Source organism: Callionymus lyra, chromosome 5, assembly GCF_982586985.1.
Source record: "Callionymus lyra chromosome 5, fCalLyr1.hap1.1, whole genome shotgun sequence".
Lineage (NCBI taxonomy): Eukaryota > Metazoa > Chordata > Actinopteri > Syngnathiformes > Callionymidae > Callionymus > Callionymus lyra.
This window is the reverse complement of record NC_141822.1, coordinates 29114326-29258504: the sequence shown is the minus strand read 5'-3', so window position 1 is coordinate 29258504 and position 144179 is coordinate 29114326. Positions and strand designations below refer to the sequence as shown.

Genomic DNA, 144179 nt, shown 5'->3' with positions numbered 1-144179 from the left:
TTGTTATATATATATATTATATATATATATATATATATATATATATATATATATATTTCTTTTTTTTCCTAAATAAATTACATCTATTTATCCGAAAATATCGTAATTCTCTACTTCATATCCATTTGTTTAAAGTTAAAAAAATGCTGTGTCTAGACATGAAGGCCTTTTGTCTATCATGTTTTTCAGTGTCAGGATTATATTCATTCATTCATTTCCTATGCCACTTAATCCCTCACGGGGGGAACCGGTTGCTGGAATCTATCCCAGTAGGCGGGGGACACCCTGGACAGAATGCCAATCTGTTGCAGGACACACAAAGACACTCTACCATTCACACACACACGCATACCTACGGGAAGATTTCCTCTTTCTGACTAATCAACAACTGTATGTTTTTGGACTTTGGGAGGAAACCGGAGTGCCTGGAGTAAACCCATGGGACACAGGGAGAACATACAAAGAGGTCTGTGGATCAGAATCTTCTTATGGTTTTTTGGAGTATTTTTTCTATTGTTTAAGCACTTTGTGACCCTGGTCTAGAAAAGCGCTCTTTAAATATAAATTACTTCCTTACTTACTTACTTACTAGCACCACACAGAAAGGTCACAAGTGGCCTCCCTCCCGACCTGGAAGTGAACTGTCAACTTTCTTTCTGTGATGCGATCATAGAATGAAAGTATTTTCAATAATCATATCAGGTTCATGAAAAAAAAAGTTCATAAATATTTTTAATGATCAAATTAGTAAAAATTGTACGATAAAGGTTGAGGTTGGGGTTCATCTACATTTCAGAGCAGAATGCAGTGTTTACTTGCTGATGAAGGTCAGGTTAGGTTTGTATTCTTCTTCTTCCTCATTTCTTCGTCGTTCTAATTCCCCCGACCCTCTTTTCCCAACCTCTCCAAAGTGTCCTTCACATCCATCATTCAGAGCTGCCCAGAGTGGCAAGGTAACCATTACCCTCACAGCCCGGCAACAGATGAGCAGCTGAAAATGACAGAGAGAAAAGGAAGGGATGGATCAGGAGTTCTAATCATCTGTCGATTACCAGGTAAACGATGTGTCTCTACAGGCTCCTGTTTTGCGTGTGGAGTCTGTCTAAGAATAACAATGATTAAGGTTTTTATATAATTAACAGAGACTATTAATAAAAAAGGCGGAAGGGATGGTAAGTGTGGCGGGATTCCAGAACAAGACAAAAAACCCACAAAAGCCCGTCTGGTTTCAACTTGTACAGTGGCGCTTCCCTAATTGCCTAATTTAATTAAATATCCGGCAGATTAGAGGAATTATGAGCAATTGTGCCTCAACAACCCTGAACAAGGTCTTGATTAGTGTCTTCAAGCATATCTGCTGCTAAAATTATCCTTCAATTAATGGCTGTTGAAGAGAGCAGAGGTGGGAACGAGGTCTCGCGGTTCACAAGGAACTGCTCCAGGATTTCTCGACCGCAGACATTTCATTATTTCAGTAACTGAGGGAACTTGTTTTTTTATTTTCCTTCTACTATATACGTGAACTGCTTGTCTTTGGTATCTTAATTATAAGTTTAAGGTTGTCACAAGAATTAAAACTTCTGTCTACAATTTTTTTCGATTGTGTCAATAATTATTCATCTAAATTCAGTTTAGAAAAAAGATGCTGAAGTGATCCTAAATACTTGATAGTCTGAGAACGCTTTGAATGAAGAAGCTAATGCACTTGTTCTTTTATTTTATTTTTTTAACCTTTTTTTGTGATAACGCAAAGGTTCTGGTACTGCCAACCATGACATTTTCAACCCATTTAAATACAATCAAAAAAAGTTTCTGCTGCTTCCACACTAACTGTTTGTAAACGTAGATGCGAGTGAGTAGAATGCGACCTGGGTGGAATAAGGTAAATAGTTGAGCACAAAGCAAAATATTTATTTGATACTCTGTACATTTTTTATCTTCTGTACAAAACAAAATACAATTATTTCATATTTCTAATCCACCGCTGTTCATATATGGGGAATTAAACCAAAACGCAGATGGCCGTCAACAATAAAATGTGAAATCCCTCATAAGAGTTGACTTCCCGATGTAGTGATGGCTTGTGCACGTCCGTCAGATTTCAGGACTTTGACACAGTGACAGGAAGATTTTCTCCGTCTCCGCAGGCTTGTCAGGCAGATAAATGTTGTAGATCTGCCGTCATACACACACCGTGCACGTGCGCACACACTCCGGCAGGATTGAGATATGAAGGTTGCTGACATTTGTGGCATCTCGGGTGAGGACGTGGCCTTTTCTCCTCAATTTTCCTGGCCAATCACCCGGGCTGAAAGGGAAAAGCGAGATAAGGCCTTTTGTCTGGCCTGACAATGTCCAACTGATACTGCCACGGGGGACCATTCAGTGTGAATCACTGTGTGGACGTGTGTGGCTCTGTCCCACCCATTCCAGACAGGGAACCCCTCGGAGAAGCCATTTTAGTTGGACATTTAGCTTCTTTTGGATTACATGAGAATGTCTTTGTCCCTTGAGGAATTTTGTCATGTTATTTATCACTCAATATGAACTTATAGTTGAAATATTTTTTATTTTATTCATAATTGTATGTAGATAAGGCATGGAAGGATTTTTTCACATATTTATATTGTGACAAGGATAGTTTATATTTACCAAAATATATCTTCGGTGTTCCCAAGGAACTGATCCAAGTCCAGTGAAAAAGTATATTAGTATCATAGAAGGTAACTGTGACTCTAACAACAAATTAAAATATGTTTCCCACCATTAAAAATCATGTTAAAATATGTTTCCCACCATTAAAAATCATGTTAAAAAATGTTAAATGAATTAAAAGATAAAAGATAAAGAATGGGAGAATTTTCCTCCCCAAAACAACCAGAAAAGGTAGGTTAGTGTGTCTTTAGCATAACAGCCAAGCAAAACAACAAGTGTATCTATTTCTTTTGGGCGAAAAGAATCACTTTATTCTTGTTTACGTCAAATTCAATTAATTTATTCTCTGGTCCTATAGCAGGTATTAGTAATTCATGGTTAGATGCTGGTAGGGTTAAAGGGTTTTAAGTTGCTGACAGGACATTTTTATTTACCTGCATCGTGAAAGAGGCAGAATTGCAGGATTGATCATTTTGTCAAATTGCCTGTCGCACTTTGTAGCCTTCAGCTACCAAACATCTTTAAGAAGAGCCAGGTTGAATTTATGATGCCATCATTATAATGTAGGAAAATTGAATGGCTAGAATGCCACTTAAGGTAGTGGTGGAGAAAATGGTGCTCAGAATAATCTTAATAGTATCAGATATCTAGAGTTGGGCTTTTAAAAGGATCTCTAGTGAGATCTTGCCTTGATCTCTCTCTGACACACACTCACACGGTAATACATTCAAGCCCACATTTCATTTTGGAATTCCCGAGCGTATATTGGGACACCGCATGATGTAATGAGCCCTACTAAGTGCCAAGGTCGGTCTGCTAACTTGAGTAAAAGTGGAGGCTCAGACTAATGTGCTGTGTGGTAATTGGAGGTAAATTACCCGCCCATTACAGGTAGACCCACGGAGATGAGGGGAGGACAGAAGGAGAGGAGGAGACCGAAATAGAAGAGGAGAGACCCAGGAGGCTGATGAGAGATAAAACGATAAGAAAAGAATACTGATCATATCAGACCATCATCAAATACCAGTCAAAACTACGACAAGTTTTAGGTTTGTACCACCGCATAATGAGAGTCTGATATTTATTCTTGAGATTTGTTGAAATCTTTTTAACTTGTCTTGTATGAATCAAACAAGAGGGCACGGTGGCGGAGCCTTTAGCGCCGTTGCCTCATAGCAAGAAGGAACCTTTCTGTGTGGAGTTTGTATTTTCTCCCCGTGTTGCGTGGGTTTACTCCGGGCACTCCGGTTTCCTCCCACAGTCAAAAAACATACAGGGGTTGATTGAGAAATTTGAGAAATTGTCCATAGTAAGTAATATATTTATTTATATAGCGCTGAGTGTGTGTGTGAATGGTTGTCTGTCTTTGTGTGTGTCCTGCGACAGACTGGCATCCTGTCCAGGAGCTTGTAATCCATGCGTTTGTGTCTTCTCGTCTGGACTATTGTAACAGTTTGTTTTCATGTCTTAACAAGAAGGATCTGTCTCGCCTGCAGTTGATTCAGAACTCTGCAGCGAGAATTCTGACCCGCTCAAGTAGAAGAACTCACATTTCTCCGATCCTTAAAACTCTTCACTGGCTTCCAGTTTCTTTCAGGATCAACTTTAAAATTCTAGTCCTTACTTTCAGAGCTATTCATGGTCAGGCTCCTCCTTACATCACTGATCTGATCCAGCCTTACACCCCAGCTCGGGCTCTGAGGTCTGTGGATTATAATCTACTTATGGTTCCTCGCACACGACTCAGGACCAGAGGAGAGAAATCTTTTCAGGCTGTTGCTCCTAAGCTTTGGAACGATCTTCCTCTCTCTTTGCGCTTGATGATCTACTGACTCCTTCAAGAAACATCTTAAGACGTTTCTATTTGTTCAGGCTTTTCCTTGATTTTCTGGAACTCCTATGTTGTTCTCAGTATTATCTTGATCTTTAAAGTATATACTTTTTTGAGTATTGTTTTGATTGTTAAAGCGCTTTGTGACCCTGGTCTGGAAAAGCGCTATATAAATAAATATTACTTACTTACTTACTTACTTACTTACTTACTTACTTACAGGGTGTCCCCTGCCTCTCGCCCTATGATACTGGGATAGGCTCCAGTCTCCCCGCGACCATGAAAGGGATCAAGCAGTAGACAATGAATCAATCAATCAATCAAACAGATATCTTCTTATTTGCTTATCCTATTATTAATGTTTATGCATTATTTTTAAAGATTTGATTCACTCGCTTAATCAGTGCCTTTATCTCATTATATTTTTACCCTTTTTTTAAGACCTATTTATAACATATGGGTTTAAGGTGTAAAAGTTTGGGTACCATAAATGATAAAGGTTGTTTTCATCTGGCATCTTAATTCTCACACTCAGAAAAATTCATTGGCTATAGTTTCATTTAAATAATTGTATGTTTATATAACTTCATGGAAATCTTTCCCATGACTCTGTCCATGGATATTTAAACCACCCTCACCAACGGACTAGCTTACATTCTCTGTTATGTTCAAATCTAGGGTTGCGTTAAAACCAAAAATCGCCTTTGCCACAGCTTTTGGGTAAAGCTTTGGTCAATAGCCTTCTGAATCTGTCGATATTGGTCCAGATCCATGTTACCTTAACGTTAATAAAGTGTCCAGTGCCTCTTCCAAGCTTTAGAGTAGAGAGCATGTTGATCCAATGCTATGCTGTGGTGATGCCAATATCTCTTTATTTGATCTGTCCAGAACCCTTTGGCCTATGGCAGATGAGCATGTTTGTCGTGGGGACGAAGAAGAAAAGGCTTCTTACCCTTCTATGAAGCTCCTTCTCATGCAATCATCTGAGTGGAGCACTATGACACCATCAGAAGCAAGTTGTTCCTGGAGTTCTTTGGTGGGTGATCATGGTCACACGGTCTTCAGTTTCCTTGTTTGTTTTTTTAATGTTTACAGTTTAAAACTGAAACCTGTGAGATCAATTATTTTTCCCGAACTATGCATCTGTTTCCTTTAAACATTTGAGGTTATCTGAGAGAGAGGTCACAATGGTAACAGAGGGGTTAATAAAGGTTTCTTAAATGTCACATTTGCATCTGTTGTAGTTGATTTGAAAGATCCAGTGCACTAATTGAATTCCCAATATATTTTGCACAATAGTTTGCACCTGACTGATCTTGTTGTTTATTGTATTTACTGATGTAAGTAAGTAAGTAAGTAATATTTATTTATATAGCGCTTTTCGAGACCAGGGTCACAAAGCGCTTTAACAATCAAAACAATACTCAAAACAGTACATACTTCAAAGATCAAGACAACAGAGGAGTTCGAGAAATTCAAGGAAAAGCCTTAACAAATAGAAATGTCTTACGATGTGTGTAAGGCTAGCTGCTACACTAAAGGAATAAAAAAATACAGATGACACATTTCATGTTTTCTTTCTTCTATGTATTTTGTGGGAAGTCTCTGTAAGGATTGTGTTTCTTTTACTGACTAATATTCTAAACACTGAACCCAACGTGCCATTTTCTGCTGAGGCCTAGAGTTTGACACGTAATATACCGGAGATGAACCCAAAGTTAAGGCTAAGATTTTCATTATAAATTGTATCAAACGTATTTAATTGTAATTATACTCATTCAATTTATAATCAAACTGTGTCTCATTGACCATTGTAGAGTTGTATGAGTTGTAAATATACTCGATTTGTTTTATTCAGAACCTGTATTTATGTTCATTAAACACTTCCTAAAACTCCACCTTGATGTTTACAAACTCTCTGGCAGTTATTTGCTAACAGTACTGCATCAGTGGAAGCACTAGTTTCTCCTTTCAAAGAATTAATTGAAAATCTTTACAGAAGTGCATGTCATTCAACCACCTGCGTTAAATGTAAATGGGAAAACATGGATATAACACCTGAATAGTGTCACCACTTGTTTGTTTGTGGAGATTATGTGTCGGCGGCGACACTTGAAGCTGTTTTCTATTACTGTCACAAAGAACCATTTAATGTCAGCGAGGCTTTTATCAACAAATGAGCCAGTTTAATGTCATTACTGCGCGTGTCATTATATTTATGAAGATTATTCACATGCCTTTTTGAAGAAATTACCATCTTTTACGCTTGCAAAGAATTAATCGAGAATTGAGAGTAAATACATTCCAAATAGAAGGTAATGAGATAAGGAATAAAAGCTGTTCGACATTTATGAACTATTCCAAAAGCTCCCTCTGAGTCGATAACATCCTCAGTGATACTATATGTAAGTGTATGTGGTACTTTCTATGTTTTGTTTTGTTTTTACTTGAATTGGATCATATAAGGTTAACATTAGGAGTGTTACAAAGTACTGATATGCTGATATATCCCAATATTCTTTTCCACTATACTGTATCAAGTCATGCGAGATCCCAATGATGACTGAGGACGAGAGGATACAGTTGACTCCAGCTGATTTTAAAGCTGATGTTTAGACATATTTTGGTTTTAAAGAAATGAAAGCAGTTAACAGTGGGAAGTACTTCGGCAGTACTTCAAATAAATGGTTGTTCCTACAGTATTATATCGTACTATTGTAATATATCGTACCCCTCTTTCAAGATACGCATCGTATCGCCAGATTCTGGCCAATACACAAACGTAGTGAGCATGTACAATCGCTGTATTGTCCTGATCAGATATAAGAAAAGTGTGGCCTCAATGGCAGACCTCAGCACATTAAGATAATCGTCTCATTAGATTAACCTCTTTGTCTCGCCGGTGAAAGGTTGATGGTAGCTACAGATTCAGACATGATGAAGCAGCTTGTCTTGGCTGTTTGTATTGAGCGGTACCAGTTTTGAAAGTCCAGAACATGCTCACGGGCACTGATACATGTACTGTATCATCTCAGTGAACTGATAAATTGTGTTGATCCAGTCCTCACAAGGTCAGTTCTCTAGTATCTACGTGCTTACCTTATCTTGAAATACATCAATACATCATGCTTATAATACAATAGTATATAAGGTGATCTACATATAAGCAGGAATAAAATAAATACATAGCCCATTAAGAACAGCACAATACAAGCCACAATATAATTAAAACTAAAATATTTGAAAGACATAACACTGAATCAGCAGGAGCCCAGGGTTGGTTTCTCCTCAACAAGATTATCATATAGAGTCTGTGTTTTACGCTTTTTTTTACTGCTTTGCTTGTTTTGTTTTTTTGCGTGAACTTGAATGAAATGCAACATCTTTCAGCCAGTAATTATCCACACAACTGGATTGAAAAAACATTGTTCATCTTTCTGTGTGGTCTTGTATCAAATAATATTTTTTTAGAGAAGAAAAATAGTTTAATTGTAGTTTAATTGTTCTTTGATTTTATTTAAGGCTTTTGAGAAAGATTTTCACAAAAAAAGTAATGTTTTGATAATTTTCTATTCACTTAATCTAGTTTCAGCTCAAAGAACAGCTCGACCGGTTTGGGCGAAAGCCTTGAAAAAAGTCAGTGAAACCCAATTCAACCCTATACTAGGTTATCTTCACTAGCAGTGAACGGTCAAACAACAAGATTGTATTGAACAGACTTTTGTACAGATTGATTCAATTATGAGGTTTGTAGCAAGCTGATACTAACTGTGTCCTGTAGCCTCCGACCTTCATGGCTTTCTCGACTTATCGTGGCAGCTCTCTCGATGCTCTTTGGGTAATTTAGGGAATCCTCGGTGGCAGGTTGAGATGACAAGGCTGCCGTCTTTGTGCCAGCGCTCTGTAATTTGCTTGTTTCCCACTCGGCCATGGAGCTGACACTCTCTTTCACTCTTGCTCTCTCTCCTGGCTCGCCCGCTCATTGTTGCTAATGTGTTATTGAGCTGTGTGGCCTCCAACGTGAAGCAAGTCAAGCTACCTCGCCGACTGCTGCAGATCCAAGATGGCTTCGGATCGTACAGAAAAATACACATTTAAACGGCATTTCTAACAATTTCTCGACCAAACCTACTCATCTTCCTTTTTGAACTTTAGCAACTTTTATTACTAAACCTTGCTGTAGTTTCAAATATATAACCCTCATGTATGTGAACTGAATATATCTGTATCAACAATAATTGTATAAATAATTACTCTTAATCCTTTCTATAAGTCCATGTAGATCATGGGTTCTATGTTCCATTCTAGTGATTTATTCAGTCAGATTTTTGTGTATCTGTAAGTGCCACTCAAACACATTGACCAGGAGAACTTTAACAAACAGCTCCTCTACTTACCATGGCGACGTGGCGGCCTGTGTTCTGCCGTCTCTACGGTAACGGGCCCCCGAGCTGCCTCTCACTGGCTCAGCCATTGAACTCCAAGAGAGAGACAAAAGACGGGGACCCGATGCCCATAATTTCTTATCGCCAAATCCCATTAAGCTCCGAGGGTTTTTTTCATTAACGCGCACAAAAGTAGCGTGAAAATGGCAAAACGTTAGGCGGCGAAGACGCTAATGACATCACCGCCTCATCTGCAACAAGTACGGCTGTTGATAGAAAGCGATTGAATGGTTGATGAGCATCAGACGGTTATCACAGTCATGACGGCCGCGGAGAGATACAGGTCGTATCATCTGCACTTAATTGAATTGGGTTTATTCTGCCCAGTTATTATAATAGATTTTACTGGTTATTTAGTTATTTATCTTCAGACAAGACAGAGCGGATCAGGTTGAGACTGTGTCTCAACAATTGACTGTAGAAGCCAAATCTGAAAATAGTTTGTACTGAATGTTGCAGAGAAACTTTTGTAAACATGGTCATTAAAGGTTAGGTAGAACTTTATTATGATGCCAAGTGAAGGTTTACTTGAAGTCACACCACATGGATGTCTTCAGTGACGAGGTTTCATATTTACCTGAGGAGAAACTACTTTTTGTTCCTTTTTAGTTCATTTAAGAAAAAAACAAACAAGGCTAAGATTCATGTATTTGTTTATATTGTGGCTTATGACAATGTTTAGGACAAGATAAACAGATTATTGATGCCAACAATTATCCAGAGACTTCTTGTAAAAGTAAAAAGTATGGGTGTAAAATACTGACATAACGAGATCGCAATATTTCATTCACGATACCGTATCGATATTCAATAGCACTGTATCGATATTAAAGAAAGCATTTGTTTGTTTTTAAAGCAGCGGCTGCAGTGAAGATGTGAGCGGAGGTGTGGAGGAAAATTGATTACTTTATTAAATATCTAAAGAGGTATCAGGACAAAGAATATGAGCAGATTGAAGAGACAAGAAAGAAGAAACAAAACGAAACTTTGCGGTTTTTCCTTAGGGACAAGATAAACTTCAGTCAAGGCAATAAAAGTCAAGAATAACAAACATTCTTGTTAGTGTTAATGTTGACTTCATCATTGGAATCTGCCTCGATCCAATACATAGATATTTTAGTTCTGGTTGAATAAAGGCTGATGGTGATGAGTTTTGTTTATGTGTCATCAGCGCTAAATTTACATTCCACAAACTTCAGGAAGATAAATGATGAAACAAAAATACATTTAACAAGTTTCTTTTAGTCATAACACCGTTAAACACTTTATTAACTAACTTTTAAATCGTGTCAAATCAGATCAATTCAGATCAAATTGTTATTTTTGTTTAAAAAAATAATAATAATTTGATTAATTTAAAAAATGATCTGATTTGATAAAATAACCTTGAATTAAAGTAAAATATTATTTCAAAGGTTAAATATATATTCAACAGCAGATGTTTGGACTCATTTTGTCTTTAAAAAAATTAACACTGACAGATACTGGATATTGCCTGTTGCTCCAGGTTGTTTGAGACTGTTAATGCACATTGTTTATTGTTAATGTAAGCTTACATTTTATAATATTTTGAGAAGCACTTTCACTTTTGATTAGAGAAAGGATATACCAATTTCTTTCCTGTAAAAGCCAGAAAGTGTTGTAAAATTAATTTGAGTGTTTGGTGAAGTAAAAAAAACGGACATTTATTAAGAAATATTGAGCCTCTAAGTATGAAAAGAAGACAACACAATCAAAACCATACTTGGGTATAAATACACATGTAGTTAGGCCCACGACAGCTTAAGGATTGTGTGGTCTTTATGATACATATGTGTTGTGAGGAATTTCTTTCTTCTTTACTGGCCTTGTGTATCTTTTCATGGTTCACCTGTCATCTCTGTTGAAGTGCTGGAGCGTGAGTGTCTTCAGGAGGGAGCTGGTCTGATGACCATAATCAGACTGAGGTGGTAGTTATCTATATCTGCTCACACGTACGACTGACAAACGCTGCTCCGCTCGTGACTGTTGTCTCGCTCTTCACTGCGATCCCAGAAGATATACAATTCTATTTTAAACTTTTGAAACTGGTTCTCTTTGCCAATTTACATCACTAAAAACTCACCAAAGGAGTTAATCATCCATATGTATTAGTGTTCTGGTGGTCACAATAACCCTGTTTTGGGGGATTTTTGCCACATAAAAACACTACACAAGTGAGTTTATTCAGGACAATTAGACTGATATCAGAGGGTTGTTTCTTATACATAAAGTTTACTCCCTATATGTCTACTGGTCTCATTTGAAATCTACACTTGAGTGTTGGAGTAATAATAGTCATGGCAATAATAGAAACTAAACCATTTTATAAAAATCATAAAAAAACGTCTTATTAATTAAGTATTTTCAAATATGTTTACATACAGTTCCATCGTGACATAAGGAATAAGCATATATAACTTAACTATAATATAAGTAAGTAAGTAAAGGTTATTTTAAGTTAACTTTACTGTAATAAATCAGACACTGATGGTACATTATTTTTATCTTAAGGTGTTTTTTTCTACTCATAAAAATGTTTTGTGCTAGTAAGGGTTACTGGGCTGAAAAATATTTTACAAGGCAAACAGTTTGAGAACCATTGCAATAATAGAATATCCTGAGTTTTTAAAAGGATTTGTCAACATAAGAAAGCAGTTTAACATTCTGTTTTTTTACAAGCTGTTTTAAGAAACCAAAAAGAAAATTGTATAAAGAAAGTTTAAGAGAAAGTATCTTTTCCTAATTCAGATTATTTATCTATAACTAATTTTCACAACATAGGGACACACTGACAGGTCCCCAATACATCCCCCATCACAGCTAGACTCAATAGACAACAATATGAAAGATTTAAGTTTTAACAAGTTGTCAAATAACTTGTGCACTTGTCGTCGGTCTGTTTTAAATCAATTATGACTTTGTTCACTTCTCTGGAGAAGTGGATGAATTCACACTCATGCAAGTTGGATGTGTGGCTGTAACTCAGTGTAATAACATGCAGCAGTGGAGCGAACGGTGCAGATGATGACACATGTGGTATTTTGTGTTTGTGTTGGACATCACACCCAAGCTTGCACACAGCACACTCACAAACATTTGTGATTTATACGAGAAACACTTCTTGTGCAGAAAATGTACCAAATTGAATGATACCATTTTTAATTTAAATGATCTTGTTAGTGTTTTTGTCACAGAATTACACATCTGAGTTACATGACCTTTGGCAGAGAATTCCAGTTAGATCACAGAAGCCATTTTGAAAAGAAGAACCATATTAATGCACTTGTTGGTCACAAAGAACATTTACTTTTACTCTGAGGTTAAATCATGTGCCTTTAAAAGATGAGGAAGTGAACTTCGGTTCAGCGTGTTTGGTATTCATGTCACAGAGATTAATCAAGCAGCTCATCTCCTGACCGCACACACACACACACACACACACACACACACACACACACACACACACACACACACACACACACACACACACACACACACACACACACACACACACACACACACATACACACAAATGGGTGTGACTTCTCATCTATATATCTGCATATTAGCAGTGGACCATCCCTTTAATTTCCTACAGTGGCAGATAACCATCGTATCTTCACAGAGTCTGTGTTGAGTGTGTGTGTGTGTGTGTGTGTGTGTGTGTGTGTGTGTGTGTGTGTGTGTGTGTGTGTGTGTGTGTGTGTGTGTGTGTGTGTGTGTGTGTGTGTGTGTGTGTGTGTGTGTGTGTGTGTGTGTGTGTGTGTGTGTGTGTGTGTGTGTGTGTGTGTGTGTGTGTGTGTGTGTGTGTGTGTGTGTGTGTGTGTATGTTTGTCTCCATCTGATCACATATGTGCTTGCCCCGAAGTAATAATTACTTCACCTTAATTAACTTTACCATGTCCGTGCTTGTCTGTGTCACTAGGTGTGTGTATATGCATGTGTGTGTGTGGGGGGAGGTCTCTTTGTCTGTGTGTGCGTGTCTTTTTTTCTGTGTGTGAGAGTCTCTGTGTATGTTTCTGTGTGTCTTCTTTTCTGTCTGTGTGTATGTATGTTTCTGTCTGTGTGTCATTTTGTCTGTGTGTGTGTGTGTTTCTGTGTGTGTGTGTCATTGTTTGTGCCAGTGTGTTTGTGTATGTATATTTGTTTTGTGTGTGTCTGTGTGTTTGTGTATGTATGTTTGTTTTTTGTGTGTCAATGTGTTTGTATGTATGTTTCTGTGTGTGTTTTCGTGTTATTGTCTCTTTGTCTGTGTGTCTATCTGAGTTCATGTTTGTGTGCATTAGTGTCTGCGTCTTTATTTGAGTGTGTGTATTTTTGTGTGTGTGTGGGTCTGTTTGTCCGTGTTTGTGTGTGGTAAAAGAGACTCAAGGTCAGTCGAGGTCATTGTCAAGAATCATCAGGTGGTTGCAATGATGTTTGTGAGTTTGTGAGTCTATAGCTTCCCGATCCCCAGATCGTGGCAGGGTTATGTGAGAATTGAAAAGAAGGAAGTGAGAAGGAAGTGTATCAGTCAGGAGAGACGTGGTAAAGACCAGAGTTGATGTAAAGAGGGAACATCTACGAGTGTCGTCAGTGCATACAGACCTTCAGAGAGAGACCTGAAGAAGTGTTCTGTGATGTCTGATGTGTCTGGTCTCCTACTGTGAGGAACATTTTCATCCCTATCTTTGAACTCCGGCCTAAACAAGCAGGTCCACCGGTCCAATCCGCTCTAGGAGATAATCTGCTTTTAACCCAATGAGGAGAAGAAGATGTTCTGTCGTTCTGATCAGCAGCTCATCTGTTCTCTCTGTCTGGACAAACGCAAAGATCACGACATTGACTTGGCAGCAGCAGGGAGGAGAGAGAGAGAAAGACTTGGGTCAAAGTCAAGGATGTAAGAGAGGAAAAAGGATGCTCCAGCGGGAGGAGAAGAACATCAGCATATCTGCTGATGAAATAGTGAAGACCAGTCAGGAGACTCTCAAGCAGCTGATCCAGATCATGAATGTCTGACGAGCAGCACATCAGATCTCGGCAGCAGACTAAAGCCGCTGGAGTCGAGGACCTCAGGAGCAGCTGGAGCAGAAGATCTTTGAGCAGAAGAATAAAAAACTAGTGAACTAGTTCAATGTTTCCTAGATATCTTGTAACGGTACAACATTGACTTGTTCACTGCTAAACCATTTTGGAGCAAAACTTGTAAACTAGTGGGCCTGAAAAATGTATACAAGTTAACTAGCGAAAGTCCTATTGACGACTAGTTAACTAGTAAGTAAGTAAGTAAGTAATATTTATTTATATAGCGCTTTTCGAGACCAGGGTCACAAAGCGCTTAAACAATCAAAACAATACTCAAAAAAGTACATACTTTAAAGATAAAGATAATACTGAGGAGTTCGAGAAATTCAAGGAAAAGCCTGAACAAATAGAAACGTCTTAAGATGTTTCTTAAAGGAGTCAGTAGACTCCATCAAGCGCAAAGAGAGAGGAAGATCGTTCCAAAGCTTAGGAGCAACAGCCTGAAAAGATTTCTCTCCTCTGGTCCTGAGCCGTGTGCGAGGAACCATAAGTAGATTCTGATCCACAGACCTCAGAGCCCGAGCTGGGGTGTAAGGCTGGATCAGATCAGTGATGTAAGGAGGAGCCTGACCATGAATAGCTCTGAAAGTAAGAACCAGAATTTTAAAGTTGATCCTGAAAGAAGCCAGTGAAGAAGTAAACACAACAATGAAAAGGGAGGAGAATTAACTGAGCTTTTATTGGCTCTCCTTTCTGCTATGAAACAAGATCTCATATCCAGTATCATTGTCCTCTGATCTGATTATTTGGCACTAGTTCACTAGTGAACAATGTGTCTCATAAAATGCAGCACATGAACTCAAGGAGAACTATATATATATATATATATATATATATAGAGAGAGAGAGAGAGAGAGAGAGAGAGAGAGAGAGGACATCATTTTGAACTGAAGAAACTTCTTGGATGAGAGGTGAAACGTCGCCTTTTAACCACTTAACCTGGATGAATGAGAGCCTTTATGGGCTGTTGTTTCGTTTCATTGCAAAATCCCATTTTAGTGGACTTTGATCCTTTTTGGCCTAATGCTGTTGTTTTTGTTTTTTTCTCTGATCAATGCTGATCCCAGAACATGTTTGTGAATGTCTACCACCACAACCATCTCATGTTTTACACTCAGGCAACCTTCAAATAACTTATATGTGAAGGCGGAGAAACGTGTGTTCGTCCTAGGGTTCATTTTGACAGTGTCCTGGATGATGTTGTCGTAACGATCTCTTAACCAAAACTCACTCTATTAAAAGGTTTATGTTTTGGACAGCGTCTCAAAGTGAAATGCTTGCAAACATATGTAATCCTTAATTTGAGCGAGACATGGAAGGGAGAGTCTTGTTCAGGAAGGATGACATAGATGAGCAGCTTTTGACTGATTAGCCTCAAGATTAGCATTTACAACCTTGCCCTTGAAAAAGCCCTTTTTCGTCTTCGCCCTTCATGCTGTTTCATATTTATAATGGGAAAATTTAGTTACATATTCAGCCATGGTGATCCCAGATGAACCAATCAGAAGAAAATGAAAAGTAGCGGTATAAGGATCAAGACCTTCTAATGAGAAAATGCTTTGTCTTGAGTAAGTCTACTAACCTGAAGTAAATCCACATCAGAAGAAAAGGCTTATCCTGTCAAACATGGGCCAAAATCAAAGACCAGTAGCTTCAGTCACACCAGGATTTCAGAGTCTACTTGTTCCTTATTAATAAAGTTTTATAGAAATTTGTAATGTTTTCTTTTATTTGAAACAACAAAGCAGTATTAGAAGACTTCCATCCCTATACCTCCCCCTTTGTCTTTTGTGGACCGATTGACATCTGGTCCAGGGTCTCCTCCGCCTCTGTTCCCATGACAACCATATGTATATTACCAGCATGTAAATAATTTCCTGTCATTAACAAGAAAGAAGTTACTGATATTCTTCAACATCTGAACACTAAATAGGAGAACATGACATTTAAACTCAGTGAAAATGAATGTTTGGCTCCAGGATGAACTAATTATGAGGTTAAGTGGCGAGCGATCACTTTCAAGTCTTTTTAATGAATTCTGTAAGGATTTAATTTACCAAGACGATCTGTTAATGACCCGCACCTCTAACTATTCTACACCTTGACCTTCGATCCAATCAGACGTGCAGAAATGTAACCACCATCGGTGTGAAACTTTAAAAATATTTTATATAATGAAAAGTCTTTGTATAACCTGCACTTTATTTCATCAGCAATTCATCTTGCCCAAGGTTTCTTTGTGTTGTGTGTAATGTGTGCGTTATGAGATTTCAATCAACACTTGAATTCCAGCCTGAGTGAAGAAGCAAATCTTTAATGTTCAATACCAAGGTCAGACACGTTGTTTCTCCCAGTGAAATTTCTGTTCTTCAGATAAAAGTTTTCTTCAGTTGAATGTGTGTTTGCCGCCTCAGAGATGTCATAAGTCAAGCTTTGTGAATCAGATGATAATAACTATAGAACGTTCATTGGAACAGCGCTTGGAACAAGGCCAAATATTCTAAAGTTTCTTTCACGAACTAAACAGTTCATCAAACACTTGAAGATATAGAAAAAAATCAGATTTAATGAGGAGCAGAAATGTGTTTAACAAATTCATGTTGTCTTCCTTCATGTCAGTACAAAAGACAATTACAAGTTACAGCGAATAAGTCATTCTCCCTGGTCAAAAGAAGTTTATTTATATATGCAGAGAGAAGATCAAATGTTTCTCATGCAAGACAGATTGTCTACTTACTATGGTGAAGGTCATTTAAAATTACATCTGTAGCCTGTTAAGACAATCTTAGAATGGGTTTTCAATGGACTCGTCCTGGAATAATAACTCCTCTGGGTCCCACTAGTACAAGCCTGATATTTTGGGTTATAAATGTAATTCTTGAATTGACTTGTCCACTGATTCCATTACATTAGTGTCGTTTGTTTAACTTTTTTTTTTTGCTTTCTTCAATTCAATTCAATTTTTTTTCAAAAGTCAAATCAAAATCATGCAGAGTTATTCCATGTCACTGTATTATTTAAATAACTATAGTTTGAAGTTCCCAGCTAATGACAATGAGCGACAGTGGCAGAAACCTCAAGCAGAACCAGACTCAGTGTGAACGGGGAGAGGAAGGGAGAGAGGAGAAAACAGTTGCTATTATTTCAGTGAAGACAGTTCCATAAAGATCGTTTTGTTTATTTTTTATTTTATTATTTCCGCTGTGCTTGTACTACCTCCTTCATTTCATGCTTAACCAATCACAGCAGAGTGGGTGGGGCTTAAGCACATTTTCTATTGTAAATATTTCAATGAAAATAGAGTTTTGTACAAACAAACACATACTAATGAGTACAGTAGAGGTCCAAGATCTTAAGACACACTTAAATCAACATGCCCTTTAAGGATGTGTGTTCTTTGTTAAACACTGATGAGACACTGGTTGTATGAGATTCCTCTTGAGAACCTTCCAACATTCTACAACTTGACTGTAGCAAGTTTTAGCTTTAGATGAATTCAAACATTTTTATTTTTGGTATTTTTGTATTCACTAATGGAAATAACATTATTCATCTAATTTTTTAGATAGTACTAATCTGTGGATTTATGATGCTTTATGTAGCTGAAAGTAGTGTATCTAGATCACAGCTACAGTAACTTATATTAGGATGACTCGTTCAAAGCTATAATCTCATTGAATATGTGAAGCCATCATTTCACTCTAAATAAACTTTTTTTTCCTGTTAGATTTCAGTGTTTTTATCTTCAATTTATAGCCATTTTTTTTGCCTCATAGGTTCCTACTTCATCCTTCAGCCAACTCCATGTCTCTCCTCGTTGTTATACCCCTGGGTTTCTTCCTGTACCCTCTTATTCTGACATTTGTAATAAGACGTAGGTGTTCATTTAGGTGTGCACACACCCCACCAATAGTATTTCAGATCATTTAGTCAACAACATCATTTAATCAACTACATCAACTCTATTTCCCAGGATACACTGCAACCGTATAAAACTCTAACCAAGACTTTTTAAGAGATGCGTTATGAATCAAATATTTCAGAATTGTTGATACTGAGCTGTGTGGTGGTAAACAGCCAATACATTCTGAGAGGGTGTTTTTCCGCTCTCAGACGAACCAGCAGCCATGTTGTGAAGAATAGGAAGTGCTGCAGCGTCATTCTCTCCACTTCCATGCTGACGACTCGCTCACACCACAATAGCGAGCAGCTGGAAAGTGCTGATGTGGCTGCGATAAACAAACAGTTCCAGAGGGGACCAGCCTCCATTTTGACCCCGGCACGGCACCATCAGGTTCACTTCTTTAAAATAAGTCAACATTATGAGTGTGTGTTTGAACGTGACTTATGCATTTGTACGAATGGGAAACTAAATGTTATTAGGAACCAACATTGTGATTGATACTTTTTTTTAAATGCGTAACAATTTATTTCACTTTAACTAACCACTTTCCGATATTAAAATAACTATTTAAATTCATCTTTAAATATTCTTTGGTTGTTAAAATAAGGCTGTAGCAGCGATTCTCCAAACTGGATCCAAAGATCATTTAAAAGTTATTGCCTGCATTATAACTTATAATAGGTATTTCTAAAAAGAGAGGCATTTTTACTACTTATTCACGTATCTGAAAATGTGTTGAGTTCAACTTGACAACAATCACCGCTACATAACACAAATTATTCAATGTTGTTTCTACTAAGCATTTATCATTCAATCATCCTCTTCTTCTTCGGTTTGAGTTAATGTTGACATCTTGTTGATTCATTCTTTTTACTAAAATAGGATCTTCTGTCTATTAATTTGCGTTTCTTTATTTTAATTTTTTGCTTTTTCTTTTACCTGTAAACCAGATCTTTGACAAGTTCTTTTTGGATCATTTTTAATAATGTAATATCTCTACAGGATAATGCTGGTAGTATAAAATTGAAGGAAAGCAAAATGTAATCTCTTCTTTTCACTTAACTTTGCTCTCCTTTTGAAAGGAAAAGAGAACAAGCTCAAGAGCAACAGATATTTAATTTATTTTTGACTTTGTTGTTGCTTTACGACTCACGTACATAAGTGAATAAATGTTAATCCGACAGTCAGCCGCATTATTCTTTCAAATGCTCAGTGTGTGGTGGTTTTTGTGTGTCAAGAGGGATGTTAACTCTCCAGTGCGGTGTGTCCAAGGTAACTCAGAAGCTTCTGTGTGAGGATTCAAAGTGACAAATCTGGACGCACAACAATTAGAAAATCCCACCAATCCTGAAAGAGACCAACAACTTTTACTGTAACACATGTAAAAAGTGAAGTAATTTGTTAGAATGAATGTACTGCAACTAAATTGCAGTTAAGTGTTTTGTTTTAATCATATTTTGGAGAAAAATATGTTTTTTGTGCGTCACTTGTATGAGCTGGAAGTTTGATGATTGGGTTTAACAGTGGTGGTGCGCAGAGCTCAGAGAAGTGAGAGAGAGAGCAAGAATGACGTGTTTTCTCTGCGCTCCCGCCCCTCTGTTGACACAGTCATCACAATGGGAATTGAAAACGTCCTATTATGACCCTTAACTCCTCTCCCAGTCCTGCCCCGCGGGCTGATCCAGTCCAGGCCCCGGCCAGCTTTGGCTAAAGCCCCCTTCAATATCTGGCTGTGCATGCAAGACTGCTGGACGCCCGCCGCCCCCCCAAACACATTGTTCAACATTATTCTTCGCCACAATAGAACATCACACTTTGGAAGTAATTTTCAAAAAGGGGAAGCCAATCAAAAATAATGGCACTTATTGTTTCTCTTTTCACACACATTGCTGCCCCTCCCTCCCTCCCCCGCTGGCGCTTTCTCTGCCGGCGTCGCCTGAAAAACCTATTCACCTCCATTATATGGTCAAATTAAATAAAACCCCGCTTGGTTCGGAGGGGAGCGGAGAGACGCGCTGGCCATGGACGGTGGTGTTTGAGTATTTGGGATTATAAACACATGAAGACGGAGGCTGGAGGATGGAGGCCTCGGGGGAAGCAAAAAGTTGGACCTCGGCTGGACTTTTGTAGAGAGTGAGTGTGTTGGTGTGTGTCTCCGTGGATTAACTGAAACTGCAAACTGAACGAAACATATGGATATGTGTCGGTATGTTTGAAAATAAGCCAGGTAGGTCTCCATGTCCATGGGGGGGAGGGTCTTAGTGTGTAATGGTTCCTGATGATTGGATGATGTTGTTTACAACGATGCAAAGTCGCATCATTTAATGATGACAATTGTCTCTCAAGCGAAGAGTCTTTGCTGCACAACGGGGAAGCTTTTAAGACTTTTTTGTTAAAAAAAATAGTGTATGGAAGGAGGTTATGATGTTTAAATGGAGGTAATCAAGAGACACTATATTGAAACGTCACTGTATTCTTTAAACGTGTTCTGACTACATCACTTCTGACTTAGGACTAGTTAATGGTGCCAAAGTTGTGAAATAGTAGCTTGAGTTTTCTTTATCGTGTCGGTTTTCTTTTATGTTTTTGACCTGTTGTAACTGTAGCACAGCAATGTCTTATAATATCCAACTGAGTCCCCGAAAAAAAACTAAGATATTAAATATTTTTATCGAATCACGTGAAATAAACTGTATGTATACAAATCAATTAGGTTTAAAACTTGATCATTGATCACTTCAACTGCTCAGCAGTAGCTCTGTCCAACGTAGGTTAAATATCATATTTAAATAGTATTTACAATAGAATTATGATTATATAGGTAGTTACTGAGACTCAGATAAGAGACAGATATCTTGTCAGAATCTTCTGTGAAGTTCACACCATTGTCAGTTTTCAACTTTGCATATTAGTAACTGCTAACTACATACACCTTTGAGTCACCTTTGCGTTGGACTTATTGGTTGTTCATTCTTGAGAGGAGGAGACATCATTAAGCTTAACATCTGTGGCGGTTGTGACCTTTTTTAAATACCAATTAAGAAACATATACTTCAGAACATTAGACAATATGTTTACATCTCTTTTTTTTCACAGTCTAATTGTCTGATTCTGGATTGAGGCGAAATTATGAAAACAAAGAAAATGCTACCAAAAAAGGGAAGTTCACGTAATATTCTAATAGTAAAGATTTAAAGAAACGACACTGTGCTTATGCATACAGTCATAACAACTATATTCATTTATTTGACATTTAAAAAGGAACAACTGTAGTGTCAAATCAACAAGTACACAATTGCATTCTTTTAAATAAGCTGAAAAATGTAGGAACGCAACAATCATTGTAGCGCTCCAGTATAAAGAACTTCTGCTGGTGTGTGAATATCCACCTGCTCAGACTGATAATGCGAAGCTCAGAGACTGTCAGAGAGACTCATTATGTCGAATGAGAATTAGAAGATTTCACCTCTTTAACAGTTCTGAACCTGCTCTGGAGACCAATAACAAAACTTATATGAGGTAAATGCAACACTTTATGTTTATAATAATAATGAAGTTGTTGTTGTCTCCCAAGGTGGTTTGAACAATTTGAACATCATATAAATGTTCATCATACTACCTGGACTCTTGTTAAGCCAAGATGTTTTTCACTCGAAAGGGGGGGGGGGCGTGATTGAAAAAAGGACAAAGGGACTCAGTTCCCAAAAGCCATGTGCACACTCAGCCCAAACCTACTAAAAACACACTTTTAAGGCTAAAAACATATTAACACCTGGTTAAAAGAAACACTTGGGTCAGAGCATTGATGTTACTATGGACAGTGATGGGAGTGTCTATTAGCCACAGTAGCCTCAACTTAAATGGCCACAGTTTCATCTCCCAATCATTATTCAGCTACGCCTCTTGACAGGAAAAATGCATTTCCAAGATGGCCGACCACTGCTAATTTGCTTCTAAATCGTGGTTTAGTAACAGACGTATGACGTCACAGACGCTTGGTTATTATTTCAGCCGAAGCCATTTTCCAGGAAAAGGTTACATATGATGTACAGTATATAAAAGTATTGATTGTCAATCATGTTTGAAACTATTATATTATATATAATATTATTGGTAATAAGTGGATCAAACAGAGTTTTTACCTCTTAAATTTCAACTATCAAGCTGACAAGATTTTAATCTCTAAATTAGGTGTGTGTCAGTTCACATTTCCGAGCTGATGGTTTGATAAATCATAAGACAAAAGCTCTTTCTGGTTTCCATGCAGCTATAGAGAAGAAAAGGTTGCTGCCGGTGAAGAAAAGGGCAGGTGCAGGAGAGCTGCTCTTTAGCGTCTTTGAAAGCAGCAGGTCTGTCCTGGGGGCTCGACCCATTAGGAGGCAAGAGAATGAGACAGTAAGGGAGAGGCAGCGACTCCTTAGCTCGCCACTTAAAGGCCCTCCACAGGAAGTCCTCATTCTTCCAGGAGCTGACCCGCTCCCCCGTCCCTGCATCCACATGACACAAAAATCAGGGAAACGCTCTCATTTGAAAAGCAAAGAGGGGAGGTTTAAAAAGGACCCCCTTCACCTGTGGAAAAAGGGGGTCTGGACAAGCCAGCAAGGCATAGAAATGTTAGCACGAAGCAGCAGCGGTTTCATAAATGTATTTGTAAATGCAATTGTTTGTAGTTTGACCTTTGAGATGTTTTACTCTGACAGCAGGTAAAAACTATACTAGCATTATATTAGTTTAATTTGGCAAACAAACTAGAGTCAACCATCGAAGGAGACCTGTGGGTCTCACTCACTCTTGAGGCAGAAACCTTGTTCATACACATTCTTCATTTTGTCCCACCATTAAAAAAGAAAACACAATAGGTATGTGTGTACTTCAAATCAATCACTATTGTGAGAGTGTTAGTAATTAGTTGTATTTGTGCTCTGAAATGAACTGTTAAACTTTCCAGGGTGTCCCTCATCTCTCTTTAAAGTAGTAGGTCATTCAGTGTTGCAGTGCATTATGGTACGTGTGGTACGAGTGACAAGAGTTATTAATTGTATATTGGGTATATATAACAATGTTAATAGCCTTTATGTTTAATTGTATCAGTTGAATGGTACATTTTTGGACATATTTAATAAGAATCGTAATGAAGGAAAATGTGAATTATTTTAAACTTAATATTATTTCACATTGTGCTCTCATTAGTCATTGTCTTTCTTCTTTCTTTTACATTTCTGTTATGGTAATACTTAGCGGGTCAGGCAGTTGTGTTTTCAGATCAGTCTGGTTTCGCCGTCAGTCGCTAGAATCAGCTGTTTAGAGGCGCTGACACATCGTATGAACACAAACGCCGACTTCAGCTGGTTTATCTGCAGCATCAGGCAGAAGTCGAGCTGTGTGTGTGCGGGATTATTTCGCTTTCATTTACATCCCAAAAAGTAACAATTAAAAGTTATTTTCAAGTTGGATCAAAACTATATCAAAATACCAAGTTGCAGAAGAACCTTTGATATTGTTGTCGATTTAAAAATGTCTTTAAATTGACATGTTTGTATCATTTATCATTTAGAGCAAAGCTAAATGGGTAAACCCCCCAAATGCATAGTTATAGTATATTTTCAATGATGTATTGGAAAAGATTCTGCACAGACATGTACACACACATACACACACACTTGCCTTAACATGGTCGCTGTCTGAACGTGTGTGTTTATGTGGGTCAGAGGGAATATCATTACCTGTAATCCTCTTTATGGTCTGCAAATCAATTTTCACAAGGGTCTTACACACATTCCCGACCCTATACCTCCTCCATCCCCTCCGCAACAACACTAATCTTATTACCTCAAGAATCATAGGTCTGGAGACTATTTGAAAAATGTACCGGATGCAACAAATCTTCCTGTCTGTGACGCATTTTTCAATATTATTGTATCATTTTTTTTCTTCCATTACGTTATAGTGGCTCTTAACATAACTCTAGAACCGCTGGTACCATTAGACCCCATGTGGGAAACTCAAAGTACAGGGACTAAGTCCGGTCCACCAAATCACTTCAAGTAAACCTCACTGCTCCCCGTTCCAGGTCCTTATTGGTCTTTAAAACAATTTTGGATTCAGAAGATGTTTTTTCTTCAAGCAGGATCGTCAACTAACGTCAGTTCTTTTTTTTTTTCTGTTTTCACCGGTAAGTGTGAATATTGGTGTTTTATTCAAATTATTAGAAAATTAATATCAAATACAACATCAGGTCTATGTTAAGTTATGTACGTTAACATGTCAAAAAGCAATTATTATTTGATTCAGCAGACCAATCAGTGTCCACTTAAACACCAAAAATAAAAATATATTAGAAAAAGTCAACTGGCAAACAGAAACAGATATGTTTGAGATTTAAAATTAGATTCATGATATTAAAAGAAGACAAAGCACAAATTGTTAGTCATAAATTAATTGCATAATTTAGTACTTCAAGACAAAAATACATATTTTTTTATTTGTACCTATAGTTTAGAGAAGCAACTAATAACATTCACTCATTAAACTAATACATGAATATTTTACTTGAATTCTTCAAATCAAAGGATCAAAACCAGGAGGATGCAGATGACTGATCTAGACTCACCACAAACTCAAGACCTTTTATGTGGCCCTGGGATGATTGGATAAAGACAGAAAAAAACATCAACCTTCATTTTATTATCATAACCTATCACTGCCCAAAAATGAGGGTAGCACTCTTATAAGTCCATGCAAGTACGCCACTGGTAATATCAAACATTTATACCAAAATGACATGCACATTGCAATTTTCCTTTTCAACCGTTTTGAACATTTTATTCGCGGGGCAAAGCTGGGTATTTCAGATAGTTTTATATAATGATTAATCAGCCTCAAAACATTGTGTTTTGGTTAACAGAAGGAAGTGTTATATCTGTTATAAATAAAGCAGCCATATACATTACAAAATAATATGTAATAGTATCTAAACATTTCTTTGGGTAAAGACATTTTTGCTCTGACAGAATAGATTTAAATAAATGATCCAATCTTGTGGCTCCACTTTTTTTTTTCAAACCTTGATTATATGATAGGAATATTAACATCATAAAGTTGCGTTACACAATTAAGTTAGTCACCACAACATGAAATAGTCGAAGAAAAGTTCATAGACAGTTTTTTACATTTTCTCTTGGGAAATGTCAACACCCGCTGCTAAACATACTTTCAGGCCCATTTCCTGGGTCCGACCCATTCACCTGCAGGTAACATGTGATGCTATTGTCATTGTTTCTACATGTGTTGCTTGTGTTGAGAGCTTGAGAGACTCAGCTGGAGCTTCAGTGTGAAAACAGAAGCCATCTCAGCCGTCTAACCCTGATGGTGCCCTTCATCAAGCATCAATCACAGACCAGGTCTGATGATTGAATGATGAGCTCTCAGTTTATCTTCTGACTCTTGGAAGTGTGGCTGAAGGAGGGGAATCGATGAAGGAGTGATGATTGTACATTTCCATCCAAGTCCATTTTTCAGCCTGTTGAGCTGCTTGTCCTCTCAATTATTGCTTATATTTATTCGTTAACAGGTTCAAAATCAGGCAAGTTCAGTTTGTTTGACTTACTGCTAAGTTCCTGTGTCAGACTGCATCAATAACAGCAGCTGTGTGTCGGTGTGCGTCTGGTGAACCCCAGTGGGTTTGACAGTTTGCTGTGACAGAGAACCTTAAACAAACTCACCAGGTCGCTGCTGCACAGGAGAAATGCCTTTGATTCTCTCAGAGGTGTGTGTGTGTGTGTGCATGTGTGTGTCTATGTGTGCTTGGTGTGTGCATGCAGGTGTCTGATCTATTCTCAGGGGTGAAGGTGATAAATGTTTGAACAAATCTGAATTATTTTAAATCCAAGTTTAATGGTGTTTCTGTGTCAGTCACACAAGTGTTTGTCTACATCTCAGCTTGTATTGTTTTGAAGATACACAAGTTAATAGCAAGCCAGCAGATGTATAACTTTATCCCAATTGATCAATACAATATGTGTATATTGTTCACACAATGAATGTAACATTACGGAACAATGTTGACACTTTCAAACTGCTTAAAAAAGCTTGTATTAACGTGTCTTGTTTTTTTTAACCCACTATGATTATAAAAGGCGATTCCTTAAAACATTTATGTTGAACATTGTTTTTGGTCTCTAAAACGGAATGATTATTATTATTTTAATTAAAATGATAAGAATGATTAGAATGCTGTTTACCTTTTCTGCTTTTTAGTAAAATATATTTCGCACTGTGGGATTCCATTTGGCGATTTTTATTTTGCCTAAAAATGTTTTTCTCACCAGAAAACAAAAGAAAACAATGTTCAGGAATATGAACAGACTAATAATAAAGAAGGCTTTCCACTTAAAGTTGTGTTCTTTTCCATGTGGTGTTGACGTGTCATATGTTGTGAGCGCTGGAGGAAGTCAGAGGAAGAGTTTTTAAACTTGTGCAATTTTTTATTTTAAGATAAACTAATGTGTTTATATAAGTGTCTCTTAAATCCTGGACCCCTATTCATCAGTATGTGTCTGTTTGTATAAAACTATATTTACATTAGACAATGTGCTTAAATCCCGCCCACTGAAAACACTTTTTCTTGAGATAAAATCTTTTTTGCGATATTCACACATTTTGCTGTGATTGGTGAAGGTTTGTTACAACGCATCATCAATCCCCCTCCAAGATACTTGTATAAACAAAGAAGGACATGATTACAGCTGGCTGGAGGAGTGTTAACGCCATGATTATGTCATAATGGATTCGCTCGTGTAACCTCTCATTCACCGAGATTTCAGACAATGGATAACTTTATAAAGTAATAAGTTCAAAACATGGTCATGATGAGGGACTTACTGCATCTTGGAGAGGAAAACTTTAACATTTGAAACATGTGAGTTAGTCAGGAGAGATGGATTTTCACATTAGAAGATTCAGTACATAAAGTACATCCATCCATCACCATTAAGAGAATAAATAAAGTGCAAAAAAACAACTTAAAAAAACATTAGTACTGGTTATCTGATATACTCTATATAATATAAATATGAATCTTATTCAAAAATATTCATATATTCTGTTGCAGTGTATTATGGGACTTGTGTTATAGTGATGATGATATAGATGGTCAGATGTTGATAATCCTCTTTATTCACCATGCACACCTCACAAAAAAATAAATATCCACTATGAATACATGTTGTTAAAATCCCTTCATTATTGCATAGTTCACTTTGAAATTCCACTTTAAGGATTACCAACTGTCTTTCAGGTGTTTCCTTCTGCCCTTGTTGGACAGGCTCAGAACCAACAAAACCAACTGAGAGATGCCAACATGTGACGAGTTCATGAGCACTCTGGGAAGCGGCCAACACCTGACAGATGCCTCTTTGGAAATTAATCCCGGAGGAGTAAAGAGATCCTTCACTTGACGGGAAGCTGGCCGGAATACTGAAAAACAGTTACAGTTACATCATCCTCCACCCTCCCCCGGCAGTGTTTTGTTGAGTACTAATAAAGATGCTCAAAGAGTAAACAACATTTTTGGTTATTTTTTTATTCTCCTATCCAGGTCATGACAAACCCAGTAAAAAAGAACGTTTCAGGGAAATTGCTTTGCATAATAGTCTGACGCCCTATTATGAGAACGCGCCGCTGGATTATCTGTGCTGTGCTACACTTCATTTATTACTGATTAATTATTATTTATTTTGAAAAATATAAATCAGCTGGAATATTTGTTTACTGATGACAGCAGTTGTTTTCAGTGTGTGTGAAATCTGCCATGCAGTGCCGGGGAAACAAACAAAAGAGATGCTTGAATGGCACGTGCTGGCAGCGTCACTCACCTGTTTCCTAGCAACCAACACAACAGAAAAGCACCTGTGGCTCTGAATGGGAGCCAGAAAGCATGCAACCCATTTAAAATAAAAAGGCAGACCGTGGTAATATTCCCAAAACAAGAACAGGTGAGACCTAAAGAAGCTCAACAAGTCACCATTTAGGTTGCACTCGTTCTAAAAGGCCATTCTAGTGCACAAAATAAATAATAAAATCTTATATTTCATAGATGTACAAATGCATGTTTAGTAAAAAGGATTCTTCACAGGATCGATGTGACTCAAGAAATTGTGTTGGGAATATTGAAGGTAACTCCAAACAATCGCATCACCATTTGCTTTGATTTGAATACTCATTCATAATTCAATTTTAAAATGTTGTTTCTTGAGGATCAAAAACATTTTTTTTTACGGTCTTAAATTATACTGCATTATGTAAATGTTTTCATAAGATCATTGCGTAACTGTATAACCCTGTGCTGCACTCAAATGCTTCAGCACTTTTAGGCAAAATAACCCTTTGTTCACTTTTATATAAGTGTACCAATTACAGGCCTTTATTTATTTATTTCTCCTTGAATTTCGTTGCTTCAAATGTTGATCTCCATAACAATGATGCTATGAAATGTACAAGTAATTTGTTTATACATTTGTTTTGGGAATAAATAGCAAAGTAAATATCTACAATTAATTAAGATGATACATTAAAATATAAGTAAGTTGTGAGTCGCTATTATTATTAAAAATTAAAAATAATAAAAGAAAAGTACAATCGAGTCCTATTATTATGATCTTAAAAAATATTATTATTAATAATAATAACACGGTTGTATACGTTGTATACCTGTTATTACGTATAATGACGTATACAATATGTCCTATTTATGTTAGATAAACTAAATCAAATATAAATTAAAACGATTTAAAGTTTTGATTTATTTATTTAACGTTTGTTCTGCAGATTCAATTGGTATTAGGAAAATTGGAAATAATTGTGAATGAAGTATTATTTTAACAATATGTATTTGTTGTTGTTTGATCTGAATATTATCGTGTTACCTAAAGGCATGCGTTCGGGAATAAAAGTGTTGTAAAATAGAGGATTCTAGAGATTATCAACTTGCTTTTTTCATCCGTGGTGCGTTCAGGGCACGTCCAGCAATCTAAAGAGCCATGTGGAGCGAGCGGCGCTGTTGGAAAGTGGTGGTGTGTTCAGGTGCAGCGGTGAACACATGACAGCCAGTCAGTCATTTTTAGGAGTCCACGTCACCAGCCGCGCATGCAAATCACGTCTCCCTCGAGCCTCGTCATTGGCCGCCTCGCGCTCATTTAGCGGCAGAGAGAGCACGCGGCCCGGGCACGCACCCTAACTTTTCCCGCTCCAGCCTGAACCAGAGGAGACCAGGAGGAGGAAGGGCCACTTTCCCCACCGAGGACTTTACTCTCAGACTTTTTTTCTTTTTCTTGTTTGTCTTGGTTCCGCGCTGAGGGGACCCCTCAGACCAGGTGAATGTACAGCATCATGATGGAGACGGACTTACACTCCCCCGGGGTGCCCCAGACCAACGCGCCCAACACGGGGCCCCACGCCGCCGGCAAAGTCCCCCAAGAGAGAATCAAGAGACCCATGAACGCCTTCATGGTGTGGTCCCGGGGCCAGCGGCGGAAGATGGCCCAGGAGAACCCCAAGATGCACAACTCGGAGATCAGCAAGCGTCTGGGCGCGGAGTGGAAGGTGATGACGGAGGCGGAGAAGAGGCCCTTCATCGACGAGGCGAAGCGGCTCCGGGCCATGCACATGAAGGAGCACCCGGACTACAAGTACCGGCCGCGGCGGAAGACCAAAACTCTGCTCAAGAAGGACAAGTACTCGCTGGCCGGGGGGCTCCTGAGCTCGGCGGCGGGGGTCGGCATGGGCGGCGGGCAGCGGCTGGAGAGCCCCGGCGGGGGTCACCCCGGGGCGGGCTACGGAGCCCACGTCAACGGCTGGGCCAACGGAGCTTACTCGGGACAGGTGGCGGCGGCGGCGGCCGCGGCGATGATGCACGAGGCGCAGCTGGCGTACACCCAGCACCCGGGGAGCGGAGCCCACCACCCGCACCAGCTCTCGCACCACCACCCGCAGCCCGTGCACAGGTACGACATGAGCGCGCTCTCCTACAGTCCCATCTCGAACTCTCAGAGCTACATGAGCGCGTCCCCGCCCGGGTACGGCGGCATCACCGGCTACACCCACCAGCACCAGAGCTCCCCGGTGTCCGGAGCCATCGGCGGGACCCTGGGCTCCCTGGTCAAGTCGGAGCCCAGCGTGAGCCCCCCGCTGTCCGCGGGCCGCGCGCCCCCGCCGTGTCCCACCGGAGACCTGCGGGACATGATCAGCATGTACCTGCCGGGCGGAGAGGCGGCGGGAGACTCGTCCGTCCAGAGCAGACTTCACGTTCTCCACCCGCAGCACTACCAGAGCGGCGGCGCGCCTCCGGTAAACGGGACGGTTCCTCTCACGCATATTTAAAATTTCTCAATGTTTAAAAAAAAAGGCACTAAAAACACCAAAAAATCTGACTTCTGATGCGCCGACATCACATGTAAATACGAGGCGCCTGGAGCCGGAGATGCAATCAGTGAACAAACTTTTCTATATTATTATTATTATTATTATTATCATCATTATTATTATTGTTATTATTTCACAGAGGAGCTCTCAGGACGGAGCACGCCAACTCACACATCTTTTTAAATTATTACCCGCGAACTTGGTGCAATTTATCGTTTTTTAAATCTGAGTTTTTGTGGGTTTTCACGCACCAGGCCGGGTGGGATTTTTTTTTTTAAACCAAAAAAAAAAGATTCATGCTTCGATTTGAATTCAATTTCCTGCTTGTAATCGTGTCAGTCGGTGTTTGTTCTGTTGTTGTAAAATCCTGTACATTGTGAATAAATAGGCTTTTATGACTGTCGACATTTGACTTAAATCATCTCCTTTATTCCAGGTTGAAAATGTTTAATCATTTGATTTTTTTTTCTCACCTTTTTAATTTGATCGTCATTATTTACCCAAAAATCGCATTGTCTTTTATTATTTAAATTATGGATAATCTATTAAAAGAACGTGATGTTTTAATAATATATTATACTGTATATTATATTTTATAATATTCGTTAATGTATTTGTTGTATTTTATTTTAAATTGTCATATTTATATGTGTATATTAAATCAATTCGTTGAAAGGTATAGATGATGTAAAAACTAAAACGGAAGACAAGGGACGAAGATGTTATACACTTTGTTAAAATAAGACACAATAATAATTTGTGTTTTCTGAAATTGTTCTGAGACAAAAAGTGACCTGAGATCAGGGTCGTGACCTCTGTAATCTAGACCTCCTGTGAATCTAAACCCGACTACAGGAGTATCAACAGAATTAAGGCCCACTTCAGCCCACCTCCACCTGGGACCCCCGCGCTGCTGCTCGTCCCCCTCAATTATTCCCCCTTTTAAGTGATGAATGAATTCTGGGATGAGGCTGCAGGGTTTTTTTGTGTGGTAGAATGGAGTGGAAAAGGGGGGTTCTTTCGGGTCACCAGCCTAAAAGAGAAGCGCTCCGAGCAATGATGTCGCAGTCAAGCTGCAGTGATGCCGCAGATTAAGAAGAAATTATTCTCATCTCAATATTTCATTTAAAACTCCGTGAACAACTTTTGTTTAATGTAAAACAAAACAACACAAAAAACGTGTTGATTAAAAAAAGTAAATGTATATGTTTGATGCACACGTGTGTTTTTCCGACACGTTATCGATACAACTCCAATCCGATGTGATCAGCGAATTGATATCTTTTTTTGTTGCTATTTAAAATAATTAAACTCAGCTGCCGATCACTGCGAACATTCGCGACATTCTTAAAAAAAAAAAGGATTTGGATCTTTAAGGATTTTTAATTTGATCTCTAATTAACAGCTGTATTTAGATTATGTAATTACATTCAAATGAATCACAATTAAAGACATTAAAAATACAACGAATTATTTATCTGATCAAGAATATATATTTGAATAAAAACGATTGAAAACATGAACGGGATTATCTAATCTTCTGACATTAACACGCGCTTAAATAATAATACTTTTTTTTTAATATCAATATTCTACAGTTAGACAAGCATCTTAACACCATCGTCATCCCTCCCCCTCCTCCCCCCCTCGCGCTGCCCCGGCTCTGTGGGGGGAGATTACAGGGGTCCGGTGGCATCCTTCTGGAAGTGTCGCTGCAGATTAGCAGGAAAATAACAAGGGATTCTGACGAGGGGTCTTATCATACAATTACACGTTTAACCATTTACAGCGGCATAATCCCCCCCCTCTCTCCCCCACCTCACCTCCCGTGCCTTCTTCTGCACCTCCTCTCCTTTCTCTCCATCCCATGTTTGATGTTCTCCACCTCAGCCCATCATCCCTTCTTCATCTTCCACATGTTTTTTCTCTTTTCCTCCTCATCAACCTATAACAAGATGTGTTGAAAATGTGGAAAATAATTTCACCTTTCTTTTCCAACATCTTCCTCCCCTCCTTACCTTTATCCATCTAATTTCAGAGTCTAATTCTCTCCTTCTCCTCCCCTTCTTCTTTACACTTCCTCTTAATCAATCCATTCCAGAATGTTCTGACAACCTCCACATATTTCTGTCTTCCTTGTTTAATCCCCTTACACCTTCTCCTCATCAACCCCTTTCTCCCTCCTAATTCTCCAACCTCTGATCTTGTTTTACGTTTCTCCTCGTCCTCAAACGTCCCAACATCCACTTCCTTCTCTGCATCCTCAACCCTTTTCCCGCTTTCTCCTCTTGACTTTTCTTACCATTCCCCTTCTTATACACGATCCTCAGTCGCTCATCTCGAGCTCCAAGTTATTGAATTTTAAAGATCTTTATCGACTGTAACCATCAACAGGTCGTCCTCTGTGACATCGCTGTGGCTTCATCGTTCTCACCATCAGCTGAGCATCTCAGAGACTTCTGGCTTCGCTCCAATTAGAGCCTTTTCGTCCAAATCAATTAGGAACCCCCCCTCCCGTCCCGAGGGGCCGGTAATCATCACGCACCACCTGCTTCCTTAAAACCCTCGGACCCAAACAAGCGACACCCTGGGGACAATTAAACAGATATTAGGTGACGACCGGAGGATTCTCCAGGATAACAAGAGGGAAGAAATAACCTGTTGATAAAATCCAAATATAAATCATTGATTTCATCTAAAGATGCAAAACTAAACCGAGAAAAAAAATGGGATATTCACTTTCCACTTGAACAACTTTTTAATAGTCAGTCATCTGTAGTTAAAACCCAGTTCATGATTGTATCTTGTATTATTACATTAGAAAATATATAGATAGATAAACTTTATTGATCCCTCTGGAGATCTCTTTCATGCGATTGGTTTTCCAGCACACAGCAACACAGACGATAGATTCATTTAAACAAGAACAAATTGCAATAAATAGAAGAAAGTGCTAGATGACAAAATCCAAGTATAAACAATATAGATCAAAGATAAATAACACAATGAAAAGGATACAAATATTAACATAGAATATCATCTTTTCACTTCACTCCTGCCCCCAAACTCATAATTAAACAATCTAATAGCACAAGGAATTAATGGGTCCCTGAGTCTATTAGTGTTGCATCTGGGTTCAGAGGATGACTGTAAAGTATATATTTAGCAACTATTTTTTAACATGCGAAGTGTATTAAAAAAGTAATTTATTGTCAAAATTGAAAAAAGCAGAATATATACTTTTTTTTCCCCTTTAATAACTTTGGTTTATTTCTTAAACAATTATTGTATCATGAACTTACTTTTGGGTTCAGGTCCGTCGATCAGTTTATCAAGAAACGGGTTCTAAAAAGGATTTTCTATCCATTATGCACTGCTTATGTAGAATCCTCTGGAGGTATTCCCAGATCAACTGAGACTCGTAGTCTTTTCATCATATCCCAGGTCTGCCCTGAGGCTTCCTCCCTGTGGATATGCCAGGTGTATATCACCAGAGAGGAACCCTAAAAATCAGTTTCTTGCCAATTGGAAGCGCTCTTATCAACAACCTTGTTCTTTCAGTCGACTACCTTTTGTTTTTAACATCTGATTGATGAAGAAATAGAGATGATTTAGGAGAAGGTGGTTAAAAAAAGTGTATTTAAAGTGGTAATGCTTCATGTTAGTTAAATAAGTTTTAATCTTGATGGCCACCAATATACCAGTAGATGTGACCCGTCACTTCACCACAACTGGACAATGCATGGCGAAGATGAAAAATATAACAATAATAATAATAATGTTTATATCTAACATTTATTTTCTTTCGATATATAAAATGTCCTAGACAGTACCCAAAATACTGGGACTTTTTATACAATGGCGCATTCAAAGTTTGAATTCCTTGTCCAAATTCTCAAAGTTTAAATGTCAGTCAACACTTCAGATGCAAGTCTGAGTATTCACTGTTGAAGTGTCACTTGAAATACTTTTATAGGCAAGAAAACACGTGAATATGTTTGCCATGATTTACAAGCAGAGATCCAACATTTTTCGTAATCTAACACTTCTAAATACAAATCTCACACACACACACCCCCCTACTTGAGAGTCGACAGTTTCACTGTCAATATTTCTGAAGCACCAACGATTTCTTGACCCGCACCCTCAAACCAATAACCTCAGAATCAGACTGCAGTCCACAGAATCTGGCGAGAAGGTCAGACTTAACAGCAGATCTGAAGTCGGGATGTTTCTTCTGAGTGGTTTGGACCTTATATTCTGTTTCAAACCCCTCATTTTTAGGAGAGAACGACAGTTTTAAAAGCATCAACTGAAAACACTATATCTGCTGAAACAAGCACATGCTAGAGACGCCCTTGCTTTAAGGTGTTTGACACTAACCTAATGTAAACGGGACTAAAGGTTGATGTGTAAATATAAACATAAACATCGTCTCAGCGAAAAATGTAATTCATGACGTAATTTACTGATCATGTGTGCAATATTAAATTGTAATTTTCAAGAACATACGTCTAATTTGTTATACATAACATTTTACATTTTGAACCAGGTTTACCTTCAGTATGTTTGTAGGACCATTTGCAAAAAATACAATCCGACAAGTAGTGATGAAGCTTCATGAAACAGAGTCATGTTGTTTAGAGGTCAGTAGGTGGCGCCATCAGTTTAAAAATGATGTGATGTTTCAATAACAGTTGATCAAAACAAAGGAAAATGCAGAGACCGCCATCTAGTGGACTCTGAAGATAATGACACTGCTTCATGAAGCTTCATCAGACCATCACTAGCTACACGTTCTTTGTTTTATAATAATATTTTGTACTATAATAGTTACTGTTCACCGCATCTCCTGGAGTTAACCCTACACTGTAGTCTGTCTTTGTTGACCTTTTAATAAAACAATTGGTCGTGCGTTGGTGACCCCTTTATCATATTTTTGACAGGAAAAGATTTATTTAATCATACTTAATAAAAAAAATTGTGAGTTCAGATTCCCACCAGTGACCATGCTGATGTAAGCGCAAGTGCATGTGAGTGTGTGTGTGAGAGAGAGAGATTGTGTGTGAGGGTAAAACAATATGCTAATCTCCAGGATAGAGAGGAGGGATTTGCGGTATAAAAGGAGAGAGATGTATGCTTGTTAGCGATAGCCTGGCTGAAGATTCCTACACACACCCACCTCTCTGATCCACTTATGTAGGCCTACACCAGTGTGTGTGCCCCTGTGTGTGTGTGTCTGCGTGTGTGTGTCTCTGTGTGTGAGTATCTGTCAAAATAAATGTTCAGCCAAACATTGCATATTTATGTTGAGATCCCCGACTTGGAGGTGTGTGTTTGTTCAATGTGTGTATTTGTGTGAACACATCCGTCTGTGTGCTGTGGCAGCCATGGTTGTAGACGAAGATTAAATATAGGAGAAGTGATTTGGTGTGGTTTTCATTGTAGCTAAAAAACACACATGCACACGTGCACGTAAATACACAGCGCACACACTCTCTACGGGGTCACTGGGGCCCAACACTTCTCAAAAAGTGTTTTTTAAATGAGGTGAAATCAGCCAAATCGATGGACATTTTTATCGCTGTCTGTGTGGAATCTCTTCTCGATGGAAAAGTGAGTGGACTCACTGAATAAGCAGCTGACCTTGTTCCTTTGCCCTCTTCAGCGATCCACTCCTCCTTATCCTCCATCCTCTTATTCATGAAAAATAATTTAAATCTTTTCAGAAGAGTTGGCCTATACATCTCCTCTACAGTTTTAAGGAAAATGATTAAAGGAAAAAGAACGAATTAAAAAAAAAACACTCTCCATACTTAATCACATGTTTCAAATGTTGAAGTCTTCCTCTCCAAGATGCAGTAAGTCCCTCATCATGATGATGTTTTGAACTTATTACTTTATAAAGTTCTCCCCGTCTGAAATCTAAGAGAACAAAAGGTCATGAGAGTGAAGCCCATTATGACATAATAATGGCTTCACTCCTCCTCCAGCCAGCTGTGATCACACCGGATTTGTTTATACACCGGTCGTAATAAAATTGTTTCATTACGACCGTTGAAAAACCTCAATGTTTAATATAATATTTAAATGAAAAGAGAGTTTTGTACAAGCAGACACATACAGATGAGTACAATAGAGGTCCAAGATTTATTTAAGAGACACTTAAATCAACACATTAGATAATAATAATAATAATAATAATAATACATTTTATTTATAATGCACTTTACATTTTTACTTTCACCAAAACACCAGAGGCTGTAGCTCATTGCTTGATATGGTGCAAAAATCTCCTCAGCGTCGTGCTATTGTAACAGATATTTAAAATATTTCAGAAGATTGTCTGTCTTTCTTGAACACAAGGCATTTCCTCACAGACAGAATTAATATGTGTAATTAAAGATAACTCATTCATGTTCATATTAACTTTGACCTTGAGTTTATTAACGTGCAAAACTCCAGTGAGTAAATATTTGCTAAATTAATAATAAGACGCTCAATTGTCCTCAAAACGTGACACAGACAGAGCCTGTGTTTTGATTTATTATCAAATGAAAATGCAGTAATGTGGCAACAGGGGTTCTATGACATTGCAGTTGCACTATTCTGCCACTTGGTGGAGCAAAAAACAATCTCTTCAATTTTGCTTTACGGCACATAAGTGGCGTCAGTCAGTAGTATGATGTTACGGTCATCGCTGCTGAAAAGTTAAAAGTTTAAAGCATGTGTTGATTACTAGTGATGGTCTGATGAAGCTTCATGAAACAGTGTCACTATTTTCAGATCCCACTAGATGGCGGTGTCTGCACTATTTTTTCTTTGTTTAGAACAACTGTTTTAATGAAAAATGACATTATTTTCAAACTGATGGTGCCACCTACTAACCTCTCAACAACATGACACTGCTTCATGAAGCTTCACCATCCCATCACTATTGATCAGTGATCTGTTGAATCAAAAAACTCTGTTTACTGAAATCTTGGTAACCAAAGATGTCATTTTTGAGAGTTTCTTGTATTTGGTTTATTTACAGACCTGTGCTAAATATGTCATTACAAAAGAAAGAATTCAGTCACAACCTGCTGCTGCACTCGTGTCAAACCTTGGGAGAGAGAAACTTCGAACAAAGCCGCTGCTTGTTTGACACAAACTTTTCTGTTGTCACAAAGTAGGAAGAAGAGATGTCAGTGGGGAAGTAGAAGTCGGGAAAAGCCGAGAGAGGAAATAGTGGCGCTTTAAAACAACGGGAGCATCCAGCCCTAAACCGGCAGGGAGTTATCATCCGGCGACAGAGTCTTTTCAGACGCTTTAAAAAGCACATTTGAAGATGTATTAGTGCATCCCTGAATCCACCCGCTGCCAATAGGGGGCTGCTCACTGGGCTTTGTGTGCGTGTGTGAGTGTGTGTGTAGCTCTGTCCAAATTCCCTTAGCGAGCGTTGCTAAGGTGCTTTAGGGATGGGATTAGCTGAAGGCTCATCACGCATTCCATAACAGAAAAAAGTACGCAGCCAAAGAGGAATAAATGAAGACCAAAAAAAGAAACAGAAAATAGCAAATCTAAAAGATGTGATATAAGAAGCGATGATAGCTAACTTTAGATTCGTCGGTGGATGAGGTGTTGGGAATGATGGGCAGAGATACAGAGAGAGGGAGCAGAGGAGGAAGACGAGAAGATCTTGCCACGTCTTGCATCAGTCGTTCACCGAGGGCACCGTGATGAGAATAAGCTCATAATGAAGCGTGGAGGCAGCCGCAGAGACGCGTCCAGGAAGCCACCTTGTCTCCGCTGTCATGTTCCCGAACCAAAACGGATGATTCAAAGACATGCAGGCAACTGATAATCTCCAGCATCCTCTGTTATTTTTGGTCACATGGTTGCTATAGAAAAGATGTCAGTCACAAGGTGTGGGCGCGAGAAGCAAGGAAGTCTGCAATAAGCAAACTGAAGGAGAAATTAGAAGATGGCCATTGTTGTGCGGCTGCTTTTACTCTCACAGATCAGACTTCAGATTTAGCAGAGACGTCTCTGCGAAACGTTTTCTCATCTGATCCGAGCAGTTGATCCATGGAGAGATGAAAGGAATATGAATCAGGTTCAGAAAGTGTTCCTGCCTAACCTGCAGCTGCTTAAACACGCATGGGTGTGGTCGGCAGCGTGTCCCATTACCTGGCCCTCCGCTGCAACCCGAGCCTCCTGCGTATGGACGGATTATAGCCGTGAAGTAAATTGACAGTTTGATTTCTCTGTTCCTTCTTGTGCCGACCATATATAAGGATGACTCAAGTTTATTGATTTGAAGAAGATGGAAGATCAAGTTTGTTTTAACGTCTTGAGATTAGACTTGACATTTATCTTTAAAGAAACATGTTGAGTTCAGGAATTCAGGATTCTCACAGCAACATTTGTAACTGTGTTCTCTCTCCATCCATCCATTCATCCATCCATCGTTTAGGGTTTCCATGATCTCATTATGTGCCCTATGAAAAGGGACAGGTAATGCAATCTGGCATAGCATGTGTATGTGTGTGTGTGTGTGTCAGTGTGTGTGTGTGTTGATTGCCAGAACAACAGTCAACAGCGTCTCTATTTCAGCCACTTATCTCGTCTAGAAATAATCATCTAATCAGACACACACAACCGTGCGCGCACACACATGCACAGAGTTACTTACCATGCTACCTAGTAAGTACACGGAGTTCTGGAGTACACAAAATAACCCAAATTGTCATTTCAAGAGATGAATTAGAGAGAACGTAGACGCCTCTTGTTGTTAAATAAATTGTGTTAATCTCACTGATGAAATGCAACAATGATGTGTGTGTAACGTCAAAGTTCTGCTCATTCGTGGATCTTCAGAAGTGGTTAGTGATGCGACGTGAGACAATTGTTACAGGGCCGCAAAGAAATTAAAAAAGATATAAATAATCTGTCATATTGATTATTACCGCCTGGAAGTTGTTTTGTTTCAGCAAAATACCAGATTTTCTCTTGGACATTGTAAATATTTAAAAACAAAACTTCTGTTTCAGAGGTCCTCATTCCATATGAATGAAGACAAAACACAAATACAAAGTTTTTAGAAGCTACATCTTGTGAGCGTCGAATCCTTGACTATAATCCTGACATTTAACTGGTCCGTGGTACTAAAAAGATTGGGGACCCGTGACCTAAATAAAATCCAACCCTTTTTTCTACGTAAACATTTCCTGGGTGTTTCTTCATTATTTCCAAAATCAAGATCCTTTCCTCTCATTTGTCAGAGCAGTTCATGGAAAAGGATGATGTTTCCACTTATTTGAGTTACATTTTCTTACATGTAGTGTTTCTTACATTCTTTCAGCACATTCAAGACTGGCAAGCAACTGAGCAAGATCTTCCATGGTGGTTTTATTCATGACCTGAATGGCTCATGATATTCCTCTCCTGGGTAAACATCATGCAACCAGCTCGTCTGTCTTGGCCCTCAGTTTCTATACAAGTCTGGAGCTGATGGATCCACCTAAGGGACATATAATAAGGGCAAAAATGTATGCACGAAATTTCAGGAAACTTACCGTGATGCGTTGTTTGCGTAAAACCTAAGAGCTCTTTGACGTCAGGAATTTTAAAAAAAAGTGTCAGTTTTGCTGTCAATTTCTCTGATAACTTTTTTTCTCCCAAATTGCAGACATTACAAATTTATTTTAAAATTGTTGTCACGAGCACACAATTCTGTCCCAAATGAATACTGACAGAACTTATCTCAGAGTGTATCAAAACATTCAAAGTCATTTAATTGTTCAAATGTTTTTTTAAAATCTTTTTTATTTCATTTTTTGAGACACATTTTGCATTCATTCTTTAAGCATATCAGATAAAACCTAAATGATATCCCTTCTTCCTTCAAAAGAAAAATCGAAAACTTAGAACATAAAAATATTTTTTCAATCCCTCCTACGAAGTTGAAATGAGCATCGACTTCATTGGGAATCCAGCCCAAAGAGATCTTTAGTAAAATCTTCTCAGAGCGTGTAAGCAGATGTTTGTCTGCTCATAATAAACAGAGTAATCTGCCTCCCTCAGCCTTTCACAGACGCGTCTATTCATACTGTAACGCTTCTCCTTTTCACTGCTGCAAATAACTCGTTAATATCATTCCTGATTACATCCGAGGTCTCGTCAACAAACTGCTCAGCTGGCAGGTGTCTGGCTCCAGCCCTGCACTTCCAGATAGCAAGGGAACTGGAAGCGGATCAATCCTGCAAATGTGGAGTGGGGGGTGGGGGGGGGGGGGTAAAGAGAGGAAGGAGGGCAGATCGAATGTGGTGTTGACCTACACCCTCCTCCCTGCCCCCCTCTCCTAAAATATAAACCTCCACATCCACACTGTATCAAGCCCGGCAGCACCCTCGCCGCCACCCACCCCACATGGTTGGACAGCCAATAATTTGTGGCGGAGGTCTAAAAGCTCTCGCGGGGTGCACAACAATAGGACTCCAACAGCCCAGTGGAGAAAAGTGCTCCCGCTCTCTCACTTTCTTCCTCACAAACTCTCCCCCTCGCCGTGGGAAGACATTATGGAAGTCATTATTCCAACCCTCCAAGTTGCCACAGAAGCTTTTGGTCTTTGACCTGGCTGTGAGTGCGAGTGTGTGTGAGTGTGTGTGTGTACTAGCTCAGTAGGGTGTCTTCAGACCCAGAGTGTCAAATGAAGAGAATTAAGAGCAATTTTTATTTTTTCCCTTGAAAATGTTCAACCAACACACACCTACATGTGACACACGAGTCCAAAGAAAGTTTCAGTGAGTTGAATTACACTTACAAATACAATAAAACATTTCAACCTGAAATTGAAAATGTCTTTCCCATGTTCAAAGAATTTCCTCTGTAATCAAGCAGTTTATTGGACAATATATTTTTATTGGAGAACACTAACCTTAATTCATACTTTCCTGTTTCCCTGAACAAAATATTTACTACATACTTGATTCTATGTTTGTTTATTATTAATGTTATGTCATATGAACACTTATTAATGTCATGTGAGCATTTCATGTATAATATACATTATTATGTGTGTTATCCGGCAATTTATTGGTGTCAGGTGAGCGTTTTATTTCATATTTCATCATCTATTCTGGTTAGGAGAACCGCTTTGATTCCAGCCTTTCTGTTTGGAGTTTACAGTATATGTTCTTCCCTGTGTTGCGTGGGTTGACTCTGTGGGTTTACTCTGCTTTCCTGCCACAGTCTAAAACATACAGAAGTTGATGTGGAACTTGGGGATCTTGTCGATCTGTGTGCAATAGTTGACTGTTCCCCAATTCCCTCGCTGAAAATGAATGAACGATGTCTCTACCTCCTGGAGTATTAGTAGTTTATTTGTATAATATTATTAAGTCTAGTTGTCAAATATGTGTCTTTGAATGTCAGACCACTTTAACATCTGTGTCTCTACAAACATATATTTGTGTTTGCTCTGTTTGTGGATTACAGTTCATAAGCAGATTAATATTCTGTGTGTTTACTCTTTAACACACCAGGAAGATGAATTACTTAATATTACTTATCCCCTCGATACATTAGCTTAAAACAAGAACTGGAGATTCATTTCCCGGTGAAGTTGACTATGATAGTGATAATTCTGGTGAAGGCAGATTTGGAAATTGAAAAATGTTGCAGATTTTTATTTTATTTAATTAAAAAAAAAATTAAACTGTCAATGTTTTTATTTTGAAAATGGGTGTACGTAAAAAAGTAAAAAAGTATAATTAGTACATTTTTTCTCTGTCTTAAAAGACATCTAGAACAGAGGACTCAATTAACCATGCATGTGTCAGACAAACAAAAACTTTACATTATGGGAAAAGAGAACTAGAAATGATCTCCCTGGACATTTGTCACTGTAGAAAAGGACCAAAAACGTGTTCCAACAGAAGTGGAAACACGTTTTCTAAAGATTCAAATAAAGAGACACAGATGTTACATCAGAGAATTTTCAAGATTATTCTTTTCAACCCTTCGACCTGATCATCCTGATTGTTCAAGCCTTCTAGAGACTCCAGCTCTGACCTGGAGCAGCCGACAGCAGAAAATAACGACATAAATGCAGGGAAGAGAGAGAAGGAAGAGGGAATCAGAAGATGGGTGGTAATAGGAGATACGCGGCGGGGGGCTGTTGACGGCCACTGGAGGAAGAGGACGGGTTGATGGACGTCTCCAGCAATAGGAGGAAGATTAGCGGCAACTGAATAGCGAGGTCAGCGTGTCATCCCGGACTCTGAATAGCAGAAGAAAATAAACTGTAAGGCTCTTACGGGTCAGAACAAGAACAGTCAACGTGATTCCAGCAGATCAAATGTTCATCGTTGTCTGACATGTTAAGATTCTAGACATTAAAAATCATGTAGATTGTTGTTCAGTGGTTTTCAAATAGTTCAAAGGCCACACTTGGAAGTGACAAGAAATACTTTCTGTTTATCTTCAAAATGTATCAGGAAAAAACGAACTGCCTTGGATCTCATGAACATCATATCGAAAAAATGTTGGACTATAATAGAAATAATGTGGTAAAAGTGAACAGAAATCCCCCATTGTTTGTGATTTATTTTTTTTAACCCAATCGTGTTTTCCTTCATTTATATTATCTATATATACTAATAACATTTTTTCATTTTTTCATTTGAAACATTACCAAGAGCAAAAATAACAGCAGGTGGCAGTAGCGTGTTGAAATTTCCTTAATATTTCATTGAAATCTTTTGATCCATGTTTAAGTTCAAATGCTAAAAGAGGGACAGACATACGCCGATCAATTGAGTAACCTGCAGAGCAAGAAAAAAATTGAAAACAAACAGTTGTTTAGATTTGCAAAACAAATACACCTTATGAAATGAAAAGTTCAAACATCTATCATAGGGCAGCAAGTGTACCCCAGAACCAGTCCAAGTTCAGGACTGGGTTAAAAGATGCCAGAAAGTCATAAAGCTAAACATTTTCATGGAGGTAAAAATGTGAGTGACAGATCTAATGAATCAGATCTACTGTCCTGCGTGTTTATGCTGTGATCACACACTCTGCCTAAAGAGCCCTTCATCGCTAACTTACAGATCAAGACGTCCGTCACTGCGCCCTCTCCTCGCTTGTTCATACAACTCAAGCATTCAAGACTCACCTGTCCAGCTCTTTACCTGCCGCCAGGATCAGCTCCAGCGACTGTCAATTATCCGTAAAACAATCCCACAAACGATTGACGAGCCAGTAAACCCACAGATCGAGTTCTGTCTCTCGGGGATGAACGTGCATGTGTGTGGGTGTGTGTGCATGTGTGCATGTGTGCGTGTGTGTGTGTGTGGGTGCGTGCGCACTCAACCAGCAACACAAGTAAGTTCTGACTTCAAGCAGCTCAAGTTGACTTGGAGTTGATGGGCTGATAAAATCGCTCTCTGTATGTGTGTGTACGTTAGTGTGTGTGTAGGTTAGTGTGTGTGGATGTGTGTGTGTGTGTGAGCATGGGAACACATGGACACTGCTAATCCTTTAACGACGGTCAAGAGAAGAAACTAAACAAACGCCTGTTGACTTCCCTTCAGCTTCTGTTACGGTGTAGTTGAGACTCTGAGATATAATCAGCTGGTTAGACTTTGGTTGTGAGTTAACAAGCTTTTCTGACCAAGTACTTGTGAATTAATTAAACCATCATCTTGAGCATGAATCGGTCTCAGCTGTGTAAAGGATTCCCAGTTTTTCATGATGTTATCCAAAAATGAAAGAGGATAAGAGGAGCTAGGTTTAAACTGCTGAAAGCTTTAATGATGGCTCTTAACCTCATCTTACAGTCTCTGTGTGGAGGTTTCGGGTGTGGAGCCGTATTCATGTCAGGAGTTTAAAGCTGTAATTATTCACCGTATTGTTCCTGTAATACTGCCCCATCCGTCAGGGACCGCACATGCGCGTGCACGAGTCCAAATCAAAGAGGCAACTTTCGTCTCTTATCAGATGGCTGCTAAGAGGGACGACTTGCTTTCCTATCTGGGTGAGGAAGAACCATGTACATTAAGTAGAAGAAGAGGAACTATTCCATTGTGAATGTGTATGTGAATGTGAATGTATGTCAATTCATAACTGAATTATCTCAACACACTTCACAGTTTCAACTTCACTAAGAGTATTAAACTTTGCTCTTGTGTCTAGAAGCTTCGACAGGTGAAAAATCAATATGCACCAGAAGAAAGCACACTTTGAAAAGAAGGTTTATTTCACATTCTCTCACTGTGACTAAAACTTGTATGCAGTACACCAACGCAGAATTAGGATGATTCAAGGCTCCTTCAGGTTAAATGGGTTTCTTTGTGAATTAAATAACTTTTAAAAGTCTGCATGCCTGACTCCACCAAATACCAGAAAGAGATGGTTTGGTTTGGTTGGAGGCTTTTGGAGCCAAACTAAATCCAAGGAGAAATCTGCGAGTTTTCACACAACCACCGACCCAACCTTTATAGAAGCACCTGAAATCAATTGCACTTGTCATAACAAACTTCATCTCAGCCTAGTGTCTGGTGCTGAGCAATTCAACTCACTTGTCCCAAGGGACAGATTTTTCGGATGGAGGACCAGCTTATTAGCCGGTCAACCCCTCTGCTACCATATATGTTTCAGTCAAACAGATGAAACAGGTGAACAGATGAAATGGACAATACATTATAAATTATAAATAATTAAGCCATAGAGGGCGCAGGGGCGCCACACTAGCTATATTTTATTATTATCTATACTTTTTTAGTTTGAAAATAATAATCAGTGATGGTTTTGTATGTTTGTAGAAGTCTTCACACTGATAAACTATATTTGCATTGATTCATGTTATGAATATACTCTTGGTTTATTCTGTATGTTGTATGTTATAGTATAATTCAAATGTAAAAGCCTTCACCACTAATGCTATGCACACACATACACACCATTTATACACACAGTTTTACACCTTGTAAGATGCACACCCTCAATCTACTGCACACACACACACATTTGCGCAGAGCAGTGTATAAAATACAGAATTATGCAAAGGTCATACCTCGGTATTTGAGCAGTTTCCAGCATACTATTAAAACATGGTGGACAAGGTAACTTCCTTTAATGTATTTTTTCTCTGGGATAAAGAGTGAAGAAGGTTTGTGTTGAATTACCTCCTACTTTACCTTGTACAAGGAGAAAAGTGAAAACGTTTTGTGATCCAGAAGTCGAGGAACTAATTAGCTTCAAGTTAAACAGTGTTGACACCGCTTATCCTTGAAAACTCCTGAAGGTCGGGAAACTTTGGCACAGATGTCTATTGTCATCGGCTCCATCTTGAGAATCATCCAAGGTTGAGGAGGGGAGAGCAAACAAAGCCAGAGTCTCGCTTATAAACGCGTTTCCTTTGACAGGATTCATGTGTATGTCTTCAGGCGACGGTGTTTCATTCAGGAAAAACCTTGATGCTGAACAGAAAGTTGAAGAAAATCCCTGCAGACATGAGATTATTAAAAGAAGAATTACATCAACGAAGGCTGATACAAAACAACTTCATAATCAGGATTGTAAACATGGCTGGACAAACACACAGATAAGTAAGCATGTAGGCAGGCAGACACAGATGGACAGACAGACAGATAGACAGATAGCTAAGCAGGCAGACAGACAGACAGATGGAAGGGCGGACTGACAGGCACGCGGGCAGGCCGGCAGACAGACAGACAGACAGACAGACAGACAGACAGACAGGCAGACAGACAGACAGACAGACAGACAGACAGACAGACAGACAGACAGACAGACAGACAGACAGACAGACAGACAGACAGACAGACAGACACAGACAGACAGACAGACAGACAGACACAAAGTAGGACAGACAGACAGACAGACAGGCAGACAGACACACAGACAGACAGACAGACAGAAAGACAGACAGGCACACATGTTGGTACACATCAAGGCTATGTCCTTCCAACTTCATTTTGTTGAATTGTTGTGTGTACTGACACAGATGCAGGTTTGAATAGTTGGTCGTCCAGTGAAACTATTCACATAGGAACGATCTAATAATTGATTTCCAATCATATCAAGACTCTCTATTATCTGCTTGTTTGTCCTTGCCCTCTTCACAACAGTTCTTGAATGAATTCATTTCTTTCTCTGCGCCGCCATTGTGAGTGTAGAAGTGAAGAATCCGCCCGAGCTAGTCTGTCATCCACGGAATTCTTCCACCATTCCACCAATCAGCCGCAGGCTCTCACCACACAAAGCAGTCTTTAACCTTAAACTTCAGCACTCGGACGAAGACAGAAGAACACAATTACAGTTCCTTCAAATCATGACAACTAGGAGAATATGTTCATTTCACATGATGTCAATGATTTTTCACGTTCAGATGATGGCTCTCCTGACATTTGTCTTATCGCTGCAGTGGTTGTGTGTGAAGGGGAACGCAGAGAAAAGGCTGATACATCAGGCCGGTTACACTGACAGCAGAGAATTAACCTGATAAAAGCTTTTATTGATACACGTTCGACCCGACGCCGCAAGACCATGTGACCACTTTTATGAATCACTTTCCCTGAGTTCTGCTCCTCTCACCTACGTCAACCACGCTTCGACAGATCCGCCAGATGAGAGACGGGGTCCCGTGGGACCCCCTGAACAGACCCCTCGTCTCAGCGACAGCCAATCAACAGATGTGCTCACGTGAGGAGACTTGAAAAAGCAGATATGAGACGACCAGTGCTGTCCAAAGATTTATTGAAATGGAGAGATTCATTCTGTAGTTAACTGATCTATGTTTTAGTCTCAACAAAGAACTCCTAGGAAAGAGTTATTTTCTGTTATTGTGGAAGAACAAAAGATTAATATGTAAGAAAAAAACAAACAATTTCAAAAAGTAATTTTCTTGTTTCTAACACTCGAAAACTTCCAGTTAATTACATCCGGCTGTAATTGTATGAAAGTATATCAGTGAACTTAGAATAATGAAGGGTTGAATTGAACACTTTTAATATTGAAACATTTAGTAAATAACTTGACAGATACCAGGACCAACTGTATATTGAATTCAAAAGACTAATCATTCAAAATATATTGAATTGAGAACAATTATTTTGGAATTTTGTAATTAGAAAAGCAAAATCTATTCGTGAAAAATTAAATATTTTTGAAGATATTTTAGTAGAGTAAATGATTCAACCTTTTATTATACAAATTATTCAATAAATACAAATTAATTATTGCACTTTAGATACTATTACATTTAGTTTCAACATTTCAAATGTTAATTTAAACCTGGCACGAAAACAAATGTAATTGCTTTAACCCTTGTGTAATCTCAGGGTCAAGGTGACCCGGTGACCCCAAAATGTGTTTAAGGGATACCACAAACACATTTGTTTTTCGGGCCTCAAGGTCACCTTGACCCAGAGCTAACAGAAGGGTTAAAATAATTAAATTTGTTTCGGGCCTTCGGGTCATCTTGACCCTTAGATAAGAAGGGTTAAAAAAAGGCAACTTGGAGACAGAAACAGTCAAGTTAGCTGTTCAACGTGATTCATTTATGATGGGATTATTTGACAACCCTAATTGTAGCAGCAAATAAGAACCGTTTTTGTGTCACTGGAAAAATGCAATTGTTTAATTTTCAGTCTAAAAATCTGTTGCCGGCTCAGCAGTAGAAGTTTGTTCATGAAATTTTAGCCACACCAGACAAACATTTTTTTAAGATTTTCCCTCTGAGCTGCTTGAAAAAAAACCCTCTGGCCTTGAGATAAAAGTGTGAGTGGAATATTGTCGACTTGGTGTCGCCCGGTGCTGTCAGCTAACTAGACATCTTTGAGGCTGTGATTGTCTCGCATTGTGTCTGATTGTGTGACGATGACAAAGACGAGATCGGACGACAGATGGAGAATGTTTTCTGCACAATTTCCCTTATTTTGAGAAGTCATGGCCACGAGCAGACTGCAAATCTATGTTGGGACTAGAAGAGATTAGAGCTTGTGTTTATTTGCAAACAAAAAATGTCAGAAAAGATTCCTAAGAATCCTTCATGAATGTGAAAACATGAGTTCACACCGAGGCCTGGCGTGTGTGTTCTCATGCTCAATAAGTCCCTCGTCGCGCCAGGTCATGATGATAAAATGTCTTTTCTGTGGACAAAGAGACGACAAAAATGAGTGCAGAAAAAAACAATGTGTGCAGACTCCTAAACAATCGAGGGCAAATAACAGCAATTTCACAGCTAATTTGTAGATTTCACGTGTGGATGCCTCCGTCACCTCCCTCCATTTAATACTGTGAATAGAAACTCCTTGACATTTAAAACACAATTCGCCGGCGTGTGTTTGTGTGAGCGTGTGCTCGGTGTAATGACTTTAAGGCTAATTTAAGTGTCAGCGCTGGACACAGTTATGAAGTGTCAGAAGAAAAGATCTTAATTTGTGATGAAATGAAATCGAAATGAGTCGATACCTCATCAGTGCAACATTACAGTGACACTGGAGCAGACCTTGGAAAGGTGCGCACTGAGGGCCAAGTGCGGCCCTCTGACTGTATTTATGTGGCCCTTGTGAGGTTAAAGATCATGTAGAAAAAATGTTTTATTTTGTATTCATTTTAATTACTCATTAAAAGTCTTTAAATATGGCTATACGGTCTTGTTTTCCGCTTTTGTCATTTTTGTGCGTATCTTTGGCCCCTCAAATAGATTTAAGTGATTTTTTTTTTTAAGTTACACAACATACAATAAAATAATAATATTAGCATATTTAGCTTATTTAATTGTTTTATTTTATACTTTTCGCTGCTTTATTTTTTCTTGATGTCGGTGGCGCCTGATGAAATTTCATTGGCCACCACTGCAATGGAGATGTAAATTGACTGAATTATTGATCCTAGAATTTAATTGTGCAGAAGAACTTGTGAGTTTTCTTGTCATCTAAACGCAGATACGTGACATTCATTTGGGTCAGTTCTTACTAGGTTAAAAACATCTGATTTATCTACAATACAAGAGAATTACATTTTAATTATTGTTCATTTAATAGAGTTACAGGATGCGACCTGGGTTGAAAGAGCAGGGACACCCTGGAAAGCTCTCCAGACATTAACTTTATGAATCCCAAAGAGAAAAATCAGACCTACTAAAAAAAGGTTTGATGAAAACGATAGAGAAAACATAGGAGAATGATGTGGACCGACATTAGTAACTCTCGGGTGAAAAATAATATACCTTTAATGACGTCATGAAGTCCGACAAGTGGAGAATCACGTGGTCTTCTTTGGTTGGTGAAGCTGTTGCTCTTACTCGTAACATCTTCCAGCGCCAGAGGTTTATCTTGGAGTCACCTCATCTTACATCTCACATGGATCCTCAGAGTCTCATCTTACATCTCACATGGATCCTCAGAGTTCCCCTGAAGCCTCGACGGTTGGTGCCAACGTTGCGTCTCCTCTGTTAATTATGTTGATCTTCTGTTTGTTCGGGGGCGTCGTTTCACTTTTATTTCTTCACTTTAACTCTCATGGACCTTCCAAGAAGGTCCTGATCACGTCTCGTAAATGTTGCTGGAGCTGAAGGAGATCTAAACTTACACTCCCATCACGCCTCCCACATCGTGCAGCGATTTAACGTTTGCAAGAACTGATAATTCCATAGACAGGATGTGCATTTGTTCCTCTGCTCTGACAGTCTTGGCCTAGATTTGCAGCATCTCCTCCAGACACACCGCTCTGACTCCGCAGAGGAACAAGAGATCATCGCAGATGAGATGTGAAAAGGGTGAAGGGAATCTAAATCCATCCCAAACCTTCATCCTAATCGTCCTGACGTTTCCCAGATGCTCTGACTGCAGGCCTCTGGTGCCACTTCTGGATCACAATGCTTCACACAGTGAGGAACAGCTTTCTCACTGCGGGAACTTGATGAAAAAATACACTTCAAGAAGAAGAAAAGTATTTCGTCACAATAAGTTCAGGTGCGCTGACCTGACGCAAACCTGCCACGTCTGAAATGCTGTACTGCCCCCTTGTGGCCGAACAAAGAAATGGCGCGACGTTCTATTACAATTCAGCTTTAACAAAAACAAAACAATACAAAAAAAAGGAGAATACAGAGAAAGAAAATATATAATTGACGAACTCCAAAACAAATTCGTGCTACAGAAAGATTGGCAACAATACAAAAATCTAAATTCATCCAACATTTATGTATGGTTCATATTGTACATGACAGCATACAGTCCATCACTGCGGCTTATGAGCAACATGCAACAGTCGACACAGACACATGACCTTCCAAAGTAAGGAAATCAACCATAAAAACATTTTAGTGGCTTTTGTTACATTTTAGAAAAATAAACACACTCATACAGTCTTTAAAAAAAACTTCTCCTTACACAAGAAAATATTGAAATGGGTGAAAGTCGTTGTTGAGATGAAAACATTCCGCACCTAAAGGGACTACCTTTGCCAGCTTAGGAGAAGAAAGCTAGAAGCTTTGAATGTGATCTTGAGATTTTAAACTCCTGAAAAGGGTTAGTTAAGAGTTAAGAGTTAGTAAAGTCAACCCTGACATACTATGAAGCAGAGTAGACAGTATGAATGGAACACAGATGTGGAGATCGGATCGGTGTGTTTCATAGCAAACCGATTATTATCACAGATATAATGAGTCCATGTGATTGCGAAATCTGTGAGAAGAAAACATTTTAAAAAAAAGTAAACAATTCTGCTATTAGGTCTCCACTGTTCAACTAGTAACATTTCTTGAAGATTGTCAGTCGTTGTGCAACTAAAAACGGTTAAAAAAAACTCAATAATATTTTATAAAAAATACACATTAAAGTCTGTTCTTCTATTTATAAATCATATATTTAAATAATGTTTGTTTTCAAGTGTGACAACTCCGATCAGTATCAGGTTGAACCTTCTAAATGTCACATCAGCCAGAAGAGCAAAAGGCAGCTAAAGTAAAGCAGCTAGAAACACCAACACTTTGGTCCAGTGAGAGAAGGATGCACGAGGTTGACGAGATGTTGTTGAAGAACAGACAGATGAGTCCTTTAAGGTGACAGAGAAGCTGTAGAGATGAGCAGAGAGACTGACGGCTAAAAAGAAAAGAGAGAAGACGTGATTGGAAAAAAAAAACATGCATAAGTAGCTCAAGTTCAGGGGACACTAGGATCCTAATTTCAGCACACACACACAATTTCCAAATAAAAAAACGAGTATAAACAGTTGTTACATTGGATCACAAGCTGACCTAGGGTTGATCCTTGCTGTACGCCACACTCTTACATGATTATAGTTGCTAAACAAAAATGATTGTTCATTATACACCAAATTGAAAACAGGCTTTTAAATGAAAAAAGGGAAGGGAGGTGGTAAATTAATGACCTATATTTTAATAGTGGATGTTAAATAATGAATCATGTGACATCAATATAAAAGATCCGCTCACGAAGTAGCGACTGCAGTGGTCGGATCCATCTCACGGGAACACAGACACACATTAAGGCAGCGAAGAAGCCATCAGTTATGTGCTTTGATATTTAAGTAAAGTGCTTTCGACACAGTGACACGAGCTGACATTTAGCGGAGAAGCGCAACACTAGCTCGTGGTGGATGGGGAGAAGCACAGCTAACACACGATAACATCATCTACTCATCTGTTTACTTTCTGCAAACGTTCAAGTGTTGGATATGAATCTATCACGGATTTATTGACCACCTCAGCCATCAGCTATGGTCATCAAAGGGTTAATAAACTTCTTTAAAAGTGTACAGACTACAGGGATTGTGTCTGTATTATTGTCTTTATTTTATATTCAGGTTTGGTTGTGTTTATTTTACTGTACACTGGTTTTGTTGAGGCAGAAGTCTGGACCTGTTTCTCTCATGTGCTGCCCCCACGACCCCAACTTAGTCTAGTACAATGGTGTCAAACTCAATCACACGGGGACAAAATCTTAATCAGGATCATTGGTGGGCAGCACAGAAAAAGGTTATAAATATCCAACACTTAAACCTCCTGCTTCTACTCTTCTGCTTACTGTGTGGTAGCATCTGACCACAGTGTCCTACGCTGTGTTTCTGGACAGTAAGTTTGCACACAGGCAACACCAGTTGTTCCTATAAAGAGTGAGAGAATGACAATGAAGGAGAGGTGCAGAACATCATCGCTTCACTTACAATACATTTGTAAAAAATAAACTCTGTCTTGGTAATAAAGTGCACTTAGGCTGCCTGTCTGTTGGAGCAGGCTTAAAGGGCCAGTGCACACTTTTATGTACATAACCATCATCGTTGTGACACCCCAAGTCATGTCCAGAGCCCTCCCATAGTGCTTCAGTGGTATCAAAGGTCACTTGGACGAGGAAATCTCTCAGCAACCTACTCCTGTCCAGCTCGTCCATCAAAGTCACCCCCAGTACCAGTTCATCAGAATCTGCGACGGTCAGACTGAAGTCTCAGGCCCGACCTCCCCACTGGACGCCCGGCTGCCGTCCGCCAGCTGCAGCAGGGGCGTGAAAGTGCAGTAGTCCGGCGCCTTCTGCCAGCGCGTGAACATGATTTTCTTGTTGAGTGGTTCGAACCTGCGAGGGTTTGCTGCCATCCTCTGGTGTCCGGAACCTCGTCGCTGGCCAGCCAGGGACAGTGGGGTGAACTCTGACAGCTGACCCTGGTACAGTTTATCAGCACTCTGGAGGAAGATGCAGGAGCAACACCAGAAATGAGAGCAAGTCATATTTGTTTCTGTCATCATAGCTGCTCGTGTGAGCGCTTTTATAAAAATAAATACTGATGGAACCATTACCTGAGTTACTTTTATTAACTTTATAAATGTTACGGTTTAACCAATAATATCTATATTCACATTTCAAATGTTCATTTCATTGACATTATTGATAAAGTCAACATTTGTGTTACCTTGTATATTAAAAACTCCTGTCAAATATGAATGATTTATATTGTAATATATCCTGAATTAACTTTATATTGTGATGTTTCTCAAAATAAAATTCATATTGTGATGTTTCTTACAATAATAGTAAAATTGTGATGTTTCTCAAAATTACATTTTACATTGCATTGTTTCTTTAAAAAATATATATTTAAATGTTTCTTAAAATAATATTAATAAAATAATCTTTCTTAAAATAACATTTATGAAATAATGTTTCTTAAAATAATATTAATAGTGTGATGTTTCTTATAATAGTAACCAGCCATGATGAATACATTGACAAAGATGATGATGTTTCGTCCACTGACACCTGATCACTTCAGTCTTGCCCTGAAGCGATCAGCCATAACATTATGACCAGCATATACCCTGGCATCATTCAGCAGAGGAGGAGTAAAGTGTTGAAATTCCCAGACTCAGTGATATCACACGTTACTGTGTCAGGTCTATTGGATTTAAATCAATTTCATTATTGTAATCATGTGATTGTGACTTAACTATGTGTTATGTTTTAAATTGAGTATAAAATATTTAAAACGACAGTTCATTTTATTAATTCGCTTAATGCAAAGTAGAGGTTATTTTTAAACTGAACGTTATACTTTATACAAGCTACAGTCAATCTGAGGTGGAATTTACCTCTGTAGCATTTTTATATTTTTGAAAAAACCTTTATAAACTTTGTAAAAATTCAAATAAATAACACAACTCCACATCTCATAAAAGCAATTCAGGGCTCCATTGAGGGCAGCGTTCATAGTATTATGGCTGTAAATATCATACCATTTGTATCTTACCAGACAAAACGTATCATGCGTTTGAAAACATGCATTGCGGTGCAGTAACATCATAAAACCTCTAGAGGGACAACTTTAGCGGACAGTCCAGGGGTCACCAACATTGTTGAAACTACTCGCTTAAATACTTCTTCTGACCTTTGAATATATTTTGTTTTGCATTATGAAACGTTTCTAAAGAAATTGATCATAAAACAGATTGCTTTTAATTGTTTAAATAATGAAAAAGAAAGATTAAACTATATTTTGATCAATCTTCTATACATTTTATATATTTATAACCTCATTGGTGACCCCTGATGAAAAGGAACCGTCCAAGCCTGTCCTGAAGATGGACGAGGTCCCAAACACACCGCCACCAAGTGCAGGGAAATAAATACTTTATCACCAAAACCAGTTTCCCACCTTCACTTCAAGACCCAAACCAGAGCACAAACACACACCCAGACTTACGCTGACAGGCAGAATGTATGTTTTACCATGTGAGTGCGATTTCATCATAAAATGACTCAGAGCTGTGGTAGTGGAATGTTCTGTGAAAACTTTTGCTACTCCTCACATGCTGTCAACACACACAAACACACACATGTTTGCATTAATGTGATTCATACACAAACTCGCACATTTCACTAATAAAAGGTAAACAAACAGGATCCCTGGGTTCGACGCGGCGATGGCAGCATGCTTCTGTAGATCATATAGCTCGATGCAAAAAAAAATATTGCAGAGAAAGGAAAGAGTCAGGGGAAGATTTGTGAAGAGCAGACGGGAGGAGAGGCAGGAGGATCACCTCAGGGTTAGAAACTCATTCTGCTGGAGGTCTGAGACAGCATAAAGATGGTGGAGGGCTCGGAGGCCAGGCAGCGACGCTGATTCTGCTAACCCAGGAAGGGAGAGAAGGAGGTCAGGAGGTCAGAGGGACGAGCGGGAGAAAGAGAAAGTTAAGGTGTTCTTGTAAAAATTGCTGTTCTTTCCATTTGTTTCATTCACCAATAACTTCCAGGAGAGTCACAGACGGAACAATGTATCCCAAGGTTATGCTGCAATTATAGCCATGTGACATTTTGCTTTAAATGCTTTAACAAAGGCACCTTGAAGGCCAGGCTTGTGGGCCATTTACGGCCCTTGTTCAAACTGTATGCGGCCCACAGCCTTGGTCTTAATGTAATATTTGTGTCTCAACATGAATTTCATAAAAGTATAAAAGTTCTCACGCACGTTTCAATAACTTTCATGTCATGCACCTGAAAAATAATGTCTCTAAATACAGGAAGTTAATTCCTAAACACATGAGGGTAGTTTAAAATAATTGTACTACAAATACAGCCTTTGTAATAATCTATAATCTCAAGCTTCATGAAGTAGATCTATTTTGCTTGAAAGAGAAATAAAAGAATACTTGAAGAGAAGGTTTCCAGATTAAAGGCTCAAAAAGAAAGTCACATCTTTTTTCTCAACAGAAAAAAAACATATTTTTATAATCGAGATTTCCTTCAACAAAGATCAACATCTGTAGTTTCCCACCTGTATTTGCTCTGTCGTTGTGGGCCACAGCGCCCTCCAGAGGACCTTCTTTATGACATCCGGCAGCAGGCTTGCAATGATGAGGAGAATAATACTGAGCCAGGCCGGACCGCTTGACAACATCTGCATGAAGACGTAGTACATCCTCTGGTAGTTGAGGAACGGCCTGCACGAATGATGTGTTAAAACTTCACCAGAAACTCCAAAATGATCTGCCTTACCAAATGATTCCACCCCACAGCAGAGAGAAGACCACGAAGAATATCAAAGAGCCCCAGATGACAAAATGGTTGATCCAGGTCCAGTAGTGGGTATCCAGCGCCAACTAGAGGACCGCAAAAATCATCACACTTTTCTAATGACTATAACAAGAGCAGAGTGTTTTAAGTACCTTGAACGTTACAGTGAAGACCAACACAGTAAACACCAGCGTCCCAAACGTCCAGTTCCCAAACATCTGTAACCACATGGGAACTATTAGTAGGGATTTACGAAATAATGTTCTTTTTTAAATTGTTTTTTTATTATCAAGAAATTAATGTTATTGACTGAATCAATCAATCAAACAGATGGTAGGACGGCTGTGAAGACTGATGGATCAATGGAATACTGATGTGGAGATGAACGTATGTTAGTAGTGAAACACTGAGTTCAAAAATCTTCTTCAAACCTTACACTTTCTAACGAGTGACAACTGAGCCCATTTGAAATGAGTTCAAAATGTATTTGTATTTTCCTTTTTAGAAATGAGACATTTCTGAATTTGCAACATTTATTTCTGTAGTTTCAACAAGCACAGGTTTGGGCGAGGACTGTGATCTGTTGTCACCTCCTACATGTGCATCCTAGAACCACGGATTGAGGTTGGTCTACTAAGCTTGAGGACACAATTTAAAACTGTAGCTGTAGCACTGATCAAAACCAGAGGTTACGTAATGGCGAGGGACATAAAGCAAACTTAATAGCCTTAAAAGTTCTAAATGTAGAACGGTGATTTATTTTATCGATGTTTGAATCATAATAAACAATTTATGGTGAACAATATAATTTGGTTAATGACAATTATCATTAATATAATATTTTTAAAATACACATTAGCCCAAACATTCATCCTCTCTACATCATTTGTAATTGAACTAAAACAGTCTTTAGAACAGACGCCATTCATCCCTTTATGTTTGACAATTGTGTGTTTTCTTGCATGTTCATTGTAATGTACCAAATGAACCAGCAGAGGTGCTATTTTGCACCTTTGAAAGCAACAAATGCTCTCTTGTTCTGTTTGTCTATTTTATTTTTATTACTATTTTATTTTATTGAAATAAAATTAAATTTTTGGGTTTACAGAAATATTTTTTTGTGTGGTAATAAAGAACATTAAATCTAAATATGCTTTTTTCTTTTATTGTATCATATTTAACTGTTTGTATTATATGGGAATTAATTCTCAGAACATGAATGTAAAATATCAAATGAAAGTGAATAACAAGTGACCTTAAACATACTGAATAATGAACACACAACATGCACATCAAACAGCTAACACGGCTGGAGATACAATGAGCACCCAGAGTTTATGAGATGAAGAGGAGACGTGATATCTGACAGGACGGGACATGAAACTGAAACTAGGCGCAGAGAGAGGGACAGGCTTACCATCTGTGTGTTGGTTGTCATTAGCTGGGAGGAGGAATGCAAATAAAAAAACAAGTAACACAAAGGAAAGAGAAGAGAAGGAGGGAGAAAACAACAAATGTGCATTTTAAAGACTGGAGAAGAAAAGTCAAAATTAGATGCAAAACCAATGCAAACTCAAGCAAATCAAGGATTTAAAAATAATTGAAGAAACAAAACGATAAGACAGAGAGAGACATAGTTCGAACTGTATCTTCATGAATATGTTTCTTTCTGAAGAAACTTTCTGTCAACTTGGATGGACCTTGTCATAAGTTGGAGTGTTAAGTTGTAAGAAAAGTCACTTGGCAGCATAGATATATATCACCAACAAGCATCTGCAGCTCACCAAAGTTTGAATTTAGAGGTTACCTGGCCGTTGCTGGTGAAGGAAGTGTTGTTGAAGAGGTAATAAGCCCCAAAGAACATGATGACAGCATCATAAACACCTAAGACGGTCCAGTAAATGAAGTTACGCCAGCGCAGCAGCGAGTTCTTGGCAATATCTCTGAGAAGACAATAAACCCAGACAGATTTAAAACCACAAATCAAAACATGTGACGACAAAGGGGCATTCATTTCATGTTTTAAGCTGCTCGTAATTGAGCTAACCTGTAGAGAGTGGGGTCTTTTTTCAAGATGTCCATGTTAATGTGCTGCTCGATCAGACTGTAGAGCAGAATGGGCAGCGACGTGAAGCTGATGTTGTAGAGCGTCAGGTAGGCTGTGTCGTATAAAGGCTGAGAACGAGTGGAAGAATTGTTTACTTCTGTTGACAACTTTTTCTTTTAATATTGACTTACCTGTTGTGAGAAGCCACAGAAGAACTGATAGAGAAACTGAGGGAAGATAAAGCAGACATTCTGCAAAAAAAAAAGATTAAATTAATATTTTCAATATTAAGTCTGAGCGTTCAACAGTTGTGAGGAAGTGAAAATACCTTGTAGAAGAAGTATTGCACTAGTTCAGAGATGCGGATGTAGTAGTAGTGTCCGTGGACCAACAGCATCTTTTTGAGGTGTTTGAATTTTGGGATTGCATAGTCACTGTTCCTCACCGCCTGACGTCCCTCCTTACCCATAATCCCTGAGGAGATATGCAACGTGAAACTTAAGAATGGCTCAACCAACTTCATGTCCATGTTCTTAACCTTCTCTTTGTTCTTCCTCTAGACCTCCTGCCCGGCAGTTCCAACCCCAGCATCCTTCTGCCAATATACTCAGTATCCCTCCTCTGTACATGATTAAACCATCTCTGACCTTAAAACATCTAACACGTGTTGTTTCTATGATTGACTCATTCCTGATCCTATCGATCTTTGTCACTCCCAAAGAGAACCTCAACATCTTCATCTCTGCTACCTCCAGCTCTTCTTCCTGCCTTTTCCTCAGTGCCATTGTGTCTCTGGTTTCACCACTGTTGTGTATCTTTCCATTCTGGCTGATACTCTTTTATCACACAATACTCCTGACACTTTTTTTTTTAAGTATTGCCCAACTAGAGATGAAACTCAAACCAAGTTCTCACCAATGCCGACGTGGGCCTCCAGGATCATGCTGACGTCGTTGGCTCCGTCTCCAATGGCCAATGTGATCGGATGCTCCTTCGAGGTTTTTATCAACTTTACGATCTAGACGGAAAAACACACCTGCTAGCTCAACAGTTCTGGACATCAGCAGGTTGTATTTGTTTCACACCTGTGCTTTTTGTAGTGGCGCCATCCGGCAGCAAAGAACTGCACTGCAGTTGCGGCAGATCTCGAGAAAGATCTCTTTGTAGTTCCCTGAGTGGAGATCCTCCTGGCCGGGCCTCATCACCGCAGAGAGCGTGGCCCCATCAATGATCAAACCATAGTCGTGGTAATCGTCTGATATGCTACACAAAAAAATGATTTACTGACATCTAGTGGGCAGTATCGGGGCCTCGGTGAGACTTACCCAGAGAAAGAATCCCTGGTCAACCCAGAGTGCTGCCTCAGGACAGTTCTGCTCAGGTCAAACAGGACGTCATGGAGACTTTGCTCCTCTGTCCGTTTGGTGGTCAGTTCAAGTATCTGTGTGTTCCGTCGGAACAGTTTGCTTGCATAACAGGTTGCGGCTGCCGTCTCCATCTTATCACCAGTCAAGACCCAAACCTTCATGCCGGCCTTGTGGAGGGATTCGATGGTGTCGGCTGCTTTTTCCTGCAGTCTGAGAAGACAACCAAGAAATGTGTTTCGTAAGCTTGTTGCTCTTTTACTTGACAAGCTAACCTACAGGAATTAATAGAATACTAGCTAAATTGATTATTGATTATTTATAAGATTCAAAACCAGGAAATAGTTTTATATTTATTATATTACTGAATATAGGACTTAAGAGGTGAAACTATCATGCACATGTGAAAACCAACCTGTCCTCCACCGCTGTGGCCCCCAACAGAATCAGGTCTGTCTCAATGATGTCGTAGGCCTCAGCCAGTTTTCTGTCACGGTCCTGAAGAGATAACTTTGCAGTCTTGAGAAGATTGCAGACCTCCTGATACTGTTCCGAGGTCAGCGGGCGGTAGGCGACACAAAGTGTCCTAAGGCCCTCCTGGAACCAGAACAAGAGCTGTGTTTAGAACTCATCTGGTTTAATACTCATTAACAGACTCAAAGATAGTTAATTGTCCTTGAACTTACTAAACACTAATGACAATTTAGTTATATTAAATTTAAAAAATGATGACACAAAATACACATAAATAAAGAAAATAAATCTATAAAACAAAAAAGAATCAAACTAGAAAAGTTTTTGTGAACTGACCACTGCGTTGTGTTCAACTCGTGATCGGACTTGTTCCACCTTTCCTGACGTGACTCTTGGAAAAATGGAGGAGTCAGCACCTTTACAGAAAAGATACAACTCTCCTGCAAGAGAAGAGCTCACTGTAAGAATATTATTCCACACGTTAAAAATAAATTGAAATGAAATAATGGAAGCTGATGATTACCAGTACTGGCTCTGACAATGACGCTCATCCTGCGTCGTACAGAGTCAAAGGTCAGCACTTCCAGCAGCTCAAACCTAAAATTTGATAAAGTATCAATGAGTTTTACATGCATAAAAGAGTTTCAACAATAAATATTCAACAACACATCTTCAACAATAAATGTGATAAAAGTGTTACTGACCTCTCAATCTCATCATTTCGATTCAAGATCTCCATGTTGTTGTCCTTCAGTCTCAGATAAGTGAAACCAAGTCTGACACAAATGAAAGTGACAATTTAAATCTGTGTGTTTTGTTTTCAGGTCTGAAGGTTTGTATTCGCTCTGTACCTTTTCATGCCCTCCACCAGAGCCACCTCATCTGGGGAGGATGAAATATAGAAGGAAGTAGACTTTCCTTGGTGAATTCCCTGTTTGATGCCGTCAACGGTTTCCTCCTCCTTCACTTGAACGGTGTGACATAAACACAGTGCTCGGAAGAACAGCTCCTCGTGCTCCTGTGATTGGACGTCACTCTCAGTGAAACACAACAACTCACAGAAACATATGATATGATTCCTCACCCTCGCATTTGGTCCTGGAGATGTGTCGATCATGTCCATACCAGACGCTCCAGGCATCACCTAGTATATCAAAAAAATACATCATCTTTTCCAGTGACTGTCATCTTACACTCAGTTACCTGTCCGTTGCAGATTGCATGAGGTACATAGACATGACCGTCCACGCAGCATTCTATGAACTCCATGTTGTTTTCTGTCAGCGTTCCAGTCTTATCAGTGAACACGTACTCCACCTGTGACAGTTTAATGTATATAAGTGAGGAATATGATGGAAAACATTTCTTGAACATAAAATAATAATTGAGATTTTGAGAAGTTTAAATATAATGTGAAAAAAACTATACAAAAAAATCTGTATCAAAGTCCAATTTTGAGCAAAAGTCGCTTCTAATGGAGCCTTTAATTACCTGAATACACCGTAAGACTCTACATAACATTTGTCATTATGACTTTGTTTACAAATATTAATATATAGAGACCTACTCTCTTTTGTTTCATGACATTGCAATTATTTATCTTCAGATTTAATAGAAACTGCTCTTATCTCTGCTTGATTTCAATCTCAAAAATATTGTGTCTAATCAGCAGAATAAAAGGAATACAAAAACTAACTAAAACTAATCCTTTTCTTACACTGGCAGAGCCCGACACAGATATCTTTGTTGTTACATAGTGTTTCTTTATCAATCTTAGGTATTTACGACTTTCAAGACAAGCAAAAAGCGAGGTGATGAACTTATAACAAGCATTACTAGAACTATAGTCTTGATAACACACCTGCCCCAGCTCCTCGTTCAGATCAGAAGTGTTGACCACCGCTCTCTCCCCGAGCTCCTCATCGAACATGTCATCGTCCCACATGATGAAGTACGAGCCGAGGAACTTCTGCATCTCCACCGTGACGTACATGGAGACTGGGATGATGTAGTTGAAGAGGACCATGAAGGCCAGAAAGTCTGTAAAAGCTCTGATCACCTGAAGGAGGGAGAAGTGTCAGAAGGAGGTCAAGGTCTGCATTAATCAGCGACAGGTGATACAAGAACTCACGACGTGTCTCTCTCTCTCTACTTCCGTCCTCTGGTTGTACCAGGGCTCGTCTCTGTTGGGGTCGGCCTGCCAGACATACTTCAGTAACGTGTTGATGATGGCCTTGCCTATAAGAATGCACAGGTAGACCACCAGGTACGCGTTCATGGACCTGACAAACAAGCAGATAAGAAAATATTTAATTAATAAAATTGAATAACACTTGAAATGATCCACCTACAGTTAGGCAGAATTTGACATTAAAGATTCATTTAAGAAGAAGAAACCCTGACAGATGGAGTAAAGAAAAATAGGGAAAACAGACAGCGTGTGATGAAAGTGTGGACTGTCAATCAATTACTTTTCAACAGCAGACCGCTTCTGGGATTTCGACTGGTAGTTGAGAGCCATCTTTGTCTCCATGCCGGTGTAGATGGCCACCGCTACAAAGGAAGAAGATTCAAGTGACAGTTAAATCACCCGAAAACCTCAGTTATACTGTTGCTCAAGAGACTTTACCATAGATGAAGTCTGTGTTCTTGAGAGCAGCTCCTCTGAGAAGCAGGTTCTCTGATCCCAGAGGTCTGGAAATAAACAGTGATTTTAAGATTTCAATATTCATCATCATAAGGTCATTAAAAATGAAAACTGACATTTTAAATATTTCAAATGCTTGATGACAAAAGAAGTGAGTTCTTTTTAATGTATGATCGACACAGAAGCAGGCAAATATATTGCATTTAATTTGTCAGTATCAAAAATAAAGTTTCTCTCAGTGAATACAGAAACTTTGGTTCTTATACCACCTCAATAATCAACAAAGATGTCTGTATAACCATTCTGCACCTGTGTATTAGCAGTCTGAATAGTATTAGTCATCATAAGAATGTACTTTTTTAAAATCTTATTCAGTGTGACTATATTTTAATGCAGGATGATGATTGGTATTTTACTTTTAACAACCAATAATTTTCGGTCAATAAGAAAGCAAATGAATGGTTGAAATGTGTTCCTGACTTTAAAATGCTACCGTTGGACACTATCAGATAAAGATGTTTTATTACAACAACCCCCAAACCAAAAATGGAAGTTAAAATTGTTATTTAAGTGAAATCAAATGGAGAGGTAAAGGTTTGAAAAATTACCTGGCCACTGGTTCGTTGTCCATGTACACGTTAATGCGACCCACGAATCTGAACAAAGAAAAATCAGAAGTTAAAATGTGAGTAAATCTAACTGACATCCTGCATGAGATCTTCCCCATCAACTCTTTTTATGCAGCCAAAACCAATAACTTAACTTTCATTTTTTGATACATTATACAGTATATTCATATTTAAAATCTAATGAAAAACAAGATTATGGGGGTTGTTTTGTGTTCACTGACTTGTAAAGGTCTGGTTGCGGTTGTTCACATTCAATGGTCGCATGTATTGAGTCCACTTCCTCCTCTGTGTTGTAGGCTTTGGTATCTTGCACTGCGTAGTACGTCTGCAGTGAAACAAGGATATTGTTGAAGTTGTCTTTTTATCTCTTTGATGAGAAATATGTAATTTAATGGCTGACAAAAAGTGTTAAACTGACCTTGTGACTACTTTCTCCGTCCAAACTGGCTGTGGTAACGTAGCAGGTTCCATCAGCACGAGAGGTGGAGAGAAGTATAAGATCACAGGGGAAGGTATCGTTCTCTTTCACATACATGACGTCTCCAACCTAAAAACAAACACGATGACAATGAGAGTATGAAACACAGACGGAGAAGAGATGAATCAGGAAACACACCCTCAGTTTGCGGCTTTGTTTTCGTATGACTTTCCCATGTTGCACCACGTGGACTGGACACTGGTTGACAGCGTTGTCTGCTTTATGTCGTAGCCAGTCTTCATAGCCCTGAGAGAAGAGGTGAGCGATGAGTCGCGCTTCATCATATCACACAAGATAACGACGACCTCACCTGTTTGATAGCTGTGACTGTGATGACGAAGAAGAGCGGGAGTCCACTGGTGATGGGACTCGTGGGTGTGTCGATGATCAACTGAAAAAACATTATATTAACAATTCACCTGACAAGTCTTGTTCATCATTTAATATTGTCTCTATAAATAAAACTCTTACCTGAACTAAGAATATGATGAGGAAATAGAAGTTGGCTACTCTCCGGAACTGCTCAAACATATTCTTAGGAATGAAGTTCCAAAATGTGTACTAGAAAACAAAAGAAGAAAGAATTGTTGTTTTATTAATCAAAAAAAATTCAACTACTATATTAAAAATATATAAAATATATGTACAGTTATTTTTTTAGTCAAACATGTAAAAAGTTTTAACAGAATAATCTTGTATATTAAGGAGTTTAAGGTCAAATTAACACAGTGTATAAGGATCAACTTCACGTGTCTCAATAACCCAAAAAGTTGAAGATTGTATTATGACATCTTATTAAAATGAATAGAGACTTGTTTGTTTGTTTTTAAAAAGGTGTCAAAAGGTGAAAGCATTCTTTCGTTGACCACAGCCACTAACCTTTGAGGAAACTATTCTGTTGTCTGGGAACCTTTGTTGTATAAAAGCTTCTGTTCCTGGAGGAGGCTCCTTGTGTCCGATATACACCGTCCTGCTGTCCACCCAGTCCTCCTCTCCCACGCACTGACCAGACAAAAACACACGTACATAACATTTTATTTGAACATTTTGTCACATAAAGTTTCAATCATAGCAAAAAACTGTTGTGGCTTCTGTCAAATTTCAACATTTTCAGTTGAACTGGTTGAATTGGTCATAAGAGCATTCCAGAGTCAATGAAAGCTTTTGTCACAGCTGATATGGAGAAACACACGTGACGCTGACTGGAATGCAAAACTAAGACATAGGCACGCAAATCCCAGACAAAATAACACACACACACACACACACACAAACACAGTCACGCACAAAAAAAATCAGATGACCATAAGCATTTATGTAAAGTTAAAATGTTTTTAAAAATAAATCTCAATTTACTCAAGACATATTTAGTTATAATCTTTAATCCACATAATTGACACAACAGTTGCTTTATCATTTATATAATATTATTATATAATGATCTTTTTTGTGTTTGTTTGACTTATCAGAGCCAGTTTAAAAAGGAAATATAGAAAGCAAATGTTTGGTGATGAATATAATTTGTAATATTTTTACAAAAATAATATTTTACATTTAGATTTTTACTTGCAAGAGTATTTTCAAATAAGGTAGATCAGCAAATGATGGGGCTGAAGTAGACAGGACCATGATCTAATACAGAACAATGTTGATGTAGACATATTCATGTTAACATTTGAGTATTTACTGGGATCTGAAATGGGACAATATATTAAAGCTGAGCAACAAACGTGATCATACTTAGATCAAGTAAAAATAAATGTGACTTTTTTTTCAATAGCAGGCTAGATTATAGTTGCGGTCACTCACAATAATAGCAATACAGTCAAAGCACTTATCTTTACAATATTCAGTTCAACTGACACATCAATTACAGCTAACAACTGATATGGATCTGTGGACTTAAACACACACACACACACACAGCCACACTCTCAGGTCAACACATACAGTAACTCAAATGTTATATTTCATGAGATGAGCATCTATGTTTAGCACGTGACCTTCAATTATCAATAATGCAGCAATGATATGGTAAAGCGGACGCAGAGACTGACAGTTGTTTTGAGGACAATAAGTATATTTAACACTTTTTGGTCATCATTTTCAGGGTCACTATTAACTTTGTATTTTAGCAAAATAAAACAATGCATTGGCCTTTTTTTTGTTCACTTTTTAACTATGGGCCATACGTAGAAATAAATGAACAGAAATATTTGCTATGTCCTTGCAAGAATCTGCTCATTGTTAACTTTTAATGATTCATTCATTTTTATTTATTTTTTAAGAAAAAGCTGAGTAAAAATATTCCTTCTTTTCTGAGTCTTGACTTTAAAACACTGAAGATATACAACAAAGCTTTTAACAAACTAACACTTTAGTTCTCTGAAAGATTAAAGCAGAGGTTCCTGGAAGACATGGTCCAACGTCAATGAACTGTATGTACCACAGCATGCCTCTATCTTTGTCTCGCTCTGATTGAGTGAGGACTAGACTAATGGTTGTTAAAAGAAGAACTTATTTTAACTAAATGTATTGAATTTTACAATAACCATTCACAAGTGTGGAGATGACAATAACCATTGGGTGTGAGTCTGGTAAAAATGTTTGGCGACCACTGCATTAAAGAATTATTCTGAAGTACACTAAACTTTTTCCAAAACTGTGTTTAATTATCAGTGAGTCCTGAAGTCACACCATGAATAGTATGTGAATGGAAATCATTGATTGACAGCCAGGGATCTCCCTCTTTCATCAGCATCATCTTCTTCACGTTAGCATCGATATTGAGTTGTATTTCTCACCTCCGTCCTCTCCTACTCGCCACAGCTTTGGCCTCTCAGACGACAATCGATTGTGTTTAAATATCATCCGCATCTAAGCTTTTTACATAAAAGCCTATCTGCTGTTTAATCAAATAAAGGGCCATTTTGCTGAAGAAAAATGATAAAATAATCCTCCCCACATGGGCTCTTGAGCGTTCATCCGTCGGATGTAACTAGAGACTTCGAGCTATTCTGGACCCTGATAATCACTTTTACTGACGCTTCATGTTTCAGTCGGCTGCAGGTTTGAAGATGTATTTTTAGTTGAGAGGAAACATTGTGGTCAAAGAGCAGGAGAAACAGGGGGGGCAGGCTTTGTTTGAGTCATCACACAACTTGACTTTCGCTTGAGTTTCACAAGCTGTATATACGGAAGGAAATTATTTATTCATGTATATATAAATAAAACACAACATTAAATCACGTCCTGGAAACAGTTATCGCAGACATCTTGAAAGTAATGTGGGACAAATCAAAACTTTTGAAAGTAGGCCTACGCCTTGAAATGTAAAATGAAGTTCTGAGATTTATCGTTATATTGGTTGAAATATATCACCTATTTAAAGTGGGGATAGTTTTTTGTCCAAACACTACAGGAATGATTTAATAAAAAAGTAAAGGGATTAGAAGGGGTTTGAATGGAGACTGAAACCTCTACGGGTTATATAACGCAACTGCAGTGGAAAGAGATGGTAAATCTCTGACATGTAAACGAGTACACATGTAGAACATGTTTTAAATGTTGACACATCAAGCCAGAACTATTCTTTCTTTCTTTCTTGCCATGGAATATATCATCCCATCAGAAGATCACGTAGCAGAACGTTAAACATGCAGTCCTGCTTTCTTTTAGACATCAATCGCTTAATTCACAAGTTTACATGAACTGGAATACAAAATTGATTGAAAACTATTTGTTCTTTCCGGACAAACAGGAAAAAGCTTTTGTTATTCAAAAATCTGTTTTACCCACTTTATGGTTTAACCCTGGTGAACTTGACTGGCTCCTGATCGTTTGAGCTGTTTTGAAAACTTACTCATGACTCTATAAACATTTAGATAAATCAAGAAACCTGTCCATCAAGTGACTAAATAACTTACTGATGTAAGACTCATTTTCATAATGTTACCATTACAGAAAAACAATCAAAATCTCAAAATGTTACTCTCTACCAACTAATATTCAACAGTGCTAGTTTAATAGAAAATGTATTTTTTACAACATACACATGCATGCTTGCACCTACACACCAAAAAGCAAACAGAGTGTATTGTTAGATCGCAGCTTGAGTGTCGATCTGTTGTCTTCGACTGAAGGATTTTATCTCTCAGTGCAACAGTGGCTCTTAAAGCAGGTTTCAACAAAAGCTTTGCAAAACAACCTGCAGCCAGAGATATGAGCTTGAACACACACTCTTTTATGCCTAACATATCAACACAGCAATAGTAAACACCTGTCAGCTGCTGTGTGTTATCTTCATTGTGCCACTATGGCTCACTTCACACTAAAGTCCCCTTAAATCACTCACCCATACACACAAGTGTCCATGTAAAGAAACAACAACAATAATATCAACCACATACTTTTGAGAAAACATATTTGCTCAAGAAAAAAAAAACTATTTTCTATGTATTGAATACTCTTTATAATGATTAAAAGTCTCCATAGGAAGGACACGATAGAGGACTAATGTCTTAAATCATGGGCATAAATGCACGTGTGCATCAGTGTGCGTCTGTGTGCGTCTGTGTGCGTGTGAATAAAGGGGTCAGATCGCTGCACTAAATCCTTGGCTTGCAAACACACACCCACACAGCTGGTATAAATCAAAGTTAGAGGATTTAAAAAATCAGCACTAGTTCCTTGTGTGCATCTGTGCGTGTGTGTGTGTCTGTTTGTTATCACAGGTTCACACCTGCGAGCTTCTACAAGTATCCATAAAGATGACAAAAACAGATTAAATACACGGTGAGATCTGAATAGAAGTGATGGGACCAGTTTAGATAAGAATCAAAGTAACATATTTTAACGGTCAAAAAGACACATGGTAACGCTGGATGTTACACAAAAAGATCAAAACAACGAACAAAATGCATTTATATGCATTATCCAGGGATTGTGATTTAAAGATTATTTGTTTGGATTAGATAAGTTTGTTTGCCAAGCTGACTGTTCAAATGCTTCAATAGGATGTTAAAGGTGTTTAAAATAAAAACATGTGGATTATATCCTGGGGTTGTTTGCAAAGTTACCTACTGATCCTTTTTATGACCTACTGGTCACATGTACGCCACACTGCCTTGCAGGTCTCTTCTGTGGTAGACCAAGTACAATAATGAGGTAACTAGGACGAGAGCAGAGAAGCGACGTGACCCCTCATCATATGCAGCCAAGAATTCATTAGCCTGGTTTCTGTGGAGCAGGCTCAGTAGATCACTAGGTGAGGAGAAATAAATAAGATCTATTTCAAAAGTAGGTTACAATTCGCTGCTCGGCACTTGATCAACTACCCGGAATCAGAGCTGGAGTTTGTTCGGTACAAAGAACAACCACTCTGGTAAGAAGTCAATTTAAGGGGCAAATCAAGAGGAAATAGATAAAAAGTTTAGTAGTACAGTTTTATATTTACATGTTTTGAGTCAAACTAGTACAGCTCTTTATGTTCTCATTGACCATAGAGGACTGGACAGAAACTTTAACCCTGAGACTCCCTCGCTTGACATTGTAACTTTCAATGCAGTGGTGTGAGGATCCAGGAAAGAAATGTTGCTGGACTGAGAGGTATTGTTGTACTTTTCCTGAGGGTAAACACAACACATCCTGCGATGTAGTCGGTAAACTGACACTCTGTTCCTTGTGTGAGTGGACGCAAGACTCACTATCACATGATCCTCATGAGTGCTGGACCCACGTTCAGGTCATGTGAGACAAACCAGCTGCAGTGACTGATTTCTAGCTGCAGCATGAAAATCACTAGTTCCACACAAAACTGATTCAAATAGATGAAAGAGTGATTGTTATTTGCCGTGTTTGTCATGTTTAAGGGGTGAGTCAGTAGTAATATGTTGTTAATGCCCTGATACCCATGATAAATGATACACCCCGATGACGAGTTAATGTTTTACTTATATTCAGCAGAAACTTAAAATATAAAACCTAGTGAAATGAACATACACGCAAAAGTCCGACCTACATGTATTCTGCATATCATATGTTCAGATTTAACAATAGAAAAACATAAATCACAACTTCAGTTTGATTTATTCATTATTTGAATCTCAGTATGAGCGAGGACACTAGTGTAATATGTATTTTATATAATTCAATAAGAATAAAACTCTATTGTTTTAAAAAATCTTGGCCCGCAGGAAAGTTGAATAACAATAACAGAAACATGAAACGGTCGGAAACAAAAGTCTTCGAACACCAGAGCAAATATCCTGAGCATATCATAGTTCAGTGGCCCTCCAACCCCTGGTACGGGGACCCTTACATGTCAAGCTAGTGTGTTTCCCCTCTGGGGATGAATAAAGCTTTTCTATTCTAAGCTTTTCTATTCAAGAAATAAATCTGTAAACTAGAGAAAAGGAGTAAAAAACACAGTCCAGGACTCTGCAGATTCAGCGTAATAGGGAGATGTAATTCTTAACTTTGTATTTTTGCTGGTCTTGCTATTTTATTTTGGCGTCTGAAGGTCAGTGTAAGAATATTATGCTGACATTAAACTGGTCCTCGGCACAAAAAGATTGGGGACTCCTGTCTTAGACGACTTGTGGCCAACTCTCAGGTAAAAACGAAGTAACATATGAAGTATCGATGTAGGAGTCATGATTTTATGATCAAAGTTGTTGTAGCCACACCAGAAGATATTGATCAATTACCTCCAGCTCTTCCCAAGCCTATCATGATCATTAGACACATCTTCGTGCAACCATTAGCGTTGATTCCCTGGTTCCCCCTAATGTTAGCAACTTTCCCTTCCCGCTCTAATATAATGACTTTCACTCTGACTTCAGAGAAAAGTACCCAAAATGCTTTTTAAGCCCTGGCCATTTCTTAAATAGGCTGGTGCACATTAGTCGAAGCACTTTTCAACATTGCCTAATGTTTGCTCTTTTGGGACACACCAGCCTAATGGCATTCATTGCACTTTGTTGCCGGTAATCATCTCTGAACGAGCGAAAACACGGATGCATCAACAACATGTCCGCAGACACATCAATCCATGATTCCAAATGTCAAGATGAAGGGGTCGAGAGATGTACTCAACAAAGTATTTGGGCACTTGAGTCACACACTTGTCTGAGCGGATGTCTCTTTTCTTTTGGACAATTCGGCAGAAAAAGTACCAAAATGAGTCCAATCAGCCTAATTCTGCTTTCAAAATGTGCATTCTGAGAGGTAAGTTGAGTCACCAATAAGGCAGAGAACATTTGAAGAAATTTAAGACAAGTTTAAAGACATTTGAGATGCTGATGTCACAAGCAATAATGTTTTTTATTACAAAACAGTGACTGATTTAGGGGAAAATAACAATTATATTCCTTATATCCCTATATCTTACACAATGAAACCAGACTATGTAATTGTTTGTACAGAAACAGTAAAACAGGTGTTTATTCATCAGGAAGTGAGCAACACAGTTGTTTCCTATACCATGTTGTAACAAAAGTGCAACACCCAGTATGAGTACTAAAGTAAATATAAGGTGAACCAAGCTTTTTTAGATAACACAGGAAAGTCTCAGAGATATTTGTTTTTTTCAGGTGATAACTTTCATTCTGTGGGCCTCAACATTCCACTCATTCTCTGTCAGGGTTGGAGGTTGGCCATATCAGGCAGTTGGACTGGAGCAGCAGGAGTTTGAATGACATCAACAAGGCTCTCTGTCTTAGTGTGAATCTTGATATTAACTTTTCTGCACGTCTGTCTGATTTATTTAGCCACACTTTCTGTGTTTCCTTTCTGTTAGATGGTCTGCTTATCAAGAGAAGATTCTCATAATAAACCATGTATTTTTGTTATCAAGGTTAAACAAAATTATAAATTATTAATATATATGTGTGTATATATATATATCTATATATATATAGATATATATATAGTGTGTATATATATATATATATATATATATAGATATATATATATATATATATATATATATATATAGATATAGATATAGATATAGATATAGATGGATAGATATATAGAGAGTATGAAAATACACATTCATCTTGATCAACATCAAACATTTAGATTCTCAACAAGTTCTAACAGATAAAATTCAATCAACCACTTGAGAGTTTCTCCTACATTCAAGAGGGAAAAAGTTACAAATTTAGCAGCAACCTCCTCCTGTGTGTGGCGAGTGCCATCAAATATTTATGAGGTGATTATTTATTAATGCTAAAATAAAAGGAGGCAACGTTGTAAACGATTTAGTGTTGTCATTTAGGTTCACTCAGAGTAATGTTGCAATTTCCTCTATTATTCATACTGTTCCCTTTTGTTGTCTTAAGTCTAGAATTATATTCTCAAGCAGGAAAAACACCTTGTAAAACTGCACTACAGTGAACATCAACTGATCTAATTTAAACTTCACTAAAATCTTGTGCTAACAACTAGAGATTGTCAAAAGAAGTGATACTTCTGGTATTTCTTTGGTACTATAAGTACCAAATACACAAGTTCTTGGCGCAATCGACGGTAGGCGTATATAATTAAAGGTCTGGTTATTTATTTACACATTTATGAGACACGTAATGTTCTCCCCGCTCATCACCACTGTTTACATTTATAACAGTTTGGTAGCGTTTATTTGTGGATCTATACTCGGGGTTTTTTTTTTACCATCACCACTAATTTAATGTGAAACGATTCATTATTTGTTTTGTTATTTAATAAAGTTGAGTACTTGAAAGTAAAGGCTCCTTTTTTTAACCATGGTATCGAAAAATATCTATGTATCGTACAAATGTTGGTATTGGTATCAACTACTGAAGTTTTTGTATCTTTAGCTGTACTAAGCACGAATCAATGAATTCTGTCACTCTTTATCTAAGCGAGGTTGGGGGGGCACCAATCCCAGCATAATGGAGGGACAGGCAGTTAACACTGATCTAATACACCATAATGAAAACACTATTATGTAAATTATTAAAACGATCAAAAAATGACTGGTAACAAATGGAGGAAATTAACATTACATTTCCAAAAAATATATATATCCACGTGTCTAACATTTTAATTCTGGCGTTGAATCATGGACATGCAGTGATGTGTGAAGTCGCTATTATATCACCAGCCTCTATTTTGACCAGCGGGAAAAACATGCTCATCCACTTCCTGTTGGCTGCTAAAATGCATCATTGATAAGTCTCCACAATAATCCATATTGGTGCACGTGCACTCGTTTTCATCGATGGACGGATCTGTGTTGCGCTGAGCAATGTTACTGGAACATTAAGGTGTTGACAGCAACAATTTGTTTTATCTTTAATCATAACCTGATTATGTTGATGAATTCAACTGTCTTGCAAGAGTCTAAAAGTGCTTTTTTGCACCTTTTTTGCTGACAGGCGGGACTTTCTCTAGCCGGCTTTGTGTTTACACATTTTGTGAAGAAGCTCTCATCCAATTACCCCAAATAATCAATATGTTTTCTAATAACATGTGTTAAGCAAAGGAAGCAAAGGGAGGGAGGAAGTGGGATATTTTTGTCCAAATAGAAGTAGCAGGGGGGTAGCAAAGTGCAGAGTCAGCATTTCCAGGTTGTGTATGTTCTTCTCTCTGACTTGAGGACCACTGGGAATGGTTTGTTCCCGAGTCGACTGGCCATCATTCCCATAGACAGGAAGAACATTAGGGCCCACCCAACCCCCTCCCCGGGCGTTTCATCCGAAACCATGACGAACTTTATTATGATAACCTGAGTCCTAATGTCCTATCGCTGTCTGGATAGAGACCTCTGTGCACCATTAGTCTGGTACAATCCATCATCTGTCTCTCGGCTCAATGAGCTGTAATATACTGTTAATGTTCCTGTAACACCACGGATACAAGTTTGTCTTGATGGAGTCACTCTCTTGGCTCTTTGGGATAAATGATAAGGGCAAAATATAAAATCATACAGTTGTTTGAAAAGAAAATGAGAAAAAATGTTTTGCCATGACACATTCCTAAATCCTTTGAAGCTGATGAGCCGAACCTTGAATTTCTAACATGCTTTGGAGTGCAAAAGTGAAATTCAAACAAAGACTTCACATATTATATCTCATTCAAAAATAGAAGTGTCCTTTTGTTTTTTATTTATTTGTCCTGTCTAAGCTTGAGGGGTTGTATATTGACTTACATTGAAGTATTCATCATAGGTAAAATGAGTGTAAATTCCGGATTTTTGTCTGGTTCACAATGCACAAGATCATTTAAAATAAATCATTGCAAATCCTGATCTGTTTTGCGCTGTAAAAGTATTTTTGCTGATGAGGTCTATTGCTTTGTTATATTGAGGGTTTCACAGTAGGAACGATGCATTCATTTATTTTCTTCCACTTGGTCCCCAATGGGATTGATCCAAACTACTCAGGGCAATAGGTGGACAATACTGTACGATCTGGGAAATATGTCAACTCACGCCTGTTCATATGGCGATGTTATACTACCGATGTAGTTAAAAACCGGAAAAAGTGATCCAGTTGTGCATGTGCTTGCATTAAAAAGCAACTTATATAAGGTCATGATTCTTCGAGTCTTTAAGCATTGATTTTATAAAAGATGAAAAGTAGTTTATACCATATAGTAGTTCAAATCAAGATAAATCTCCAAGAATATCAAATAAGTGTGTCATGTTTCAACCTAATGTATAGTAGAAGGCTAGACGTCCTGATGTCTAGAGCGAATGTGTAGCTTCTCTCTTCATCGTAATGAAGTTGACGTTATTAGACTTAAAGAAAAATTACATTCTCGGCTCTATAAATAAAGCTGTGTTTTAAAATGGAATGCACATGCACTAATGGATCAGTGATTTTCGCATTTTGTGTTCTGCAAGTACACTGTTTTTTGTGACAGATGGAGTCATTGCGTATGCCGCAGATCACGCATATTCCCAGGCTTGTGCACCGAAAGAGACCCTGAACAGATCCCCAGCCTGTCTCAGGGCACATGTACAGTATAGTCGAACAACCCTTCAGACACCCATGGACAGTTTAGAATTATAAATTGAGGTATGAGGAAACGGCGTCTTAAGGAGACCCCCATGCAAGTGTCGAGGTAACAAAGTACACACTTCAGATATTTGATTCAGGAGTATTTAATTAATGGCCACTTTTGCAATCATTTGATTTTTTAGCTGGATTTTCCAAAGATAAGTTAAGATTTGTTGACTGAGAGCAATTTGTTCATTAACTGAAATTGAGAGTATTTCAAGGTGAGTCTGAAAATCTCATCAGCTGAGAGTTTAACCCGGCAGACGGCTGCAGATTGCAGACAGTATGGTCAGGTGTTTAAGAGTAGCTTTAGCTTAGGGCAACAACGTACAAGGACATCCAAGCAGCACCAGTTGTTGGAGCAAACAAAACAATTCTGTGTTTGACTTCAAAGGACAACTCTCGTAGTTTTATAGCCCTTTATCTCCTGCTTTTTCTTCACCACTCATGGGTGTCGCTTGACTTTTTGCTACCGCTGTAGAGATGGAGCTTCATCTAGCCCGCCCAGTCAGGCAGCCTGTTCATAAATTATTGACAACCAGACAGAGGAGTTTATATGATCCCCCGCCCTCTGAGTCACCTGGTGACGACTCAATTCCATCTGCAAAGCCAAAGAAAGAGGAGCACTGGCTTTTTCTTCTCCAATTGTAAAAGGCAACGTTCATGGAGAAGACAACAAATCTGCAAGGTGCCATATAAGCAGGACCTTAGTGATTGGCTTAAACTAGTAAACTGGATTAAGTGCAGGTAGTGGAGACAACAGTTATCCTGTAATCTTGCAGGGAACCAACAGAGAGAGAGAAGGATGCTTCCTGCTTAGGAATGTAGATTAGTCAGGGAGGAAGAACGTTGCTCAACTGGTGTCACACTTTCTAAACCTCGCAGCATATATCAGCAATAACCCGGAATAAAATGAGAACCATTACAGTGCGTGAGAAAGGTTGTTGCAGAAGAGTTAACATACAGCAGGAGCAGTCATGTCACTGTGGATTTATGTCGCTCCCCCCCTGCCAGGACAATAGCGACAGCTCTGACTATTAGGACTCTTCACGGGACACTTTTTTGACTTGTAGCCTGACAACCAATTATATAAGATTCTGCCTCTTCTGACCATCCATGGAGACAACAAGCAATGCTGTTGGTGTGCAGGACACATTTTAAAATGTAGTATATTTCGAATATTTAGTATATAGTTGTGTATTGAAGTGTTGAGCATAAACATGTTGTAACACTTCAATGTGGAGTATGACAGAAGTTGCTTTATTATATTAAGATAGACACATATACTATGTTATTGAATTAACGTTGGTCAGCGATGACAATTTTGAAACACTTTCCATTTCAAGCAGAAACAGCCAGGCACTTATAGTTTCCAGGTACTTTAATGTTGTTTACGGACGACTTAAGATGGATACGTCTTCATCACATTACTGGCGCTCATTATTGATTGATATTTCATAAAAGCTCAGTATTGACAAACAGATAAATGCTCCAAACCCTAATCTTAAGTATCCAGCAGTCTTATTCTCACTGGCAATGCAATCAATTTGGCCAGAACCCATTTGTCTAAAGCAGTTATCCAGATCAATTACAGCAGCAGAGCTCATCAGCATCCCACATCCTCCCGGCCTCAACCTTCTCAATACTCGCTTCTATTTCACATAGGAGGGTTTATTTTATCAGCAACAGTTGGGTGGATCTAAGCCTCCCCTGAGCACAAAGCCGAGGTATAACCCTCTCATGTGAGCAGTGCTGGCTCTGTGTGGATTATTGTCAAACACATTAGTGTGGAGAGACTAATGCAGCCCACAGCAGCTACGCCGACCGGCTGCTCCTCTGCTATCCATTGATTTGACTGGCAGCGAGAAAACAACTGGATTACATAAGACACGTGACTGACTAGTTCATTTGTGGGCGACATGGAGACTTTAATTTAATATATGTCTAGTAAATCACTACCTCCACAAAACAAGACTTGGTTTTATAGATACTTATTTACTTGTTTATTTACACAAAACAAACAGGTGTTTGAGTCAATAATTGGACGCACGAGAAATCTTAATTTTAGAACAGAAATACCCAAATAAAAACAAATGGATTGGTGTAGTCAAGTTCTGAAAAGGAATAACCGAGGGGAAATCGGATTTGACTAAAAGGAATATTAAAGGAAAAACATCTATATGTACTAAAAAAGCGGTATTCCTAAAGCATCCAAATAGAAGTAAAATTCTATATACAATCTATATATTTTCTTTTCATTATTATCTTATTGCCCTAAAGCATGCATCTCCTGGCGAAGTTGTCAGAGAAAGTCTCTTTTGGCAAGTTCTATCTTGTTGGGAATGCAGATGTTTTTTCTCAGGGCAGTTATAACAATGCTCTGGTCTGCTCGCACTAGTTCACAGCTCAAGAATTTGAATGCAATAAGTAATTAAATAAAGCTTTAAAGTGTTAAAAGTTGTCTGGAGTCATGCCAAAACAATATATTGTTTAATTAAAAACCTTATTTCCGTAAATTAAGGAACTAACTTACTTACTTTAAAAACAATTCATAAAACATTATATTATCCAACTGACTGACTAACACATTTAAACATGGATATTTCAAACACTAATAATTCAAACTTCATTCAATGTAATATATAATATCTGCGCAGTAAACATTCGTTTTTTTTAGTTAAAAATAATATATAAATTAATTCAACTTATCATGTATATATGTAAAAAATATATATTTGTGTTGCTTACAATTTTACTTAAATGCAAATTATTTAGGGTTGTTATTATATAATAATGAAAATATATATCTAAGTAAAGTGGAAATGACAAATAGTTTAAAGGGAAGTTGAACTATTTTGACTTTTTTTTTTTAACTATATGGAATATTCGACGTGATATTTGATTTACAACTACTTCTCCTCTAAGTTTCTTTCAGGAGAGTTTCACCTTGTCTGGATGAACCCAGGAATGTGAGCTCTAATCGTGTGTACGCGTGCATCTGGTAATAAATGTGAAACAACTGGTTAAAAACTCACAAATCTGCGGATCAGGGTCCGGAGGGTGCTGCAGTCCATCCCCATCCTGCCGGTCCTCCTCGCGCTTCTCGCTGAAGTTTGAGCAAACTAGACGCTAGCTTCTGTCGTCCAGCGGCTCCTCCGTCATCGTACCTCCAGTCTAGTCACCCCGGGGTTCGAGGGAAAACTCTCCGGAATCAACCTTCCCGCCCGGGAGCGTTCAGGTCGTGACTCGCCCAGTTCTTCAGAAAACTACTGAGAGAGCGCTTCCTGCAAACACTCTCTGCGCGCTCCCGCCATCGCGAGTGCGTTCTTATAATCTTCTGCCTCTCCTCGCCACAGAAGATTTTCTTTCTCTACGTCACATGAGGCCAGGTGAGTGTACGCATGCGCCCTTTGGTGCTTTAATAATTGGCTAAAGTAGACACTTGTTTGAAGGAGTCGTTGATCCGATGATGAATTGAGTGTTGAGTCAACAATAGTATAGTATAACATATATTTTATTATTCAAGTTAAAATGATAAACAGTTTAAATAATTAATCTTAATAATAGGACTTTTTATTTCTGCATTTTTCACATGGTATCTCAATTGCCAACTTTATTTGGCCTGGACATATTTCCAAACCATCTTCACTCTTTCTCCTACCAGACATCTCATTATTACAAACCAATTGTAAATCTGTTAAGGTTTGAGATTATAAGCAACACACACAAAAAACAAACACCCATCAAAAAATTAAACACGAAACAATTCAACTGAGAGTATTATTTAAAGTTAAGCAAACGTTTCACGTTTGTATTCAGGATCCATCTATAAAGAACAATGGGTGATACACTTTTGACAAGTTTCGACATTATTAAATATAAACAGACAAATTTCCATTATTGGGCCAAAATGTTATGCTTCAACACATTGTACATACATGATCTAGCTTTCATTAACTTGTGTTGTTGCATCTTGTTGAACTAAAACAAAAAAAAGTTTAAGGTTAATTTCAGATACATACATTTTAATTGTCCAAAATAGTGTCAGGATCTGAAAACTTTTATTTAACGTCTTGTAAAAAAAACAAAAACCGCTGGATTATTTTTATGGTGTTTTAGAAAAAAATATTACATATAATTAATTTAATACAATAAACTAGAATAAACACGTAAACTATTATAACTAATAAATCAAAGAATGATGTGCATTTTAAGTTTAACATGAAGGTTGAACTAAACAAGATCGTATAATTTGTATAAAGTATTTTTAATCAATATATACTTCCATTTAATTTATGCAGCATCTTAAAATGGATACAATGTGAATTGTTGATTTAACAATACTGTAAAATAGAAATACTTTTTCATGACTTTAGTTTAATGTTTATTAAATGTATACATTCCTAGGACTGAACTGTTGTGTAAAATACATTTTCTGATTAAAAAAAATAATAATTATTATTATTATTATTATATTATTATTATTATTACTGTTGAAGGGCAACTCATAACTGAACTGAAACATGGACTATATATTATATAGAAGAAACGTGTATGGAATATATGTATACATTTAAACTAATAAGAAAATGTGTCGAATGCGTATGCGCAGCCTCCTTTTCCTGTATACGTTTTCGGCGCGCACTGTTGAAACGTAATGTCAAATCTGTACAATATTAACAATTTCCTAATGTTTTTTTCATAATAATGTTTTGTCGCGTCTAATTAATGCTTCTTAGATCAACTAACGAAAACTATTTTCGCATAAATATTTGAAGTCAGGCCCGTATTTATTTCCTTTGTATCTGATTTTTTATAATTTGCAACAACATGCTGGTTTTACTGAAAGTGTTTACTTCTAAAACTGAAACGTGCTCTTAATTTGAAGCGCCGCTTGTATTCACTTCCCCGCTTCCTCGCGCTGTCTTTACTGCACTTGTCAAAATGGCGTTGCTTGTGTGGGTGCACTGGATGTAATTCATATAATGTTGAGCGTTCTGCCGTATTTACCAACAACTAATAAACACGATGGCGACCCTGGACCAGAAATCTCCAAACGTCTTATTACAGAGTCTGTGCTGCAGGATCACCGGGAAGAGCGAAGGTACCACATGAACCGTCGGCTGATGCTGAGCTGTACCAAACTCCACTTAGAAAATGAGCGTTTCTTTATTGTTTCTACTCGCATCCCTCTATTCTCATCATTTAACTTCAGGTGAACCACACCAGTCAAATCTAGTTAATGTATAGAACTAATCGGCTAAATAATTGTGGCAGTTGTACTCATATTAACCTTTAGATAACCAGTTGCAAGTTATAATTTAGTTGACGTGATGGCATAAACTCGCGATACCGTTTTTGTATTGTTTACACGGTAAACAAAAACAACAACAACATTTTCTGATATTAAAACATGTATTTTTCAGGATCACAATTTTAGGTTTTAAAAAAGCTGGATGTGTTTTGCGTGTTTGCATCACTTAGCTGTCAGCTAGTAGACTGTTTAGCTGCGATGATGCTGCGTTTGTTTCCCCAAACTTCAGTGAACCTTTACACCCATAATACTAACATATCCATGTCCAGCCACACACTGTGAGACGATTATTCGTTATTAACTGTTGATGGCTAATGTTTTTTACTTGCTAGCGTCAGGCCCTTCTATACAGTGCAGATACATGTTAGCATCAATGAATATACTTCGATATAAATTTCCCATTCAAATTTAACTCCTCACATTATACATGTCAAACAACTTCTGAATATACTTTCAATGTTAGCGCCAATTTTCACTTTTATTCATAGCTACACACTAGCCTTGTACATTAACTATATATTATACACGCAACAGTAGAGATGTTTGATGGCCAATGTGAGGTAAAAGTTCTCGTTGAATGATAAGTAGTTTTTGGTTACTCCATAAAAAATGCTTATTATTTCATGTTTTTTCTTCTCATTCTAACTTCACGTGTAAAACATAACTTGTTCAACAAGTCTTGTTCATATTGTATCTTGTTGTCAACTTAGAGCTTTGGTTTGATATATTGTGTTTTAATCAAATGAACAGCATTATTGTGATAATGGATTTGCCAAAAACAAACCTCAAATCTTTTTTTTCCAGCTGAAGTTGCCCACCAGTTCCAGTATGCAGTGCGGGTCATTGGCAGTAACTACGCTCCCACTATTGAGCGGGATGAGTTCCTGGTGTCTGAGAAGATCATGAAAGAATGTACGTCACTAAGTGTTCTACGATCCACAGATGTTTCCTTCTTGATTTGAGGTGTCATCTATAAAACCACCTTGTGTTTAAAAAAAAAAAAGTGTGACTTGTGGAAATTTGGATGGATTTTACCTTCATTTAAAATTCATGACTTGTGATACATATTTAATGGAATACATTTTAGCTTCCTGGTGAATCAAATTGGCACCAACTTACTTTCTTTTATTCTTTTTCATTGTTTAAGCACTTTGTGACCCTGGTCTGGGAAAAGCGCTTTACAGATAATAATAACTTACTTACTTGCTTACTTGCTTTTTTTTTTCTATACTACATTGTTATCTTGATTATTATGTATTTTTATTTGTTTCCTATTTCAATTTGTTTTTATAATGGGATTTTGTTCCACAGATAGTTTTTCTTGTGCTTTTTTTCTTGTTAATTGTTTATAACTCTAGGCTTTATATCTAATAAGATTCAATTTATCAAATCCAGCTAGACTTATTTTACTTAGTCAACTAATAATAACCCATGAATTTGATTTGAACGATTATGTTGAAGCTTTACTTAAGTAAGTAAGTAATTTATATTTGTATAGCGCTTTTCCAGACCAGGGTCACAAAGCGCTTAAACAATCAATACAATAATCTATAGAAAAAGGTCAAGACAACACAGAGACAAACAAAGGAGTCTCAGAAAATCAAGGAAAAGCCTGCACGAATAAAAGTGTCTTAGGATGTCAGGAGTCAGTAGATCATCAAACACAGAGGGAGAGGAAGATCGTTCCAAAGCTTAGGAGCAACAACCGGGAAGGATTTCTCTCCTCTGGTCCGGAACTGTGTGCAAGGAACAAAAGAGTGTGAACTTGGACCTAGTGAGGACTTCCCCGTCACCCTGATGCACTTCCTCGCCCCACGTTCACTCCATTGCACGGATTGAACCATGAATACCTAGGAAGGGAACCATTACTGGTCAAATCGATCTCAGCTGCAGAAACCAACAAGCACTTAGTGTGCACACATTTATTTAATTGTGTGTGTTTGTGTGCTTAACTGTTTATAGGGTGATGGACTTTTATGTAACACAACAGGTCACTGTCATTGGGAGACACAGCAGTTAAACTTAATGATAATAAGATACAGTTTTCTAATTGTATATATATATATATTTTTGGCATCATTTTCAACTCCTTTTTTTTCCAGTATTGAAGCAGCGCAGAGAAGCGGACGCCGCTCTTTTCTCAGAACTTCATCGAAAACTTCAGACACAGGTTGGAACCTATGAACTTCCAGGAAGTTGAAGCAGAAATTGAACAGTTGCCATAACACCTATAGATTTGAGTCATTTCCTGATTTGTTTGTTTTTTCCCCACAGGGCGTACTGAAGCATCGCTGGTCCGTCCTATACTTGCTGCTGAGCTTGTCCGAAGACCCCCGCAAACCTTCAGGCAGGGTATGACACCCACACTGAGTTTGATAAAAAAAATACAATAATTTCTACCTAGAAATCCAAAGATAATATTCATGACCAATGTTTATTTTTCCCATTTTTTTTGTAGGTCGGCAACTATGGAGCGCTGTTTGCTCAGGCGCTGCCCAGGGACGCCCACTCAACGCCGTTCTTCTGCACTCGTCCCCAGAGTCTTGCACTGGGCTACGCTGATAGGACTGCGGGTCTCACTGCCAGCATGGGAACGAGTGGGATCTCAAGTCTGGGGGTTTACTCATTGAATGGCCCCACACCAACTCCACAGTCCCTTCTTGCAGGGTGAGTAACATTCGATCCCCTGATATTTACACATTAATAGATCATAGTGGGCAGAAGATCTTAACTGTAGTCAATTTAACTTTCATCGACTTCTATCTGTGTGTTACAAATGGGATCGCTCTCAAATATTTATTATCCTCACTTCCAACCATGTGCATGATTAAAAATATCTGACCTAAGATCAACTTCATTCAACTCATTCTGTTCAAATGAAACCCACATGGGCATCAATTAAAGTCGACCAGCGACTTTCATCAGCCGGCGTCGTTGTGAATCAATTTCACGAGGGCATCCAAGACGCATTTAATTCCTTTCAGCTGTCGTAATGATGTAGCCTTCCCACAACCGGGCTGCCAGGAGTCACCTTTCCAGGCTCTAAATGACCAATCTGACCTTTAAAATCATACCTGCTTCGCCACTTGAACACGTGAGAGTTTAAATGACAATTTTGTTATTTCTGGAATATAGAAAGTATGTTTGACTTATTTAAATGAAGCAATACTTTTGATTGTATGCCTCCACCCTTGACTCATTCATTCATTGAGTAAACCTTTAACCTTTTTTATGTGTTTATTGTTTGTTGTGTTACAGGCAGCCACTTCAGTCGGCTGCTACCCAAACCATGGGTTCTCGGCTCGCCTGGGCTCTTCCAGTAAACTCTTCGCCGTCCACTGGTCCGGTACCTCTTACCACTCGTCCAACACTCGGACCTGTAGCGCCCAGTACCCGAGCACTGCGACCTCGACGGGATGGTGATGCAGTTGGTGAGTTCGTCTTCTGCTTAATTCACTATTAAATATGTTCAGTGAACCATAATAAGACTTTAGACAGCTTTGGTTGTATTTATTCTTTTAAGCTTTTTGGTAGTAAATGGGGTCAGAATGGATTTTTTTTTTTGATTTCTAAACTATTTAACTTCTTAGGTAGGTGAAAAAGTCTTTCTAAATATTTGTTTGTGAAGTAGTAGGTGTTGTTCTGGCAGCCATATTTTTTTTGTCATTGCATCCCCATTTCATCGTTGATAGTTTTAGTCAACAAAAACATGTCCTCTTTATTTAATTTCAGTTAATCTGCAATCTGTATTTTAATCTCGTTTTACTAATTAAATTCCATTTCATCCAGTTAGTAGAGTTTTCTTACCCAGAAGTGGGGATGAAACCAACATTTTCTTTTAGTCAATTGGATTCCGACCCTGACCACAGCCATCGTGAGTCGGCAGAATCTTTGTTAAACAGCCTGAAAAGTCTCGACTTGAGTCATTTCTTAGTCTTTATAATTTTGGAAAAACTCACTATATTTGATTTAATTTCTAAATTTGTTTCTTCAGGTTGGTTTCATTTTTTTTCTGTGAATTTAATTTGACAAACTGTATTGAATGCACCATAGCCTGTCCTACGTTATTCAATGCACCGCTGTGGTCATTCCATAAAAAAAGTTATATTTAAGCACACTTTTTATTTTTTAAACACATTTTAATTTGTCAACTCTATGCATTAAAAGTTAATTCACAAAAATATATCGTCTTAGTCTTTGTTAAAAAAGCAAAACTAGTTGTTATCCTCAACTTTTATTTGATTTTCATGAAAAAGAAAGCAGCTATATTAAAGTTGCGTCTAGATTGCAGTACAACTGTTGTATCTTTCAGCTGTTCTGCTCCTTATATCTCAATAACTTTAGTCAAGACTTTAGCGATCACATCTCTTGTTAGCCGGGGAATCCATCACATATAATTCAGAGATCTTTTTAAATTAATTAACCCAAATATTAAGACCCAAAAATGTAAGACTATCTGGTAACATTTTTCTTTTATAAATTATTTTCAAATTGACGCACAATCACAATAGCAGAACTAACAGTTCTGCGCAGCCGTTGCGCAGCCATTGCGCAGCCGTTAAACACATGTAGCAACTTCCGATAGAGAAGTTTGCTCGGGGCAACATGGGGAAGTGTAAATTCATTGAGAATTGCTTTACAACTAAAGTTATTTTTCATGGCTGAAAGCGTGTATTTTGTGCAAGATGTTATTTAAATAACTACAATAGTAGGCGAGGAACAGTTTTCAGTTGACCAAAAAGTCATGCTTATTTTCTTTTAAAGTAAGCCTTTAAATAAAAAATTCCCTGTCATTTTTGTGGTCTTTTTTATTTTGGTTGATTCAATTGTTGTTTTTAAATTTAACTATATAATTGTATAAGATGACACTGGTGTTCATATGACATCCTGTTTCACTGCTACTGGCTAGTTTTCTGTTGACAACTCTGAATCCAAATCTGTGTATTTGTCTGTGTCCTGTGGCGATGCAGGGGAGGTGAGCGAGGCGGCACTCGTGCGGGACATTCTCTTCGTCTTCCAGGGGATCGACGGAAAGTTCATCAAAATGAGTGCACAGGAGAACTGCTACAAAGTGGACAACAAGGTCATTGTTTTATCTCTGTGTCTCATTCACTGATAATGTTTTCAACGGATCCGTCAATCATACTCAGAAATGTGCACATGCTCCAGTATCTTCTCTGCTCCATCTTTTATTCATTTTTTATCCAGATCAAAAGTCAGAGTTGCTTCAGGCTGGATCGAAATCCTCCTCCTGCTTCAGGGTTGCAGATTTAATAGCAGCATGGTTGTTGTTGATCGGAAAGATTCAACAGATCAATACCAAGCTTTTTGGCTCCAAGCCTCATCGACCTCTTTCTATCTTTGCTCGTCAATTTCTTTTATGTCCCTCGTCTTCCTCTTTGGTCTTCTCTCAGCCTGCTAAACATAGTTCAACGGTCAATCCACTTGCCCGAGAGACATAAACTCATGCGAGATATTTTAGTCCCTTTTTTTTCATGTCCTCAACTGTTTGTGTATAACCAGGAAATGGTTGTCTTAAGTCTGGGGTTGAAAAGAATATTTTTCTGGTGTAGTCATCTAAACATTCTGAACATATGCTTAACTCCCTCACATGCATACAGTAGGTGACAAATCGTTTAACGACAAAGAAGTGCTTCTCCCTACACCTTCACATTATATACTATAATAACAGGAAAAAGGTTTTTAGGAATTAAAATATTCAAGTTAATAAATTATCAGTATGAAAGTAAATCAGAGTCATCAGAATATTAAATGGTAAAATTTAACATTTTAAATGTTAAAACTTTGAATTTTCTTTTTTTTTCTATAATTGAAATCAAAACTTTGAATATTGAAAGGTTGAGTTTTATTCTTAATCAAATATCGAATATTATCCAAGTATAAACTTTTTTTTAACAAAAATATATTTTTTAAATTCAATATTTTTTGCTCTTAGCCTTTTAAAATGTGGAACAAATTTATATAAGTGATAATGTGTTTATATTACATTCAAAAGGCAATGAATAAAAAATGTTGAATTTATAAAATGTAAATGATTGGAATTTGATCATCAAACTTCATGCGTAAAAACAAATACGTTCATTATGATTTTTTTTTAATACATTTAAAAAAAAATTCAATGTACAATAATTCACTTATTAATTATTCAATAAATCATTCAACCTTTCAGAATATTGAATTGTTGAATTTAACATTTCAAATGTTCAAACTTCATCATTTTATTTAAATGTTTTTTCATGAGAATTGAATTTTCCTTTATGAATGATTGAATTTGATCATTTGTATGAAACTAATTTACTTCCATATATCAACCCTAGTGAAGCCATTGTCGTGTCACTTGAATGTTTGCGTCTCTTCACCAGGTGGTTCTGTGCAAGTCCCTGAGGGACACCAGTAGCAGGCTGGCGGAACTTGGTTGGCTCCACAACAAGGTCAGGAAGTACACAGACGTGAGAAGCCTGGACCGAGCCTTCGGTCTGGTTGGACAGGTGTGTTGTGTTAATAAATTAGGAACACAATCAATCCCATCACGTCTCCTCATGTGGTCGTTCTGTCTTTCTTTGAAATGTCTCGGGCGGTTAGAGCTTCTGTGCGTCGCTGCATCAGGAGTTAAAGGAATACTACAGACTCCTCTCAGTCCTTCACTCCCAGGTACGAAGATGCATCACTTTGATGTTGATATCTTGAATTAAAGGAGTTTAAATGCACACATTAAGTCTCCTGGTGTTGTGTTACAGATCCAGGTTGAGGATGACCAGGGCGTGAACGTCTGTCTAGAGAGCAGTTTGACCCTGAAGAGGCTTCTGGTTTGGATTTACGATCCCAAAGTCAGACTAAAGACTCTGGCTGCCCTCGTTGACTTCTGCCAAGGTGAGTCCAGACACTTTAATAGTGTTAATCGTGCTCAACCTTTACTTGTGTGTGTGTGTGTGTGTGTGGTCTCAGGCCAGAAGGGCGGCGAGCTGGCCTCGGCCGTCCACGCCTACGGTAAAACGGGGGACCCACAGATGAGAGCTCTGGTCCAACACATCCTCAGCCTGGTGTCTCATCCCATCCTCAACTTCCTGTACCGCTGGATCTACGACGGAGAGCTGGAGGACACATATCATGAGGTTTGAGTTTTTTGAAGGATCTTTCCTCCGAGCAGTCGAAAGAACTTTCAAAGTGTTTAAAAAAGAACGATTAGAGGCTGTGATGATCATTTAAAAGTAGGTCGAGGTCGTTAAAATCTTGATTGGTAGACAAGGAGGACGAGAAGTGCTGATGAGAGGACTTTAGTCCAGACGCTGATAATTCACATCCTCGGCAACCTCCTGCGCCTCCCAGGCCAACGGTGTTCATCAGTGTTAAGCACTTTAGAGACTGAGTTACGGAGAAGCGAAGCAGCCAATCATGAAACACTTTAGAAGGAACGTTTAACCTTCAGAGACGGATATGTGAGGCACTTTCTTTTGACCGCAGCTTGTTTGCTTCTGTGTGAGGTTTTCATGTCAATTCAAGTGTCGAATCATAACAGGTTTATCTCAAGACACTTTACAGATTAATAACGGGTCAGGGCGAATCATAGAGCGACGACAGTGGAGAGGAATAACTTCCTTTTAACAGGCAGAAGCCTGAGCAGAACCAGACTGCTGCTGTGAACATATAACACAAACATGTCAAAGTCTGCAATTTAACTTTGTGCGTTTTATGTGTGTGTAGTTCTTTGTAGCATCAGATCCTAATGTTAAGGCAGATCGTCTCTGGCACGACAAATACTCTCTCAGGAAGTCCATGATCCCGTCGTTCATCACGATGGACCAGGCTCGCAAGGTATAAACATGATTGTGACGTTTGATCTATGACCTTCATTTGACCTGCAGTTCCTTGATAACTCTTTTATCTTTAAAGGTTCTGTTGATTGGTAAATCCATCAACTTCCTGCATCAAGTTTGTCACGACCGAACGCCGCCGGGAAAGATCACGCCTGTGTCCAAGTCTGCAGACACGCCTAAAGATGGTGATCAACTGATCCTTTTTTGACTCGGTTTCAAGAATTTTATTAACATTATAGAAAATGCATAGAAAAGAGGAAAATATGAGCAGGGTGTATAGTAAAGATCTGACCCGTCTAGTCATTTCATGTGCCCCCCCCTGATGGTTGGCTCAAAATCCAAGTGGATGAATGTTCACGTTGATATAGTGACCTATAAAGTTGCCATTGTTAAAGATAATTAACTGATGTAGAGGAAGATAAAAATAGGGCTTATTGGACTAATTGATTATGAACCGATTTTATTAGAATTTGACAATATCAATAAATAAAGCAAGAGATCTCACATTAGCTTCTGACTGAAAAAGTAATTCACAGAAAGTATAGATGTGTAAAACATGACTCTTTAAATCCGTTTGGTAAATGATAACCAGACCTAGTTAACAATTACACAGAGACTTCCATAAAGAGTAAAACTTTTCCAAAGTTTCGTCTTTATTAACCTAATATTGCTGAAAGTGTATTTTTTTTGTTGATACATTTGATTGCATTTCCTTCTTTTTAATTTGTATTGACCAGACGTTTTTTTTTTTTTTATTCCTTCATTATTGTATTGATGCTTTTCTATCGACTTCAATTCTCTTCCCGCTTCCCGGCCTTGATGTTACTGCTGGTGAAGAGGACAGAAGTATCTCTGTTCTATCGATCTGGCCTCGGCCGTCAGAATGTGTTAGATCTCAGCGCTGGCCCTTGAGTCTGTGGCTCCTGACCCTCAGTTTATTTAAATGTCATCGAGGAGTTACAGAAGAATCAGCAGCTGTTGAAGTTCATCTTTCTTGTTATGTCCAGAATATCAAGAGCGTGAAGGTCATTTAGAAATGTTCTCAAAATCCTGCAGCCGCTGAGCTGCTGCTGGACTTGGAAGGAGCCTTCCAGGAGAAGATCGACGCGGCCTACTTCGACACCAGCAAGTATCTCCTGGATGTTCTGAACCACAACTACCTGCTGCTGGAGCACCTTCAGGCCATGAGGAGATACTTGCTGCTGGGCCAGGGCGACTTCATCCGACATCTCATGGACCTGCTCAAGTCAGCATCGTTTCATGTGTGTGAGTCTATGTGTGTGTGTGTCAAAGCTTAACGTGTGTTTGATTTTCTTCATCTCAGACCAGAGCTGGCGAGACCTGCGACCACGCTGTACCAGCACAACCTGACGGGCATCTTGGAGACGGCGGTGAGAGCCACCAACGCTCAGTATGACAACGCTGAGATCCTGAAGAGGCTGGACGTCCGTCTGCTCGAGGTAGTTTATCTTCACAAGTGTATTTGTGATCCGACGTTGAACTGAAATACCTGAAGATACGTGAGGAGATTTCACTGCAGCAATAGCTTTGTTTGAGGATATAAGTACTAAGTACTACAGGCTGCATCTTTTCATTTTTAATGCTGACCATTATAACTTAGTTGAGGTGCTGAATACGTGTCCTACAGTCAACTCCAACAGTTTTTAACTTCATTACTGACCATGTGGTGTTCATACAATTTCTACTTTTTCTTTTTCTAACATTTTCACAACATTTCAGTGACTGTGTATGGAAGAGATCATTTAACTTCATTTTTTTTGTTTTTGTTTCGTACAAGTGTGTGTATTATAAGTGTGTTGATTTAAGTGTGTCTTAAATGGATGTTGGACCTCTATTGTATCATCAGTATGTGTCTGTATGTACAAAATCCTTCTAAATATTTACATTACAAAATGTGCTAAGCCCCGCCCCCCTTAAAACCGCTAAAATCGTGTTTACCATAACCACGCTGTGATTGGTCAAGCAACAATGTTTGTCACCACGCGTCATCAATCCAGGAAGTCTTCACCTCCAAGAGACGTGTATAAAGAAAGTAGTGGGGCGTGATTACAGCTGGCTGGAGGAGGAGTAAAGCCCATTATTACATCATAATGGACTTCGCTCTCATAACCTCTCGTTTGTCGATGTTTCAGATGAGGGGGGGACTTTATAAAGTAATAACTTCAAAACATGGTTATGATGAGGGACTTACTGGATCTTGGAGAGGAAGACTTTAACATTTGAAACATGTGAGTGAGTCAGGAGAGTTGGGCTTTCACATAAGACATGCTGATATGTTTCTATGTCGTCAAATATGTTCTTTTTTGCATTTTATTCTTCTTTTAGAATTTGCTGATGCAAGTTTAACCTCAATAAACAAAAATGTTAACTATTTTATTATTAAAAATAACATGTTCACTACTTGCTGGTCGTTAGGTGTCTCCAGGTGACACTGGCTGGGATGTTTTCAGTCTGGACTACCACGTGGAAGGACCCATCGCCACGGTAACGGAGGACACGAGAGAACACTGCTTCAATGATGTGTCAGGTGTTGATAACGGTGTGTGTGTGTGTGTGTCAGGTGTTTACCAGGGAGTGCATGGGTCACTACCTGCGGGTGTTTAACTTCCTGTGGCGGGCCAAGAGGATGGAGTACACGCTCACTGACATCTGGAAAGGCCAGATGTGTAACGCCAAGCTACTGAAGACAATGCCAGGTTTGAGCTGGATCATGTGATCAGTGAAAGTTGAAATGTAACTTCCTGTTCGTCTCCTCTGTCCCGCAGAGCTGTCCGGCGTCCTGCACCAGTGTCACATCCTGGCGTCCGAGATGGTCCACTTCATCCACCAGATGCAGTACTACATCACCTTCGAGGTGAGCAGGTTGAAGCAAGAGCAGTCACAGTTAGGAAAACGTGTCAATTGTCTTGAAGTTAATGCCCTAGTGGAGATGCTTTCTGCTGCAGGGTTGTGGGTTCAAATCCACCTTTAAAGCATGTTTAGGGGCGAAACTTGCGTGGTCTAGCTCATGGAACTCCAGTTTTCACTCCCTTGTGTCACTGACCTCGGTTCTTTGTCGTGTTAAAACCCAGGTTCTGGAGTGCTGCTGGGATGAGCTGTGGAACAAAGTCCAGCAGGCCCGAGACCTGGACCACATCATCGCTGCTCATGACGTCTTCCTGGACAGTATCATCTCCAGATGTCTGCTGGACAACAACAGCAGGGTAACTTGGATTGGTTCATTTAATAACCAGCAGTATTGATCGTAGGCGATTAGTCCGGGGTCGAGGGGGCAGCCGCTTCAGCAGGGAGGCCCAGACTTTCTTCTCCCCTTCATCATCTAGCTCACATGTGTCAAACTCAAGGCCCAGGGACTTGGCCTTCCAAGTCATTGTATGTGGCCTAAGAGTGGTTAGATTTGACTCGATACAGATTCATGTGCAAACTGATGACTTGTAAAGATGCTAGTGTTTAGAATAAGCTTAGAAACTGATTGCTAATGTTGGATACATCGCTCCTTCCCCTATCAGAGGGGACCTGAAAAAATAATGGATCTAAAAGATTTATCTAATCTCAGAGAAAAAATGTATTATTGTTAAGACTGATCAGTGACAAGGCCTCAAATGAATCATAGTTAGATAGTTAGATAGATAGATAGATAGATAGATAGATAAAACGTTATTACATTTATTATTATTATTATTAATATTATTGTTTAACTAAAGGAAGAAGAATATTTGTACTTATACTGTATATAGGTTTTATGATGATGAAAACATAAATGTTGAGTAAACACTTGGATCTTTGTTGACGCCCATATTAGAATGACAACCTGGTCAGGAGAAATTATTCTTAATAGAAATTGCAACAACAACAACAATTACACATTTCTCAGCAAAAACAACAAACTACTACTCAGTGTGACTGAGTTCAAGGTTATCAATAAAACATTCAAAGAAGTTGTAAATAAAATCCAAGTAAAATGTTCGAATAATATCCCAGCAGAAACTGTGAAGACCCTGAAGGTTGTTCTTGGGGTTTCCCTCTTATTTCCAGAATTAAATTCTGCAACATTCTTGTCTGAGCTATTATTCGTTGTATGTGTGAGGTTTTTAATTCCTCTACACACAGACTTACAACATGTCTTGTGTGTTCAGTCTCTGCTCAACCAGCTGAGGGCGATATTTGACCAGATCATCGAGTTCCAGAGCGCCCAGGACTCCTTGTACCGCGCAGCTCTGGAGGAGCTCGCCCTCCGACTGCAATTTGAGGAGAAGAAGAAGCAGAGAGAAGAGGAGGTGCGAGGAGTATCTCGACTCGCCTGCTAAAATAGTTCACTCACCCTCCGTGTCTGCTTCAGGGTCAGTGGAGCGTGACGAGCCAACAGGAAGCTGAGGAGTCCAAGCGGGTTCAGGATTTCCAGGAGACGATACCAAAGATGCGCTCGCAGCTCCGTATCCTCACACACTTCTACCAGGTACTTGTCTTGGCTCCTTCAAGTTGTGAGTCAAGCCTTTAACCCCTTCCTCTTCTGCAGAGTATCGTCCAGCAGTTCCTGGTGCTCTTGATGACCAGTACAGACGAGAGCCTGCGCTTCCTCAGCTTCAGACTGGACTTCAACGAACACTACAGGTCTGACTAAACAACTTCATCTACACAAGATACAACTTGTCTAAATAAAATTTACAAAAGGGCTGATCATTTAAATTTCATAAGACAAAATAAGTTGCAATCAACAATGTTTCATTCTTTTATTTCTATTTTCCATCACAGAATTATTCACTTTTAAATTAATTATAAACAAAAAAATTATTTAAAGGTAGATACAGTTTATTGTTCCACAAAAGCACAATGAGATTTCAAATTTCTCTGGTTTCTGACAAGCATCTGTACGTTGTGTCTTCAGGGCGAGAGAGCCGAGGCTGCGAGCATCACTGGGCGCCACCAGGGGGCGACGACTCTCAAACATCTTGTAGTGATGGAGGTCACTATAGCGATGACGTCACGGGCGAACCAACCAGCACACCATGAACCACTCCCTGTCCAACTCGCGCTGCTCGATGAAGTGACGCCATCCATGACTGACGGCGACAGGAACAGACGCTTTATCCCTCACTGAGGATTCTGGGAGGTCATGCCTTAACAGGGAGGAGACAAGTGGTTGCCAAAATATTGTCCTCAATTATTTACCAACACAGAAGAAAAACGTCCACACCTTCTCTCTGGGATTCGAAATATTCGCTTCTATTTGTCGTGAATCATTGCAGGACAATTTTATCTCTCGACTCAACAGGCCTGGACTTATTTACAGTGAACCGTCTCCTCCGGCCAATAGTCCTGCTCAGTTAAACGTGGGCCGTCAAGGCGTCTCCGTGTCTGTTCTGCCCTCCAGTCACAATCCGATTGTTTTCATTGACGTGTTTCAATAAGGTGCTTTTTAACAAGAGACGATCGAAGAACAATCTATAACGACAACCTCCACTTTCAGCTGTCAAAGTTACATGATTCAGGTTCAGATTGATATTATTGACGTGCAGAGAGTTAAGTCTGCCTCCCGTGGCTCTAATATGAGAACAGTCACTGTGTAAAACATTAAAAAATGAAATTAAAAAAAGTTTTTTTTAACGATTATTTTAGTTGTCTGACTTTGTTGCACAACATTGTGCAAAAATCCTGCAAAAACAAAGATTGTGTTTGATGGGAAATATAAGTTTAAATAAAGTTATTGCGTATAGATGATCGAAGTGCTTTACTATTTTAGAAGGTAAGGAAAAAAGCTAAAATAGAAACGTTTAATTTGAACACAAACTATTCAAAGGTTGAATATCTGGAACATTAGACAAGGTAAATCTGATTATGAGGTTAACTATATCTGAAGTATTTTATTCCAATACAAAATTAACCATATTTTAAATCCCAGTTTGATAGTTGAATCGCTTTCATAACTGAAATGCACTCCGTTGACCACTAGAGGGAGCTAGTGCTCCTAATATGTCCCACTTTAACGATTTAAACTACGTCGATACATTTTTTTTCTGTTATGGAATTAAATATGTGTCGTCAGAATTTGAAAAACTATGAAAGGTTCTTGCATTGTCTTTTTCCAGTACATTCAGAATACCAGTGTAAAATTCCCTTTAAAATGTAAGTAAATTAATTAATTTTAGGAAATTCGGTATGAAAACAATAAGGAGTTTCATAAAATTAGATCTTTATTTTCATTCAATTTTATTTGACATTTTTTACACTTTAGTATTTTTACACTTTACACGTTTTTTAACACATTGAATATTACACTAAATTTATTCACGCACTGAAAATGAAAATGGAGAGCAAAAAAAAGGACATTGCTTGAAACTTGCTGTTTTTTCTAAATGTAATTGTAAAGTTGATGTTTGATGTAAAATTCGATATTAGAAAATAATATATATAATATAGTCTGTTGGCACACATTTACTTCCATAATTCGTCACTACTTCATAAATGAAGTGTCGAGTTGTAACGTTCCTTTTACTCATCATGCTAAAAAGTTTCACTTGAAAATAGTTATTTTAAGTTTCTTAACTGTTTCATACATTTCTCTGTCACTCTCTTCTATGTAAACAGTCTTTTCATCTGGTGACGACGTGAAAACGAGCGTCTCTGCCATCAGACAAGAGTCCCAGGACGTCACTTCAAAGCAAACTCAAATGAGGGTCAATTATTTAGTGTAAAACAGAATAACGACTGAAAATAACTTGAAGATATCACACGAATGCAAATGTCCAATTACCCGGTGGTGCTGGTGCTGGTTGGAGCTGAGTGAGCGAGCATGAAGGTTGTTTGGAATGTTGCAGGTCGACTTTGTGCTGAGCTCGTGAGGAACATCTGACAGGACTTTACTCAGATATTGAAATGATGTCAGGAGGCTGAATCTGTGAGGTCGAGAGGGAGTAATGCATCATGGGAGTAGACTACATAACATCATTTCATAACTGACAGAACTACATTCTCTATGGCTTGTTTATAAAAAATAATAATAATTTAAATTCATATTCAAGAGAATAAATGACACACTTCACATTTCACACTTTATTTCATCATAATAACTGAATTGTATTATTCATATTTAACAACACACTTTTCTGTTTTCTTTGTATTTATAATAATCTTTTTATTCATGACCTGTGAGATAAAAGTGCAATATAATACGAGTTTTAAAATCTCTCAAATCTGGAATACTCTGCTGGTCACGTCCGTCTACATCAGATTCACCTCTGCCGGTTCATTCATTTTCTCAACATCACACTCTTAGCTCCTGATGCTTCTCGGTTGCCATGATAACGGAAAGTGCCTCTGGTGCTGGGCAGAAACCGCTCTGATTGGTTAATCGGTATTCATACCACGTGTTGGTTCTGGTGGGTGTTTCTCTCCCGACTGTCTCTCCGAGTGTGTGCGTCCATCAAATGTCACTTATCACCTGAGAGATTTCGGCCTCAGAAACACACACACACTCACACACACACACACACGAGGAGGAGGAACGAGGAAATGAAGATAAATGATTGACATTTGTAGCTAAGGGTCTTGATTCAGTTGTTTACATCGTTGATGTGACAACGATGTTTCCTCTGAAGGTCGTCGACCACAGATGAGACGAGACTGATATCAACAAAGAAACTATAAGGGCAAAATGTGGCATTGGGGCCATATTTGGCCCTTTGCCTGCATTCATGTGGCCCTCAGAGAGTACATGAAGGCCCCATTTATTTATAAATATAAGTGTTGATAATACTTGCTTGACAGGTTTGAACCGGACCGGTCTCTTCAGACGGTCTCTCAGTGCAACAGTCCATTTAAGTCTTGAAGGAGCCGACGGCAGCTGCAGGTCTCAGGCCCTGCTTGACCACACTGGACTTTGCATCTCGAGGCGGTGATGACGGAGACAAGTCTCAGTGGGGGGGCAGACGTGCAGGACCAAGGGCACTCTAAGTGTGTGTGTGTGTGTGTGTGTGTGTGTGTGTGCGCTCACACAGCTGTTGTCTTTGATGATAATGAGGCAGAAGGACCTGAGTAAACCACCTGAACCACACGTGGTCTTGACAGCCGTCTCTGCATGTGTGCCGATCACAGAGACTGTTTTCCAGGTTCTGGAATAAGAAGAGCTTCTTAAGTAACATCCAAAGTTTTATAAATATATATATTTTAAAATAAATGAAAAAAAAACACTAGGCGATCATAGACCTCTGCCAAGCAGCTTATTTAACTCATATGTACTTAGATTAGTTTATCTGACATACCACACACCACACTGGTGCACAACACACATCAAGAGCAAGGAGGTGTTTCAAGTCAAAAGTCAAATACATCTTTATTGTCAAATGTCTTTACATAAACCAGACATAGAAATAAAACCGAGAAAACAATTCCCGCTGAATAGAATCGCATAAAAAAACCTACTGATCCTAATCATTCAAAATTAGATCACAAATATAATGTTAAAAAAAAACATATTAACGTATGTTTAATTAAGGTAATTCAAGTATTTCTTGTTGAAGCTGCACCAAAGAAACAGATCATCAAATTTTATGTGGATCAAAATCTATAAAACTACCAAAAAGAAAAAGATATAATTCTTGTCCTATTGTTAAAAATCCTGTAAGATTCATTGAATATGATGATCCGTTTTTGAGTTATTTAGCAAACATAGAGAAAGATAAATCATCTTATAAACAAAGGTGATAAAGGATCAAAGGAAAACTGGATCAGAGGAATAATCGACAGAAGTCACCCATCAGAGCCTCTGCCTTTGTATCAAAAGTCTGTTCGGATGGTTAATAACTTTCTTGTGGGGTTTGAGGGTTGAAGGTGGTCGGGTTGAAACCAGAAATCAAGGAAGCTAATGAAAAACGAACAACTTTGAATCCCTGAATCAAAGAGAAAAAATGTTGTCATGAATCTTTTCATAATTTTACCTTTAAAAGTGAGTTCTCCAGACCATCATGGGGGATGGAACTGGTAATACAGATTCTGGAATTCTTCAGGACGTCCATACGTTTGTAAACTGAATTTCTCATGAAAACATTGGAAGCTTCAGTCTGCTACTGTGGACCAGGTCGACAAAGAGCGACAAATAATCTGTGATTAAATCAAAGCAGTCGCATCTGAGCGATGGGGTTAATGCACGCAGCCTTTCTTTGAATATAATTAAAGTTCAGATCTTTGGAACCTCGCACGCCTCGCTAATTAAACACCGTCGCCCTTCAACGTGCAGCTCATTTCCATTACATTTACATATGCAAATGCTAATTACAAGCACCTAATTACACTATTTGATGGTTCATGTGTCGTCGGCGGTGGGTTTCTGCCGCCTGTCATCCTGGCCGAGAGCCTCTCGCCTCGCCCGGCGTCCGGGTGATTGACAGCTGTGCTCTGGGATGTCTCCTAAAAGGTTTGATCTTCTCGGTTGACGGACGGAGAGTGTGAGGTCGCTCGCGTCAGCTGCACGAGGAGGTGAATTTATTCTTTTAATAATCCATTCTTTAATATTTTAACACGTTTGATGTTTTTTACTGACCACTTGAATGTGTGTGTGGTGTGTGTTACCAGGCATTATGTGTGGAGCCCAGAACACAACGATTGCATCAGCAATAGCCAAAATTGTTTTTAATGGGTTTTTATTTTTTATTTAACCTTTATTTAACCAGATAAAAGACCCGTTGGATCAAGATCTCCTGCACACACCATAGTCTGAAAAAAGGGAAGGAAACAAATACAGAACAAACACTGACAACGTGCAGGACTTGTGGTCACAGTAACAATCTAAAAACAGTGGATTTTCTTTTAAGATGCAGCACAGAGCTCCCAGGGAAATAAAGGTCTGCAATTTGAATTCAGTTTGGAGAGTATCTCCAAGAAGAGGGGGCAGCCATGTGCAAAATATCCAGTATCCTTATGTTGATCAATGTCGTACTCACCGACTCTTGAGCTTCAATATATCGCGACATCTTTAGTGGAACACGAACCTCAGGTGTTTCCTGTGACAAAACGACTTCCTTTCTGTACCTGAAGACGCATCTAAAGAATGGTGAATCTGTTAGGGCAGGTCTAAAGTAAGTGAAGAGTCAAAAGGGCGGATCACAGACCTTTTTTCTAATGGGTAAGTAAGTAAGTCTAACAGTTAAGGTCTATTAGCCATTATTACGTCATAATGGACTCATAACCTCTTGTTCGCTGAGATTTCAGACGGGGGAGAACTTTATAAAGTAATAAAATCAAAACATGGTCATGATGAGGGACTTACTGCATCTTGGAGAGGAAGACTTCAACATTTGAAACATGTGAGTGAGTCTGGAGAGTTGGATTTTCACATAAGTTACCCTTTAAAGGAGCTTTGAATTAAATAGTCCAACCACATTTCTTCAGACACTCCCCCATAGCCACGCCTCCAGAGTTGAGAAGGAAAACGGGGCGGGACAACGTGGCAGTTGAGATTGATGGATAGTTCAACATCCAATGTTACATAGACATCGATTTTTATTTTTGTGTCGCAGATCCACTTGTGGAGAACTAGACCCCACAGTACTTGAACTAGCAGTGACATCTCTTTTCCAACCTGATCTGACTAACTTAACCATGAACAATATGCTTGGACTTGGAGAAGTCAATCAGCTTCCTGTCTCCTTTGTACGAGCGTAGTCCTTAAAATCCCAACAGTGGCGACCTGAAGAAATCTTGAAAGATGAAGACAATCAAAAATATATATATATTTTATTTTTCATTGTGCAGGATTAAAAACAAAAACAGTCAAACTTTCTATAAATCCTTTATTCAATATTGGTCATTTCAGTGTGTATACAACTGATTGGACACGTTTCGCACAGTGCAGACAAACTCATTTTGCATAATATATATGCACGTAGGCTAGCTGTACGTTTAACGTTAGCATCAGTCAGACTTGGAGCCACAGGCTACACCGATAACAATGCTGCCCCCTAGGGGATGCGGTGACGCTGGTTTTGTTCATATTTTAAAAACATGGCTTGACCAGGACCGTCCAAAAGTGTTGCAGCCGGTGAACTCTGAAATCTGACTGATGCTATTGTGTAAATGTTATGATTAAAACATTTCCTACACAACCACATGCACTAGCTCCGCCCACCGCGACCCCTCCTCTTCACGATCCATGCAACTATGCAGGTGGGACCCAAGTAACCGAAGGAAACCAGAAGTGACGAAACAATGAGTGTGCAGAGAACATGATTACAACAATATCTCCGTGACAATATTGCTGCTCCGATAGATCGATTTGTTGATTTTTAAATACATTTATGTATTTTTTTGAATTTATCAGCATCATTTTCAACATATTATTTAATTTGACCACTGACGCGCGTCTTCTCATGTTCGGTGGATCGACGGCTGCCGGGAAGATGATTGGCTCCTTGTGTTCCTGACATGTTTGTATGATGGAAAGTAGAAATGACCCAGAATGTCATGATTGCAGGCGCCTAATTAAGTCCGCCGCTCTCTTCCTGTGCCGAGCTCGCTGTTAGATATCCCATAATTGTAGCCTGGGATCCTGGCGAGCCACCAGCGCAGGAAAATCTCTCTGGAGACGCTGACAGTAATTGTACCGTCGACGTTTGAAGCGTGATTAGCAGCCTGGAAACGCTCCCTTCGCTGAGTCTGAGGTCGCAGCCAAGAACTAGTTTTCTTCTGATTCTAATGTATAAAAAAGAAGTGTGAACAAAACAAGCCCTTAAAGTGCAGTTCCCTGATTGTTGTTTGGATGTTTTTTAGGTGACAGGAAGCAGCTCGCAGACAAGACCAAACGATTTACCAGCTTGTTCTTGCTGTGGCCTATGAAGAGGATCAGAGAAGATAAACCTTTCGTCATTAAACAAGTCTTTACATCTAACATACTTGAGGACTTCTTTAAGACTAAACTGTTTTAATGTGCAACTGTAACGATAAAGAGGCTTGTTTTTACCTTATCTACAGTTTTTTTTTTAGCATTCGTCTACGTCGCCCCAGAGAGAACATGTGCTATGAAGGTCGTCTGATGGTCATCTCGTCTCTAAGAATTAGGTCTGGTCTATCCTAGCGTGATGGGTGGGAAAAGATCTTTTCATTCTTTAAAAAAATAGTTCATTCTTTCATTTAAGCTTTGTCACAAATGGGATTTGGATCCGAAGAAGATCAGAAAGGTTGATTCAAATTTAAGCTTTATTTGGCATATATTACTTCTGAATAGTCGTGGATAAATAAACTTAAAAATAGATTTTTTCAAACATTGACTGCTGAAGCTACATTAGAATATAAGCTTCATTAGCATTGATATTTTGATACATTGATTTTTGTATATTAGATGTTCAAACAATTTTCCATGTTATAAAACTAAGATAATTCTCCTTGAGAGAATCTAAACACCAAGAATGTTCTCTGCATTTGTCGTCACGGAGATATTTAACAACGTAATCACATGTCTTTCAACCATCACTGACAATTGTGAGTCACACAAGAGAGAACACGTTTTTAATTCCTGCTTTTTAATCCTTAGAATAACAAAAGACACACGTTTGATACCTGACTGCAGATATGAGGCACTCACATAGATTCTACGACACTACCCGGCAACCGGCCACATTTTCGGACAATTGGACAGCAGCAAGACGTTTCACAAGGAGACTTTAATGACAGTTGTGTGACACAGGATAAGCACACACTTCCCTTCGTCGATCACTTCTGTAGCGCCAACTACTGTACTGGAGGTGTGGAGCTGATATTCTAGAGTAAACATTGACTGATTTTATCATCTATTATTTACAAATAATCATAATAGGAACTGTTTAACCCCCGGATTGAATGGGTTTTCATCCAATTCTCTACTATTTATATATCAATAAGTGGAGTTATTGGCTGATGATCTGCCAATATCAGAATCGTCATTTATATTATTTCCTCAGCATTGTTTTGAGGAATGACATTTAAATTAAAGCTACACTATATTGATAAAATGACTTTAATGCCATGCAATAACTGTGAATGGAGTCGGTAGTTAGTTTGACGTGTTAAAAGCTGCTGCAGTTTAAGTGCTATTTTGTTCTCCTTGACATAACAAACAAATGAAAGATAAACCTGGAACTTTTTTTTCGTCGGAGTCGGAGGACCTGTGGCTGCTGATTTGTTTTGTATCGACGCAGTGGTGCTGATTAATCGGGCGGCCTTGATTGTGTGTAATTTTGCAAATGTCAGTGAAGGTCGTTTATCTTCAGGGATCAGAGATCTCATTAAACGCACGAGTCCTCCAGTTTAAGTCGAATCAGGAGCCAGAAGAAGCAGCTTTTGTTTATACTGGCGAGCAGCTCGAGTGCTGAGCTCGTGTCTCCCTCATTGTCTCTGACACTAATGCAGCTTCACGCTATTAATATCCCAGACCACTTGATGAGGATTTAATTGGCGTCTAGTCTTGCTGTCAAACACGGACGAGTAAACACAAATTCTGAGTGTTGGACGGGACTCAAGTCCAGAACAGATTGGTGCCATGTTGACCGTCACAGTGAGAAGATATTTGGTTTGATTTTCAAAGGCGTCTGATTCATGCCTTTTTTCTCTTTTTTTTTTTTTCACATAAACTCATGGGAGACATTAGAGGATGACTTTACGGAGCAAGTTTTCAATCCCTGTGCAGCTCCGAGACTCACTTCCCTCTTGTTCACTGACCTGGCGTCTGATGTAATGTCATCGCAGCCATTTTGAAACCGGTCCAAAGAGTTGAGATGAGAACGGTACTCGCAGTCATGAGTTCACCAGGCAAAGACAATAGTGCAAATGTAAGAACCCTCATGTTTTTAATTTGTGTTTGCCGCTTAATCATCGAACCCTAAATACGCCGAGTCATCACCTGAGCTGTGACTGAAAGTCATTGAAATTCATTTGTACCTTCAGTAATGAATGAGCCAGATTTCAGCACATCCATTCGATTTTAACCATCAGAGATCAAGTTTTCCAGCAGCTTTTCATCAACATCACGTTGTACATCTAGGGCTCCATGAGTCAAGCTGAAGAGCAACCACCCCCTGATACAGGGCTCTATGGAGATGATACTAGTTAACATAGTCACGGCAGAAGCTCAACCGAACTCTCCAACAAAGGATGGATTCTTTAATATGAAGTGTCCTCTGTGCTCCTGGAGATGTAAACAATGAAGCTAAGCTAGCCAGTATTGCACTATTTCCTGTCCTCCCAAGATGCTGCTCACAGATCGGAGGCACAGCTGACAGATTCTAATGGTAATGTGGTCAAGACACCACGGCGGCAACTATCTTTAAACCTCTCTCACAGTGCGATGAAGGAGGACCATTTGAGCAAAGACCAAAGATTTTGGTTTCCTCCATGTGGGTCATGATTTATCTGAGCCCAAGACTAGACCCAGAGCTCCTTCTCTGCTACATTCAACTTCCAAAAATGGCATCTGCTGGCACTTTGCATCCATGTAGCCGCTTGTTAGCGCGCCAGCGAGTCTGCTAACCGTCCGCTACATCTGTGAACCTACATCGATGCACCGTGCAAGTGAACGCATCGTCACCTCAGTTCCACACAAAGTTACCCTGTTCCTTAAAACCCTCATTCCTACCTTTTGTTTCAAGTAGTGGGAAGGCCGCAGAAACCTCTTCACCAACGTCTGCTATGCTACTCCATGTAAACACTGACCGCTACTTCACCTCGCTACCACCTCGGAGAAACCATTTCGCTCACACTTTGGTCAGTTTAGGAACTTCACAAGTGGGATTTCGATCTAAAAACAAAGAGGTAGAAACTAAAAGAGTATGTGCGTCTGTACAACTGGATCCTCGCTAGTATTCTCTGTGCAAAGAAATGCTGAGTCATAGCTGAGAAAAGAAAACAGGGACATGCTGGGTTGTGTTATAACAATCAAATAAGGACAGAATAAAGCAGATATTTGAGTGTGTGATGGAGTCTGTGTTCAGGACAGATTTAATGTGGATCTCAGAGGATGCATCTGAGCAGTCAGGACAGCAGGAGAGGGCAGACGTAAGAGAGACTTCGGTTGTCACAAAATAAAAAAGGACATTTCTTTCATTGTGTCTGTTGCCTTGACTCACAGCATGTGTTGTTCCCACATCGCCACTGTCTCGCTGCCACAGTTTGTAGACCCCCAAAAATCCACTTTCATAGGGTGAGGCGGGGAACCCACCGCTGACCGGTCAGGATGTTCCGCAGGTTATTGAGAGCACAGCAGTGGGGAGGGTCTTGCAGGCGGTAGCTTCTGAGGGTGAAAGTGGGCGGGGCTATGTCTGTTCCTTGTCAGGTTTGCTTACGGGTTTGCCACCGTTCATGACTACTGGTTCACCTGTTGTGCTTTTAGAGGGCAGGGCGCCGGCAACCTTGGGCACCGCCTCCCCCACGTCGTGCAACGAAGGCTCTCTGTACATCGCAACTAGAGAATAGGAGACAGAGACGAGAATACAGTGAACTTGCAGTTCAAAAGTGGTTCCATCAAATGTCTTGTGGACGCTTCCTCGAGAGACAGAGAGAAAAAAAGAGTTACCTTCTATAGGTTTGGGCAGAAAATGTGCTGCTGGTTTGGTCTTTTTGACTCTGTTGCCCTTCATAGCCTGCCCTTCTTTATTTAGGCCCAAGAACCAGGCCCGGCCTGACTCCTTCTGCCTGTAGAGCATGGAGCTGTAGATCACATAGTAGTTCTCAAACACCGACTCTTTAAATTTACACTCGGCGGTAAAGAGTTCCTGAGGAGACAGATAGATGAACACAGGTCAGAGGTCAACTGTGGCTGTGTCATTAGCAATTGTTTTGCGTATTTCAGGAGTAAAAAAGTTTTTTGGGAATTAATAACAACATTTTGGATAACATTTTAACAAAACCAAATCCAGATCAAAAAAAAAATCCAAATAGTGATCAACATCTCAAATTTTATCTTGGATTAAACTGGTCAGCAAAATCAAATTGTTTCAAGTTTTTTTATCACAAGATTGTCATTAGGGATCGGAACCTTTCGCATCTGAACCGATACGGTTCTGAAACAAGGTACTATTTGAATTTACGTGAATCTCACTGAGATCATTTGGTCGGTAACAGAAAAGTGCAGAAATACAGTACCCATCCCAACATACCCTCAATATAAACAGTAAAGGAAACTTAATCCATACTTAATGCTTTTTAATACTTACTGCAAAAAACAAATTGCTCTTTTTCTTCTTGAAGCTGACCTTGAACCCCACCCTCACCCTTGTTTTCCGAGCATGGGCTTCTCAAACTCCCTTATCTCCTGAAGCATCCAAAAACGTCTCAACATTTAGCAGCTTCTAACTGGTCTGATCAAAATCATTTTGTAACTTGAAAGAAATTCCAGATTTATTCAAACACATTTACTAAATCTGGCGTGCAAAATTAAAGAAAAAAAAAAAAACCTCACCATTGAACCACTAACAATTATAAACCTCTAATAAAGGGGGAAATTAATTCTTCATTATCCTCACAAAAGTCTTCATTTTCTCTCCCCGTCTCACTTTTCAGGCAGGAGGATGTGTTGGTAAACTGGCGCGCACATGTCTCCGGATCAATAATTAACCCCAGACACGAGACCGAGACGACTCTTCAGTCTGGAGCTTCTCTTATTGGTTGTTGTAGTCCTCCTGCCAGATCCACATTGTCATTCAGCTCAGGTCTGTCGGTCCGAGTCTCATAGCAACATGAGGAAGAGAGGCGACAATGTAGCCGTGGCAACCAACCAGTGCAAAGAGGGAGGGGTAAGCATGCAAGTGTTTGTGAATATAAGAGGCTGACGGCACGATAAATGAGAACACACACACATAAAAACAAAAACATTTAACATTCTCTGATGTCTGATGAAGGTGAGGTGGCGCTGGAGAGCAGACATTAAGGGATTCACACAGTCATGCACTTGAAGGGGGTCTTTTTGGGGAGCGTCGTCTCACCCTCGACAAGAGTAGTCGACGTACATGAGTTATTCTTGACCAGGTGAGTCATTTCACCAGCAGAAACCTCAATGAGTTCTGCTGTCTGAGGGTGAAAGAATGAATGAATAAAACAAACAGGGTGGGGCAGGAGGGTCTGAAATTGGGACAAGAAGACGAGGAGAGAGAATAAATCACCCGCCGAGGAGGACGACGCCTCCTGATTGGAAAAACAGCAGGGGATTCTCTCCCTCTCCTCTTTTATCTTTCAATTTCTCTCATCACTCATCCTTTTCACCCCTCGCTCAGTCAGTTTCCATCGCTGTGCTGAGATTTAGTGAGCGTACACACATGCTCAAGCGTGGAAACATCGCCGCTTTTTTCCACTTAAGAGACCTCGTGTTCCTCTGACAAGGAAGAGAGAAAGTGTGGCTCCCAGAGCAGAACCACAAAGTTCCTCATTTATCTATAGATGTGCGGGATCACACCTTCAAAAAGATCACCGTGAATTCTTAAATTCATCAATGATGAACAAGCATTTACATATTTACCATGCAAGATTTAAACTAAGTCCTTAATCCTGTTAGTAAAACGTCTCTAGGAAGCAGTCGATATTTTGGTAAATCAGGTTTTCTAGATGAATGATTTAAAAAACACGACTAAGCATTAACGTTCAGAGAGTGTTTCAGCTGGCAACGCATCATTCAACCCAGCGATGCGAGAAAAGCTTCTCTGCTCTTAAACATCCTTTGTCTACAAGCGTCTGTTGCATCTGCAGAGACTGATGAAAACACTCAAACTGGGTTAACTGTCACATTAATGGTGGTCAAATCAAAGCACGGCAGTAGAACTCAGGGCTGTGACGGTTTTTAAGTAAAAAAGTGACATCTTGGAGATAAATGCCTTCAGAATTTTTTCCTTTTACCAATCCATTAAGGCCAACACAACTTCCTAGCATCCATTTACATCTTAGTTCACAAGATAAAACGGAGACGCTTTGAGAATCTGTGGCCGGTGAGATGATTTTTCAGCCTTTACTGTCTAAGTTTTTACAAGTGTGACCCGAGCAAGGGACTCTTTATACAATATCAGATAGTTAATAAATAAAGACCATGACATCGAACTTAACATATCTATCTTTAATTACATATTTAAGATGGAAAAATCAAATACAATTGCTAACATTTACAGTGAAACCAAACCTTCAACAGTTAAAGAAACTACAGGAATTGACCCCTGGTGGCCACCCATCCAGTTAAGTTTGAACCCGACACAATAGAAACATAATTCTTCTTCCTAACAGCATCATGTCGATAAAACTTTAAACTGTGTGGCTCTGACAGTGAATCTAAAAGAGCCTCTCGGGTAAATGGCCTCATGGCTTCAGATTATACTCTATTGTTTGTGTCCGTCAATACCTGCATGCTGGGAAAATGTCCTAATGTTGGCTCACATAACATCATGAAGATTTGCTCCAGTGTTCCTCTTTTATAATCATTTAAAAACAATAGCTTGACAATATTTAATATATATTATATTATATATATATTCAATATTTGGTTGAAATGATTCTTTTTATGGGTGTCAGTGGACAGATGACAGACAGAGAGTGATGCGTTTATTATCATAAAAAGTTTAATAATGCAGTGTGAAATTCTATACATTTTACTATGGATCTATCTATGGATGATACATAGATTACATTTTATCTATTTTATGTAGTCATTTGCGTGACAGATTGATTCACGCTGCAGGAGTTTAATCAGAGAAATACCATCTGATGATAAAAACCTGGCAACCAAATTTAGAGATAGATGAGTGGCATTTAAAAAGGATGTGCCGAGATGTCAGCGAGTTCAGATCTGTGACATTATTGACCGAGCCGGCAGCTGACTGACAGCCAGGTCACAAGTTCCCTCAGAGATATGACCCAGCAGGCACACAGGCTAAAACGGAGGCTCTGATTGACTGCCTGAAGCAGAATTTAACCTTAAATGGTTATTATGTCACTAAAGCTGAAGCTTTGAGCGCAGATAGCCAAACTGACCCGATATCGCCTGATATTTTTGAAGGATTCTTAACTGTGGCATATCAGATTTAAACTTCAGTAAATACGAAATAGATGTTTTATATTTATCTTGATAGTCTTGTACTCTGGGAGTATAATTGATCCCCATAGGTGAATAGTCACTTGTCTAAGCTCATACATGGAGAGTCTTATGCAACAAGTGGGAAACCAATCGTCACACGGCATCACTAAGTCAATGCGTTCACGTAAATGCAATTTCCGGCCGGATACATAATTAAAAAGAACATGATCGTAGCAATACATAAGAGATGGCCACAGGTGACACACGACACTCGACGATCTCATCTATCACACAACAGCAACACAACTGAACAAGGGCACCAGTTTTCTCCCTTTGTATCCTAGTGATGTCCATCTCAAAACCCAAGTTTAAAAATAAGTTGCTTAAAAGTAAATTGCTTAATAGCCTGAGGTTGCATGGTATTAAAAATACATTTCAAAACCAAATAAATAAAACAACTAAAGAGAGAGGGGTAAGGGAGAGACCGATATCGTAGTAATCCTCCTTAATTTTAATTAAATATGCTTTACATTTAATTGAAATTGGACCCATTTGAATTCTCTGCTTATGTCCCCCTTAATATTGGTGAAAATCTTGTTATATACAGTACTGTGCAAAGGTTTGAGGCAGGTGTGGAAAAAATGCTGTAAACTAAGAATTCTTTCAAAAATATAAATAATAATTGTTTATTTTTATCAATTTACAAAATGCAAAGTGAGCGAAACAGATGGGAAATCTAATCAAATCAATATTTGTAGGATTCTAGTGAGGTGTATGATCAACCAATTATACCACGTTGTATACTATATAACACGTGCTAATGATCATCATTTTCACAAGTTGGTTGAAACACAGTCTCTAAGTGAGAAAGATACAGCTGTGTAGGAGCTGAAAACTGGGTGAGGAACAAACTCTGCTACCGAGCTGAGGTTGTGGAAGACAGTTTCATGTCACAGGTCATACACCATGGCAAGACTGAGCACAGCAACAAGACACAGGGTAGTTCTACTGCAGCAGCAAGGTTTCTTCCAGACAAAGATTTCAAAGCAGACTGGGGTTTCAAGATGTGCTGTTCAAGCTATTTTGATGTTGGTCGGCCAAGGAAACTTAATGCAGCAGATGAAAGACACATCAAGCTTAATTCCCTTCGAAATTTAAAGATGTGCTGCCGTGCCATCACCTCAGATCTGGCAGAAACCAGTTTGACCCAGGTACACCCATCTACTGTCCGGAGATGTCTGGCCAGAAGTGGTCTTCATGGATGAGTTGCAGCTAAAAAGCCATTCCTCCGACATGAAGACAAGGCCAGGTGACTCAACTATGACACAAGCATAGGAACTGTGGTGCAGAAAAATGGCAGCAGGTGCTCTGGACTGATGAATCAATTTTTGAAATATTTGTCTGTAGCAGAAGGCAGTTTGTTCGCCGAACAATAATGAGTGTTTACAGGCAACAGTGAAACATGGTGGAGGTTCCTTGCAGGTTTGGGGCTGCATTACTGCAAATGGAGTTGCAATTGGACTTCAAATCGCAGAGAATCGCTTTAACACTTCCACTTTTAAAGCACTCTTAGTTTACAGCATTTTTTCACACCTGCCTAAAACTTTTGCACAGTACTGTATATGGTTAAAATTGCAATCATTCATGGAAGTTGAATTTATTACAATTTTCATGGGGGTTTGTTTACACCACTTGAGCTCAGCTTCCTGCGACCTGATCGAGTTGCCCTCTCCTATCACAGTTTTTGAGCAGTTTATGAGTCTGTATGACATTAAGATCAAACACACACACAGTCTGGTTTTGTTCACTAACTGGCTGCTAGTTGTGTCTTCATTGGTTTCACTTATATTCTGATAAATTGTCAAAAAAGTTAATTTATTTAATACTAGGGAACTAACCCAGGTCTAGTCTAATCGGCTCTGTTTCATTTCTGACACACTTCTTCCACTTCCACCACCACTAGATGCTACTGAGCATTTTCTTCAGTCAGCTGTGTGTGTCAGTGTGTGCTGTGCGATGAGGGGGTGTGTTTGTTTTCAACACTGGTTATTATCACAACACTAATTACCCAGGGGGATTGTGGGAAAACAAGTCATTCTTAAGAAAAAGAAACCCACAGAGAAGTGGGGCGAGGGAGGAAAAGTCTGAAAACAAAAGCGCAAAGTGTGGGGTTTTTGGCGGCAACTTGAAAGGAAGTCCTCCAGCCGAAAACAAGTGTGTATCAGCAACAATCATCATGTGACCGCAAGGCTCTTTCTCCATGTTCCTACCCAGAGAAACTGTGTTGTGATCTTGGTCAATGTTTAGCCAAGCAAAATCTGTTTTGGACACATTTAACTTTTACTACCTGTTAAAGGACGCCCATGGATCAATAATTATCTTAAAGTTTGGCTTCGACTTGTTGGACTTTAGCTGTGAAAAAGTTGGCCCCTTGTTTCTCTTGTACATTTCAAGGAGGTTCAGGTTCAAGTGTCTCTCAATGGCTTTTATTTTCTTCTCAACATCTTCCAGAACTCCTAGTCCAGAGTTGAAATTGATTATCTGTGCAGGAAATTACTAGCAAACCTTTTCATTTTTTTATCTACAAAATCTATCTTATCTAAACGGATAGAATGTGTCACCTTGTGTTGACATAGGATTTACATTTCTCACTTTACTACATTAACCAGCAATATATTTCAGTTTGACATGAAAATTCCGGTGAAAACAACACAAGAAAACAACAGCTCATAGCTGACAGAAAACAGTTTCATTATCATTTAACTGTTATTATTATCACCTAAGATGGTCAATATGCAGATCCAGGAGCCTTTAGTTCAGGGTTGTCAAACTCAGTCACACAAGGGGACATTATATCCGCAGTGTAAGTCTGGGCAAAACAAAATGTATTTCTAACAAACTATCTCCATCAAAAAACATTCAAAGAGAAGGCAAGACTAGATTAGCTTTACATTTGGAAAAGTATCAGTAAATACTCAACATGTGAGTCTATCAAAAAAATGTATGAAGAGTGAGTGTTGACATTCATTGTGACACAGGTTTTCAACATCCATCCATCCACCCGTCCAAGTCAGCAGTTGACATGCATCAGGAAGCAGCAGCTATGTCTTCCAAAGTTGGAAAACACACACCTGCCAGTGAGTCATTGAAGGTTGAATGAGAAAAGGGTTACACACACACACACACACTGGAGCTGTCTATCATCATGAGTGGACTGCATTTTGGTGTGTGTGTGGGTGTGTGTGTATGTGTGTGTGTGTGTGTGTGTGTGTGTGTGTGTGTGTGTGTGTGTGTGTGTGTGTGTGTGTGTGTGTGTGTGTGTGTGTGTGTGTGTGTGTGTGTGTGTGTGTGTCACATTAACTCATTAACATTAATCCTCTGCCCTGTCATCTTTATGGATGTAGACATCACAGAAATCGGCATTGAGTGCCTTATACGTTTTATCTGTAACATTTTCAAAGGAACATATAAGGTCCAGAAGGACTTCCTATACCTTCTATAATACATGTGTTCTTATGCTTCTTTAAGACAACTAACAAATTTCACCCATTTTAATGAAAACAAAATAGCAGGGATGTCAGCAAAATACTTAAACAGCAGCTACAAATTGAAAAGTGGAAACATGGTATTTAAATATTCAGAGTAAACTAATTATATATGTACGGTACAGTCTCTAATTTAATATGGAATCAGGATTTTACACATTTTATTAACCACTAACTGTTGATTGGATTACCAAATGTGAATTTCTACTTTCACCTTTATGTCTTTAGTCTTAGTCACATCTCATGTGTGTAAGCCTGCTCGACTCAACTATTTGTTACACTGACTTTTTCAGATCCATATGTGACCTTAAACTACCCTGGCTAGAAGGGCGTCTTGCATGAAAGGGGGAGATCAGTTATCAGCAAGGCTGAGTAAGAAAAAGAAAGGGATACATTATGGTCGTGGCCCTCCCTGGACCCGTGTCTCTAGACATACGGGGTCTCCAAAAGTCTGAGTCACTGAAGCAGGCACGAAGGAATATATTACCATCTGTAATGCCTCAACTGGACAGTCAGCATTATTCAGATCCAGAAACACAAAGATTTGAAAGCACGGAAGCTTGTCCGTGATTTTAACAACACCTAGAAACCCTCCTCGTGTACAGGACATATTTTTGCGATGCTAAAGGAGATTCTAACTAACTGAAGCTTTTACTTTGTTGCTGCTCACATCTATAATCAAGCACTTTGACCTTAAATTTCAAATATTTAATGATACGCTGTGAACCTATTAATACATATATAAATTGAGGAGTCTGTTTGAGTGTGTGTGTGTGTGTGTGCATGTTTGTATTTGAGGTTGCAACCAACAGATGGTGGTGGGTGCAATGAGCTGCTACATGGTAATTATGGCTCGTAATTATGGATCGTGGCAAAAAAGTGATGAGTCTAGGATTGTGTGTTTGTGTGTGTCTAGATATGAACTTCAGTCCAGATAATTATTAGAAAGACACTTCTGGGGGGAAAAACACAGCAACAACTGCTGGAAACACACCTGAACAGGTTGTCAATAGCAAAGTCCCCTTTGTCCTTTCTTTTTTTTAAGTCTGGTGATGGATGAAACGTCTTAGCAGAAGAGGATGATATAGCAGGGGTGTCAAACTCCATCGCAGAAAGGTCCAAAATATTTTAGCACTCTGGGCTGAACACATTTCATATTTACCAAACTTTCTTTAATAGGGAGTATCAACCCCCCATCCTTTCCTTTAACATCAGTTTTCCTCTTATAGAAATTTTCTGTGTAATTGTTGTGTAAAAGTCTCTAGTACTTATCTTGTATTAAACGCAGACACAAGGTTCTAGAAAGTGAATTACCTTGATCTTGATTTAGCTATGAGACTGACAAGAGATGCATAAATGGCTTGTCATAGGAAATGTCAATTTCTTGGTAATATAGGAAAGTAAGGAGGACACAGGGTCCTTCCTCAAGTTCTGGTGCATATTTCAAGGTCCAGCATACCCGAAAGTGAACGCAAATTTAATGTTTAGGCTCAAACTGAATTTTTCCTTGTGTTAGTTAGACCTGGTGAATTCGATTGACCGTTTAACAACTAATATCAAAGGTATATTAATTTGGAAATGTGAATTCATTTCTAATATTTGGTCAATGTGACACTGAAGAGTCAAAAGGAAGAGATAACAATGTTTTATTGTTTTTAATTCTCACTCAATTAATTTGATAATTATTCAATAAAAATAAACATTTCACCAAAACAAAAGACATGTACAAACATCTGTGTAAAACCTTAGTGGATCCAGAATGTTGTCCTAATAATATGTGAGGATTAGCGGCCTTCAATATTTCTAAAATACATGCCCTGAGCAGCTGCCATTGGCTTGAGACCCCGAGACCCAAGTAAGGAAATAAGAGGTAGAAAACCAATTAATATGTGAGGACATTGATTTGACAAATTATTTGTAGCTAGCAATTGGATTTTAAATGTGTACAACATTTCTAACAATGATGTTTTTTCTCTTAAATATAATCAATTAGACTTAAATCGAATTCATTCTTTTACTTGTATAGAAAAGTCCAAACAATTTTCCAACTTTCAAAAGTTCTGTTATGTCATCCTTGGATGGAGGTTACTCCCAATGTTAGGCCACACCCCCACTGTGCCCAGTTGCTGACCTGTGGTGTCAACAATCTTCTCCAAGCTAGCGTTTTTTTAATGAGTCTGGCTTCATCCTCGCACACTCGCACCTCTGCACGCTGGCAGCACCCCAATTTTAACATCAAGCCATCACTACAGATTAGACCAGTGCTACCTGCGTTATATAAGCCACTTCCTTTGCCATGCTGAACACAAACCAACACCTCTCGTCCACCTCGTTCTTCCTTAAGCTTTCTATTGCGAGTGTGTGGGTGAAGAAACTTGTGGAGGGTGGGAGTCCCCCTCTTCTATTATTTACAGGAAGCCCTCATGCATCTGTGATTTTCAGCGACAGGCTGAGCAGCTCACATCGTTTCTCCTGCTCTACTCTTCCACTCATCCTTTTGTCTTTTTCATCTTTTCCTCTCCATATTTTTCTGCCTCTTTAGAGAGACACTTTTCTTCTTCAGTCTGAAAGGTTTTTCATTCCACTCTGTGCTCTGGCGACAGAGTATCAGGGAGACGTGACACATCATTGTGTCAGAGCAGACAAACAATACAGACCCTCATTTGATTGAACAATTAAATTGTTGTTTTACTATCCTTGACACGTTCTTCCTGTTTCTCCTGAACTGATCAATACTCAGTTTAAGTGACCACTCTACATACATTATCACCTCAAACTTCTTATTCTCGGTTAGACAATACAAACTCAATCTACTTTAATACGTTAATATGACTTGAATGTTATTATTACTTTATGGTATCAGTCAAACACATGAATCCTTATTTCTTTTTCCTTACTCATAACAAAAATACTTTCTTTCATGGCAACACTTTCATGGCAGGTTCTATTTCCCCTCTCCAAGCGTCGGCTCCACCCTTGTACCTGTCTTCTCGATCCAAAAATAAGAGAGGAAGGGAGTGATGTCAGGGAGGAGGGACGTTAGAGGAAGAGCGTGAACTCTTTCGGAAAAGTCAGCATGGAAATAATTCATATTCTGCTCAAGTAGATCTTCTCACAGCTGACCGCTTCTCAGCGGCGTTGCCTCCCCTGCATCCCTCCTCTCCTGTGCGATCACGAGTCGTGATGAAAGTTTATTTATAATTCGGCTTTTTTAAACTCATTTAAAAAGCCCTGGATAACAAACTTAAACGTTGGTCTATACTAAAAAGGCCTGCCACTATTTTATTTCGATTTATTTATTTTGATTTTACTATTTTACTACTACACAACCATGACCTTGAGTTTGTGTACTCTCAGGGTGACTTCTTTATTCCAGACACACATTTTAGAACCTTTTCAGACAGCTCTGACAATTCTGGAGATTACTGGAATTCCACTTGGACTTGAGATGTAGCATATTAGATTAAGAAAATTATATTGCAAATGTAATTCAACAATGTACAACACATGTGCATTCCTTTGTGTTGACAACTGAAGAACAGTATTGCTTCTTCAATGAGATGTTCTGCCTCAATGATTGGTCTAGAAACTGGCTCTTAACTGGAAAATGTGGCCAATAGTGGATTAAAATCATTCAAAATACTGTCAATGACAAAGAGTTTTAATAACCATCCGGGCTAAAGAATAAAAAAGACATTTATACATAACTTATTTATCAACACACAGAAGCCTCGTTCTGTTAGTTCTCGAAGACTCAAAACTTGAAACCTAAGCAAGTATTTAAGTAATGTTTCAAGTTAAATCAGTCAAGAATTGACATAATGTAAGTCACATACACCTGACAAATCCCCCAAAAATTATTCTATTAGGTTTCGAAAAGAGAAAAATGACACCTGAATTGCTTGCAAACAGAACAAAAAAATAATTAGTGTGAGAAAACAGCAGAAAACATTTTTTTTTGTTTTCAAAAACTTGTGTGTGTGTGTGTGTGTGTGGGGGGGGGTGTGTGTGTGTGCGTGTGTGTGCGCGTGTGTGTTTGTGTGTGTGTGTATGTGTGTGTGTGTGTTTATGTGTGTGTGTGTGTGTGTGTGTGTGTGTGTGTGTGTGTGTGTGTGTGTGTGTGTGTGTGTGTGTGCGTGCTTACCGATGAGTAAAGGTGACCCTCCCCGTTCATGGCGATGTAGAGACCAGTCTTGACGGATTGGATGGCCACAACTCTCAGACCCACAGGAATTAAGTTAAACAAAGCTGAGGGGAAGAAGCCAGTAATGAGTAAGAGCAGGAGAGTGCCTTGAATTTTCTCTATGTGGAGCTAAAAAAAAGTCTCTATTGTTGAATTATTGCAGTTTAAAATGTTAAAAATTCTAAGACAGTACGTGCATGATGTAAACATACAAAAAAGTGTACGATAGACATAAATAAATAATTATATCTAAAGATGAGTATGACCTCCATGACCAGACGTTTTAGTTATTCCACACTTAGTTAATGTAAAATGAACTTCATCTCTTTTAGATTGAAGATAAGCAGCAGCAACATTTGCGATTCGACCAAGAGGTTGAATATTCCGGAGCCATCATCATGTGTCATTCTCATTTCCATAAAGATGAGCATCCAGCTGATTAGAGTCTAGAGCTGGCGTTCTTTTTAAATGTCACTGACGTCTTCAGACAAACAAGATGCAGCAGATTTTGTTCTGACATGCTGAAGAAGTGTTTTGAATATATATTTATGTAAAACAGTGCTGAGAACCTTTATGGGAGCGTTGTCAATATGCCAATCGATCAGCAGCCCCTCACTAGAGGCGTGTGGCTGCAGGGCTCCTATTCACTCAACCTTACAAAAATTGACTTAAAAAAAGTCAATTTTAAGTTTGAGCCGAATAGTTCAGTTCGCTCGACATGGGCAACACTGCATAGACATCACGTTTGGTTCTTTTACCACCTTTAAATGATCGATCAATCAATATTATTTATCACAAGGGAAATCACACAGGCCCCGCCCAAAGTGTTATTATAATGAGATGGGGGAAAGAATTAAGATAGACCCTGAGGTCATGGTTCATCATGTTCTATGACGGAACAGAAATTAGGTGGGGCTGATGGCAAAAAAGTGACCTCTAGTGTCGGTGAAAGTCAGTATTGAGGCTGAAAGGTCACGGTTTTCAGAACGGTACTGTGGCCAAACGGGCAGATTGATGCCGCCCAAATTTTGAGAGGTCACAAATCACCATCTGAACTTTGTCGGTGCAGTTTCAAGTTGTTTGGTTGTCTAAGGCTGCTGCTACTAGGTCGTAAAGTTGGCACAAAAAATGGGGTGTTTGGCGAAAATCGTCATTCAGAAATGTAACCTTTGCAGCCACTTTGTGGCTATTTTGCACCTAAATAGGCATCAAGAAAAGCGTAGTATATAAAATAGAATAGTAAGGCAATTGAACTGAGTATCCACGCAAAATTTAAAACACCTTTTGGGCCCCAAAATATCCAGGGTTGAGGTAAGCAAAGACCCTAAAGCGATTACCATGTAACAAATTCACACAAAATGTCATTTTCATTTTAGGTCTTATTTTCCACAATTTTGGGTTTTTGAGTCGAGTTGGGAAGAAGATACTGTCATCAGTGTAAAAATGGCTAAGGTGACAAGAGAACCTTTTATTTATCGCCTTGAAGACTTGGAGTAGGATAAGCTAATTTTGGTTCAGGAAACAAGGCCCTCCGGTTATAATTTGAGAAATAAAGTACTCAGTCAGTGGGCCATAAAGTCTTTGACAAATGCATCATAAAATAATGATTATATCACCCTTTGTGTCTTGCAAACAAGGTTCTGCAATAAAGTAAACAATGCCGTGTGTCTCATGTGGATAACAGACATAAAGGAAACATGGATGTGTAAAAACCCAGTGAGATATTGTAGAAAAGGATCAAATATTCTTAGCTGATTCGTTTGTATGTGAAACACTTGGTTACAAGTTTCACTGTATGAAATGCAAAAGCACATTATGACTGTTTAACCTTCTGTGTGTTCAATGTTAATACTGAAGAGAGGAACACCTGTTTCTTCAACCAAATTATCATTCATGCACCCAGTTTGTTTGTATGTGTCTCTGTGTGACCTTTGACTCACATGAGTTGGTGCTGTCGTCTTTGGTCCCATCCATACTTCCATCCTGGCCCATCTGTAGATAGAATCCCTGCCTGCAGAACAACCTGGTCACTATGCCCTTCAGCTGTGGTTCTGTAAAAATGCACAAAAATGTTTCAGGAGAAAAAAACAATTATAAACTTCAATCAACCCTCGCATTATAACTTCCTGAATTCCTTCAGGCACTTTGGTGTTTGGCCACAGTTTGGTCGTAGAGGACAATGTGACCACATGACCTGCTGGATCCTCAGGGATTCCCTTCAGGGAGACTAGTCAAGCACATCCAATCCATTACAGGATTCTCCGACTAATCCTTTCTTCCTGCTCGCTGTTCTGCTTGGAAAACTTGGTCAAATTGTTTCCAAACTTCTTCAGAGTAACCCGTGTCTATGTATGTGACGTGATAATCATAATATTTTAATAAGAATGTGGCACATTTATGTGTGTGGTCATTGTTTTGACTTGTTTTTAGAATGTTTCAATGAAATGAAAACAATTTATTAAATCTTCTAATCGATCCAAACTGTCATCTTGAAATTGAATTAAAATAATAGCTCTCGGAATTACAAAAGTGAACGGAGAATCAATTTATTCTGATTGTTGTTCTGCAGTTTTAATTATACCGACGATATTTGACGTCCCTGACAACAATAAGGAAATGGGGAAAAACGATATTGGATACAGGAGCTCAGACGGAGCAATGGGACAGACAAGACGGATTAATAAAAGCAATGTCAGACACAACCACTGCAGAGGCGAACGAAAACATGACAAGAACCACAATTGTTGCTTCCATTGTCACTTTGGTCTCTCCGCGGAAGATGCAGATTTTCACCGGAACACACCCTTTTTTCAAAAACAATGAACTCATTTGATGCCTCGGATGAGAAGAAGGGAATCCCCTTTGAAATGTGTGCGAGAGCAAATGTGTAGCAGAAGTCGGAGTCGTGAAAAGCCAACAATGACCCAGTTAGTAGCGAGAGAGAGAGCGGGAGACGAGGGTGTTTTCCATCGTCGTGAAGGATCCATCTTGTGCAGCAGGGGAGACGGAGGAACAAGGAGGCAAAAGGAGCAATCAAACTCACTGAATCCTCAGCAGGCACCAACGCCTGCAGGGTAGAGTTGTTATGAATCCATGCATTATTATGTTGGCTCGTCACAATAGGAGGTGTCGCCTTTATCCATCATTTCATCTTCTTACATTTCCCATTGTGTTTCATTTACAGAAATTGGCTATTGCTGTCAGGCTTGAATTAATAGCCACTTTCGCACTGCAGGAACTATTGTAGTTCCTAGAACCTTTCTGGGGCATTCCCCGGAAACTATCTAAAGACCCTCAGGGACTTTTAGTTATTGATGATAGTTTCAAAGGAATGTATATAAAGGGAACTCTAGTATTTGTTGAAATTGTGGGGTTGCTAAACACTGCCACTATAGTTTGTCTTGGTGATGTATGCAATGGTTACCTCACCAGCCCACCCCACCCCTTCCTCATGCGACATAAAAGAAACTAAAAACCAAACTTAAAATCCTATGGACTGTAAATGTCTATGATTCAAAGGTCAATGAAGGACTGAATGAGATTGGTCGCATTTAAGGAAGAAGATCAATACAACACAATGTAAACCGTTGATTGTTCTACCACAACTGAAATAGATTGATGGGTCGCGTCAAGCGATGAATTGATTAATCATCTTGTGAAAAATAAAAAGTTTTGTTGGCAGTGGAGGATGGGGACAATTGCCTTGATTTACGGATCGTCAACAATTATTTCATTTTTGCTCGAAAATCAGACTGTCAATTATCCAAGTATTACAATTGTCACTGTGGCACAAACAAATAGACACAGTTTTCGTTTCAAACACTAGAACTTCATTACAGACCGATCATTCTTAAGGACTTAGGAAGGCTCTTAAGAAGGGTTCAGCTAAGAAGAAGAGCCAAGATATGGTGTTCCCAGATACATTCTGAACTGTCTTCTACGGAGAACCTTAAGATGAAGCCAAAGACACTTTGTAAGAAGTTCTTAAATGGAGCTCTCCAATGCAGTGGTGCTGAAACTGAATAAGTCAATGCTAGGCAAGTTGATCACCCACCTCTTAGTCAGTGCATAAGTTACACACTCACAGACACTGACTGATATAGAGTAGCAGGTGGAGCTTCTCTAAATGTTACTGTTTGCTTTACATTTGTGAAACACCACAGGGTTGTTGGTTGTTTTTATGTGTAGTGTAGATCATTTAGTTCAAATATTAAATAGTTTTTCTCTCCAGCTACTGTGTGCTTGAGCGTGTCGACCAATCAGAGGACTTATGTTCTCACTCAAGTGTAGTGTTGCCATTGCATGATCAGTTTCTACAAATCAATTCTACAACTTGGTGTGATTCTGTCTGACCTTTCACACATTTAAGTATTTACATGTAGTACTATAACATTGTATATGCAGATGTGTGTGGAATAATTAAACGTGTAATTCAATAAAGCGTTGTTGTTTTTTCCTCATTGAGTATTCTGTCCGTGAAGGTTCTCATTCATCGAGGTCCAAGAGTTTCAAATGCTAGTCAACTAGACTGTGTAGAGTTCTAGGGAGACGTTTCGCTCCTCATCCGAGGAGCTTCTTCAAGTTAAAATAAGCTGTGGTTAGGAGCCAGTATATATCCTGCTAGGGGCAGGAGCAGAGAACAATAGGGAGCTTATTTGGAACTTGAAGAAGCTCCTCGGCCGAGGAGCGAAACATCTTCCTAGAACTCTACACAGTCCAGTTGACTCACTTTTGAACTTCTCGGATTCATTGCGTATTATGATTTTATGAGTTTTATGATTTGGAAAAGTGGAGGATATAAATGTGGCTGACACGGCTTGATCACAAAGCATTTGGTCGTTTAGAAGGCTGTTAAGAGTGGTTCAGCTTTATCTTACATTTACATCTTAGTAAAAGTTCATATCAACACTGTAAAGAAGATCATAGCACTTATATTCTTCTTGAGAAAGTGAGACATCCGGTCATTATTGGTTTTACTGCACATATTTCTTCAACATGATTGTTCTAAATATTGAAACAATCCCACAAAGCCATGACAATGTCTCTATGCCGCATGTCAAACAGATAACAATAAGAGAACTGGAGATGCTGCTCACTTGAATCTAAATTAGACATTTATCAACTCAAAATCCTCCTAGTTTTCGGTTGAAGGGCAGATGAGGTGAACCAACACCTAATTTACAGCAGCAGCCTTTCGTTTCACTGTGGGTTGTTTTTTATTAGACATTTACAATAATTATTTCATATTGAATTTGAAGAGTCAAATGTAGCACTTTTTTTGGCATTAATTCTAGAAGACTACATTTCCATTGGAAGGTGCCTGTAAGGGGACAGTGAGGTTTATGATCACTTCTGTTCTTGAGACAACGTTTTATGTTGCAAAACAGTTCAAAGGCCATTATTCTGGATTAAGCAACAGATGCTGTAATATAATCTTCTTAATCGTCTCTGTCTATGGATGAGAGTGAATGACTGTACTTACACTTGTGCTGTTGTTCTGCTTTAACACCACTTCTCTCCTCCGACTCCACCACCTCTACCATGTCTCCTTTCCAACTAACAATCAATTCAACACTTCTACATAAACACCTTATACCATTGTCCCATGTCGCCACAGTGACATTCTCGCATCCCTGCCAAGGTGATGCTCTTCCCAATCTTCTCCACATCCCTATCTGTTACTAGGGAAATTCCCATTCTGTTGTTGCCATGACAACAGCCTTGTGATTCCAGTAGAAGGGTATTCCCCCATCCTCTTGCATGTACAGTACACACACACAAGCACACAGACAGCTTTTAATTCCACTGTAATATGACGTGATTCAATTAGTCCAACAAAATCAGACCGTCTTCTAATTGAAATCTAAACAGCAATACAGCAGCATATGTGCATCAAATAAAAGAAGACTTTGTATCGAATAGAATACGACTGAGCAATGCACGGCTGAATACAACCACTTTTGGATTAATTTCACTGAAAAGTGAACAAATGATCTCAGACTTCACTACTGCAGCAACGACTTGCATTTTGGAAGGCAGGACGTCATGCCAAAACATGTCGGTTTGAGGATTTAAGCGAACATGTTTCACTGAGTACCACCTTGTTTCAAGAAAGGGAGTTCCTAGAGGCATTTTACTGCGACTATGTTACTTATTTATTTTCACATGTAACTCAATTCAGCTGTGAGAAAGATATCTTAACTCAAGTTCTATACAACATTAAGTTTAATCAATCAAGGGTGAATGACTTTTATGTTTAAAGCTTGCCTTTGAAGTTCTCTTTGAAACACGTCTATGAGTTCTGCAGCATTTGTTATAGTCGTCAAAAACAACACATTGCAAGTAAAAAGTATCTTGAAGAACAACAAAAAAGCCATTGGTGCGCCTCACCCCACCATATGTTTCACTAACAACCTAACCCAGGGAGAGCTCAGTATGAACTCAATGAAAGGTCAATGAAAGGTTTAAAAACAATATGGAGTTACAGGGTTCTACCTAAATATTTGGTTATAATCATCATTACCTTTAGACATTTGAAGCAGCAGCCATAGCAAAATCCAGACAAGGAGTGACCCTTATAAGAACTTGTGGTTTTGATTAAATATCTAATTCATTAATATACTACTTTTTCAGAATCTAATTTAAATTGTGTTGCGTGTTGCACTGCAAAATCCTGTGTCTCTAGACACAGCAATATAAGCGATTCAGTTTTCATACCAAGAAAATAAATTAGGTGTTACTTCTGTGAATGTAAAGGCTTGCTTTCTTCTCAAAACCTACTGATGAATCGCTCTAATCCTCACCTATGTCAACTTACGCTTCACCGTACTTAGCCTTGCTTGTTAATAGATGCATTTCCGATCACAAGTCACACAACCACGCCGGTGTTTAACCAGCTTACGATAACTGAGCATCGCAATCGTCTTCAAAATTGTTTTATTTTTTTAGAATAAAACATTAATTATTTTATCCTATGATTTAATGATTCAAATACATAAAGATTACATCTGTACCTTTGAAGCGCAACCAAATCTACCATTTGTTTATTCTATGAAACTGTCTTTACTTATATACATTCTAAAATGTTGTGTTAAATGTCCAGACACTCATGTGGAAGAACAATACTAAAAATGTTTCAGAATAACATCCTTAAAAATATATATACAGTATATACTGTATATATGTGGTAAAAAAAAGAATATATTCATAAATATATATGTAAGTAAGTAAGTAAGTAAGTAAGTAATATTTATTTATATAGCGCTTATAATGTGCATAGCACAGAGCGGGGTTTGTATGATATATATCAACAGTTAAATCCCCTCAATTATTCAGTTTTCCAGATCCAGTCACCCACAGACACTTTTTAATCTCCTGTCCAACACATACACGAGCAATAAAGTGAGGCGTCTTCGTGTCAGAAGCAGATTCATATCAATTGTCTTAGACGAAAACTATTTTGGCGTTTGCTGAAAGTAAACAAATTAGAGTGAATGTTTAATAAAGCCATGATGAAGTCTCCTCGTCTCTCCTTCACAGAACCTCTGGAAGCCAGTCGGGGTCTTTGGCAAACACAAGCTCACCGAGGGGATCCAGAGCATGTTGGCGAGCTCTTGTCTGCCGGGAAGCACCAAGATGGAGGAGAGGAGAGATGATAAGATCAATGAGGGAGGATAGGAAGTGGAAAGGTGTTACTTATGGAGAGGGTGTGAAGGGTGGAAGGGGTTGAGGTGTCAAAACAGAAAAGCTGAAACATCAGATGGTGTACGCGAGAGGTAGAACGGAGAGGTGTGGATCGTTGGGATTGAAAAACGTACAGCTGTGAAACGGCCAACGAAGGCGGAGAGGAGGGCGACGAGAGTGATACAGGAGGTGAGGCACGACCAGAGGAAAATGGTGAAATGGAAGGAAGAGATCGAGGAGGAGAAGAAGAAGACGCTGGGGAAAGGGAGGAGGTGTTATTATTCGTGTCACTCAAGACATCAGATGAGAAATCAGGCCGGAAGGAAAGATGAAAGTTGAGAAAATGGATTGAGGTTCGTGAGAAGACAAAAACGTAAAAAATAACACAATTGTTTTCTTATTGGACTGAAGTAAAGCACATGTAGATATTTATTTGGTGTTAATATCAACCATCATTATGACCTCCAGGTGAACACACATTTAGAGTGTATTTGCAATAAAATATCAAATAACACTCCCAGATCTGTCCATCTTTGTTCAAAAGACTAATTATTGATTAGTATTGATTTATTGCTCGCCAAATGAGAGATGACTGACAAACACCAGAGGCCGGTCGACATTTGAACGCGTGACATTTGGAACTCACTCTCTCACTCCTTCATCAAACAGAATAAATAACAATATTGGCTCGTCGTCAATCAGATCGGATCAATAAACATTTTGGCAAACATCTGTTTGTGAATGTTTCCTCCTCGGCATGTATCAGAGGGTGTTGTGTATGGCAACAGATGTGTGGTGTTGTGTGTTGTCACTGATGGATAATTGTGTTTCTTCAGTGAGATCCCTGAGACTCAGTGACACACATAGCCAGAGTGACTAGACAGGCCAGTGTGTGTCTCTCAATAATGGATGTACCTCAGAGAAACCCGTGAACCATGAGACACTACGAGACATGACAAGTGTGTGTATGTGTCACACAAAGATGCGCGTCAGGCTGATGTTCGGGGCGCGTGCACGCGTAAAGGTGTTCAAGGTGCCACCTGTGTGTTCATGGAACATGTTCTCGACACAAAGAGAGTCTGAACATAAAAACAGTGGCGCCTCAGTGTCTCTTCCTTCCACCATCATACCTTGTCTCCGTAGCCTTCGCTTCTTCAGGCCGAAGATCCGGACTTTGGAGAAGATGTCGACCAGGTTCCCGTTGCACAAGCCCTGCTTCTTCCCGGGGCTTTTCCGCCGCCGGTGAGTGGTCGGCCGGTGGGCGTGTTGCTCCCGCGCCTGTCGCTTCTGCCGGATCAACCCGCTGGCGATGGCAGCTGCCATGTCTCACGACGTCTGGGTCCGTGTCTCTGGTGACCGCACGAACTCAAGTCTCCTCCGGCGCCGCTAGAACGGCTCCATACTTGTGCCACAAGTCCAGGTGAACACTTGGGAGTCAGCGCATCCTAGACCTCCGGCGGACTGGACGAGAAGCGCTTCACCTGTCGCCGCCTCACCGGTCAGTGAGCGGCGGCTCCGGACAGCGGACCGCGAGGGTCAGCCTGTCCGCCCATGGTCACGGTGCAAGGCGGGCACAGACGGACTGGTGTGAGTCCTCTTCTCCTCTCTCCTCCTCCTCCTCCTCCTCTCCCTTCACTGAGACCTGCCGTTTGTATTCCGCCAATACTGGCGCGAGGCGCGCGCGTGCCGCCGCACCAGATGCGCGTGGCGAGGTTCAACGGAAACCAGAACCGAGTCCTTCAAAATAAATGCATTCTGGTTCCTTGAAGCCCCGGAGCTTTCTTGAGATTTAAAGCGGGTTTTTACGTTGAACATTTCATTGTGTGAGACGCCGTTAAAGCGGCCCTACGACTCCGGCCTCTAAATAATAATATAAAACAAACATTTAGAAATATTTCCAATGACTATCTAACAATTGTATTACTAGTACAACTCTATATATAACTCCTTTCTTCTCTTTTATCGTCCTTTATGGTTGTTGGCTTGATGTTTCTTGTAGAGTTTGAAATTAAATGCATTTAAAATGAAATATTCCACAATTTATTTATGCCAATAAAATGTTGTCAATTTAATTTATTTTTCTTTTAAATTGTAAAATGTATGACATATGATGGTTTATTTCGTTAGAACCCTTAAAGAAAATTACAAAAAAAATGAAGTGTTATACAATAAAATTAAGACTAAAGCTTCTTTTAGAGTATACCTTTATTCAATTGTTTATTTTTGTAAGTTTTACCATGATACCCAGCTATGTTTTTGTTGCTTCCTTCTTTTGACTTGATAATGCGTCCCCCAAGGAAATGTAATTTCCCACCCCTCCTCTATATCCACTATTTCTCTTCAGTCTTAATGTGTGTTCGTTAGAGCTTGTTGTTTAACAACAATAAACCAGATCCTTCAGTGGTTAATATACACAATTGATGGCTGCGAGCATAAAATAAAAAATGTGCGAGCGTGCACATACAACACACCAGGGACAAGTAAGAAAGTAAGTAAGTAAGTAAGTAAGTAAACTACAAGGTGACTTGATTGACAGTCCAATTAATAGACAAAGAGAAGTTCAAAGTATGGCCTGGGGGTGTTTGCAGCCCCTGATCAAGTTTCTTTTAGCAAACATCTCATAATTGCACTTTTAATAATAAGTTATAAGTTTGCAACACTAAAATGAACCCTTGTTTCATTTTTGTTCCATTGTTAAAACCTATTTCACATCAAACCAAAAACATGCTTTTAGGGTTACGAAATAAAAGTGGTATATGTTAGGGACCTTTGTGTCCCTTGTGACTGATGTGTTTAATTGATTTCTAATGTCAGTGGTTGAGCCAACATTGAGCCCTGTGAACTCAAACTATTACTTATGTGACTGCAACTTCTCTGACCTCAAACTTTTCAATGATTTTAATATTCTGTCTTCCAATAACAGAATAGTCTCTCATGGTTTGATCTGAGCACTCTCCGACATCATTCATGCACTTTTCTAAAGACTCTGATTTTATTGAATGTTGTCCAGAGCTACAATGACCCAGTTATTTTTCTACTTGGAGATGAATGAGTGCAGATTTTATTTCATAGTGACATGCGCAAATTCATCCAAGGTGTGTGTAAAGAGAATAAGTGCAGCGATGAAATGAGACCTGCTCGGCTCATTACCACCTCCCACACATTCAGAGCTTATTCAGCTCCTGACAGCCCCTTTGAATGGAGGCTTTAAAAAATGCAGCAGGTGGAGGTGGGCTCACATGTCTGGGTCTTACACGGTACACGTGGCTGCCCAGGTTTTTTTCCAAGATCTTTATCCCTGACATCGAATCTTGGCATGAGTAATGTGATGATTGCTACATTTCAGCCCCATTTGATGTTGTGCTTTCATCAACACAGGGAACTGTACAGAGGAGATGATAGAAGCATATTGTCATGAATTTCAGGGGCCAGTAATAGCATATGTTGATAATAAGAATGAATACATAGATATAACTGATGTTTACCAATGTATTCAATATATGTACATATATAAATATAAAGGTATAATCATTTAAAATGATAATGACTGCAATTTGACCAATTTGAGGATCTTCTTTTCTTTATAACAAAAAAAAACACTTTAACTAAATGTAATATTAATAATGAAGCCAAAATCACCAGGCTGAAAGGAAAACCTACAGAAAAGAGATTGTCAAAGTCGACAAGGCAAAAACATTTAATGTTAATAATAGAAATAAAAGTTTTTTTAATTAAAGAATAAAGATATTCCACCTTTGAGTTTCAGTAACTAGTTTGTTCAACACAGTGTATTCAAAACACTTGAAATGTATCTTGCCCACTAAACCATGTCTTTATAATACGGATTTTCTATAAATGCTGGTATCTAGCATTTAGCGTTTGATAGCCAAAGAACAATGATCTATTTTGTCCACTAGATGGGAGTAGAGGATAAGATAACGTATTCCTGGTTTGTCAACAGGTCACTTTCTATAAAGTAAAATCTTATAGTAACCATGTTAATCCAAATACAACACTATTAAATCCGGTTAAAGATTTTTCTTTATATATATATATATATATATATTCTTCTTGTCAGAATGATTCATGTGCTGCAACAGGATTCATGTTTATACTTTTTTATCGGGTTTCAGCAGGAAAATGTGTGTGATCTTTGACCGCAAGATTGCTGACCTAGTTTTATTTTGGGATAGCGAGATCCAAAGTGACAAGGACGATGTGCGCGTGTGTGTGCGTGTGTGCATGTCTGAGACTTTGCTGCCACAATGGGACACCAATGAAGTCAGCAATGTATAATAGATACATGAGTTTTCTAAAAGTGTGTTCGTGCGTTTGTTTGAGTCTATCCAGGTCAGTAAAGTGAGCGGGTTCTGAATAAATCAAAGCTACACGTTCATTAAAATTAATATGCTGCTTTTTATAACATCTGCGAAATGCAGAATCCACTTTTAACAACCTGCATGGGAACAAATGTGCCGGAGACAGTTTTAGGAAAATATGTCGAAGCAACATTGCCCTCTTGAGGACACAGACGTCACTTCACCCTCCATCCATCCCTGTTTAATTACTCTCTCATTTAACTTAACAAACACTTGCTTCCAATAGCATAAACATGACATCACTAGTATGGTATGTTTGAGCCACAGAGAGGATGAACATCTTTCTGAAGCGTTTGGTTTGTGCGAGACACTGAGAATGACCAGCAACAGGCGCTCCATTAAACACTTGATTATTTAAATGACACCCAAATAGAAAATCACATTTACAAATGCTACACAAAGAAGTTAGGAAGAGATTAAAAACACCACACGACAAAGGTCAACAATATATAATGTCTATATCTTAAGTGTGCCATCTAGTGAGGCAACATGGACATTGCAGGGAAACGGCTCAATGAAAGGTGCTGTGAGGGGAACTAACATCCATTTACAACTATTTTCTGACAAATACCGACGTTTAAAATGACAAACAACCATTACACATGAGATCGTGTTTTTCAATTTCCACCTTTCAAACTTTTACGCCACTCAAAATTCTTGAGAAGTCTGAGATTCCCTTGGTACTCAAATGATAACAAGCCAACACACATAAACCTCCCAAACAGAATGGTCAGACCATTGACAAACATGAAATGACTCTGGCCCACCAAGTCATTTCATGTGGCCCTCTGGATGGTTGGCTTCAAAGTAAATTAATATTGATGTTGATATGGAGATTATCGATGTCAAGTATTATACAGAGACTTCCCAAGAGTGTGAAACTGATGTTGAGGGCGTTTGGTGAAGGAAAACAAACACAAAGCAAATACAGAAGGTTTGCACCTCCAAAAATATCAGACACATTCTTCTAGTTGAAGACATTTTGTTTAATATAAGTTTAATTGACCACATTTCTCAAGGCTTGATCGATGCTTCTTTTCTAAAAGACTGCTGTTGTTGTAATCTTCCAGCATGTGGTGCAAGAGTGTTGATCATAGCCTTAGTTTACTTTGTATTGATCTCATCTGCTCGTCAACAGAATTAAAGTTATTGATACATATTTGATACGAAAAGTAAAAACAATTAATCATTCATTTTGATCAAAATTAAGAACTCAAATAAAATTGTAGCAGTTTCATTAAACTCAAATGCAGGTCAGAGATAAAGGTTAACTTCTTTTTCCAATCTTCCTTGAGTCATTTTGTGAAGAGCAAAATAAAGAAGGGAGCCACAATCTTCCAAGAATTCATTTCTGCAGTCTTTTGTGGTGAACTATAATGAGAAAAGTATTTTTCTTGTGGTTTACTTGACTGGCAGATTCAGGGGGCTGCTGAGTGACATGTGTTGGTGTGTATTAAAGGAAGTACAAGGGGGCAAATTGTAAAATCACAATCATTAGGAAGGGAAAGTGTCACTCTAAGCTGGTAAGTCGAGGAAAGTGAGAGGGTGATGCGGTGAGGAAGGTGTTGAGTATGCAGACAGCTGCCGCAGATGTGGGTGGGTGTTTCCCCAGACAGAGTGAGGATAACCACCTTGGATGAGTCATGATCCAGACACCCACCCACACATAGAGGAAAGTGCGTACCGACGCGGGAAAGACCACTGTTTCCTAGGTAACCAGTGACTAGTGACGCAGATGGGTTCCCGAAAAAGAGGAGAGAATACCTGCTGAATGCTGAGAGGAACCACACACACTCAGACACACACACTGAGAGTGCAAATTAGATCCCTTTGATGAAAGAGAGTCTTTGAGGAATACACTTTCGATTTGATCGTGTCTTCTCCTCGTCTCTATGACATCATCAAGTCAGTGAGGAGGAGGGGAGGCGGTGATGGGGATAAATTATTCATTTCTTTTCTTCCCTCCTTATCGCCAAACCTCCTCCCATCATATCTTTTTCATGCCTTACCAGGTTTCCAAAGTTAAAAAACTTGTCATTTTCGCCCTGACAGCCACGTGCCTTCAAGCAGCCAGACGTCAATAACCACAGCTCTGACTTAACACCTCACAGATTACTATTGATCCGTCTGTTTTATGAACCCTGTTCCAGCTGCAGCAAAAAAGTCATATTTCTGCGGCTGTTGCTGATGTGAAAGTCAAGCTGGAACACAGACTTGTAGAGGACGCATGCAACTGTTCACTCAAAACATAATAATATATATCAACTCTATCTTTTTTACATTTTTCTGTCTTATTTCTTTCAAAACTGCAGACCTTTCAAAAGAAATGATTTTTACATTAAAGAAAACATATATATATATATATATATATATATTATTTAAAAATATGAGCATTTAAAACAAAAAGTATTTGTATAGTTAAATACTTTTATCTGTTGTTCCAGCATAACTTTTGAGTGATAAAGTGCTATTAATGATTTACTTTCTGGGAATTACATTTTAGACTGTAAATAGAGAAACAAACTTTAATATAATGTAAGACTCAATATTTTCATATTTCACTTCAAAGAGACACTATTATAAAAAATTGTGTATTTTTGGGGGTTTTGTTTTTTATAAAGATTTGAGGAAATTTGCAATAAAAGTCTGAATATCATAAGACAAAACGTGATACTGTCACGTATACTTCTATATGGTCAGATTTTAATTCTGACTTCAGGGAGGACCAGATGATACTGGGCTAAATTTCAGTTCGGTTTAAACGACTCTCACGTCAACACCATAAACATGAAAGTTGGTGACATGTCTTCAGTACATTTTACTAGATTATTATGCAGCATACAGCTCTCTAAAGAAATTAATCTTTAAATATCTCAAAACTTGATGTCACAACACGATCTGGAGAATATATTCCATGCGTTTTTGTCTTCTGGTTTAGACTATTGTTATAGTTTATTTTCGTGTCTACACAAGAAGGAGCTGTCTCGCCTGCAGTTGATACAAAACTCTGCAGCAAGAATTCTTTTGGAGAAGAACTCACATTTCTCCGATCCTTAAAACTCTTCACTGAATGCCAGTTTCTTTCAGGATCAACTTTAAAATTCTGGTTCTTACTTTCAGATCTACTCATGGTCAGGCTCCTCCTTACATCACTGATCTGATCCAGCCTTACACCCCAGCTCGGGCTCTGAGGTCTGTGGATCAGAATCTACTGATGGTTCCTCGCACACAGTTCAGGACCAGAGGAGAGAAATCCTTCCAGGCTGTTGCTCCTAAGCTTTGGAACGATCTTCCTCTCCCTCTGCGTTTGATGGATCTACTGAATCCTTTAAGAAACATCTTAAGACATTTTATTTGTGCAGGCTTTTCCCTGATTTTCTGGGACTCCTGTGTTTTTCTTATGTGTCTTGATCTTTAAAGTATATATTTTAACTGTGTATTGTTTTTGATTGTTAAAGCGCTTGTGACCCTGGTCTAGAAAGGCGCTTTACGAATAACCTTTAATTACTTACTATATATATTTTTTTTATATATATATTTCATATAATAATATTAATTTAACTGAAACAAAAAACTAAAGACAACAATGGTTTATAAACATTCATATATTAAATAATAATTATTAAAAGATATAAATACATACATAAAATATCAAAATTAGAATTTATGAATATAAATGATAATAATTTAGACCATTTTTTCTTTCTTTTTGTGATCAAGTTTGCCACCTGTGATTCAGAAACACAAAAGCTTCACCACAACTTTATTCACTCTTATAAATCTCACAACAAGTTTCCAACTTAGACAAAACAAATTTCAAGTGATAATGATTTTTGTTCTCCAATCTGATCGGACTTGAAGAGAAGTTTAGCAAACATTAGCATAGCATGACTTCATGTATGCCACAGTCAAAAACAGAAGGTCCAGGTTAAATGGTTAATTATTATATATTTACTTTATTTCAGATTAAACGGGAAATTTCATTAGAAAACACAATATCTTCTGATGATAAGGTTTGTCAGCAGGTTTGTTAACATCTCAAGTCCCAGGAGGCACCAGCACTATAGCAGGACGGCCACTGATGGCAAAATATTATTCTTTATTAGAACAGTTACATAACCATCTCTCCCGCACCAGCTTCTTCCCCCAGAAGGAGACGGAACTTAGGGGAACACAGTTGGAGAAAGAGAAGATGGCAGGAGGATGAAGAAAAATGCTGAGCAGAACCGCCACTAAAAGCTCGTGATCAACTCATGAATGAGGAAGAGTTCAGAGATATGACTTCATAAAACATGTACATGTTTGATAGAACAACACAAACTGATGAGTGTGAGAACACTAGCACAAACGTTTTAAAAGATGGTTAATTCAAAATGGTTCAGGACTACAATTTCACATCGATCTCATCAGTGTTTCTGTTTGTGTCAGAGACTCGTATGAACCCACTGCATTTTCTCACTTGTGCTTTGAGTGAGTGTTTATTCATGATGTGGTTCAGAAAGCTCTCAATGGACCTCCTTGAATCAGGTCCTCCATCGCCACTCTTGTTTGACCTGCGACTCTTTGATGCTTTTGAAAGAGATGGCCTCATTCTATTCTACATCACAAGCCCCTCTTGGCATTAGAGAAAACTATTATTAATGTCACACTCATGAACATTTAATTATGATTTATATAGCAAACAACCTCAGGTTGCTTAAACCTCTTGTCAAATAGAATAAATATTTTTCTTATTTTGTATACAATTGTATTCCCTCAATAAGTACTTTTAATGGAATTTATTTTTTACAGCTACAACTGTAAACTATTTTTGAATAATACTGTATGTTTGTTTGTTTTTTGTCTTATATTATTCTACAGAGACTGACATAAATTTTAAACTGCAGACACATTTTTAACAGAATAATATTTTAAATTATTTTATACATTTTACACATACATTTACACTTTTTTTCTGTCTTCTGAAATGTTTTTTTTATGTTTTTGGAACATGAACTTTACTAAATAATGTAATAAACAAAATACATGATGATACAAGAATTACTTTACATATGTTATAAAGTTATCTACGTGCACAAAGATGGTTCTCACCTGCGTCGCTTCTGTGTAAAGTAGCACGGAGCCTTCGCTCGGCTACCTTCAGTAGGTCCTCAAAGTCCATGGCTAGAAAAGTGAGCGTCTGTTTCGATACTCGGTGCCTTTCTAAAGTGGCCTCTCGTATTTGAAAAAACATTACAGATATGGTGATGAGGTCATTCATGACTGTCATCAAAAACAAGGTGTCAAAAAGTGAGCTCAAGTGCAATCTCTATTGCTGCTCAGGTTTTGTTGTGTTTTCCTGCTGTAGCTGTTGTTTCCTACTTTCTTTTCACTTCTCTGGCTCGGAACTATTGAGCTTTGTTATAATTTATCATGACAACAAGACATCATCTCAGATATATATTGTCTTGGATATTTATTGCCTGCTCTTAATACATTTAAAAATAAAAATCTCTCAGATCTTTACTCGGTCCTCCTTAAGGCATCCGTCTCTGAGCAAAAGCACAGACTAAGAAGAAAACCGATTTCATCATCTCGTTCTTTCATTCATTGCATAACTGTAATAACATTCTCAGTACTGAAGACTCTTCAGTCAATCACAAGCTTGGCTGAGCTTGATAAACGAGAAATATATTTTGTGTGCATGTTATAGTTGTTGATCCTTTTGAAATTTGATTTTGATCTAAATACGTAAATAACAATTGGATGACTAAGCTTCTTGTCCGTCCTTCATCTCAGGGAGATTCCAAAGTACAGATGTCACGACCCACATGCTATAGAAGGAAACCCATTTGTACATGAATTCACTCAAACTATCCGACCATGATGTAATCTGTACGAGAAGACCATCTGAAAACTTCCTTCACACACAATGTTATGGGTTATTTTGTTTTGTTTTTGTTACCATGGATGTGTGTCCATATGCAGCATCACCAGACTTGGCAGTCAAAAACTTGTTGGAGTTGATAAGAGTCCTGCTTCTTATCAGTCTGTCAGAGAAAACACTTCATGGCGGAGCCTTTGATGCCTGACTGCTTTTAAGTGCACTTGGAAATATCACACTCGACACCTCCTTCACAGGCCGAGCAGTGCACACAAACCTTCAATCACTAATAAAAAAAAAATGTATATATTACTATTATATATCTGTCTATCGATATTAAATTAAACATGTATTATGCAAACACATGTTTATTACCTCATCTGTGGAAAACATCCCTGTCTGGTTCTCTAACAGTGAGATTATTCCTGAATTATCCAGGATTATTCTATGATAGTGAAAATAGAGCCTTAACACTGAAAAAAACAAATGACAATGAGACACCTCAAAGAAACTTTAACCTATGAAAGTTAAAAACATACACTGTTTATGCGCTTTATATTGAGGACATCGACGGCAAACAAGGAGGGCCATGTTGTTTGCAATGACACCACCTTGGTCTCTTTGTTAAAAAACATAGCCAATGATTTGTCTTTCCCCCCCCTGGGAAACACCAGCGGACGGACTGGCCAAAACCCAATTGGCCGCACCGCATCAGAAGGCACCAGGACTCCACCCCTCCAGTCCACCCCGTCCACATACTTTTAGGGACCGTGGTAAACCACAGGCAGCCTTACAACCATGGAAGAAGCCCAGAGCACTGGGCCTTGCTTTCCCCAGCCTCAAGCCTCCAGCTTCCAGCCTGCATTGAACCAGCTGGCACAGCTTGGGGTTCGGGGGGTGCTGTATTTCCAATGCGGGAAGCATCAGCAATAAAGGCTCCGCTCCTCCCCCAGCCAGATGTAAATAATGCTCCGCTTTGTTTATACAATGAGTCCCTTGGAGCAGCCGATTTATGACGCACAGTGACAAACCCTCGTAATTGACCGATCACAGCCAAGTTGCAATAGTTGGGGTAAACAAGATTTAATTCTCCAGGAAAACAAATCGTTTTCAGTGGACTGGGCTAAAGCACACTTTTCTATGTAAATATTTAGAATAAAAGAGTTTTGTAAATATCCATATACATGGCTGTCCTTCCGCTCTAGGGGAGCATCACACACATGTACTCACAGGTGTCAATGTTTTCACTAACTATTTATGATTGATCACTTGTCTCACACTGTCAGGGGCTTTTTGCAGAGATAAAAGAAGTGCTGGTGATCCCCTCCTTCTATAGGCGGGGTGCTCGAACACACTCAGCTGGCTGGCGAGTTATTTTAGCACTCTCAGAGATGAGGCGGGGACTTGGGGTTTTACCAGTAGCGAAACTCAATTGGAGGGTGAATTAATAATATGTAGAAAACAGTTAACTTTTTGTTAATCAAAATGAACCTTTTTCTAAAACAACTTAGAAGTCATAACTAAAAAGTACAAAGTTTGCAGCTTAAAATATGTTTAACTATCAGGTTATAGTCAAAGTTTATTTTAAATAATCTTGGTTGAAACTCTATGTCAAAAAAGTATACTTGCCAAAAATAAATCCCTCTCTATCTTACTACTCAAATCTTTTCCACTGCAGATGAAGGAAATTTCAGAATTTTAAAGTGCTTTTGATATTTTTTCAGAGTCTGAGACTGAGTAGCTGATTTATTCTTGGTTTTTTTTACACTAGAATGTCACAGAAAAGGACAAAGGTTCAAGGAGACTATTAAAATGCACAATCACTTCAAAGAGTCCAGCTTAGCTCGCTTGTCTGCGATTATATAAAACGATGATGTGCGTGAGTGTGACAGGTTCACAGAGGGCCAAAGTCATGTTGCTTTCTGCACACTCAGTGTGTTTAGATGTTGAGCCGTAGCCTAATGAGCCCACATACAGTATACATGTACATTGTACTACACACACACGCACTGTGTACAACCGCACACGTGATCCTTCGGACGTCACTTGGCTGCCAGTGTTTGGTCGCATCATCATCTCTGGGTGACACAACCGAGAGAAAGAGACAAGGAAAGTCGTTCAGTGACAAGTTTGTTCTGCTGCAACCTTGATGGAAATATGCAACATCAATCTTTTTTTGTCCACTCATCGTTGTTGACACCGGAGTAGAACTTTCAGATGGACGCTTTTGGTGGGCAATTGACTGTAGGAAACACCTTCTCTGGCTGACAACATAGTGAACAACTTCAGGATGCAGGTTAGGACCTGTTGTCTAACCCTCAGCTGTTCCACTCAGGGTTTCTGGTTTGAAAAGAGATGTTTAACAATTAGTTCAATCAAACCTCTATTGGTCGACCCTTCTTTATCCTGCCACACATCTGCCACAGTCATTTGATCTATTTGTAAAAACTTATACCGGTCATGCTTTAATAAAAAGCAATACACTCTCCTCTTTTCTCTCACTATATCCTCCCTCACTCCTCTCCTTATCCATCTGTCTACCCCCCCATCCTTCCTCCCAGCCGGTCAAAGCGGCAGGCCGTCAACAATGAGTCTGGTTCCGCTCGAGGTTTCTGCCTTCTAAAAGGAAGTTTTTCCTCGCCATTGCTCACTGTACAGCTCACTGTACAGTGTTTTGTTTCTTGCTCTTTGTTGAATTGCTGGGATCTATTTTTCCTTAATCAACTGTAGTCTTATTTCAACTGTATAGTGTCTTGAGATAACTTTGTTATGATAAGACACTTTAAATAAAATTGAATTGAATTGAATAAGGACTACATGTGGAATTCAAAAGTTCATATCTATTCAAATAAAATGCTCATCAACAGCATTTTGAGAACATAAAGTAAATAGATTTAAATTGAGAACTTGGTTAACTCTATACCCTGAAGGAAACAAAGACTATATGTGAAGTTGATGAAGTTGGTGAAACAACATACTTAACCATTTTAAAGTGACAATTGGGAACAACGTGCAAACAACGCAGCAAGTTTGGAGTTCATACAGTGACCACAAAAAAATCCAGAACTAAATCAATAAAAGCACATATATAGTCTTCCCTACTTAAACATTAATTAGGCATTGCGATTAATTTTAAATTAAAGGGAAACACTCAATAAGAAATGTAATGAAAAATGAAATCCAATAATAGTCTGATTCACAAAGGATATCTCTGTCTGTCTGTCTGTCTGTCCGTCTGTCTGTTCATTCAGGTTTGAGGGACCTCAGAACGTGGAGGTGGTCGGGAGGACTTTCCTTCAATGATTGAGTTAAGCTTTCTTTCGAGATCCTTAAACTTGGGTTATCATCTCTATCCTAAGCTTTGGAACGATCTTCCTCTCTCTTTGCGCTTGATGGAGTCCACTGACTCCTTTAAGAAACATCTTAAGACGTTTCTATTTGTTCAGGCTTTTCCTTGAATTTCTCGAACTCCTGTTGTGTTCTCAGTATTATCTTGATCTTTAAAGTATGTACTTTTTTGAGTATTGTTTTGATTGTTTAAGCGCTTTGTGACCCTGGTCTCGAAAAGCGCTATATAAATAAATATTACTTACTTACTTACTTACTATCTAAATTTAGTAAAGTGTTTATCAATGTAAAGATTAAATTAAACATGTGTCATGTATTTTGTGTATTAATTATCATTAATTAAGTCATTCTGATTTAGGCTGATTGAGGCAGATTCCAATGATGAAGTCAACACAAATAACGGCCTGTTATTTTTTACTTTCATAGAGTCCACTGCAATCTTCTCTTGTCTCTGTAGAACAGCCGGCAAAGTTAACTGCTTCGTTTCAGTCCGTCTTGCTTGTTTCTTTGATTGGCTTAATTAAGTCAGTGGTATTGAATCCTGTGAGTGACTTCCCCCTCCAAACATCCGCACACATTCACACTGCATGTAGAGTCGCTGCTGTGAGCCGCTGCTTCACATGCGTGTGAAGTCAGCACAAAAATAGGTATTAAACTGCACAGATCTGATTGAGAGTCTGGATCGGACCGATACCTGATACCACTATTGGGTTTCTGGATCCCTTCTATAGACACAGTAGTACTTTCTACCCCTTGTGGAGATTTTTGAGGAGTTTCTTTGGGCGTGACTTCCCTGATAACTGATTCAGAGTTCTGCTGAAATGCCTTTAAGGAACTGAAGAACTGAAAGTTTCTCTCATCTCAGGGTTCACTTACTCTTAACTTTTCACTACACCTACTTTCTATAATGAGCCCCCGGTTTCAAGATGAACCACTCAATGATAACTTGCAGAGCCTTGGGTAGCTCTAAAGTCTGTAGTGAGTCCCATGAACTTTTTTAGGACACTTGACTAACTTACCCTCTATAAGAGAGCGTTAAAAGTCAATGTTGTTTATTAAAAACATGACAGTTGAAATGTGAAATGAAGTCTTATGCTGGCTTTGGTGAGGCTAGATCTCCGTCTCCTCTCCACCCTTCCATCAGATCAAAGAACGGTGAGCGTACAAAAGAGAATAAACTGGTTAGTGAGGTTATAAATAAAATGATGTGCATGTGAGACTAAGAATAGAACCCAGTGAAATTGGCCTAAATGTGGCCCTGAGTTGTGTTGTAGTGGGTCTCAGGCTGCTCGAGATGGATCAGAGTTGGCACCAATCTCGCTGCTATTCTCCAGTTTTTTAAATAAAACATTAAGTACGATGCCTTAATGGCAACTCTCACAGGAAAGTGAGCAGGCGTGTGTGCGTCTGTGTCCGCCTACGTGAGCTATAAAAAGGTGGAAGTCTCCATCTAGGTCACGCCACCTGGGACACATGACATTGACTAACCCTGATTGGTTTCTTCTGCTGGTTCATCTTGAGGAACGTTGTTCTCAATCACACTCAAACTTCATTCACAGATATCGGAAGAGTACGTCAGACTCAACTATGTTCAAATGTACAAGCCTTTTGCCTTGTAACCCCTTGATAAAGATGATACTCTGAACTTTAAAATACATCAACTAATGATTCTTGCAACAAATGATGGAACAACTGAACAGAGGTGAGATGTATAAAAGGGAAATTATTCTCAACCGACTTTGTAAAGAAGCCTTCAGCTATGCAACACGTAAGGTTAAACTTTCAAAATCTAGTCTGCATGGAAATAATCACCAAAGTTTGACTCTTTGATGGATGCATCCTGTTTTATCTAAATCTGAGCACCGATGATATTGATATGATTGAGTCAATTCCGGAAAGACCAGACTCTTAAGTCCGAAGACTTAAGTTCCTAGGAGGCACCGACCGAAATGCTTCAGTAGTATTGAAACGTTTTTTTGTGCCATGTCTTCATACCCGAAGAGTTAATCTTGGGATCAAGACTTGATAATACTGCTGTTATGTATACAGGTGGGTTCCCTTGCATATATATCTCAATGGGATGGTACCGACGTTAGCAGTTTGACTTAGAAATACGGCTGTAAAGTTAATCTGCGCACCTTCACCACTCTTCATGATACATAGGTCTACTTAATGTTCAGGTGTATTTGATTTTACGGCTAAAAATGCCACAGATGCAACATTTGCAAAAATGTAATCATTGGCAACTCGATTGATTTGTTGAATTTAAGAGCAGGATGTTGCTCCATGTTTGACTGCAGAAGGAGCGGTCCGCTGCCGTCCTTTATTGCCATTCAAGTCGGCTCATGAAAACAACACCAGAGCAGCCTAATTTAAAGTCTCCACCTCCAGACTCCCCTTTGTCTGAGTGTACCAACTACACTATGTCTGGATATTAACACTTAAATGTACTTAATATTAATGCAATGTCAGTGCAGAGCAGGGATCAATGCTTTACTTTTATAGCTTTATTAATCTAGCTTTATGTTATGTATTAATTGTCTTGGGTATTTAAACATCTAACTCATGTTTAGTGATGTGTTTATCTTATCTTCACAGTGGTCTCTGACCCTGATGTCAGGGGACAGTGCCAGCCAGTGTGAATCAAGTGAGATGCAAACATAGCAACCAGGTATATCTGTTCTCAAACATCTTTACCATCAGGTACTTTTTCTACAGATGGGGAAACCATCAGCCAGGAGTGGGCTTGTCTGAGAAAACAGACATTTCCACTTTTCTAAACATAAAACAAGTCAATGAATATTAGATGTTTTGTCACTTGTTTGTTGTTCACTTGATTTTTCAGTATTTGCGGAGAGGAAATGAACTGGAAAACTGTTGTAAATTTAACTCAGGATGTGTACTATGTGTAATGTCATTTTTATTTTAGTTAAAATGTATCTTAAAAAGTTTCAATTGATAAAAGGCTTGTTCGAGAACCGGTATGAATTAAAGTTATCGGTATTCGACTGGTACTGGTATCGATACCCAGCTCTACTTTTGGAGTGAGTAAGTCTCGGAAAAAACTGCAATTGATAATATTTGATTTTAAAATTACCATAAAAAAGGTCTGATGTATCTGAAGTATCTTGGGATCAGTGAGGCTTTTGGTAGTATTGTCCCTTTTTATACCTTGATAAGTTTTCTTCACTAATGTTTGGTATTTCCCTTATATATCGAGACATTAGCGTCCTTTATGTATAAGCAGCTCAGAGTTCAGAAGCTGCTCCACCACAACATGTTTAATCACCTGGTCACACCTGTCCCTCCTTCACTAGTGAGTTCCTATTTATAGCTTGTAGAGGCAAGTCATTACGCCCATGCATTGATCGTGTGGTCTTAAGTTTTTCACAATGTTAGATGTATTTATGGCCTAATATTTGCTCATAAGGAACATGAGAGGAAGACAACTTTCAATTCACAAACAGATTACAATGAGCACTTTGCACAATTTTCACAAACCCTCGGTTTATGTTTTAGGTTCTGTGCTTGATGAAGGGGAAATGAGGTCGGACACTGAAAAAAATATGTACTGTTCTCTATTGGTCTATACCTAGAGTAAGTAAAGAGTGATCAGAGGTTTCTTAGTGTAAAAAACTTGTTTCACATATATATTTTATGGTCATTTCAGTGGTAGACATCCCCCACAGACTGTTCACCTGAGGTCTGGAACACCAGCCAGCGTTCCAAGTTCTTAATTCAGCCAAGAGACTAAATGCAGAGCAAGCAAATTGTTGTGTATTTCTGGTGCTTTGGACAGGTTTAACTTTCTGAAAGTTTTGCATAAGTTAAGGCTAATCTAATTATAAAAGCTATCAGACCTAAATCTTGTATTTTGTCTGCATTGACAAAGCAGATCAAGGGGATATAAGATGGTCCCTAAAATCGCAAGAATCCCTTCTAAATTCCCCAGGACGAGGTTTCTCTTTAATTCCTGAAGTCTTGTAAAGTAGTCTGCTCTACATGCCAAAGACCTGTATCACCCTATAATCTCCAGTCTTTTTGTTTATTGTAGCAAAGAGATTTTGCACAGAATATGGTTAAATTACCTGTAATACTTCTTTGGAGACACCTTGAATAATTTTAGGAATCTAAAACATGCTAAACAAGTCTAAATCAAACACACCCACGAGCACAGCGAACAGACACAGAGACACACACACAGAAAGATTGTGTCATCTCTGCTGTCAGACTGGACCTCCACTAAATAGTGCATTTCAAGGCAAAAACACAAATCTTGAGTCAGCAGAAGCATCCAGTGGCCATCTACAGCACGTCCGTATTTCAAGACTGCAGGGTTTATAGATAAAGAAGAGTATAGACCAAGGCGCTTTAATTAAAGAAAGTGACGTGTAAATGTTGCAGTAAATCCATGAATGAGAGGGAGTCTAAAGCTCCAGTCGTAAACGTCTTCCCTTCTGAATCATCAGATGCTCCATCATAAATTTAGCAACTCTCACCTCACTTCAGATGCTTGAGATTGAACAGGAGATAGAGAGAGTTGGCTGCTCACAAGGATTCAGCTATTCGGTTTATTAAGGTTTCTGCTTTTCAAATATGAAATGAACGAAAAAAAAAGAATAATATCTTGTGTTGTTTTTCTACATGTAATAATGTAATTAATTCAAACGATTTAACGAAGATGTGGAAAGGTAACTGACAAATGTGTCCTGAATAGCTCTGGTGTGTGTCTTATTATGCATATGCAGTAGCATGTGACTTGACTCTCCCAAAAAAAGAGTTTGAAACAAGGTCAGTCTGAGATGATGCTTCATTATGTGTGCAGAGCTGGCTTGCTTCAAATCCAAAAAACGCTTGGTGCAGAGTAATCAAAATATCAGTCAGAAAGTATCAGTTAAGCTATAATATGTCACAAATCCTCATAAAGTTTCTAAATAATTTCTAAGAATTACATTTAGTATATTATCTACTATTCAATTTGTTTTGCTTTTAATGTAACTGTAATAAATTAATTTTCATTTAAGATCACTTTTTCCAACATCAAAAATCATAAAATTGTCTTAGTAATGATTATCTTTTTTCTGTGTCTTATTTGATTTTTTGCTGATACCTGTTTAAATGAATATAAGTAATGTTTATTTTTCAAAGAATTTGCAATAATGGCTAACCAAAGGAAATGTTTTCATGTGGCTCCACATGTTAATTAATTTCTCAGAGCCTTCAACACACGTGTATGGATTTATTATAAGCATTACAGTTAGATGTAAATAAATATGGAGTAGAAAAGGAGTGTGCCTGGAATTCATGTTGCTCAACCACAGAGTACATGCTGGGGACTTGGACCATATTGTACATTTTGGACAATGGTTGCCTCATTTTGAAGGAAGGCACATTGCTTTTTCAACAGGCGAAGTTTGATAGAAGTCATTTAAAGTATTTTAAGCACACAAAAAACAAAAAATAATTGACTGCAATCATAACACACCGACCTAGATTATGTCACAAATACCAAAGATTTAACTTGGACTAAAAAGATAATGAGCAACCAGAGAAGGTCAGACTGAAAAGTTGGATTTTAATATTATTAGTATTATGAACATAGGACAGCGATGACCATCTGTGATCTTAACTAGTGAGGAAAATTTCAGCCAACATCAACAGATAAAGTGCTCTATATTTGAACCAAAGAAATGTGAAAAATATCTTGAACTACTTCATTACATCCCATATGTGCATGCATTGTAACAGATTATATATTCAGGTAAATTGTTTTCATATGTTTGCTAAACTCCAATGTTAAATATAATTTGGTTGTGGTGATGTTGTTATGGCAGTTTTATACTCACTGTCCGGTCACAGCCTGATACCGCGATGATTGGCTAATAGCTCTTCATACTGGCTTACTAAAGATAATTTGATATGCTTTCTCTCATACACATAAGAATTCATACTTCTGCCAGGCCAGATAGTGACTCATAGCGAGACAAATCTGGCCCGCTGGCCACCAGTTGGTGATCACTACTGAAGCATAAGCTCCATCAACTATTTTGTTCAGTTTCTCCTGAGCCGTGTGAGTGACTTAAAAACACCACTTCTACCTGTTGTACTACAGGGCTCGATAAAAGTCAAACTACGAATAACATTTGAAATGCTAAAGAAAATGAATCTGGTTATACACATAAAATAATTGTAGGGCAATTAGATTGAGGGAAAATAACAAATATGGATGACAGCAGTGTTACCGGTCCGTAAGATATGTATTATATGATCATATATGTATATGATGTATAACATTTTTGTTCAGTTGATTATTTCTGTCCGAAACTTTAAGTAAAATTAGCTTCTGATGCTAGTTTCAGTTAAGTTTATTCAAAAAATAAACTATTAAAAAATGAGTGAAACATTTGATTTGATTGATTGATTGATTTGAACACCGTTTTTATAAATTTATAGCGTAAATATAGTGCTGACACAAAACTGGTTGGGGACCACTGGACAAGAGGACGTTGTTTCTAGTTTGTTTTTTGAAGATAAAGGGGTGAGGGGTTGAACAAATTTGTAAGGGTTAAGTTGCTCCTCAACAACCTGTTAAAAGAACTGAATCACAACTTGTGCCAACATGCGTCCAAGGCTGTTTGAAAGTCACATAACTTGACTCAATCCTCAGACCTGAGGGTTCACTCCACTTTCATTCAGCAAGCCTTAATAACCTGGAACTCCCTTTTGATTTAAGGCAGTTTATGAAACTTTAGAGTCTTGAATAAACACGTGATATCTGTAAGAATTTCTCAAAAAAAAAGAGCTCTGTATATTATGAGCGGTAGGATGATGGTATAGTTTTTTTAATGCCTTTTCTAGTGTTCAAAATGTGCCCTGAACTTCTTCCAACTTGTGGTGGACAGAGTCATTGGCGTGAAAAAGTTTAGATGGACATCATGCCTCGTCTGAGTGAGTGTAGGTGCTGTGAGATCCTGCAGGTTAACTGGAGACGGTGCTGCATCACACGTGGTTCCCTGCAGCATCCCTGACACGCTCTTCCATCACTGCCACCGTTCTAACAAGTTGAGCAAACCTCGCTGCAGAAGGCGAGCATCCCCCGCAACAGTGCTCGAGAGAGGAGACAAAACTCACCAGTTGGGTTCTTGTTTTTCTTGAGGCTCCTGCCACAAAGACACTGCAGCATATGCGATCCTTTGCTGAAAATGTTGTTCCAAATAAACCGCATGGATTTGGCTGAGACGTGGGAGGAGGAGGTGGAGGAAGACGAGGAGGAGGTGGTGGGGGACAAGAGGCGCTCCGGATGCGGCAGCCTAAAATTCACCCACCGCATGGGGGCTGGTCCGCCCCCCTGTTTGCATGCCAGCAGTCCCGGCCAGCTGTAGGACTCAGTTCGGCGCCGCTTCGCTCCCCCGATCTGCACCATAGACAGTAGTAGGAGTCGGGATCCCGACGGGTCACCCGCTCTCTCGCCCGGCTCCTCCTCCACGAGTCCAGAGAGCAGCAGCAGCAGCCGCGCGTATTCCGCGTCGTCGTGGTCGTGCGGCAGGAGAAGAGCAGCCGCAGTTCTCTCCGCGGTGTCCGCCCCCGGTTGCCCGTGAGGCCGGTGCCCCTCACAGCAGGCGGGTGAGGGTTCCTCGCTGCCGCTGCTGCCAGCCGCACGCCACGCCGTCAAAAAGCCCGGAGCGCTCCGCTTGGTGTGGCGTCGTCTGCCGCGCGGCGCGGGGAGAGGAGCGGCGGCGGCGGGCAGGCATGCGGCGGCGCTAGCGGGGAGTCGGCGGTACGCGGCAGCTGTCGACTTCTGCACAAAAAACCATTGCATATTAGTGAGGATGGCAAGGGGGTCGGTGCGTCCGTCTGTCCAGGAGGAGGGGAGGATGAGGAGGAGAGAGGAGGGGTGAGAGGGAACCGGGAGTCCGTCAGCAAGTCATTGGCATCTTTTACGCCCGCGTTCAGTGCCGCACCGGCGGGTTCTCCTCGAGCGGAGACGCGCGTGTCCCCCGGTTCCGTGAACGTAACGGCAGACTGGATCTCTGCAGACTATTTTCCTTCTTTTAAAAGTCTTTATAAATATTTGATCCGGCCTCCACTTCTCAATAATCCATAAGCTCCCAATGCGCAAAGATGCCGCTGCTGGTGTTGGACGCGCGTCTTCTCTCTTTGACTCAAGTGGACCTCAGAGGGACCTCAGGTCCAGACTCCAGGAGAAGTAGTAGACCAGACTTGCTCTTAGGTTGCGCTCGACAGGACCGACAACCAGTGAAGAGCGAGGAGATGCACAGAGTAATTCCAAGCCACCATCCACAAAGTTCCATCTGAGAAACTGTTACATCTGATCCCGCTGCCTCCTTCAAAATAAAAGACGCTACGTCTTCAACAGATTTACTTCATTTTCAACTCGGTGGGTTTTATTCAGGCGCTATTGTTGGGAGTTCTAAATTGAAGATTTGTGTTGGATTTA

General features: G+C 38.9%; 4 protein-coding genes across 7 annotated transcripts; 2 read left to right on the top strand and 2 right to left on the bottom strand.

Annotated features, from left to right (window-relative positions):
- Window positions 1–28996: 28996 nt before the first annotated feature.
- On the top strand, window positions 28997–30777 carry sox1b (SRY-box transcription factor 1b). Its single transcript, XM_087791768.1, has one exon. It carries the CDS (start codon window positions 29294–29296, stop codon window positions 30293–30295), a length of 1002 nt encoding a protein of 333 aa, XP_087647894.1. The 5' UTR covers window positions 28997–29293; the 3' UTR covers window positions 30296–30777.
- Window positions 30778–50455: 19678 nt separating this feature from the next.
- On the bottom strand, window positions 50456–77820 carry atp11a (ATPase phospholipid transporting 11A). 3 transcript variants are annotated; one of them, XM_087791766.1, is made up of 32 exons: window positions 77577–77820; window positions 64391–64513; window positions 63983–64072; window positions 63822–63902; window positions 63650–63757; window positions 63452–63580; window positions 63255–63358; window positions 63013–63060; window positions 62387–62451; window positions 62229–62310; window positions 61889–62039; window positions 61619–61816; window positions 60961–61074; window positions 60842–60901; window positions 60609–60775; window positions 60462–60533; window positions 60281–60354; window positions 60094–60197; window positions 59699–59880; window positions 59245–59496; window positions 59005–59182; window positions 58835–58937; window positions 58248–58393; window positions 58111–58170; window positions 57920–58047; window positions 57680–57815; window positions 57290–57313; window positions 56025–56090; window positions 55855–55958; window positions 55634–55799; window positions 52942–53048; window positions 50456–52477 (listed from the first exon to the last, which is right to left on the bottom strand). In XM_087791766.1, exons 1-32 carry the CDS (start codon window positions 77619–77621, stop codon window positions 52426–52428), a joined length of 3519 nt encoding a protein of 1172 aa, XP_087647892.1. In that variant the 5' UTR covers window positions 77622–77820; the 3' UTR covers window positions 50456–52425. The 3 variants fall into 3 exon arrangements, with proteins under 3 accessions (XP_087647892.1, XP_087647891.1, XP_087647893.1); XM_087791767.1 differs by lacking the exons at window positions 50456–52477; window positions 57290–57313 and adding an exon at window positions 54900–54984 and having other exon boundaries at window positions 52911–53048; XM_087791765.1 differs by lacking the exon at window positions 57290–57313 and having other exon boundaries at window positions 50456–53048.
- A 1665-nt stretch (window positions 77821–79485) lies between these two features.
- On the top strand, window positions 79486–93319 carry tubgcp3 (tubulin gamma complex component 3). The gene is made up of 23 exons (XM_087791763.1): window positions 79486–79645; window positions 80660–80767; window positions 81958–82025; window positions 82130–82207; window positions 82314–82522; window positions 83114–83286; window positions 84826–84938; window positions 86239–86364; window positions 86459–86527; window positions 86614–86746; window positions 86822–86988; window positions 87578–87688; window positions 87767–87875; window positions 88747–88936; window positions 89015–89150; window positions 90127–90195; window positions 90272–90407; window positions 90477–90565; window positions 90783–90914; window positions 91848–91988; window positions 92051–92167; window positions 92228–92322; window positions 92597–93319. Exons 1-23 carry the CDS (start codon window positions 79570–79572, stop codon window positions 92664–92666), a joined length of 2715 nt encoding a protein of 904 aa, XP_087647889.1. The 5' UTR covers window positions 79486–79569; the 3' UTR covers window positions 92667–93319.
- Window positions 93320–98481: 5162 nt separating this feature from the next.
- LOC148080159 (fibroblast growth factor 14-like) lies at window positions 98482–143595 on the bottom strand. 2 transcript variants are annotated; one of them, XM_087791761.1, is made up of 5 exons: window positions 142853–143595; window positions 116389–116499; window positions 114410–114513; window positions 103244–103442; window positions 98482–103132 (listed from the first exon to the last, which is right to left on the bottom strand). In XM_087791761.1, exons 1-5 carry the CDS (start codon window positions 143538–143540, stop codon window positions 102984–102986), a joined length of 1251 nt encoding a protein of 416 aa, XP_087647887.1. In that variant the 5' UTR covers window positions 143541–143595; the 3' UTR covers window positions 98482–102983. The 2 variants fall into 2 exon arrangements, with proteins under 2 accessions (XP_087647887.1, XP_087647888.1); XM_087791762.1 differs by lacking the exon at window positions 142853–143595 and adding an exon at window positions 123262–123708.
- Between the last annotated feature and the right edge of the window lie 584 nt (window positions 143596–144179).

What these genes read in the sequence shown, in the direction of transcription:
- sox1b (XM_087791768.1), top strand. Translation starts at nt 29,294, where the DNA reads ATGTACAGCATCATGATGGAGACGGACTTACACTCCCCCGGGGTGCCC.
- atp11a (XM_087791765.1), bottom strand. Translation starts at nt 77,621, where the DNA reads ATGGGGATGGACTGCAGCACCCTCCGGACCCTGATCCGCAGATTT. An exon ending in AAGCGGTCTGCTGTTGAAAA is followed by an intron (nt 62,040 to 62,228) that starts GTAATTGATTGA and finishes CTTGTTTGTCAG; the next exon opens with GTCCATGAACGCGTACCTGG. An exon ending in CAACGACAGAGCAAATACAG is followed by an intron (nt 53,049 to 55,633) that starts GTGGGAAACTAC and finishes ATCTTCCTCCAG; the next exon opens with AGTGCTGATAAACTGTACCA.
- tubgcp3 (XM_087791763.1), top strand. Translation starts at nt 79,570, where the DNA reads ATGGCGACCCTGGACCAGAAATCTCCAAACGTCTTATTACAGAGTCTG. An exon ending in GCTACAAAGTGGACAACAAG is followed by an intron (nt 84,939 to 86,238) that starts GTCATTGTTTTA and finishes TCTCTTCACCAG; the next exon opens with GTGGTTCTGTGCAAGTCCCT. An exon ending in CGATGGACCAGGCTCGCAAG is followed by an intron (nt 87,689 to 87,766) that starts GTATAAACATGA and finishes TTATCTTTAAAG; the next exon opens with GTTCTGTTGATTGGTAAATC.
- LOC148080159 (XM_087791761.1), bottom strand. Translation starts at nt 143,540, where the DNA reads ATGCAATGGTTTTTTGTGCAGAAGTCGACAGCTGCCGCGTACCGCCGA. An exon ending in AGACGACAGCACCAACTCAT is followed by an intron (nt 114,514 to 116,388) that starts GTGAGTCAAAGG and finishes TCTTCCCCTCAG; the next exon opens with CTTTGTTTAACTTAATTCCT. An exon ending in AGGGTCACCTTTACTCATCG is followed by an intron (nt 103,443 to 114,409) that starts GTAAGCACGCAC and finishes CTGTCTCCTCAG; the next exon opens with GAACTCTTTACCGCCGAGTG.